At 45.9% G+C, this 139,601-nt stretch overlaps 7 protein-coding genes and 1 pseudogene across 21 annotated transcripts; 4 read left to right on the top strand and 4 right to left on the bottom strand.

Moving 5' to 3' along the window:
• Window positions 1-23,632: 23,632 nt before the first annotated feature.
• Window positions 23,633-31,551, top strand: ATP5MF (ATP synthase membrane subunit f). 2 transcript variants are annotated; one of them, XM_077140642.1, is made up of 5 exons: window positions 23,700-23,753; window positions 24,600-24,771; window positions 29,294-29,401; window positions 30,532-30,648; window positions 31,386-31,551. In XM_077140642.1, exons 3-5 carry the CDS (start codon window positions 29,317-29,319, stop codon window positions 31,412-31,414), a joined length of 231 nt encoding a protein of 76 aa, XP_076996757.1. In that variant the 5' UTR covers window positions 23,700-23,753; window positions 24,600-24,771; window positions 29,294-29,316; the 3' UTR covers window positions 31,415-31,551. The 2 variants fall into 2 exon arrangements, with proteins under 2 accessions (XP_076996756.1, XP_076996757.1); XM_077140641.1 differs by lacking the exon at window positions 24,600-24,771 and having other exon boundaries at window positions 23,633-23,753.
• Window positions 31,552-32,370: 819 nt separating this feature from the next.
• CPSF4 (cleavage and polyadenylation specific factor 4) lies at window positions 32,371-46,626 on the bottom strand. 3 transcript variants are annotated; one of them, XM_077140628.1, is made up of 8 exons: window positions 46,413-46,626; window positions 43,170-43,220; window positions 41,386-41,538; window positions 39,098-39,193; window positions 38,644-38,737; window positions 37,474-37,546; window positions 35,843-36,013; window positions 32,371-33,351 (listed from the first exon to the last, which is right to left on the bottom strand). In XM_077140628.1, the coding sequence occupies exons 1-8, from the start codon at window positions 46,513-46,515 to the stop codon at window positions 33,283-33,285; spliced, it is 810 nt and encodes a 269-aa protein (XP_076996743.1). In that variant the 5' UTR covers window positions 46,516-46,626; the 3' UTR covers window positions 32,371-33,282. The 3 variants fall into 3 exon arrangements, with proteins under 3 accessions (XP_076996743.1, XP_076996744.1, XP_076996745.1); XM_077140629.1 differs by having other exon boundaries at window positions 35,843-35,938; XM_077140630.1 differs by having other exon boundaries at window positions 35,843-35,935.
• Window positions 46,627-46,832: 206 nt separating this feature from the next.
• Window positions 46,833-62,617, top strand: PTCD1 (pentatricopeptide repeat domain 1). Of its 3 annotated transcripts, XM_077140624.1 has the most exons (10): window positions 46,833-47,120; window positions 48,243-48,463; window positions 48,609-49,105; window positions 51,863-52,003; window positions 54,388-54,606; window positions 56,343-56,444; window positions 57,936-58,637; window positions 59,883-59,999; window positions 60,760-60,942; window positions 62,317-62,617. In XM_077140624.1, exons 3-10 carry the CDS (start codon window positions 48,644-48,646, stop codon window positions 62,497-62,499), a joined length of 2,109 nt encoding a protein of 702 aa, XP_076996739.1. In that variant the 5' UTR covers window positions 46,833-47,120; window positions 48,243-48,463; window positions 48,609-48,643; the 3' UTR covers window positions 62,500-62,617. The 3 variants fall into 3 exon arrangements, with proteins under 3 accessions (XP_076996739.1, XP_076996738.1, XP_076996740.1); XM_077140623.1 differs by lacking the exon at window positions 48,243-48,463; XM_077140625.1 differs by lacking the exon at window positions 48,243-48,463 and having other exon boundaries at window positions 46,836-46,946.
• A 236-nt stretch (window positions 62,618-62,853) lies between these two features.
• On the bottom strand, window positions 62,854-76,931 carry BUD31 (BUD31 spliceosome associated protein). 7 transcript variants are annotated; one of them, XM_077140636.1, is made up of 7 exons: window positions 76,694-76,930; window positions 76,042-76,169; window positions 75,567-75,617; window positions 74,910-75,032; window positions 65,151-65,273; window positions 64,749-64,915; window positions 62,854-63,092 (listed from the first exon to the last, which is right to left on the bottom strand). In XM_077140636.1, the coding sequence occupies exons 4-7, from the start codon at window positions 75,001-75,003 to the stop codon at window positions 63,042-63,044; spliced, it is 435 nt and encodes a 144-aa protein (XP_076996751.1). In that variant the 5' UTR covers window positions 75,004-75,032; window positions 75,567-75,617; window positions 76,042-76,169; window positions 76,694-76,930; the 3' UTR covers window positions 62,854-63,041. The 7 variants fall into 7 exon arrangements, with proteins under 7 accessions (XP_076996751.1, XP_076996752.1, XP_076996750.1 ...); XM_077140637.1 differs by having other exon boundaries at window positions 76,042-76,118; XM_077140635.1 differs by having other exon boundaries at window positions 76,611-76,702.
• Window positions 76,932-76,963: 32 nt separating this feature from the next.
• Window positions 76,964-89,163, top strand: PDAP1 (PDGFA associated protein 1). 2 transcript variants are annotated; one of them, XM_077140633.1, is made up of 6 exons: window positions 76,964-77,144; window positions 79,876-79,967; window positions 81,352-81,459; window positions 84,245-84,366; window positions 86,989-87,140; window positions 88,964-89,163. In XM_077140633.1, exons 1-6 carry the CDS (start codon window positions 77,132-77,134, stop codon window positions 88,975-88,977), a joined length of 501 nt encoding a protein of 166 aa, XP_076996748.1. In that variant the 5' UTR covers window positions 76,964-77,131; the 3' UTR covers window positions 88,978-89,163. The 2 variants fall into 2 exon arrangements, with proteins under 2 accessions (XP_076996748.1, XP_076996746.1); XM_077140631.1 differs by lacking the exon at window positions 88,964-89,163 and adding an exon at window positions 88,296-88,530 and having other exon boundaries at window positions 76,966-77,144.
• Window positions 89,164-91,930: 2,767 nt separating this feature from the next.
• ARPC1B (actin related protein 2/3 complex subunit 1B) lies at window positions 91,931-105,290 on the bottom strand. Of its 2 annotated transcripts, none has more exons than XM_077140627.1 (10): window positions 105,213-105,290; window positions 99,418-99,494; window positions 98,408-98,512; window positions 97,764-97,986; window positions 96,949-97,056; window positions 94,715-94,921; window positions 94,547-94,622; window positions 93,376-93,581; window positions 92,599-92,689; window positions 91,931-92,255 (listed from the first exon to the last, which is right to left on the bottom strand). In XM_077140627.1, the coding sequence occupies exons 2-10, from the start codon at window positions 99,479-99,481 to the stop codon at window positions 92,217-92,219; spliced, it is 1,119 nt and encodes a 372-aa protein (XP_076996742.1). In that variant the 5' UTR covers window positions 99,482-99,494; window positions 105,213-105,290; the 3' UTR covers window positions 91,931-92,216. The 2 variants fall into 2 exon arrangements, with proteins under 2 accessions (XP_076996742.1, XP_076996741.1); XM_077140626.1 differs by having other exon boundaries at window positions 105,146-105,272.
• Window positions 105,291-110,288: 4,998 nt separating this feature from the next.
• On the bottom strand, window positions 110,289-138,018 carry ARPC1A (actin related protein 2/3 complex subunit 1A). 2 transcript variants are annotated; one of them, XM_077140622.1, is made up of 10 exons: window positions 137,882-138,018; window positions 133,280-133,372; window positions 131,185-131,289; window positions 125,893-126,115; window positions 122,341-122,448; window positions 117,181-117,393; window positions 115,273-115,348; window positions 114,855-115,048; window positions 112,484-112,574; window positions 110,289-110,655 (listed from the first exon to the last, which is right to left on the bottom strand). In XM_077140622.1, exons 2-10 carry the CDS (start codon window positions 133,341-133,343, stop codon window positions 110,617-110,619), a joined length of 1,113 nt encoding a protein of 370 aa, XP_076996737.1. In that variant the 5' UTR covers window positions 133,344-133,372; window positions 137,882-138,018; the 3' UTR covers window positions 110,289-110,616. The 2 variants fall into 2 exon arrangements, with proteins under 2 accessions (XP_076996737.1, XP_076996736.1); XM_077140621.1 differs by lacking the exon at window positions 117,181-117,393 and having other exon boundaries at window positions 137,882-137,982.
• Window positions 123,628-124,529, top strand: LOC143667777 (trafficking protein particle complex subunit 13 pseudogene; annotated as a pseudogene).
• Window positions 138,019-139,601: the final 1,583 nt, after the last annotated feature.

Below are 139,601 nucleotides of genomic sequence, written 5' to 3'. Positions count from 1 at the left end.
TGGGGAGAAGGCTGACAATGCCAGAGATATGCTAAATCTACTAAAGGTTTCCAGGACACCACAGTCCCCAGTATTATCTTGCCTTGAATTTTCCCTGTAGAGATCTGTGGGCACTGGTAGAGCAGTGAAATGAAGAGGGCAGGGCGGCTCCTCACTGCCTCATATGTTGGCTCCTGATGATCAGAAAAGGTTTTTCTGAGGTCTCGTTGTGCTTCCTTCTCTAACCCTGGAAATCTCCATTTCTTATGGGGTGGCATGGAGGACATTGTCCATGATACAGTCATTGTTTATTTGCTTAATAATTTATTTGCTTAATAGTTTAAGAAGGATGTGTGAATTAGTCACAATGGGTGTTTGGGGAATTATAATGGCGTTAATAGCTCGGAGATCATGGGTGAGCTGCCATCTACAGCCATTAGGCTTTTGAACAGGAAAAATAGGGGTGTTACAGGGATTAGTATAAGGGATGATAAGATCATTTTTATGCTCTACTCTTAGAGAATCTTGCAACCTAGGCATGGCTTGAAGTAAGGATTGTGTGTCCAGTATTTGCCAATCAAGGGCATTATGCATGACTACAGTAGACTTTAGGTTGCAATCCTTCTAAGAGCACTGAATGATGCTTGACTAAAGCTCCAGGGTGGTCATGAGTTAGTCCAAAGTTGGCAGCATAGCTTTCAATAAACCAGGAGAAGAATTCATAAATGAATTCTCCCTCTTTTTGTTTAATTGGCCAAACTTTGGACAGGTTAACAGATCAAGGAAAAGCAGATATTATGACCCCTAGAAGCCATTTCCCAGTGTTTGTTAGGAGACAAATCATATTTAAGATATAAATTAAAATCAGCAATGCTCACCAGTGTAAACCAATGCTCAGCATGCCCTTGCCCAACTATTTGTGCTAGTTGGTATAGATCAGGAATGCCTGGTTTGTAAATAAGAAAAAGAATTTCAGATTGGCACTGAAAAGCTGTAGAATCTTGCTGGGGGTTGGGAATACTTCGCAAAACTGGCAAGTTCACTTTGGTTCCAGGGAATAAAAGAATACTAGGAACTGTGTCTGTCCCATACTCAGTCTCAGTCACTTTAGATTTGATTTTGAAGGGGAACATTGGGACTGCACTGGATGGGCTAGTTCTTGAGGGGCATGGCAGGGGTGACACGGGAGGTTGTTTGGGTTTAGGGAGGGAAGGGTTAAAAAGGTGTGGGAGGCACAGTGGGGGGGTAGGAGCTGAAGCAGGAGCAGAAGTGGCAGAAACAGTAGGAAGGTACAGATTTTACTTTCAGGTTGCTGAACTAGATCATGGGTCTGTGTCTTTAAGTTCTTCATTGTTTGTTTAAATGATTCTAATTGAGCCTTATATTCCCTTTCAGTAGTAGTCTCTAAGAGCTCTTTGTTAAAAGGATTCTACTCAGGGATGCACAGATGGCTCAGTGGTAAAATGCTTTCCTTGCCTCTCCAGAGAGACCTGGGTTTGATTCCCAGACCACGCACCTAAAACAAACAAACAAAAACCTCCTACTCAGCAAACTTAATTTAAAATTTTGAGTTAAGTTTCTTAAAGAGATGATTAAGTTAGGCTCAATCTAAGTAGCCTCCTTGTGGCCATGCAAATTTAGGTTCTTCAAAAGTTAGTTCAACCCATTTTACTAAGGTAGTTGCAGCTGCTGACAACAGAGTTTTTATACATATACTAAGCAGCCATTTGGACGGGAGGTTCTTCTAAGGGGGCCTCGGTTGACTGTTTATTACCCTTTACCCCATGAGTAATAAAATAGAGTCAACAAAACAGGGAGCGCTCATGTGGGGGTTCAGTAATCTGCAAAGGCCTTACCAGGCTACTTGTTCAACAAAACAGATTTCAACCTCAACTGAAAGACATGGAAATTCGAAGACCTGAGTTGCAGCTTCTGACTCACCTCACCAACAGTCCTGCAGAGGGTGGAGCTCAGTGGGCTTTGCAGGGACCATGCTCATCTCAGAGGCTGTGGCAGGCAGGTAATGAAACTCTCAATCAGATCCCACTTCTGACACCAGAAATGTTAAACTTGAAGCAGCCAAAGACCTAGGAACTGAAATTCCAATATCCCAAAAGGAAAAAACAACACACATTGCTGCTAAAATAATAATATAGGTTTTATTGAGCACGAGCAGCATACATGCAAGGAAGCACCAAAGAGGGATTCTGCTAAAAAAAAAAAAAAAATCTGGGCTGTGGAAGTGTTTGTATGGCTGTTTAAGGGAAAAGGGGAGTGAGGGAGTGTATGGGTTAACCAGGGTGGCGTGTCTTTAGGCAATAGTTTGTTGATCAGCAAACTGCAGGAACAGGATGTTTGTTCAAAATACTTGGGCCATCTAGCCACTCTCAGCAGACTCTTTATCACTGGCCTTGACTTGTTTACTACAGTTTCCTTCTTCACAGGAAAGAAGCCTCTATCACCACTGCAAAGTATTACTGGTGTGCCAACTTGGCTCATTTAGCTTCTTCTTCATAGCTCCCTGGGGAAACTGGGAGCTCAGGCAAGTCAGGGCAATTAGGGCAGTCATTGTTCATTCCATTTTCACATAAGCATTGTGTGTCTGATATTTAAGATGCATCACTTGTTAACCATATACAGTGTGGATATTAGTAAGAGTAAGTTAGGGTACCAGCCTATTTGTGTTTTTAAACTATTTACATTTCATCTTATTATTTTTATGGTTAAAATCAGTCCTTCATCTTGCTATTTGTTTCCTATCTGTCCCTTTCATTGTTTGATCCCTATTTACCCTTTTTTTCTGCCTGCTTTTGACAAACTGAGTCATAGAATTGATCTTTAGTTAATCAAGTCATAGGTGATATTATATCGCTTCACATAGAGCATAATATCCTTCAGATTGTACATCTCTCCTCTATTGTTGCTATGCATTTCACGTTTGCATATGTTATGCATCCAACAATACCTTATTATTTCTGGTTACACGATCTATTATCTTGAGAGACTTAAATAATAAGAAAATATCTTTTATATTCACCCCTGATGTTAACTATCGCTGGTGCTCCTTATTCCTTTGTGGAAATCCAGAATTCTACGGTAGTGTTATTTTCTTTTGTTTTGAAGATAGCGTTTCTTGTAATGCAGATCTGGTGGCAGTTAGTTGTTTCAGTTTTGTATGTGTGAATGCATCTTTATGTCATCCTGCAGTTTGTTTGTCTGAATTGAAGGGATTTGTTAAAATTCCACACACGACGTGTCATGAAATATACTGGCTTGCTTATCAAAGGATAGCTAAAGGAAAGATAATTTTTAAAACCATTAAAAAGTGATGTTTGCTTATTTTATAAGATTCAAATTTGGGGCTTTAGCAGTGGTTAAGTCAACCATTTCTCCAAGAAGTCCTGATTCCTCCTATTGGAAGCCAAGATTTCAGCACTAGGTATTGTTCGGGAAATAATAATATAAAGCAAAATCTTCTCCCAATCCAGAAAGCCTCTCAACAAAAGTAGGAGATAAAGAAACATAACTTTATTATTGCTTAAGAATTGCAAAGAGACTGAAAAGACAGAAAGAGAGCTCATCCTTTTTATGTGGTTAAGGGGGCTATGGCCCTATTCCAGCTTTCTAGCTGCCGGAATGCAATATACCAGGAACGGAATGGCTTTTAAAAAGGGGAATTTAATGAATTGCTAGTTTACAGTTCTAAGACTGAGAACATGTCCCAGTTAAAACAAGTTTATAGAAATGTTCAATCTAAGGCATCCAGGGAAAGATGACTTGATTCAAGAAGGCTGATGAAGTTCAGAGTTTCTCTCTCATCTGGAAGGGCACATGGCGAACACGGTGCTTGCTATCTGCTAGCTTCTTCTCCTGGCTTCCTGTTTCATGAAGCTCCCCGGCAAGCATTTTCCTTCTTCATCTCCAAACATCGCTGGCTGGGGGACTCTGCTTCACATGGCTATGTCGTTCTGCTCTGCTCTCTCTCAGATCTCTCATTCTCCAAAATATTTCCGCTTTTATAGAACTTCAGAAACTAATCAAGACCTCTTGATCTGAATGGGTGAAGACATGCCTCTACCTAATCCAGTTTAACAACCACTCTTAATTAAATCACATCTCCACGGAGATGATCTCATTACAGTTTCAAACATACAATACTGAATAGGGATTAAAAGAAACGGCTGCCTTTACCAAATGGGATTAGGATTAAAACATGGCTTTTCTAGGGTACATACATCCTTTCAAACCAGCACACATCTTAAATCAATGTACATTTTAAGAGAAAAATAGCAAGGATTTTCTAAGTAAGTGCAAAGAGAGAGGGGGGAAAATGTAAAATTAAAACTTTATTATTACTTTTATTTTTATTTGCCCTTACAGTGTGCTCAGTGATACAGAGATATTGCTCTTTGATCTTCTCAGCTGATAGAGCAAGGAAATATGTGTGTACACTAACCTGTGTATGTATACATATTTTAAAATATTTATATATGTAACCCCTTCTACCTATATTAAGTGAAGCATGACTTCATCTTGACATCTCCAATCTAATCCACTATCATATGGATGATTCTATTGTATCTGTAAACATCCAACAGTAAGAAAGCTACTCCCCCCAAGTAGTTGAATAACTACTTATTCAACTTGAGTGTACATGTAAAGTGGTTTCCAATTCTGGGGAACAACTTTATCAACTAGATTTCAGTGTTTATGTGCACTTTATTTTACCTTTGGTTTACAGACTCCACTTATTTCCAGGGTTACTTAGGTCAGCACCTTTCCACACAGTGTTAAGTAAAACTTAACACTTTTTTTAAAAATAGTGTTATCTTTTAATGGTATTGTTTAATGGTATCTCATTGTGTTTTTGATTTGCATTTACCTAAAAACCAATGATGTTGAGCATCTCTTCATGTACTTATTGGCCATGCATCTATCTTCTTTGGAAAATGTCTACTTAAGTTTTTTGTCCATTTTAAAATTGAGTTATTTGTCTTTTTTTTGCTGTTGAGTTGTAGCAGTTCTTCATATATTCTGGATCTTACACCCTTATCAGATATATGGTTGACAAATATTTTCTCCCATTCCATAGGCTGTCTTTTCACTTTCTTGGCAATGTCATTTGATGCATAAAAGTTTTTAATTTTGATGAACTCCCATTTATTTATTTTTTTTCTTTTGTTACTCATAGTTTTGGTGTAAATTTTGAGAAAACATTGCCTAATATAAGGTCCTGAAGATATTTCCCTATGTTTTCTTTTAGGGGTTTACATTTTAGCTCTTATATTCAGGTCTTTGATACATTCTGAGTTAATATTTGTATATGGAGTGAGGTAGGGATCTACTTTCATTTTTTTCATATGCATATCTAGTTTCTCCAGCAGCATTTTTTGAAGAAATTAATATTTCCCCATAGAGTGGACTTAGCAGCCTTGTAAAAAATAATCTGGCTATCGATTTGAGGGGTTATATCTGAACTCTCAGCTTGATTCAGCTAGTTTATATATTTGTGTAGTGCCATGCAGTTTTGATTATTGCAGTTTTGTAATAAGTTTTAAGATCAGTAAGCATAAGTCCTACAACTTAGTTTTTCTTTTTAAAGATGTTTTTGACTATTTATAGCTCTTTATCCTTCCATCTGAATTTGATGACTAGCTTTTCCACTTCTGAAAAAAATTTTTAATTAAAAAAAAACACTTGGAATTTTCTTTGGGATTGCATTAAATCTGCAAATAGCTTGGGGTAGAACTGACATCTTAACAATATTTGTTCTTCCATGCTATGAATATGGAATGTCCTACCATTTATTTAGGTCTTCTTTGATTTCTTTCAGTGATATTTTGTAATTTTCCATGTACAAGTCTGTGCTGGTGTGAAAGGATATATGCACCCTAGAAAAACCATGTTTTAATCCTAATCCCATTTTGTAAAGGGAGCTGTTTCTTCTAATCCCTATTCAGTAATGTATATTTGAAACTGTAATGAGATCATCTCCCTGAAGATGTGATTTAATCAAGAGTGGTTGTTAAACTGGATTAGGTGGAGACATGTCTCCACCCATTTGGGTGGGTCTTGATTAGTTTACTGGAATCCTATAAGAGAGAAAACATTTTGGTGAAAGAGTAGATTCAGAGAGAGCAGGGAATGCTGCAGCACTGTGAAGCAGAGAGTCCACAAGTGGGCACCTTGGAGATGAAGAAGGAAAACACCTCCCAGGGAGCTTCATGAAATAGGAAGCCAGGAGAGAGAGCTAGCAGATGACGCCATGTTCGCCATATGCCCTTCCAGCTGAGAGGGAAGCCCTGACTGTGTTCACCATGTGCCTTCTCACTTGAGAGAGAAACCCTGAATTTCATTGACCTTCTTGAACCAAGTTATCTTTCCTGGATTCCTTTGATTGGACATTTCTTATATTCTTATATTATTTCTTATATTCTTATATTACTTCTTATATTCTTATATTATTTCTTATATTATTGGTAAAACAATAATAATTTTTATGTTTTAATTGGGACATTTTCTTGGCCTTAGAACTATGAACTAGCAACTTATTAAATTCCCCCTTTCAAAAGCCATCCTGTTTATGTTATATTGCATTCTGGCAGCTAGCAAACATTAGAACAAAGTCCTTTACATCCTTGGTTAAATATTTTTCTAGATATTTGATTCCCTTAATTGCTACTGAGTTAGGAAATGTTCCCTCTTCAATTTTTTGAAAGAATTTGAGCAGGAGTGGTGTTAATTCTTCTTTGAATGTCAGTTAAAATTCACCAATGAAACCATCTGGTCCTGGACTTTTCTTTGTTGGGAAGTTTGCTTTACAGAGTGATTTTCTTTTCAGAGTATTCATTGTTACAGTATAGAAACACTGCTGGCCTGATTTTTGAGTATTGATCTTATATCCCACTGCTTTGGTGAGCTCCTTTATTAGCTCTAATAGCATTGTTGTGGATTTTTCAGGATTTTCCATATATAGGATCATGTCATCTGCAAACAGGGAAGTTTGATTTCTTTCTTTCAAATGTGGATGCTTTTATGTCTTTTTCTTGCCCAATTTCTCTAGCTGGAATTTCATGTGCAGTGTTGAATAATAGTGGTGACAGTGGGCATCCTTGTCTGTTCTTGAACTCAGGAAGAATGTGTTCAGTCTTTTACCATTGAGGATGATGTTGTCTCTGGGTTTTTCCTATATGCCTTTTATCATGTTGAGGAAATTCCCTTCTATTCCTAGTTTACTAAGTGTTTATCAATAAGGGGTACCAGATTGTACCAAATCCCTTTCTGCATCAATTGAGGCAATCATTTTTTCCCTCTGTCCTATTAATATGGTGTACAAAATTGATTGATTTTCTTATATTAAACCACCCTTGCGTTCCTGGGATAAATCCCACTTAATCATGGTGTATGGTTCTTTAATAAGCTCTTGGACTCAGTTTGCTAGTATTGTTAAGGATTTTTTGCATGTGCGTATAAAGGATATTGATCCATGAATTCCTTTTATTGCAATATCTTTATCTACCTTTGCCATTAGGGCAATGCTGGTCTCATGGAATGAGTTAGGAAATTTTCCCTCTTCAATTTTTTGGAAGAATTTGAGCAGGAGTAGTGTTAATTCTTGTTTGAATGTTTGTTAAAATTCACCAGTGAAACCATCTGTCCTTGACTTTTCTTTGTTGGGAAGTTTGTAATTTTTAAACATTTGCAATAAACTTCTAAGTACATTGTATCAAGTAGTTATAGAACAGATTTCAGAATTTGGTATGGATAACTCTTCCATAATTCCAGGTTTTTCCTTCTAGGTGCTTCAAAACTATGGAAACCAAAAGAAACATCAATATAATGATTCAGCAGACATACTCATTTGCTAAATCCTATCATTTCTGTTATAACTCCTCCTTGTCCTTTAATCCTTCTTCCAATCGTTAGAAGGTATTTAGGCTATGCCCATTCTAACTTTTTCATGTTGGAAAGGGGTGTCAACAATATGGGTGTTCTAGTTTGCTAGCTGTTGGAATGCGATATACCAGAAACAGAATGGCTTTTAAAAGGGGGAATTTTTTAAGTTGCAAGTTTACAGTTCTAAGACTGTGAAAATGTCCCAATTAAAGCATGTCTATAAAAATGTCCAAATTAAGGCACCAATAAGAGGTTACCCTCACTGAAGAAGGACTGATGAAATTCAGAGTCTCCCTCTCCACTGGAAAGGCACGTGGTGAACATGGTGACGTCTGCTGGCTTCCTCTCCAGGCTTCTGGTTTCATGAAGCCCGCCTGGGGGCATTTTTCTTCTTTATCTCCAAAAGTCTCTGGCTGTGTGGGCTCTGTGGTTCTTGTGGCTCTGAAGCTTTTTCCAAAATGTTTCCTCTTTTTTTTTTTTTTTTAAAGGAAAGACAGAGAGAAGGAAGGAAGGAAGGAAGAAAGGGAAACATTTTTAAACATTTTCTTGTTTTATTGTATTCTGTTTCTCCGTTTTTGTTACATGGGCTGGGGCCGGGAATCGAACCGAGGTCCTCCGGCATAGCAGGCAAGCACTTTGCCCGCTGAGCCACCGCGGCCCGCCCCAAAATGTTTCCTCTTTTAAAGGATTCCAGTAAACTAATCAAGACCCACCTGGAATGGGTGGAGTCACTTCCCCCTCTAATCAAAGGTTCATACCCACAATTGGGTGTGTCACATCTCTGTGGAGATAATCTAATCAACTTTCCAACCTACAGTGCTGAATAGGGATTAAAAGAAAAGGCTGCCTCCATGAGATGGATCAGAATTAAAACATGGCTTTTCTAAGGTACGTAATCATTTCAAACCAGCACAATGGTATAGGAGGATGGAATTAGTTGATGTTCTTGGAGAGGCTGGCTCCCCTAGGTTTCAGAATTTATCTGACCTAGGTACCCATCTGGAGGTAATAGGTCTCTGGAAAGTAATCTTGGTGTGTGAACCTTTTGTAGAAACTCATATAGAGCCCTGGGTTTTCTTTAGAGTTAACAGGAATGGTGTTGGTTGAAGTTTGACAACCCAAGGTTATTAGCAATATCTAGTTGAAATTTGCATAAGAGTAGCCTCCAAAATAGCCTCTCAACTCTATTTGAACTCTCTTAGGCACTTATACCTTATTTTGTCACATTTCCCTTTGCCGTTTTCATCAGGAAGGTGTTGTCAATCCCGTGGTGCCGCGATTAGGCTCATTCCAGGGAGTCATGTTCCACATTGCAAGAGAGACTTTCATCCCTGGATATCATGTCTCATATAGGAGGGAGGGTAATATTTTCCTTGCGGAGTTGGGCGGAGAGAGAGAGAGAGAGAGAGAGAGAGAGAGAGAGAGAGAGAGAGAGAGAGAGAGAGAGAGAGAGAGGCCACATCTGAACAACAAAAGAGGCTTTCCAGAAAAAATCTTAGGCATAATTATAGGTAGGCTTAGTGTTATGATTAGGTTTTGGTGCCCACTTGACCAGGTGACGATGCCCTGTTGTTCTGTTGCTGTGGACTTAAATAATCAGCATGTAAAATTCACTTATTATAGATTATATCTGCAGTTGGCTAAGGGGAGTGACTTCCACAATGAGTGACATTTAATTTAATTAGCTGGAGGCTAAAAAGAGAGCGGACAGAAGAGAGCTCAGCAGCTCAGCCTATCTCAGTTCACTCGGAGCTCAGACCCAGACATTTGGAGATGCAGAATCACCCCAGGGAAAGCTGTTGGAACCCAGAAGCCAGGAGAGAGGGCAAGCAGACGTTGCTCTGTGCCTTCCCATTGACAGAGAAACTCAGATGAAGGCTAGCTGCTTTTCCTCTGAAGAACTAAACATTTTTAACTAAATAAATCCTCTTATTAAAAGCCAATCCATCCCTGGTGTGTTGCATTCTGGCAGGTTTAGCAAACTAAAAACTTAGCTTCTCTGCTACAAGAAGTAAGTTTCATAAGAGCAAGCCTCAAGATCAATTGACTTGGGAGTCCCTAATTTTGAGAAAGCATTAGGGGTTTCCCTAGTGGAAAGCTTCATAGTTCTATATTCTTTCTCCATTCCTTCAAAAATATTTGCCAATACTTTTTAATTATCTACCTAACATACTCTGCATGTATCCACGTATTATATTAAGCTATACAGAATTACAAGGCCTCAATCCCATTCAGGGCTAGGGCTCTAGGAATTTGGGTTGTTTGAATGAGCTATCAAGGCAGGCTGCATTAGATTATGTGCTACAGAAAATTTATGGTTTGGACAAAATAAACCCCCCTTCCTTTGGTCTCATACAGTAGGTGAAGTTCTAAACTAAAGATAATGTCATCCTTTACCCTGTATTCTGATTTACCTTATTCCTGACCAGACTGACTTTGTTCTTTTCTCTGTCTGAAGCCTGATCTCTTTTTCAGTTTCTTTAACAGTTGTTGTATGTAGCAATGCTGACTTTCAGAGCTGCAGAACTCTATTGGGAAGTTTTTGATTACTGATTTATGCTCTCTCTACTCCAGCCGCAGAGAGATGAACAGATTAGATGAGAGTTGATGCCACCAGCCAGGAGGGTAGTTACAGGGAGAGGATGCAACAGGCGAGCCTCTGGGTGGTTGTCAGACCACTTTACATGCAGGGAGCTCTCCCTGGAACCTGAAACGCTGGCCAGGCAAGGGACAGTGACCTTGCTCCTGCCCCTGCCTCCTGGCCTAGTCAGGCATGTCCAAAGTTGCATGGCAGCCCCCCTGCGAACTGAATGAGACAAAATCCAATCCAGCTCCTGGGAGCTGAGGGGAAGACTCTTGATGAATCATGAAATAATATAACCCAAAAGACAAAAAAAATCTACTTAAAATCCCAGAATCATATCACACATGCAACTCTCCTCACCTACTTCTTGTCTGTAGGATATTTCAGCTTTTGGTTCCTACTGGACTTTTTGCTTTTTTTCTTAAGGTCTTCAAGGATTGCCTATATACAAAGTTGGGAGGTGGGGTGAGGGATTGACATGGAAGAAAACAAGGAGGAAAGGAAGGAAGGGAGGGAGGGGGAGGAGAGCAAAAGGGAAGCAAGAGACATATAATAACGGTTAAGGTAACCAAAAAAATGGGTCAGCGTTCAATTAGCGATAAAAACAAAGCCGATCTGGCTGGGTCTCAGGTAAATCAGAAGAATACCAGGCAAAAGATGATAGTGTATATACTCTAGAGCTTCACCTACTGTATGAGACCAACAGCAGAGAGGTGTATTGTGTCTAGAACCTAAGTTTTCTGTAACACACAATCGAAATCATCCTGCCTGGATAGCTCATTCACACAACTCAAACACATGGAGCCCAGAACAGGAACAAGGTCTTATAATTCTCAGACTATGGTGGGCTGATAATTTTAAAATATTGATATTGGTATCCCTCTTCTTGTTCCCATTGAGGGACTGGAGAAAAATATGGAAATATTAAATTTTCCCATTTTGGAAACCCCTGGTGCTCTCTCAAGCATTAGGAACTCCCAAGAAAATAGGCCAAGCCCTTGATTTTTTTTTAAACTTTGTTTATTGTATAGTATAACATGTATACAAGGTAAAAAAATAGAAAAGCAATAGATTTCAAAGCACTCTTCAACAAGTGGTTACAGGACAGATCCCAGAGTTTGTCATGGCTACCATATGATCCTTTCAGTGTAGGAGTATATACTGCTCCAGAGTATAGGAGGCTAGAAGGCTTAAATATTTTCTAATCATCACAATTGACTTTTTTTCCTTGTTTTTTTTTTTGTGAACAATAACATATATATATAGGAAAGCTATAAATTTCCAAGCACAGCACCACAATTGGTTGTAGAACATATTTCAGACTTTGACATGGGTTACAATTTCACGTTTTTACTTCCAGCTGCTCTAAAATACTGGAGACTAAAAGAGATATCAGTTTAATGATTCAGCAATCATACTCATTTTTAAATCCTATCTTCTATGTATAACTCTTCCATCACCTTTGATCTTTTCATACCTCTCTTTAGGTTGTTTGGGCCATGGCAATTCTGAATTTTTGATATTGGAAGGGTCTGTCACTACTATGGGATAATGGAACTATCTGATATTCTGGAGAGGCTGGGCTAGGTTTCAGGACTTATCTGGACCAGGGACCCATCTGGATGTTGTAGGTTTCTGGAAAGTTACTCTAGTGCATGGAACCCTTGTGGAATCTTATATATTGCCCTAGGTGTTCTTTAGGATTGGCTGGAATGATCCTGGTTGGGGATTGGTAGGTTATGATAGGTAGCAAGGTCTACCTGAAGCTTACATAAGAGCCACCTCCAGAGTAGCCTTTCAATTCTATTTGAACTGTCTCTGCCACTGATACTTTACTAATTATACTTCTTTTCCTCCTTTTGGTCAGGACAAGACCTTGATCTTGAGGCTTGCCCTTACAAAACTTATTTCTGTAGCAGAGGAGCTATGATTACCTATAATTATGCCTAAGAGTTACTTCCAGAGAACCTCTTTGGTGGCCTCTTTCTCTCTAAGCCCAAATCTACCAGGACAATTATTACCCTCCCCCCTACATGGGACATGACATTCTGCTGTGAAAGTCTTCCTGACAATGGGGGACTTGACTCCCAGGATTGAGCCTGGCCCTGGCTCTGAGGTTTTGACAATGCCTTCAGGACTAAAAAGAGGAAAGGAAATGTAATAAAATAAGGCATCGGTGGCTAAGAGAGTTCAAATGGAGTTAAGAGGTTATTCTGGAAGGCACTCTTATAGAAGCTTCAGCTAGATATTGCTACTTGCTATGGTTTTCTAATCTCCAAATTAAATCATTCCTGTTAACCCTAAAGAACACCTAGGTCTCTAACTGAGACTCTACAAAAGTTTCATGTATTAAGTTTACTTTCCTGAAACCTATAAGCTCCAGGGGGTTCCTAGGCCAGATAAATCTTGAAACCCAGAGGGACCAGCCTCTCCAAAATGATCAACTACTTCCATCCCCCTATCCCATATTCCTGACACCCCTTTTCAACATGAAAAAGTTAGAGTGGGCATAGCCCAAAGACCCCTATAGATTAGGAGAAGGATCAAAGGAGAAGTAGGGGTTATTACAGAGAAGATAGAGTTATTACAGAGAACAAGGAAATATGACTGCTGAGTCACTATAATGTTTCTTTTAGCTTCCAGTGTTTTGGAGCAGCTAGAAGGAAAAAACTGAAAATGTGGAATGATAGCCCATACCAAACTCTGAAATCTGTTCTGTAAGTGCTTGTTAAAATGTACTTTGAAAATGATTGCCTTTTCCTTTGTATGTATGTTATATTTCACAATAAAAAAATTCAAAAAAATTAAACTACAAAAAATGTTAAATGGGTTAAAAGTTACAATTAATCATCTTTCTGCTCTTATGAAAATAAATAAATAAATAAATAAATAAATAAATAAATAAAAAGGAAGCAAGAAACTTGCTTGAAACTGTCAAGGTGCAGAAGACCAGGATGAGACCCCAAACAGACCTCGATTCAAATCCTGATAGGATTTCTTGCATGTTGCTTCCTTGGGCAAATTACTCGCCATCTCTGGGCCTCAGTTTCTCTGTGACATGAAGAGAATGATCCCCACCCCCTAGACATTCAGATGAGACACTAGGAATGCAAAAGACTTTAACTGTAATGAGTTTCCTGAGATGGGGTTGTTCCCCTGGCAGGAGATAGGAAATGTCATCCAAGGTCACCAAGGCTGAACTGGCCGCAGCTTTCATCTAACAGACAGCTCCCCGGCACCCTCTAGAAACCAGGCCCCAGCATTTCACCCCCTGCGATGCAAACTCATTTAGAGCAACTCGTAATAGGAACCACGCCTGCTGTCCCCACCCCACCCCACCCCACATACCAACACACACTGCTGGTGACAACTCCATGAACTTGTCAGGACCCGGGAATGAATTATTCTGGAAACACCAGGGAATGTGCCATCCAGAGCCTCTGCAAAGAGTGTTTTGCCTTTTTTTTTTTTTTTTAAGAAAACACACAGTACACTTAGAACCACCAAAAATGGTTATCTTAACCAAAGGCATATTTAAATAAAGTTTCCAAATACTCATTGTAAAACCTGTGTTTGCACAGTTTCTCATAAATCAATTTACAAGTAAGGCAACAAGGAAAAAAACCTACAAATTCAGATAGCAAAGTTCCTAAATTCTAAACATTAAACACTAACTTAAATACCATTTGATCAGCTGTCAAAACTGTGAACGTTCTCAAAATATCAAATAGAAAGTTCTTACAAATATCAACTTTGCTATAGTAGTGACCTATGTTACTAAACATTTTCCAATTTTTGATTTCAGAAATTTATTTTATTTAATATTACTATAACTGCCTAGAGTTGTTTTATTTTTTAACTTTTTTTGTTGTGAAATACAATATATACAAAGAAAAGAAAGAAAAAAGCAATAATTTTCAAAGCTTTTATTTTTAAGAGAGAGGATAGAGAGCAGTCCAAATGAATTGAGCTTCTCTCAGGAGACAGATGTCAAGGAAATGGGTCTTTTCCCCAGTGAGGAGTCTCTCCTCTTGATGGACCCTTGAAGGGAGGACATTGCAGCCCTCGGGTCAAGGGTGTGTCCCCCTCAAGAGTGTGTACTGTGTGTGGAGCCTCGAGGCCAGTGCATAGCAGGGACCTGGGGTTCGCCCCTCCTTTGACCCAGCTTCCTTCTGAGGATGAACGGCTGGGGCTTGGAAAGCAGGTTTCTTTGAGGGACCCGTGCATGGTGACCCCGGGATTCATTTGGACTCTGGGTGTTTGCATAACTACAAATCCTTCCAGTCTTCACACTTGGACTCTGTTCTAGTTTGCAAGCTGCTGGAATGTGATATAACGAATGGAAAGGCTTTTAAAAAGGGGAATTTATTAAGTTGCAAGTTTACAGTTCTAAGGCCGTGAAAATGTCCAGATTAAGGCAAGGCTATGAAATGTCCACATTAAGGCACCAACAAGAGGTTACATTCACTCAAAATAAAGCTGATGACGTTCAGGGTTTCTCTCTCAGCTGGAAGGGCATATGGTGAAGTCTGCTAGCTTACTCTCCCGGCTTCCCCAGGCATCTGTCCATTCTGTTGGCCCTGTCAGTTCTGGTGGCTCTCAAGCTTTTTCCAAAATGGTTCCCTTTTAAAGGGCTCCAGTAAGTAACCGCACCTTGAATGGGTAGAGATGCATCTCCATGGAAACGGGCTAATCAAAAGTTACCACCCACAACTGGGTGGGTCATATCTCCATGGAAACAATCAAAAAGCTCCCACCCAGCAATATTGAATGAGGATTAAAGAAATTGGCTTTTCTGGGGTCCACAACAGATTAAAACTGGCATAGGTTCTTTCTTGAAAGCGGAAGAAAATTCAGCCAGCCTAAAACTGCCCCAGGCAGCTCTAACCCAGCCTGCTGCCTGCTTCTACCGGCCAGCTGTGACTGCTTCGCTGTGGCCTCCTCAGCACCAGCTTTTGTCCCTACCATTAAATTCCCAAATACTGATATTTTCCCCGAGTGCACCGTTGCTGCCACCTCCTACATTCCGTTTTCATAATTCAAGCTTCGAGTGCTACATTGTCTCATAGTCACATGTGGCCACATGTGACTATTTAAATTAAAGTTAAATAAATGCCAAAAAAAAAAAAGTTCTTAGTCCCACCAGCCACATTTTGGGGACTCAATAGCCAGATGTGGTTGGAGGCTATTGAATTGGATGAAGACATTTCCATTGTTGCAGAAAGTTCCAGCGGACAGTTGGCTGCACTGGTCCAGTTGCTCCCATCTCAGTGATGGTTCTAGCTGCCCACCTCCCAGGCCAGAAAGTGGAAGGTCTCCTTAATCCCTTCCTACCACCTCCTACCAAGCACAGTCATACCCCAGATGCTGAGGACCAGCCTCCTGAGTGGTTCTGTCCACTGCGCTCTGTCCCTCCTGCCCCCTCTGCCCGCAGCTCCTCTCCAGACACCGCCAGCAGTCTTTGTACCCTAGGGGCCTTTGCCAGAGGTCACCTCTAGGGACCCCTATTTAGAACCTTAGCCTTAAAGTCCCCTTGGAGGAATGCTGAGAAAGGGGGAGAATTCAACTTTTCCAAGTGGAGAATTCTTGATATTCTCACAAGCAGTGGGGGCAACCAAAGCAATAGGCTGAGCCCCCAATCTTGGTGTTTGTTCATATGAAACTTAACCCCACAAAGGATAGCTCAAGCCTACTTAAAATTAGGTTTAAGAGTCAGCCCCAAAAGAATCTCTTCTGTTGCTCAGATGTGGCCTTTCTCTCCAGCCAACACAACAAGCAAATTCACCGCCCTCCCCCTCTCTGCGTGGGACATGACTCCCAGGGGTGTGGACCTTCCTGGCAATGTGGGACAGAAATCCTGGAATGAGCTGAGACTCAGCATCAAGGGACTGAGAAAAACCCTAGAATGAGCTGAGAATTAACATCAAGTTGATTGAGAGAAACTTCTCAACCAAAGGGGGAAGAGTGAAATGAGACTAAGTGTCAATGGCTGAGAGATTCCAAACAGAGTTGGGAGTTTATTCTTATGCATTAAATGGATATCACCTTGTTAGTTAAGATATAATGGAGAGGCTGGAGGGAAGTGCCTGAAAATGTAGAGCTGTGTCCCAGTAGCCATGTTTCTTGAAGATGATTGTATAATGATACAGCTTTCACAATGTGACTGTGTGATTATGAAAACCTTGTGTTTGATGCTTCTTTTATCTACCTATCAACAGATGAGTAAAACATTCGGAATAAAAATAAATAATAGGGGAACAAGTGTTAAAATAAATTTAGTAGATAGAAATGCTAGTGATCAGTGAAAGGGAGGGGTAAGGGGTATGGTATGTATGAATTTTTTTCTGTTCTCTTTTTATTTCTTATTCTGAATTGAGGCAAATGTTCTAAGAAATGATCATGATGATGAATAAAAAAATAAAAATAAATAAAATAAAACCTTAGCCTTTCCTCCTTTGGCATTCCCTAACCTCCTTCTCAGCATGATTCTTCCCTGTTTATCACCATCAGACATACTGGGGAGGGGGGTCATTATTGCCATTTTCCAAATATCTCTCCTGTACTTCCTTGGTCTCGTTGGTGGATGAGGCCAGGTGACCAGCTTTGGCCATGAGTGTGAGCAGAAATACCCGTTTCTTCGCCTCTTGGTCCAAGTACTGAATGGCTGGTGAGACTCCCCAGAGAGGCCCCTCTCCCTCTGGCTTGACAACCTACCCTTGAGCCGGTGGCTTCTTGTCAGTCCGAATCCCAGAGTGTATACCCAAGCAAGGTTCCTTGATGACCTGTGATGGGTGCAGAGGGCTGTGAATAATTATTCTTTTTTTTTTTTTAAGCCCCTGAGATATCCTGCAGCCTAACCTAACCCACCCTGACTACTTCACACTATGGATTTCACTTATTTGTTTTTTGTCTCTCTCTCTCTTTCTCCTCTGGAATGATGCTCCACGAGGGCAGGGATTTTTTTCAATCTACTAAATTTATGTTAACATTTGTTACCAATTATTTATTTATTTTTAATCCATATGTTTTACTCATCTCTCCATACCATAGATAAAAGGAGCATCAGACACAAGGTTTTCACAATCACACAGTCACATTGCAAAAGCTATATCATTAGACAATCATCTTCAAGAAACATGGCTACTGGAACACAGCTCTACATTTTCAGGCACTTCCCTCCAGCCTCTCCAACATACCTTAACTAAAAAGGTGATATCTATACAATGCATAAGAATCACCTCCAGGATAACCTCTCAACTCTGTTTGGAATCTCTCAGCCATTAACATTTTATTTTGTCTCATTTCACTCTTCCCCCTTTTGGTTGAGAAGGTTTTCTCAATCCCTTGATGCTGAGTCTCAGCTCATTCTAGGGTTTCTGTCCCACGTTGCCAGAAAGGTTTACACCCCTGGGAGTCATGTCCCACATAGAGAGGGGAGGGGAGTGAGTTTGCTTGTCATGTTGGCTGAGAGAAAGGCCACATCTGAGCAACAAAAGAGGTTCTCTTGGGGGTGACTCTTAGGCCTAATTTTAAGTAGGCTTAGCCTATCCTTTGAGGGGTTAAGCTTCATATGAACAAACCCCAAGATTGGGGGCTTAGCCTATTGCTTTGGTTGTCCCCACTGCTTGTGAGAATATCAAGAATTCTCCACTTGGGGAAGTTGAATTTTCCCCCTTTCTCACCAGTTTCCCAAGGGGACCTTGCCAATACTTTTTTATTCACTGTTCAAATCACTGTGGGATTTATTGGGGCATCACTCTGGACAAACCTACAAAATTTCATGCCCTGTTCAAGGTTCCATGTACCATGGTTTTCAATTAAGTTGTTTACTTAAGTTATATTGGAAAACTCCCTAGTCAAAATATAAATCTTTTTTCTTTCCTGTGTTCATTTTATTTTTTTCTATTGTCTTTTATTTCTTTTTCTGAATTAATGCAAATGTTCTAAGAAATGATGAATATGCAACTAAGTGACGATATTGTGAATTATTGATTATGTATGTTGATGTTTTATTTGGTTTCTTAATTTAAATATATATATATATAAATTTTGTACCAAATAAACATTTTTTGCTTTAGTCTCACACATAAAAGTTTTAAACTATCAATTACCATCTATTTTCAACACCCTGCAGTACTGACATTCCTTTGCTCTTCCTCATGCAAAAGTATTTTTAAATTTGGACATTTAGTCACTATCATTATACACTCTAGGCATTCCTAGATTATACCATCTCAGTCTCTGTCGTCTCTTTCCTTCTGATTTCATTTGTGGAGGGCAGGGATTTTTTAATCTGCTTCGTTTCCCCAGGAAAACATAGAGCCCAGAGCACCCCGCAATCCATGCTGACAGGAGGCACTCAGGGGCATCCTGCAGGACTGCCAGCAACTCCTGCAAACTGGGCTGCATGCATCCACCCCTGTCCCTCCACCTGCTGGCAGCCAGGGTTATCGTTCTAATGAGCAAATCTCACGTCACTCTCTTCCTGAAATCCTCACTGGCTCCCCACCACGCTCAGGAGAGGCTCTGCTCGGTGCCTAGCAGGGGCCTGCCCCTCATCTCTGACCTCTGCCATCTCTGCTGCTGTTCTGATCGAAGCCCACTGCACCACCCCGACCCCCTACACATGGTTCTGGTGCCTGGAGTGTCTTTTGTCGCCCTGTCCACTTTGCTATTGCCTCTTCATTTTTCAACAGCAGCTCTGATCCTCAAAAAGTTAAACACAGAGTTACCCTATGACCCACAACTCCAGTCCTATGTATTACCCCAAAAGATTACAGGAACTTGAAAGGTATCTATACACCAAGGTTCCTCACAGCATTAGTCACATGAGCCAAAGGTGGAAACAACCCATGTGTCCATCATTAGATAAATGGATAGACAAAACGTAGTGTATGCATGCAATGGAATATTGTCCCATCAAATACAAAACAAATGAAATTCTGATCCATGTTTCAACACAGTTGAACCTTGAAAACATTGTGGTGAGTGAAATAAGTCAGACACCAAAGGACAAATACTGTATGATTCCACTTATATGAAATGTCCAGAATAGGTGAATTCATAAAGACAGAAAGTAGATAAGAGGTTGCCAGGGGCTGGGGTGAGGGAAAATGGTGAGTTATTGGTTAGTGGGGACAGAGTTTCTGTTTGGGGTTGTGAAAATGTTCTAGAAATTGATAGTGGATGTACTTGATGCTGAATTGTAAACCTAAACATGGATAAGATGGTAAATTTTTTATTATGTTTATTTTACCACAATTAAAAAAAAAAAGCCAGCTCAGGTGTAACCGGTGTTCTGCCGGCAGTGGTGCCAGCTGGGCCCTTTTCTAGGTTCATTAGTCTTAACGCTAAAAGAATTTAGACAAATGAGAGGGCCAGTAGAAATATATAGTATTAAAGACGAAGAGAGAGACTACATGTCAATGAGGTTAATGCAGACGTGCCCAAGGGAAGGACATGCACTGAGTGGACTGGGTTTAGCTTGTTTTAGAGGAAGTTTTGTTGGTGGCAGGTTTCCCTAGTAACTGTTGAGCACAAAGAAAGGTGCTTTCTTTGTGCAGGTTCCCACGGTGACTTTTGGACACCAGGGGTTGTCTTTGTTCTTGGAAGAGATAGCTATCGGAATTTGTGGTTTGCCATCTGCCCAAACTTTGTCTTTGGGCAGATGTTTGACAATTTTTATGACCCTATATTTTCTGTTATTAACTAAGAAGTTGCACTGGACCCAGGATTGTACCAACTTTTATGGTTCAGGGAGGCTCTGTGTTAACTCTTCCAAAGCTGAGCTCCAAAGCAGGTCCAAATCCTGCCTCACAGGTAAGCCCTCCCAGACCTCCCACTCTGGATGAAGTCTTTGGCTCCCTGCTGGGCACCTGTACATACCTCTGTTGCTGTACTCTCACTTGTATACACATTTGTCTCACACCCTGTGTTGGGGATCGTACAGAACAGAGGCTATGTCTGATTGATTTCCATGCCCCGAGTATCCAGTCCAGGGCAGTGGATTTATGGTGAGTAAATAAACGTGTGGTAAAAGATGATTTTGATAATGAAGTCCCCCAGTCACTTTCCTGATAAAGCTATCAGCTCACTGGTCCAATTCTTTTATTATTATTATTTTTATTTTGACCATTCTGTTCTACATATATAATCAGTAACTCACAATAGTATCACATAGTTGCATATTCATCATCATGATCATTTCTTAGAACATTTGCATCTATTCAGAAAAAGAAATAAAACAAAAACAGAAAAAAATTTATACATATCATACCCCTTACCCCTCCCTTTCATTGATCACTAGCATTTCAAACTAAATTTATTTTAACATTTGTTTCCCCTATTATTTATTTTTATTACATATGTTCTACTCGTCTGTTGACAAGGTAGATAAAAGGAGCATCAGACACAAGGTTTTCACAATCACACAGTCACATTGTGAAAGCTATATCATTATACAATCATCTTCAAGAAACATGGCTACTGGAGCACAGCTGTACATTTTCAGGCAGTCCCCTCCAGCCTCTTCATTACATCTTGACTAACAAGGTGATATCTACTTAATGTGTAACAATAACCTCCAGGATAACCTCTCGACTCTGTTTGGAATCTCTCAGCCACTGACACTATCTCATTTCACTCTTTCCCCTTTTGGTTGAGAAGGTTTTCTCAATCCCTTGGTGCTGAGTCTCAGCTCATTCTAGGGTTTTTCTCAATCCCTTGATGCTGAGTCTCAGCTCATTCTAGGATTTCTGTCCCACGTTGCCAGGAAGGTCCACACCCCTGGTAGTCATGTCCCACGTAGACAGGGGAGGGTGGTGAGACTGCTCGTCATGTTGGATGGAGAGAGAGGCCACATCTGAGCAACAAAAGAGGTTCTCTTGGGAGTGACTCTTAGGCCTAATTTTAAGTACGTTTGACCTATCCTTTGTGGGGTTAAGTTTCATATGAAGAAACCCCAAGATTGGGGGCTCAGCCTATAGCTTTGGTTGTCCACACTGCTTGTGAGAATATCAAGAATTCAACTTGGGGAAGCTGAGCTTTCCCCTGTTCTCACCATTCCCCGAAGGGGACTTTGCAAATAAATACTTTTTTATTCACTGTTCAAATCACTCTGGACAAACCCACAAACTCTCATGTCCTACCCAAGGTTCCATGTACTTATGGTGTTCAATTAAGCTGCCTACATAAGTTATATTAGGAAATGCACTAGTCAAATATAAATTTTGTACCAAATAGACATTTTTCGCTTTAGTCTCACACATAAGTTGAAATTTTAAAATATTAATTACCATCTATTTTCAGCACCCTGCAGTAATGACATTCCTTTGTTCTTCCTCATGCAAAAACATTTTTAAAATTTGTACATTTAGTCACTATCATTATACACTCTAGGCATTCCTAGACTATACCATCTCAATCTTTATCATCTATCTTTCTTTCTGATTTCATTTGTGCCCCCAGCCCTCCTCCCTCTATCATTCTCACATTCAGCCTCATTCAGCGTTTTAACATAATTGTATTACAATTAGGTAGTATTGTGCTGTCCATTTCTGAGTTTTTACATTCAGTCCTGTTGCACAACCTGTATCCCTTCAGCTCCAATTACCCAATCACTGGTCCAATTCTTAATACCCATCCAGTTCCCAAAGTTTCACTTACATGGTTTCACTTAACTTTATTTATTTTTTTGTTCATACAGCTTTATTTGAATAAACTAAAAGCTGGAAAAAATCCTCCAGTGGGTGAATGGTTAGACAAGCTGTGGATATAGCATACCGTGGACTACTACTCAGCAAGAAAAAGGAATGAACTATCCACAACAATTTGGATAGCTCTCAAGGGAATTATGCTGAGTAAAAAAAGCCAACCTGAAAAAAAAAAAAAGCCAATCTTTGAGTTCATTTATATAATATCTTGAAAAGGGAAACTTATAGAAAGGGAGAACAGAGTAGTGGCTGCCAGGGATAGGGGAGAGGGAGCGATATAGGACGACTATGAAAGGGTAGCATGAGAGACTCTTGCAATAGAACTATTTTATAACCTGACTGGGTTTCACTTAATTCTTAAACCAAGGATGCAGGTAAGCAGTACATCCCTATTTTACAGAGGAGGAAATGGACATCCAGAGAACTGAAGTTTCTTTGAACCAGCCTCCAAAACTTAACTATAGAATTACCATATGACCTGGCAATTCCACTTCAAAGTATGTACCCAGAGGAAAAAAAAAAAACCAGGTTCTCAGACAGGTCCTTTTATACCGAATGTTTATAGCAGCATTATTGGTACCTTCAGAAGGTGGTAGGGACACACAATGGAATATTATTCCACCATAAGAAAGAATGAGATTCTGAGACAGGCTACAACATGCATTATGCTCAGTGAAAAAAGCAAGACACACAAGGCCCAATAGTGTATGTGATCATTATAAGAGATGACTAGAAATAGCAGAATCACAGAAATTAAAAGCGGTTTACAGTGGTAGAATGCTCACCCGGGTTCGATTCCCGGACCATGCCCCCCCCCCCCAAAAAAAAAGTAGTTTAGAGGTTATCAGAAGTGTTGTAAAATTAAAAAAAAAAATTTAATAAAAAAATGGAATTACCGAATCAAGAATGGAACCCAGTTATCCACGTCATTGATTACCCACACCAGATCTTACCCTTTGCAGAAAAAACATGATAATGGAACACGAAGTGTCACTGAGCCTGGAAAAGTGGGAGAAGGCCTGGAGGTATTTATGTACCAAAAGGGTCTTGCTTATTTCTGTCCTAAGAGTCCAGACCAGAGCCTGGACACATATTGATGTTCTTGAATCAAAATTGTTTGGAGCCTAAACCCGGAAACCAGCTTTTCCTGGAGCCTGGGGGTTCCTCAAGCGTTGGCGCTTATCTCCCGTCCAGCACAGTTGTCAGGAAGGGTTTTGCTCTGCCCCTTTCATCCCTCACACCAAATTGAGGGGGAGAGGGTAAGACAGCCAAGAGGCGCTTTCTCCCCTTGCGCCCCTCCCCCCCCTTTTTTCCCCGATCCCTTCCCGCCTCCGTCTTCCGCCCTCTTGCCTCTAAGAACCGAGGCTGAGACCCACCCATCTTTGATGCCCCGTTCTAGTCTTGCCCACCAGAGAGACCCTGCCCCTCTCTCTATGGCGCTCTTGCAGCCCCAGCTGCTGGTCATTCGCGACCTGCTTCCCGTGAGCCTCTATTCCCGCGCTCGCGGGGATTCGTCTCATACCCAACATCCCTCGCGCGGCCCGACTAAGCGGACACCCAGGACTCCAACATGGCGTCTGTCGGTGAGTCCGGGGCCAGACGTGGGGATGTTTGGCCGTAGCTTTGGAGGCTGGAACCGGAGGCCAGAACTGTACCGGGAGGGGAGGGAGCTGCGGGGCCTCCTGTCCTGCGCTGTGGGCAGTCACCACGGCCTGACTTCACACGCGCCTGAGCCTTGGCCTAGGGCCCTGAGCGACAGACCCTTCGCTGCCCTAACTGCGCCGCCCACCGCTTGAAGTCTCAGGGCACCCGGGTGGCCTGCGAAATGGCTTCCGGGCGACGCGCCCCAGGGCTGGGAGTGGGCCGCTTCATGTCCCTTTCCCTCTTTTCTCCAAGGAATAGCTGCTGTTCCCCCCGCGACCCCGGCGGCTTTTATCCTTCCCAATCTGAAGCTCAAATTAAGCCGCAGATGGGAGCTAGGACGGTGCTTGACACCACTTAAGAATCGATGCATTTATTTGTTCAGTGTGCGGTGAATGGACTCAGAGAGGTGAATTGCCCTGGTCAAGGTCACAGGTAGTGAGAGGGCTGAACTGGTATCCAAACCTAGCTGTCTGGAGCCTCGTGCTAAACTGAGCGTTGTTCACAAGATGTCCTCGTGTGTTGGCTTTTGGGTGATATACATTTGCAAATCTTTACCCTTGTCAGACTGCGCGCGGTGATTTTTGTAGTTGTTGTAAACCACGTTTTAGACTCGATTTTCACAATAGTCTTATAAGGGAGAAAGTGCCGGGAACGCTGATCCTATTTTAAAGATGAGGAAAATAACGGTCAGAGATCTGGGTCACAGAGGTCACAGAGCAAGACAGTGGCAGAATCTTGATGAACTCATGTGTGTCTTACCTCAGTTTCTATATTCTTGATGTCAGTTTGGAAGAAAGAAGAGGGGTTCGGCAAAGATGAGAGGGAAGCAGTTTTCCACCCATCAGATGGTCATAAGAATGTTCTTTGTCCGTGCTAGCATTGAGGCTTTGCATCTTATTTAAGCGGCGGGTTATAGTGAAGAGAGCTCTGGACTGAGAATTAAACAGCTTTGCACATGTAAGTAACTTGGAATGCTCCCTGGCCCCCAGTTGAGTGCTCAGTAAGTGTGAACCTGTCTTGCTAGCTTTCACTCTGTAACCTTGGGAGAGGTCATGCCACAACTGGCATTGCCCAGGTGAAGGAATTGGAGTAGCAGTCTCCAAGTACTGATCATCTTTTTGATGGTGCCCATTTCCAGAGCACAAAGCCGCTAGTTTGTTGACAAATAAAGTGATGGAAATATGAATTAATAATAGAATAGATCAGGGTTCCACAAAGTATGGGCCAGAGGACTGGATTTCCTGCAGCCTATTTACTGTTTTAAAAAGATGAAAGGGGTGTGGGGAAGACTATTGCAGAGACTTCATGTGGCCTGCAAAGCCTAAAATATTTACTCACTGGCCAACTTCTCAATTGAATTGAGCACCCAGGAAACACTTAGCATTTCCATGCCTCCCTTATTAAGTGGACAGTGTGTTTCTGTAAGGCCTCCTATCCTCTCAAGAAATCTATGTACCAGAAACCGTGTAGGGGGTGTTCCTGGTAACCCATAATTGGGTAGAGAGAGAGAATAATAGTTTTTGTTTATGTAGTATTTGGGCCAAGTACAAAGGTGGGTACTATTATTACCCTTATTTTGAAAGGAGGAAACTGAGGCACATAGGTAGCAGGAGCTTGCCCAAGAGTACACAGCTAAAAAACAGGATACTAGACCCCAGAGTCTGCTCTGCTCCTCACAGGCCACTGGTCTCACATCTGTGAATTAGTTGCAGGTGGATATTCCACACTGTTGAGGGCTGTCAGGGGAGGGACTCCAGTATGGCTGCCATGGATTGAGGCATCTGCCTTCCACTGAAGAGAAGTTCTTGGAATGAATAGCTATACTGCTATGAATCTGAATGGTTCCTCGGAGTTTCGTGATTATGTTGCATTTGGCTCTTCTTGAGGTTAATGTGATTTCTTTTTTTCTGTGCTTATAGATTTCTTAGTTTTAGCTAAGGAAACACCCTTTGTATTCATAGTACAGAGCTACAGATAAGTAAAAAAATAGATTTTAAATTGTTGGCCTTGAGCAGGCAACAGTGGCTCAGTGGCAGAGTTCTCACCAGCTGTGCCGGAGACCTGAGTTCTATTCCTGGTGCCTGCCCATGTGAAAAAAAAAAAAATTGTTGGCCTTTTTTCTCCTAGACTGGATGAAATTAAGAGCCCAAAGTTTTGGTTGATTGGTCCAGCCAGTTTCTATTGAAGGCCTGTGATGTATCAGATCCCATCAGTCCCAACATTTTCAGGAGGATGCCAAATAAGCATTCATAGCTTGTATGAGCATGAAAAAGTAGCTTCACTGGGTGTAAAAATGACTGGGAAGTTTTATTCTTTAAATCACTAGCCTTATGCCATTCGAAAATGGCTTAAGTATTTAAAATACTGCTTTTCTTTTGTGCATCTCTTCCAACATATTTCCATTAAAAAAAAAACGAAAACATTCTTAAACTTTCTATTATGGAAAATTTCAAATACAAGGTAAACAGAAAAATGTAATAAACACTTAGTACTCATTACCCAGCTTTAGCAATTAGCAATATCCTGCCATTCTAGTTCCATTTATAACTTTACCCACTTTTTTATCATTGTCATGTTTCAAGCTAATTGGTTTTAGAATTACATTTTTGCACTCCTCTCCACTTGCAAGAAAGCTTTAAGAGTTTAGCAAAGATATTGTTTCTATTAAAAAAGAAATGGGGCGGGCCGCGGTGGCTCAGCGGGCAAAGTGCTTGCCTGCTATGCCGGAGGACCTCGGTTCGATTCCCGGCCCCAGCCCATGTAACAAAAACGGAGAAACAGAATACAATAAAGCAAGAAAATGTTTAAAGATGTTTCCCTTTCTTCCTTCCTTCCTTCCTTCTCTCTCTCTGTCTTTCCTTTAAAAAAAAAAAAAAAAAGAAATGTACTATTAAATTTTAATTTGTGTCCAGAATAAGTTTTAAGGGCATCTGTTCTTCCTTACGAGATAGGTGGGCTGCCTATTTCTTTCTTTCTTTTGTTATCTTTTTTCCAATTTAATGTTCTGTCTTTAGCTCAACGTATTTTTTTACATTAATTTTTTAATTTTTTAAAAAATATAACAACAAACAAACATTCTTAACATATGATCATTCCATTCTACATATATAATCAGTAGTTCACAATATCATCACATACTTGTATATTCATCATCATGATAATTTCTTAGAACATTTGCATCAATTCAGAAAAAGAAGGCAGAAAAAAAATCATACATACCATACCCCTTACCCCTCCCTTTCATTGATCACTGGCATTTCAGTCTACTAAGTTTATTTTAACATTTGTTCCCCCTATTATTTATTTTTGCTCCGTATATTTTACTCATCTGTCGATAAGGTAGATAAAAAGAGCATCAGACACAAGGTTTTCACAATCACATAGTCACATTGTGAAAGCTATATCATTATACAGTCATCTTCAAGAAGCATGGCTACTGGAACACAGCTCTACATTTTCAGTCAGTTCCTTCCATCCTCTCCATTATATCTTGACTAACAAGGTGATATCTATTTAATGCGTAAGAATAACCACCAGGATAACCTCTCGACTCTGTTTGGAATCTCTCAGCCATTGACATTATTTTGTCTCATTTTGCTCTTTCCCCTTTTGGTCAAGGTTTTCTCAATCCCTTGATGCTGAGTCCCAGCTCATTCTAGGATTTCTGTCCCACATTGCCAGGAAGGTCCACACCCCTGGGAGTCATGTCCCACGTAGAGCAGGGGAGGGCAGTGAATTTGCTTGTTGTGTTGGCTGGAGAGAGAACTATTTCTTATTGAACTCATGGGATGATTCTGCTTATGATACTCTGCAGTCTGCCTGTCAATGAGCAAGAGTTTGGGATTGCCTAGCAACTCCCTAGCTTGGAAAAACTCATGTTTTCCCTCATAGAAACGAAGAAAAACAAAGTCAGTGAAAGACAATCTTTATAGTTTCAGGAGTAAAGCTATATGTGGCTTTTGAGCACTTAGATATAAATGCAGCAATTTGTTTAAAAAAAGCGCACAATTTACTTCCAAAAAAGTTGCTACTTGCCTTTTCAAGTCATTGAAAGACACACATTGATATTCTCTTATATGTCATTGTAACGTATAAATTCAAGGCTGTTTATTCTTTATGATAAATCCTGTTTTAAAACATCAAGGAACAGGAATCAGCATTCTAATTTAGATTTATTACATCAAGATATGGTTCAACTAGGACCATATTGAACACTAACACTATGAAGCAATTACCTTTTATGTTAAAAGACCATGAATTTAACTTGAGAAAATCCAAATGCAGGATAGTAATTTTTGTTTACTTTTTTAACCAAACTGAGTTTTTGAGACTATTGCAGGTGTTTAAAAAGGAAGAAAAGTTGTTTTATCTAATATTATTTAAATAGTTGTCATATTCTGGAAGATTTAATAGTTTTAGAATTCACATAACTCCTTTCCTTGATTGGCGAAGAAGAGAGCCCTTCACCATTTTGGAATGACGCTCCAGCTTTAAGGTGCAGCTCTACATCATGCTTCTTTTGAGATTTATATTTGCTAGGTATAATTACAGAAACTGATTAGTTGTCAGTTTGCCGATAGATTTAGCATAGTACTCATCACTCTGGGTAGATTGAGATGTTCTTTTATAACGAATGATCTGTAACACTGTAAGATACTGACCTTTACAACCTTTTAATCAGTTCTATTTTTGTACAGTATTAGTGACCTAAGTTACTTTGCAGTCCTGTTTTTGTAAATCACATGAAATTTTAAAAGAGGATTCTGACAGTAGGTATTTTGTATATATGCATATATGTTGTCCAAATAAAATTAATAAATGATAAAAAAAATGTGGTACTGTATTCTTTGGACTGAAACCCTGTTCCAAATGAAGACAAAACTGGGACATAAGATGTGTGAACTTTTCTAGAAATGGCACAGGCAAGGTGCAGCAAAGGAACATTCTGACTTTATAGTTTGGTGCTGACTTAAATATCATCAACACTAACCCCCAACTGAGATTTGGAACATATCCTGAAATTCATTTTAATTTTGTGTGTTTGTGGGGAGGAGTCTATCCCTCCAGGTACCCTCCCACCCCACTCTCTGCCCCATTCCAATAAAATAAGACATCAGCTACCTGTTAGGATTGTTGTGAAGATGAAATGAGCTCATATATGTAAATAAATAGTAGTTTTGCAATAATCTCTCTGTTCTGCCCTCCACTTTATTGCTTTCATCCTCAGGGCCTTTACTTCTCTTTTTACATAGTACTTCCCAGCAAGCTGTCATTCAAACTCATCCTGTTCATTAATAGAATGTCGCAGGGTTTAAAGTAGTGGCATTGATGTGACATGTTTATTCTTAGTATCGTTTATGTGCAGCCTTTATCTGGTCACATTTTCTCGATTAAATGGTTGAAATAAGTGACGTAAAAGGATGTTATTTGTTTTGGGGAGATTTTTCAGTGCTTGTGTTTTTTCGCCTTTCCCTTTCAGTACCAGTGAAGGAGAAGAAACTCATGGATGTCAAATTAGGGGAGCTGCCAAGCTGGATACTGATGCGGGATTTCACCCCTAAAGGCATTGCTGGAGCCTTTCAAAGAGGTCAGAGCCTTAAGGAAGCATATGAAGGAATGTCAGTCTCTAGGGCCTGTCACTTTTTGTTCTGGGCAGTAGCGCTCAGCTTTGAGCAATTGTGAAGAGAATCTCACCTCCTTTTAGGACCCAAGGGAGAGATTGTTAGCCTTTCACTTCCGTATCTGATTGACCCTGTCAAAGACCGGCTCTGCTGTATCTCAGCCAAGATACTTTTTTCTGTTGCTTGGAATTAATACCACTTTTTTAGAGAAATGGCTGTGAGCATTTTACAACATAAAATTTCTTTAAGAGGAAAATGAGTTTGAAGCATAGTGGACATCAGTTTATAATATAATGCTGAAAACCCTGCCAGCAGAACTTCCAAGATTAATATTTCAAATGGCTTGTCCTTCAGGCCATGTCATTCTTGTATTACACCTCTCGTCATTCTCGTCCTAAAAACCCACCTCACTCTGGGGGAGCCTGTGCTCCAGCCTCTTCAGGGACCCATTCTTCCTGTTTCTTTTCCCAATTTGGCCCCCCCCCCCCCGGCTGTGCAGCCTTATGTGTGCCATAGTCCCTCCTGCCCTAAGGCCTCTTCTCAAGCTTTGCTCTCAGATTGGAATGCTCTAGAATATGCTGCTCTGCCTTCAAGCCTGTTTACAGCAGTCCCTGACTCTTCGGCGGAGGTGTGCATTCTCCTGTGCTGCTCCTTCACTGTTTTCAGCTATGGACTTTAGGATCATTTCATTCTTCATCGACTCAGCTCTGAGCCCCAAGAGGGCAGGGACTGTTTGTTTCTCACTGGTGGGTGCCCAGTGTCTGGCACATGGCTGGGCACCAGTGAGACAAGGTATAGAAGCCTCCCTCCTCCCAGAGGAGATCAGAATCTTGGTCAGAATTAGGATGAGGGATCTCCATGGCTGGAGGTGGGTGAAGCAGGATCAAAAGCCAACTGACCCAGGTCTGCAAGATCAAGGTCAGGTGGAGCAGGATCAAGGTGGGCCTGGAGCTGGCCTCCTTGAGGATTTGTACTTTATCACACCCTCCCTTAGAGTGTGAAGCTTAAAGAGCCAGAGCCTTGATTTTAAACCAGACTTGACTGTACTGGAAGAAGTTTCTCACAGCAGAGCAGTGACCTCGTCTTCTGTTCGCAGGTTATTCCCGGTATTACAACAAGTATGTCAATGTGAAGAAAGGTGGCATTGCTGGGATTTCTATGGTGCTGACAGCTTACGTGGTTTTCAGCTACTGCCTTTCATACAAGGAACTCAGTGAGTGCCTTTTGGATTGTCTTGCCTTCAGTGGAGTTTCCCAAAAAGTGTGGTATGGGTTCACTTTGCTGATTTAGCAGTCTCCCCCACCCCCAACTCTACTGTCAGCTTCTGGTATGTTCCTTTCCTACCCTCCTATCTAAAGAGATTGGAGAGACTTACTACAATACAATACAGCATATAGGATATTAGAAGTTAAAATATTGTGGCAAAGAGAAACTAAAGAGAGAGAAAATAAGGATAAGCTCTGGTAAAGGTTAGGAAGCATTCTATAAGATCTTGTAGGCTCTGCTAAAGGCTGGTGGAAATTTTGGCTTTGACTTCCTAGCAACCAGCGTGCAGAAGGAACTAGGTTAAGTGGTCTGAGCCAGTGTCTGTAGTGCTCTGGAAAAGCACCAGCTGTTCCTGGTTCTGAGGAGATGTGTCTGGTGGAAGGTGCCAGGAACAGTGACTATGGCAGCCCCTAGCTGGGTTTCTCAGGCTGTTTCTAGCAGCATCCAGTCCCCATCCAGTCTGCTGGACCTGGGTGACAATGCCGCTGAAGGACTGCCTCTCGGTGGTTCTCTGAGGGGAAAGGGCTGGGCCCTTGGCAGAGTCCACAGATTCCACTGAGGTGCTAACTGGCTGCTGGGTCACCTCTTGAAAGCAACTCTTAGGTAGCTTTACACGGTTGTAACCTGCTGCCCTCTGCTGTCATCTTGTGCTGGTATTATCCAAGTTTTTTGTTTTAATCTCAGAACATGAACGGTTGCGCAAGTACCACTGAGGAAGCCAGTGTGGACACACTCCTCATTCCTGACCATGGCCACCTCTGCCCGGGCCCCTCCTTTAGAAACATGATCCTTGGGGAATCCTTCATATCTAATTGAGAACTAATGACCAATAAATGATGGTTGGTATGTGTGCTGTTGGACTGATTAAGTCATTTTCCTGCACCCTGAGAGTTCTCACTGCTGAATGGGGGATGAGGTTGTTCCCAAGTGTGACTGCTCCTCAGTGTGGACTAACAGACAGCCCAGTGTTGGGATCATGAAGCCTTGGTTGTTTTCCCCATGTCACCACATTGGTCCCACCTCACAGCCAGGGGGTCTGGCCAGTGACTGCTCAAGGGTTTCTAGAGGAAGGAGGGGAGGAGCCGCCACATCAGGATGGGGCATCATCGGGAGGTTCCCCTTGTCAGGGAATGCTGGCACATCTGCTTCCCTCCCAAGAGAATCGGAGGCATCTGGAGACACCTCAGGCCTGTTATTAGCTGACATTTTTATGGTACGGGGAAGAAGGATGAGGCGACTGTGCATTGTCTGGAGCAATCTTCCAGACACGGCCTCCTGGTCAGGAAGCCTCATCTGCAGGAAGAGAATAAAGGGATGGGGCCCTGGTCTGAACTCACAACTGCCCCCACGTCAGCAGCCCCCTCTCCTGTACCCTTGTATTAAAGGTGTTGAGTAAGATATTTCAAGCGGTATAAAGCCTGGAACCAGTTTCCTGTTGAGGTGTGTGGTCAGCATGAATACATGGCATGGAGCACGGGGGAAGGTGGTGGGCAGTGTGCCTGGTATCTCTGGAAGATCTGAGGTCAGGAGACCCACCATTAGGGACTTCTCCCTTCGTGAGGTCCACATTTGTTAGAGGGACCAGAGAGCACCAATATCAAAGCTTTATGTGTGGAAGTGAGTACAGCTGCAACAAGAGTCCTCTCCTGGGCAAGTAATGAGACACAGCTTAAAAAACAAGCTTTAATCAACCTCATAAAAATTGTTCTTGCAATTAAACTTGGATAGGCCCACTTCCAGCAGGTTGCAGTTGAATTTCACATTTTCCAGGCTCAGGGGTAAGAGTGGCCTCCTCCACACATCATCAATGTCCAAATGACAGTACAGAATGCTTGATGGGGCCCAAGGTGGGCATGTAGATGGGCTATGTAATCTATATAAAAGAGGGTCTGCAGCTCCAGCTTAAAGTATATCTTAAATACCATCAAGCAGGAGGCTGAGAGAAAATAAACCCAGAGGAGGAAAAAAAACCTCCACCTTCAGAGCCCTGCACCCCTCCTCTCAACTGCTACTTCCATGGACCATGCTGAGGGAACACATGGGCTTGAGTTTGCCATAGAGGGCTGCCTCATCCAAAAGAGAGGTACAGCTTCTGAGTTCAGCAGGACATGTAAGAAGCAGGATGATCTGGCTGTGTGAGTAACCATCAGCCCCTGGGAGCACCAAGAACTGGTGTTTAAGGTGGCCTTGAGGGTGTGACCATCTCTAGAGAATTGCACAGCCCAAGCCCTTCCCCAGCAACTTCCTCCCTCCCCAAAGGGCAGGTGTGTGGGGAGTCCCATGGTCCTGGATATGGGTGGAGAGTGGAGGCAGTAATGCCTGGACAAACATGATGCCAACTTGAGGAGCCCAGCTGGAGCACAGGTCCCTTTTATAAAAAATAAAGATTACAGCAAAATGAGAGGGAAACTAACAGACGTAGCCACCCAGAAATAATAACCCCCAGGATGCCTGCCTGCCAGCCCTGACCAGAGGTGCCCCAACATAGACATCAAGCAGTCAACTGCACATGTCCAAGGATGGCCCCAGAGTTGTCCCCAACAACTCCCCTCACGCTGCTCTGAGCTGGCTCCAGCTGCCATCACTGTCCACTGAGAAAGGCCAAGTGCCCCTTGGTGCATCTGTTGGCGTAGTGTCCTTTCTCACCACACTGGGAACGGCAGGAGGGGAGGAGAGAAAAAAACAAAGCCATTTTCAAATGGGATTTGCAATTCATGCAGCAGCTCCCACGTGTGGAGAAGGAACTCTGAAATCCTCGGTGGTACAGATAGTTCTTTCAGACACGAGGGGAAGGTGCTCAAAGACTAAGGTACGGTGATACAGAAACCGCAGATGGAAGCGAGGGCCCCCACCACCAGGGGAGGACCTGACAGCACACCCGGGAAGCCCCTTTGGGCTGGAACCCCACTCTGAACATCACCCACCCCAGATACAGGGCTGCCTGCTGACAGATGAAGAGGAAGCCTGTGGCTGTGAGTGGAGCTGACCAAGCCCTTAGCAGGGCAGGGCAGGCCAGTCACTTACCTCTTGGCAATGTTCTGGGCTCCCTGGCAAGATAAGCTAGGGGAAGGGACTAAGGCGAGAAAAGCCAGTGGGCTCCTCCTTGAAATCGGGGGCGACTGCACCTCCTGACCTGGGCACAGCTGCCCATGCTTACCCCTTGCATCAGACAATGCCTAGACTTGGGGCTGTGGAATCACCACTCAAAAACTGAGTACTGAACCTGACTCATTAAGTTCTCTCCCTTCTTGTTACTCCTCAAGATGCAGAAGAGAATTTTCTAAGAAAGGAAGTATCTGGCAGCAGAATGGAGCTTTACATCAGGCAGCCTTAAGGACAAAACGGGCCAGGAGGGGAGACGGGTGGAGGTGTCGGCACTCACCCACTAGGGTTCTGGTTCCTGCTCCTCATCTTTTGTCTCTTATATTCTCTTCCCCATAGTCCCCATGGTTTCAAGTATGTTGTCTGATCTGTGCATGTGACTTCTGTGTGGACAAGTGTTCTGTGCAGCTGCCAGTCAGCCCTTTTGACATGATGACTGGAGGGAGGGGGGACCACAGCTCCACTCACAGCACCTGGCCCATCCCTCAGCCTCTGTGGCTGGGCCCAGGAAACATTTCTCACATTAATGTGATGTGTCCTTGGTAAGAGGTTGTTAGGTACCCCCAGCCCTGCCTTTTTAAGGTTTTATTTAGGTCTTAGCAGAGCTTGCGTCACTGTAGGTACTTCTACAGTGAGATGACAGCTAAGCTGCCTCAGTTTCCTCACAGTACTTTGAACCAACTGGTCTGAAGCGGGCAGACCCTGGTCCCCGCCCTTCTGTCTCCCCTGTACAGGTCCTGCTGCCCAGCTCGGCCCCTCTGCACTCTTCCCACATCTACCTTTTCTATACTCAGGCACCCATCTCGCCGCTGCCTTACCATCAAACAAGAGCTCACAAAAGTGTCAGGTCCAGCACTGCTTTTAGCAGTAAAAACTAAAACTAAACTAATTGACTATGAACAGAGAACTAATAAATTATGGTTATTATTATGAAGCCACCAAAAAAGATTTATATATACTGACCTGGGAAGACCCATTATAAATACATTATATAGGCCCTATTTAAAGTAATATATATTATACTTGGGCTTATGGGAACAAAAGTTAAGAACAGCAGTTCTCGAAGTGTGGTCTAGGAATCCCTGGGGGTCTCCTTTAGAGACCTGTGAGTATAAGGGGTACTGAAACAAAAGTTCAAGAACTGGACACACTAAATAAAGGGGCTGTTTTAGGAACGGTGGGAAAAAGAGACTACTACTCACCCTGTATTCTAAGCACTTTTATGTCATTTCACGTTTTTATAAAAAGCACGTACTAATTTGTATTTCATATCCAACAATTCCAAAATCTGAAGTCTTTGTAGGTTCTATCGTTGTTTCTGCTGACTCACTCATGTATTTCCTTGTATGTATGGTTTCTAATTATGAACTCATTCTTCAGAACTCTAGCTGTGAGAATTCTGTGTGACCTGGGTTTGAGAATATATTTCTCAAAAAGCATTTGTGGTTGCTTCTGCCAGGGGCACTCCTGTCTGGGGCCTATTCTGGATTAGAAATCTTAGGCTGCAGCCTTTTATTTAGCCTTTGCCAAGGGCACACATGGACCTAAATTCATGTTAGGGCCAGCCAGTCTGCACATTCCCAAGGGACTGCTCTTCTTTGTACCCAAAGCCAAGAGTGAGACAGACGTGTTTTCAAGCAAGACTTTTCAAGTTCACCCTTTTTCCTGAGTGTCCCCTTCTATCTATGAGGAGAACCCGAATCTGGCTCCTCCTGTGTGAGCCCACAGCTTGGTGCTGCTCCCGTGGCTGAGGGCCCAGGTGCGAGGATGTACAGGGACTACTCTGCCCTGGGTCTGTGCTTCCACTTGGTCCCTGCCCTCTTGGGAGATTTCCCTCGCTTTCCTCGCTGCTCAATTCATTCACTCAGCTGTGTGTCTTTTATCGTTTACTTTGCTGTAGTGTATGAGGGGGGAAATAGGAAGCTGGCCTCCACAACAGCAAAAGCAAAGATGATTTAATTTTTAAAAATTAAACATCTGGAGAACAAGGGATGCCGGCTGAACTGGAGTCCCTGCCCGCCCCCAGTCCTTGTACTCACCTTGTAACAGGTGACCTGCTCCAGTGGCCGGGGTCCCCGGTTGCCTGCACTGCTGTTTTGACTCTGCATGACCCCAATGACCTGCGGGGCTCTCTGCTGATTGGGAGAAGAGTTCTGACTCGTTAACTGGATCAAGGAGGACGACCTTTGTAATGGCGGATTGTTACTTTGCTGGAAAGAGTTACACAACACGGTTTTACTGCGGAAAACGCGTGCACGCAGACTACCGATGGGGACAGGAAAAAAGAGGGCGGGATTTCTCCCGCCTGAACCAGCAGAAAAAGGGCTTCCTTGGAGGCCTGGCTCTGCAGAGCAGGCGGAAAAGGAACAGCTGGTGATGGCAGGAGCCGCTGCCCGAAAAACACCATGCAGACACACAGAAATGAAAACTAAAAGTAGAAAGGAAACACCAAAGAGACAAGAGGAGGTCTCTGGGGCAGTGGGATGAGGGCATGAGCAGGCCTTACTTTTGTTTCTGAGGTTCTAGCTTCAGGTCAGGATGAACGCTTGGTTCAGCCAGATGCTTAGCAGCCTACACGGCGAGCAACAGTCACAGAAAAATAGTTGGAGCCTGACACGTGGCCCACGGGCTAGGGGCTGAGGGGGCCTCTGCGAGGGAGCCGCACAAGCAAAAGACATGGGGCTCCTGGTGGGGATTCATAGCAAGGCCACCTCCCAGCCAAATGGTCCCAGGCTCTGGCCTTTGTAAACACAGGAAGCCCAAGCTAGTAACCTTTCAGGTCACCTCAGCTGCACACATGCCCAGAAACTCCCAAAAGGACCTTCTAGGAACTCTGGATTTCTGCTAGGACCTCCTGGGGGGTGGCGTCAAGGAAGCAGCAAGTGCAGCCCATGGCATTTTGGCAGCTAGCTCCGAGCCTAGTAGGTGAGGCTTCAAGAGCAGCAGGTGGGTGTGCCAGCTTACTGGAGACGCTGCCTCTCACACCCCGGCTAACCCTCTCTCTCTGCCCTCAGCAGCCCCATAGCCAAACCAAGGGCCTGCTGTAGACTGCCTCTTGCCTATGCCATGGCCCTCCTCTCTGGGCTTGGATATGGAGTGCCAAGCAGCTTTTTAGTCCCCCTGTCCTTCTTCCCTGCAGCTGGGAACCTCCACAAGTTGGTCTCTCTGTTATTCTTAGATCTTTTGCTGACCTATGGTCCCTCAGGCAAATCCCTCCCTCTCAGGGTCTCAGTTTCCCCACCTGTAAAAGGGATGACCTAGGTCAGAGTCAGGGGTGGCAGACATGCAGTGTCCATGCACCCCCATCTGGTTGTAGGGACACTGCTGAGCCACCTGGCACCATCCTGCCACCAGATGCTCATACCCCATCTGAATCTGCCTGCCATCCTGCTGGGGACCCTGCTGTGTTTAAGTTCTAGACTCTCTGGGCAAGAGGGTAGAAAAGCCAAGTGGAAATTTTACTCCTACAGACAGGCCTCATCTCCAGGGGAAGATGCGCTCCAATTTGTTGCTGGAACTTGGGGGATCCCTCCCCACCATGCCTGCAAGGTCTCCCGCCTGGCTCTCAGGCAGACCAGCACGCTCTGATGTGACCCTGAAGTCTTCCTGCTGGTAGGTCAGTGTGGTGCGGCCACCCCATGGACCCCCGGGCAGGGATGAACCACGGTACCTTTGTCGGCGGCTGTGTCTGCTGTGGCAGGGGGGGCTGCTCGGTGGTTCCCATTGGCAGTTCAAATCGAGGGCTGGTCATCAGGTGGGCAGGGGTGAGAAAGAGAAGGAAGAGGGGAGTGAGGAAGCCATGTGGTCATCTAAACTTCCGACCTGAGAACTCAAACACAGCCTCTGCCCAAGCACCAAGCTGATAGGAGCCACACAGATGTGTGGGGATGGTGGGATGAGGAGAATGTATGTGCCTCGGTTCAAACCCAGCTCTGCCCATAACTTGGGGCAAGTGACAGCCAGAGAAAGGAAGGAAACAGCTCCAGCAGTCCCTCAGAGGGGTACTTGCTGGCCCCACACCTTCGCTTCAGGGTCTGAGCCAGGGTCTGAGCCTCTGGCTCTTTACAGACTCACTGAATCATGGCCCCACTCCAGATGCAGGAACCCAGATCGTCTCCAGGCTCCTGTAGAACAGAGCTGAGGCAGCAGCACTGGGCACTTGGCCAGAGGTGAGGGACCAGGTACCTGCCAAGCTGCGTTCTAGCTGCAGCGCAGGCGTTAGCAGCAAGGGCGAGGACCTCACTGGAGGTGGAGCCTGGTCTGCACCCCAGGACTATGCCTGGGAGAAGCCCAGCCCCACAACCACCAAACATGCACCAGCCCTGAGGGAAGAGGCAGTGGCCAGGCCAGGGGAGGACTGAGCCCAGACCCTCACCCCTGCAGTCAGAGCCAGGCACCCCTTACCACCCCAGTGACACTCACTGAGTTCTGAGTCTCAGTGTTCTCACATGTAGGATGGGAACATTCCCTCACTCACACCTGGGAGCTACATGAGCTGTCACGAGTGAAAGTCCAAGGTCATCCCCTGGCTCTGGAAGGCCCTCAAGTTCCCTTCCCCTGGTGCCCAGGGACAGGGCTCAGCCTGAATGTGTGTGTGTTTCTGGAGCAGAGGCCACAGGTGTATGAGATTCCCGGACAGCCTGCAACCCAGTAAAGGGTACCCCTGGTTGAGGAAGTGGCTGTGACTCCTCCCACGTTCCCCCACCTCCACCTGCCCAGTACTGACACCACCCAGGGTTCAGAGCCTAGGAGGGGCAGGAAAAACACAAGGTCAGCGCAGGACGTGGAAGGAGTTAAGGAGCAGGGGTGGGGTGGGGTGGGGTGGGAGCTGGCTACTCACTGCATGAATTTACAGGAGGGCCCCTCTGGGCAGAATCCCACGAGGTAGTTCACGCAGATGACTCTTCGCGTGTGCCGGTGCCTGCACAGGGGGCCTGCAGGGCCAAGTGTTAGGTCACCCGGGAAGCCCCTCTGCAGGGACTCTCTTGAGGCCCTGCTCTGTAGACAGCCAGTGGGTGGCTTCAAGTGCTGGCCCTCCCCTTCATCATACGGGGTGGTGGGCAGGGCACTCAGCCTCTCCAAACCTGTTTTCCTATCAAACATGCAGGCAAAAATGCTGACCCATGGCAGCCTCAGCCAGCACGGGAGTAGGGAGGGCTGTGAGAACTTCACTTGCCCCACAATTCCTAGTTCCAGGTTTTGCTAGAAGGGGCGGGACGGGAAAGGGCTAGTGCCCTGAGTGGACCACCTGGGCCCCAGGGGTCACAGGGCAGAGGGGAGGGCCCAAGACCTACCGTGCTTGCAGAAGCCGCGGTCGTACCAGGGGCAGTCCTTAATCTTGGACTCGGGGTCGATGTGGAGGAAGGGGCACTCTTTGTTGCTACACTCCCCTGCAGGGAGACACAAGCGCACATCCACCTGGGGCAGCTCCCAGAGCACTACACTCGGGCCTCACCTCAGCTTCTCCCCAGGCCAGGCCACAGCTCGGCAGAGAAGAACCAGGTAATTCTGGCATCCAGTCCCAGCCTGGTGGCCCTGAGAGCCATGGAGTATCTTGGGGTGTCGCTTTCCTGACCTGCCCAGGAGGGCTGTAACAGCCCTTCCTTCCTGTATATTAGTGTTACCAGCAGGGGCTGACGACACTAATGGAGCCCAGTAAGTACACAGTCATCAAACAACCCATTGTCCCCTTCCTTTCCCCAACCAAAGGGGCACCCTGCTCACTGTGGGGATCGACATATGCAGATAAACTGCTGAGAATGGAAATGGCTGTCCTGGCTGGCTCTTTCCCCCTGCTAGCTGCACAGGGGAAAGGCTGGTAGAGTTCTGCCTTACAGGACAAAAGCAGAGATGACCTGCGTGCTCCAGGCTGGGTCCTTTATGAATACAGCTGTGGACCTGTACCACTTAGGGCCACCCTCACCCCCAGCTATCCACAGAAGCTGCCTACCTGGTGCCCATCTCCAGCCCACGTGAGCATGTGAAACATAAACCTGATCACACCAATCCTAGCTGAAAGGCTCCTGCCAACTCCAGACCCAAACCCATGGCCCTTAAGTGGTCTGTCTTGCTCCCTTCCCAACCACACTGGTACCCCTCTGTTCCAAACAGACCCTGCAATCCACCCACCCCCAGCTTTCCTCCCACAACTGGCCCTTTCTTAGCTCTTAGTCCCAGCTCAGCCATCAGCTCCTCAAGAGGTTTTCTCTGACCATCCTACTAAAGCAGATTCCCTCCACAAAGCCCATCACTGCCCCTCTCTCCCTCTGCAGTGCCCATCACTGCCTGTCTCCTTCATATACTGGCTGTCAACAATCCCCTCTTCCTGTTTCCCTTATTTATCAGCTGTCTCCTGCCCCCACACACTAGAGCAAAAATCCACATGGCCAGGCCTGGGTCTGTCTTCTTCACTGCTGCCCCTCCAGTGCCCAGGAAGGGGACACTTGACACGTTTGTGACACAAGTGACAGCTGTAGACACCGCATCTGCACTGGGTGGGGGGTGGCAAAGGGGCAGTGCAGAGGTACGGGAGGCTGGTGGGCTTGGGGCCATCTACAGGCAGGAGAGAACCTAGGCCAGTGGCACAGAGCTGCTGTCACCCAGAAGGGCTGCCTCCCACATTGGGACCAGAAGGGAGATGCTGTCATCCCTCTCCAGCACGGTCCCCAGGGATGGGGGGAGGGTTGAGTATGGCAGGTCAGACAGTGCTGCAGAAGAGGGAAGGGAGCTGGGAAGCTGGGTCCTAACAAATACAAGGACGCAAGATTCATTAACAAGCCAATAGGCCAAGTCTGTCCGGGTGCTGAATCAACGTCTCCTGGGACCACAGGTTTTGAAAGTATTAAGCAAGCCCAGTGCATCCCAGCTCACCATGGAGACCACAGCATGTGTCCAAACTCCCCACAGCGACCTGCACTGGGCCTGGGGCAGAGCTGGACTTAGCTATTCCTTGGATACTCCAGTGCCAGCCCTTGAGCACATGCTGATCAGCAGGGCCTCTTCCTCAGAACCCACCCTGGAGCAGAGACCAGAAGATTCTGACTCATCAGGGAGCAGCCAGCCCATGGCTGCCACCTCATCCCCTGCCTTTCTAAGGGGCCAGGGACTCTGGAGCCACGCTTTCCTTCAGATGGGTTCACAACCACCACACATAGCCCCCAGACCTGTTCTTCTTAGGGGCTATTTAGGGCTGTCATGCTATTACTTGGAGTCACACTCTATTGGTTACCACCATGTCTCTAAGAACTAAGAAAGAAGGTCAACTTCAGAGTTCAGGCCTGGGGGACAACCAGATACCAGGCTAGAAGAAGGTGATTTAAGGGACAAAGCAAGGTCTCTAATCTAGGCCACTGCCCATTTGCTCACCATGTGACCCCCTTCAGTCTCAGCTTTCCAAAGGACTTGGAAAAGCTCAAAAACTCAAGCATTCCATAGGAGGGATAAGGGATAATGAGAGAATGACAACTTCCCATAACTACAAGAGTGAGTGGATGGGAGGCACTGCCAGGCTTCCCAGCTGAAGCTGAAGGGCAGAGACCCCAGGAGCCTCCCCAGGAGGGAGGGGCCTGGCCAGGGCCTTTACCAAATTTGGAGTAGAAGTAGCACTCGGGCATCTTGGTCATGTCGTACTCGTGCAGGAACTCGCACTGGTCGCCTTTCTTGCACAATCCCCGCAGCCAATGTTTGCACACGACTGTCTTCTCGCCGCTGATGTGGCGGAACGGGCACATGCCGCCTGCCAGGGGAGACGGGGTGTGAGGAGACGTGGCCGGGGCAGAGGAGGGCTGGGCCAGGGCAGCCTAGGGCATCCTCACCGCCCCCCCACCCCCTTGAACCATCCTCAAAACAATGTCTCCTGGGAGGGGGTGCAGGGCCTGCAGGTGGAGGCAACAAAATGTCAGACAGGACACGGACAAGCGTTTGTAATTTTGTTAGTTCTGCATTTTATTTTAGTGCTTTGGGAAAATATCACTGAAACATCAACTTGTGATTTCACGGATATTAACACAAGATGGAAGCAAAATAAGCCTTAATGGGGGGAGGGAGGGATATGTTTATCTTAAAACTTAAAGAATATTTCCAGTTGTACACAAACATGGCACAAATTGTAGGGGTACTAAAAGAGCGACTGGGGTCGAAGGGCCACCAGCAGAAGCCTGGCTCTAGGTTGTCTGTCTCTGGTCAACAGTGCCCACTTAGGCTCCAAGAATTAAGAAAGATCAACTTCAGAAATGCAAGGTAAGCAAAGTGGGGGAGGGTTGCCCTGTGTGGCAGGGACAGAGCCACACTCTGGGACTATCTAATTCCTAACTGGGGTGGCCTGGCAGCACCATTGGGAAGGCCCAACTATAATAAGGTGGTGAAAAATCTAGCCCAGCTCGGCTTAGAACTTTCTGTGCAACAGAAATGGTCTTTCCTGTGCTGTCCGTTATGGTAGCTATCAGTCACACGTAGCTGCTGGCTGGTATGGCTGAGAAACTGCCTTTAAAATTTTGTCTACTTTTAATTAATTTAATCTAAATTTGAATAGCCATATGTGGCTAGTGGCTGCTGTATTAACACAGAGTGGTCACAGCACCTGTGTTAAGGACAGCTGTGCTAACAGACAGTTGGTCAGCAGGCAGTGATGGAGGAATGATGTGGGGATGAGAGCAGAAGCCAGCAGGGGAATGATGTTCTCAGCAGACAGCCCAACGTCACCCAGGCCCACCTCCCTGGCAGGTCTGTCGCTTTAATGGGAAATGACTGTATCATGAGACCAAAACTCCCCAAATCATCTATTAAAACCATTTATCCCGTTGTTCTAACCCTGGGCTCCCTATCTGAGTTTCTAATTGAAATTCTATTCCCCAAATGAGTTTGCACCACCACCAGCACCTGATGTGTGAGGTCCTGTCCAGAGACCCTTCCCCGGGGGAAGTGGCCACAGCCTGGTTCATGCATCTGATGGGCCTGGTTAGTGTGAGGAAGACCCTGCAAGCAGGGTGGGGGTTTCTGATGAGTGGCCTCATGGCACAGGGATTCTGGCTCTGGAATCAGAAAGCCTGTGGTTCAGACAAGGGGGCGGCCACTCACTGTGACCTTGAGATCATTACTGTCTGACTCACTGTGGGGGACCTCTGTCCACGTCAGGGAGGGTGCTCGTGGCCAGGGAAAGTGGGAAGTCATCTCCAGAGCTCAGTTCACGCTGTGTTTGAACTTTTGGGCAGAACACTTCGCCAGATTCCTAGCCTAGCCAATCCCCCACCTTCATCTAGGCACAATTAGTCCGCAGAAAGCAATGTGAGCAAGAGCCTGGATGGTCTGTCAGTCTGCTGGGGAACAGGGCGGTAGGAGGGAGAGTTAAGGAACCAGGGAGCTCTTTACCTTTGCCACAGGCAGCTTTCAGAAAAAATTCGCAGACAGCAGCCCCCGACTCTGTAGAAAGGAGAGAAGAGAAGAGACATCAAACAAAACTAGGTGCAAATGCCATCAGCACATCTGATGACAGTGGAAGGAAATCTTCCAGGCTTCTAACCTATGAAGGTTCAGGGTACAGGAGCAAGAGTGGCCAAAAAAAAAAAAAAGCAAAGTTCACTTAAGTAAAGAAAAGGCTGCTTATTTCAGACATTCCCCACAAAATGAGACATATATATTGAGAGCAATCATGTAGTCATTGCTGAGTGCTACAAGCAAGAAGCTTTCAAGGAGTTAAGAATGGGTGGGGAAAGGAAGGACAGAGAACAAGATCAGAGAAACTAATTACCCCCAGCTCATAAACCTTCCAGGAGGGCTAATTCATGAGTACTTAAATGTGAAGCTGAGGGAGAGAATGATCTCATAGGAAAGACAGACAAGTGAATGAGGACTCTGAGCAGGGACAGCTCCAAAGCAGAAGTGGGGGTGTTCCAAAAGCAGGACTGCTTTTATATGCATCATAAACGTGATTATTAAAGGCACACAGTCCTTCATTTCCATAAATGCAGTCAGATCAGGAGAGGGGAGCAGAGAACAAAGGCAGAGTGGGATGGAAGTCAGCGAACTCCAGGACCCAACACTTCTGATGAGCCCAGGAATTTGCCAACCACAGCTACCGGAATAAACCAGCCTTGGCTTCTTAAAGCACTTTCTCTATCAGCCAGCATTCTTGAATTGCTGAAAACCCACTGACAGCATCACTGAAGCCCACTTCTGTGTCTTTCCTCCCTAATTTACAATGGATCTCTTGGCTTCCTTGGAAGCATGCAGATTTTCCTGGGACAGACTTAAGGTTGCAGAAACTGGGAGGCATGGGAAGTCACTTCATTTGCCTTTCAAAAAGAGTCTGAAAAGTATGACATTTAAAAATGTCTCAGTTAAGACTATGTGCTGGTTTGAAAGAATGTATGTACCCTAGAAAAGCCCTGTTTTAATCCGAATTCCATTTTGTAAAGGCAGCCGTTTCTTCTAATCCCTGTTCAGCACTGTATGTTTGAAACTGTAATTAGATCATCCCCCCCGGAGATGTGATTTAATCAAGAGTGGTTGTTTAGCTGGATTAGGTGGAGGCATGTCTCCACCCATTTGGGTGGGTCTTGATTAGTTTACTAGAATCCTATAAAAGAGGAAACATTTTGGAGAAAGAAATTTCTGAAAGAGCTGAGAATGACATAGCCATGAGAAGCAGAGAGTCCACCAGCCAGCAACCTTTGGAGATGAAGAAGGAAAATGCCTCCCGGGGAGCTTCATGAAACAGGAAGCCAGGAGAGAAAGCTAGCAGATGACGCAGTGTTCGCCATGTGCCCTACCAGCTGAGAGAGAAGCACTGACTGTGTTCGCCATGTGCCTTCTCACTTGAGAAACTCTGAACTTCATCAGCCTTCTTGAACCAAGGCATCTTTCCCTGGATGCCTTTGATTGGACATTTCTATAGACTTGCTTTAACTGGGACATTATCTCAGCCTTGAAACTGTAAACTAGCAACTTATTAAATTCCCCTTTTTAAAAGCCATTCCATTTCTGGTATATTGCATTCCGGCAGCTAGCAAACTAGAACAGAGTATTTCTGGGCCTATTGTTCTCTTCAAAGGTTAAGGGTGCTTGGTCCTTAAAGCCAGAAATCTACAGTTTTGGGGACTTAGAGACAGTGGGACAACCTTAAGGCAGAACTGACAGTTCTCAAAACTGAGATGGGAATGACATGCAGGGTGGAGTGAAGAAGGGCTGTGGCCTCATTGGGTGTTTACACGGCACTTTAACACACTGAGGACGATCCTGTAAAAGCAGTGAGTGTGAGAACCCGGACTGGGGCAACACCTAAGGACAGATATATAGGTAACTCGCCACTGTGCTGTGCTCACAGGCTCATGGGTCCATAGTGCTAGGGTGGGAGGGAAAGAGCTGTCCCTCATGGGTGGTTCCATAGTTTCAAGCTAGTGCCATTAAGACAGGAAAAGGCAGTGTGTGCAAGAGTGAATATGCATGTGCAAGCACAAAGTGATCACATGTATCAAAGGGCAGGTTAAGAGTGTGTATTTGCATTTGAGTGGCTGCTTGTAAGAGGTGTTCAGCAGTGAGAGGATTTGTGTGCATATAAAATGGAGCTGTCTGACATAGGTGTCTTGGGTAGAAATACTATCTTGCATAGAAATAGCAGCACGGGGGTCTCTAACTCAGAGGTCACCTTCTGTTCCGAGTGGGCGTGAGAAGGCGTGGCCACATGAAGGGAGTGAGACTGCAGGGACCCCTATGGCCTGGGGACAAGTTGGTGAATACAGGCTGCAGTCCTCTGGCAGTTAAGGGAGACAGCTTGGGCTACTGCAGAAAGAACAGGTTAAGAACACTGGAGAGCTCCCCTAACTGCAATGCACTGAGGGGTCTTGGGTAAGTCCCTCTCCCCATCTGGTTCCCCATCTGTTGACTGAGCTCAGTGACCTCGAAAAACCCTAGCATTACATTTCCAAACTGTCTAGAAAGGGGAAAAGATAGGAAGGAATTGTCAATTTCTTTTACAGTGCAAGATATCCCACCTGAGAGGGCGGGGTGGTGGCATTTGGGAGAGTCTGGAATCAGCACGTGAAGGGGAAGCCAACTCAGACTAACCAGGCAGAGAGTGCAATCCATACCAGGCGCCTGGGAGGGATGAATGACCCAGAGTTGGGGTCCAGAGGAAAGACAGAGGCAGGCCCAGAACTAGAGATGCGTTCCCAGGAGTGCGAGCCGTAGAATAGAGACTGTTTGGGGGGCGTCTGTCTGTAGGAGAGGGTGAGGTGGTTCTTTCCTCACTAACAGCCCACAGTTCTGAGGAAAAGCAAGAAGAGGGCGCTAGGCATGGGGGGCGGGAGAAGGGCGATATCCTAGTACTTTCCAGTAGTTCAGGGAACACTGGAGGGACTTCCAAGCCAGGGGAACCCGTCTTCATTCAAGAATTACTTGAACAGACCAGCAAGATTCTAACTTCTTGAAAATTAGAATAGCACAGGGGGATGGAAGGCCCGAGGAAGGGGGACTCCCGGGTCCGAGTGGGTTTCCGCGACCGGAGCAGGGGAAGAGTCCCCGGTCCAAGGGGGAGGGGCTCCCTGGGCCGAGGGAGCGGGGTCCTGGGTCCCAGTCGTTCTCGCCCGCCGGCCCCGGCCCGGGCCCCGCACTCACTGTCCATGCCGGGGAAGGGCAGCGGCTGCGCCCCGAGCTGCTGCTCCACCGCGATCTCCAAGTCGAACTTGATGTGGTCCACGCTGGCGATGATTTCCTGCATGGCGGCGGCGGCCCTCCCGGCCCGGGACCCCCTCAGGTCTCTCGCCCCCTCTCCCCTCTACCTGCCGCCGGTCCCTCCGCACACGCTCCTCCTCTACGCCGCCGCCGCCGCCGCCGCCGCCCGAGGGATGCCGGGAGCGCCCGGAGCCCGCGCCGGCCCTTTCGCCTGCCCAGACCCGGCCAATCGAGCGCGGAACTCTGGTCGCTCTGTGGGCCCGGCTAGCAGCCAGCCGAACTCGCGCCTCGCCACGCGGGCGCCGGGAACGCGAAACCACGCGCGCGGTGGGAGTTCGCAACGCGGCTGCGCCTGCGCGAGGCCCGGCTGAGGCGCTCGCCTCGGGGACCGTGACCGCGAAAGAGGGTCAGGTTCGCGGCCGCGGCCACGCGGGGCCCGGGCACCTTGTACTGAGCGCGACGCGGCGTGCTCTTCCTGTGAGCTCCTACTTGAATCTCACCGAAGCTCGGGGCCGGGGCGGAGACGGGCAGCGAGCGTCGGAGCCGGGGCCGCCCGACCAGCAGACCCGGGCGTAAAGGCCAGTAGGAAAGGGGTCGTGTGGCCTGAGAGTCCCAGGGAGGCAGGGCCGCGGCACCGCGTCTCCAGTGCAGGTATTAGGACTTAAATAGGAAGGAAATTACTCTTTTACTTTCTCCATATGAAGTTGAGTGTTTCCTTGCATAGTTGGAGGCAGCAAATCACAGTAGTCTGAGCAGTGCTTGAGACATGGTTAAAATTAGAAAGGCCAGGGCTTTTCCTATCACCTTGCAGTTGTAGATATCTCCAGCTACTGTTTACCCTCATCAGTACCCTGAAAATTTCAATAGATCTAGTTATTTAACCCGTTAAAAAAAAAGCTTATTTACCAATATATTTACCAAAAGCTTATTTTTTTTTTTAGGACGTTTGATACTAATTTGATATCATTGTCTTTTTTTTGGAAACTGTGTATTTTAATTAACACTTGTAAACACATGCTACTGAGGTGACTCAGGCCTCACTAGATGGCAAGTTAACGTCCTTGCAAGTGGTTAAGAGAGGTGGTCTAATACATTATATGCACCTGGATTCAAAGCTAGCCTGGATTGGGGCCCAGCTGGCTTCCTACACAGCTGTGGGACCCCAGGCAGTCACACTATCTGTGGGTCTCAATTCTTAATCTGTTTACTCTGCCATCAGTTCTTTCTAACATTGACTTTCTAATATAACCAGACCTTAAAATATGTTCATGCTAGTTGTGATATTTTTCATTGAAGAGATTTAAAGTGTTCAGGCTGGAATTTCTAGCCCATCACTGTTTGATAGAAACATAATTTTAAGTTGCTACATTAAAGTAAAAGGAATCCGTGAAATTAATGTCAATAATGTAGTTTACTTAATCCAGCATATCCAAAACATTGTCATTTTGACAAGTGAAAGTTATCTGTGGGTGTATCTCACATTCTCTTTTGTGCCAAGTCTTTGAAATCTGGTGTATATTCTGTACTCACAGCACATCTCTACCCACACTAGCTGCATCTCATGTGCTCAGTGGCTGCTGTACTGGTTAGCACAGCTCTAGCTCGTATGTCCATGAATTTTGTAGAGAGGAAATGCTTGAGTTAGCTTCCCTGTGCAGAGGCCCAGAGAGCCAACCAGTTTTTTCTTGATAATGTATTATAGCAGCTATTACTTTTTGAGCTCCTATTGAACACCAGGCATTATGCTGAAAACACCTCATCTAATCCTGACAGCTGAAGAAATCAAGGCCCAGGAAAGTCATGTAATTGGCCTGTCACACAGCCAGCACTCCTCAACTCTGACTTCAGCACCCATGGTGCTGATCATGTTGGGATTTGATAATGATAAGAGCTCATAGCTAACACGTGCTTACTGTGCCAGCATTGCTTGTGTGGGAGACCTCATTCAATTATTGCCACAGTCCTGCATGGAGACATTTAACCCCAGTTTACAGGTGAGGAGACTGAGGCCAGAGCAGCAAGGGCCTGGGGACACACAGATGGTCATTTGACAGAGCTGAAACTTGAACCCAGGATATCTTACCTCAGAGCCCACCCTTGTAACCACTTCTCTTTTATTCTACCTTTTATGACTACCAGTCTCTTCCAGGCCTGGAGAACGGGGAAAGCCAGAGATGGACCTTGTAAGACTTGCCCGACACTTCTCTGGTTTCCACCCTGTGCGGCTGGCTGTCCGGCAGCATCTCCACCCTCACAGAGTCAAGTGGGCAGAAAGAAGGGAGGGGTCTACCTGGCCCACTCAGCTGATTCCAGTGGCTTTCAACAGCTCCTCTCAGCTGCCCCTTAGCCAGGGGAGCCAGAAGAACATGGGCGGCCTCAGCTCTAACCCGAGCCAGCCCAGCCCCACAGCCACTCAGGAGGAAGAGGAGGAGGAGAGCTTTGGGACCCTCTCCAACAAATACTCCTCCCGGAAAATGTTCCGCAAATCGACAGCCGAGTTGTACAACCTACACCTCCGGGAACAGGGCATTGAGGAAGATGAGGAGAGGGAGCTGGGGCCAAAATCACGGTGGCGCCCGAGAAACACCCCTTACTGGTACTTCCTTCAGTGCAAACACCTGATAAAGGAAGGAAAGGTGAGGGGATCTTTGCATTCTGTTGCTTCTTGCTCCCGCATCCCTGTCTGCTCAGTGTTTTGAGAGGGGCCACCCCATCTTCCAGTCCCTAAATGTTGGCATCTTCAGGACTCATCTCTGTCTTCACTCACCCCAGGGGATGCGCATGTGCCCCCATATTGCAGTTTTTGGATTCGTATCTCCAGCCCCGGCTTCCCCTGGACTCTTTCTGTGTATCCAGCTGCTGCATTATCTTCCTTACCCTTTTTCCATGTAAGCAGCTTAAATCCAAACCCCAAACTTCTGTTCTCCACCTTGTTTTCCCACACACTTTCTTCATCTCACTAAATGGCAACCCCATTATTCCATTTGATCAGGCCAGATGCCTCTAGGTAGTCCATAACTCTTCTCTCTTGCCCTTTCTACCTCTTAGTTGTCACTGGAAAACCCATTTCTCACAACCTTCAGCGCCCAAGTTTGGCCTTCTCACCCTCCTCAGCCATCACAGCCTGTCACTGCCCCACGTCCCCATGCTGCCCGTTTGCCACCTTCTGCCCCACGGTCAGTTCACAGCATAGAACTGTCCTGTGGGAGCATAAAACGGATCAGATGACTCCTCTCTCCAAAACCCATGATTTATCAGTGGCATAACATTGTTCATTTTCTTAGGTGGTGTTAGTGGCATTGATGTTTGAAAATCTCTTAGAGATATACTTTGAAGAGTTTATGGACATAAAAAAAAAATACCACTCTGGGGGAGAGTGTGGGGTGTAGATGGAAGTAGGTTGGCTGGAGCAGTAATCTTTTTTGTAGTTGAGTGATGTGTATGTGGGGAGTGGGTTTGTTATTCTCTCTCCTTTTACGTAGATTTGATATTTTCTATAATGAATTGTTAGGAAGTAAACACAGGGAAGCCAGGGTTGCCTGCAGGGTCTCCCCCTGTCACCCACTCCCCCTTGTCACCTCCCATTCTTTCCTGCTGCAGTCACCTGGCTCCTCTCTACTCCTGCAACTCCTAGTCATGCATCTGCCTCAGGGCCTTTCCACAGGCCAGTCCCTCTTTCCTTCAGATCTTTGTTCACATCTTACCTTTTGGCCAAGGTTGTTTGGCCATTGTGTCTAAAACTGAATCCCAAGACTCTCCTTCTGGCACTCTGTTCTAGTTTGCTAGCTGCTGGAATGCAGTATACCAGAAACAGAATGGCTTTTAAAAAGGGAAATTTTATGAGTTGCTAGTTTACAGATGTAAGGCCGAGAAAATGTCCCAATTAAAACAAGTCTATAGAAATGTCCAATCAAAGGCATCCAGGGAAAGATACCTTGGTTCAAGAAGGCTGATGAAGTTCAGGGTTTCTCTCTCAAGTGAGATGGCACATGGCGAACACAGTCAGGGCTTCTCTCTCGGCTGGAAGGGCACATGGTGAATACGGCATCATCTCCTAGCTTTCTCTTCTGGCTTCCTATTTCGTGAAGCTCCCTGGGAGGCATTTCCTTCTTCATCTCCAAAGGTTGCTGGCTTGTGGACTCTCTGCATCTCATGGCTACACCATTCTGTTCTCTCTGAATCTCTCTGAATCTCCAAAATATTTCCTCTTTTATAGGACTCCAATAAACCAATCAAGGCCCACTCAAATGGGTGGAGAGATGTCATCCCCTAATCCAGTTAAATAACCATTCTTGACTAAATCACATCACCTAGGGAGATGATCTCATTACAGTTTCAAATATACAGTATCGAATAGGGAGTATTCTACATTTAAGAAATGGGATTTATATCAAAACATGGCTTTTCTTAGGGGGCATACTTCCTTTCAAACCAGCACACACTCCCTGCTTTATTTTTGTTCAAAACACCCATCACTTCTGGACATATTGTATATATATTTTTGTAATTAGTCTGTTTGGTATTTCTTTCTCCATACTAGAATATGAGCTCTGTGAGAGAGCTCCCTCAGTAGGTCACTAATAGCTAGACTGGTTGAATGAACGACTGAAAAAAATAATTAAGGGGGTAGGCAATGGTGGCTCAGTGGTGGAGTTCTCGCCTGCCATGCTGGAGACCTAGGCTCATTTCCTGGTGCCTGCCCATGTTAAAAAATAATAATAATAATAATTAAGGGATAAAGGAGTGAACAGAGGATTTTAAAGAGGAGGGAGGGAGGCAGAAGGGTGGGGTGGGGGGACAAAGGCAAGGTGTGGGCGAAGGGGCTTTTGAGGTCAGAGGGAGCTGGTTGACCCAGGGCTGCTGTCCACCCGCTCCCCATGAGGTTCTATTTGCGAGACCATCCCTGTGAATGGCCCTGGAGTGCAGTGCTGTGACTGAGCAGGATTCCTACCCAGCTTAGCCCCAGGGAGGGATAGAGTCACCAAGGGTAACAAGGAAGGACCGGGGAACAGGGGTAGGGCTGGCCCTGAGATTCATTGAATTAACATTTTCTGGTGTCTGTCTCTACTCCGGGGACACGCAGAAGAAAAGGACATGGTCCTTGCTGTCAAGATGCTGACATTCTGGCTGGAGGAAAACCAGAGGATATGATGGCAGTGGGGCAGTGGGAGCCCCCACTCATGGTAGGGGTCCAGGTGGCCTTCCCTTCCTGCACTATGCACCACGAAGCTCCCATGCGGAAGAACCAAAGAGACCAGAAGCAGCTGTGGAGGCCCAGGGTGGGGGTTTGTCTCCTGGGCACACTTGGTCTTGGGCAAAGGAGGGTCTCTCAGCATCCCACTGCAGAGGGTCTCCGAGGTGAGCCTGAACCCCTTCCCTGTCTCTGCTCACAGCTGGCTGAAGCCCTGGACCTGTTTGAGAGGCAGATGCTCAAGGAGGAGGGCATCCAGCCCCTTGAATGCAACTACACGGTGCTGATCGGGGGCTGTGGGCGGGCCGGCTACCTCAAGAAGGCCTTCAGGCTGTACAATGATGTGAGTGTGGGGCTTAGGGTGAGTGTGGGCTACGGAATTGAAAAGAGCTGGGACAGGTCCTGAATGTGGGGTCGCTGCTGACGCATGACCCTGGGCAGGTCACTTTGTCCCCTAGTTTCAGTATCATTACATCTGTGCAGTGGGTGTGATCTGGTGACGATGAAATGGAATGACATCTGCCTGGGCTTGGCAGGCCCCAAACATCCCTTCCATTTCCCCTGCCACTCCAAGTTATCTACGTTCCTTTCTCTCTCCCTTTCCCCACTCCCTGCCCCCCATGCATGCACCTTTCTTTTAAAGCTGGTCCTTTGAAAAAAGACTGTTAGACCTTTCAAAAGATCAGAGACCACTTCTTGGGCCTTTGGGAGTCAGAAAAGAGCTTTGCCTACCAGAACTGTAAGATTCCAGCAGACATGATCTCTTCTGCAGCCCAAAGCTGGGAGCATCTTTTACTCCAGCAAGGGCTCTTGGGCTTCCTATCATTTGGGATATTCCTACTCTGGCCCTGATAATCTCTAGCTGGAAGAAAGGGGGAGAAGTTGCTGCTACAAATGATAAAGTATTAATATCATATCCTTTAAAAGACCTAATGTCAGAGTATAGAAAGACGAGGGGCTACCCAGACCAGCAGCTAACAGAAAAGCGTCCAGGTGCTAAGTGAGGGCTGGGGTGGGTGGGGGATGGTGTTTACTGGACTCCTGGTTAATGGCCCCGCAGCAGCACTTCCCTATATTTGGAGGGACCTTATAGGACTTTCCCACACATCACCTCCTCCGAGAAGCCCAGACCACTCTATTTCATTTTTGTTGTTCTTGAACACTTTGCCTATTTTTTCCGATATACTTTGTTTTTTGGAATAGTTTCACAAAAATGAACAAGTTACAAAGATAGTACAGAGTTCCCGTGTGCTCTCCCCAGGCAGTCTCCCCCTCATTCACATCTGGCATTATGTGGGATGTTTATCTCCAGTAAAAGACAAACAGTGTTTGTCTCCAACACTGGTACATCACTGTTCACTAAACCTGAGACTATATTCAGTTTTCACGGTCTTTCCATTGATGTCCTCTTCCTCTTCCAGCACCCAGTCCAGCGCCTACCCTGCATTAATTGTCATGGCTCCTTAGGCTCCCCCAGTCTGTGACAGTTTCCTCAGTTCTTGACCTCATCAGTGCTGAGGAGGCTTGGCCAGATGTTTTGTAGAAGGCCCGTCAGTTTGAGTTTGTTCGATGTTTCCATGATGAGGCTGGAGGGTGGGGGTAGGGGTAGGGAGAACAGCCCAGATGTCGGCTTCCCTTCTGTCAGGGGAGTGGGGCATGGATAGGACTTGGTCCTGGTGGTGCCTACCAAGCTTCTCCACTGTGAAGTCACTTTCCGTTTTTTTGCACTCTATTCCTTGGGATGCCTTCCTAGCACCTTATACTGTTGTGAGGACTTATTTGTCTGGTGTGTGTTGACCTCTCTAGTGAGTAAATTCAGGGTGCTGGTGCCAGGAGTATAGAGAATACGCACCTCTTGAAGGGTGTGTGTTATCACTTTCATTTCTCAGAAAAGAAACAGGCCCAGGAGGTGAGGTGACACGTCCCAGGTCACCCCACTAGAGAGTGTGGGAGTTGGGAGTTGGGCCTGCAGCAGCGTGGTTCTGAGTGTGGCGTTCCCTACACCTTGCTGGCCATCTGCCTTCAGCCAGGTGACCCTGCTCTGGGAGTTGTGAGCCCTTGGCTTGACCCAGAGGTCTTGACTCATACAATGTCAGCCCCAGACCATTGTCTGCTTTAGTAGGCCAGGTGGGTCCTGAGCATGTGTGTGGCTGCCACACTCGAAGCTGACGCTGCTGGCCCAGGGACCACCGCTGCAACACTGATACACGTTCTCCTACCTAACCCTTGCGATAACCTTTTGAGGTGATGGGCAGCTCAGTATTCCCAGAGGGGAGGCAATTTGCCTGTGACCCTCCGTTACTGAGCAGTGGCTTTGGAGCCTGGTTTCCCCTACCTGTCCTTTCCAAGACCAGAGCTCTCCCAGGGCCCCAGACAGTCAGAGCTGCCTTGTCTTGCCTGGTGATGGAAACATCGGGCAGGCCTCCTTGTAAGCAGCTCGGGTTCGGAGCAGTCTGCTGGGTTATTAGCCGAGGACTGTTTCTTGTTTCATACATTTTGGGCATGTGGATCAATTTCTGGAGTCAGCTCTAGCAGAGTCAGGTTTGGAGAACCTGGCTGTGATCCTTCACCAGCCTCAGCTAAGCATATTGCCCAGCTCCCCAGTCTTTGTGGTCTGTAATAGACTTGACTCCTGTTCCTTGGAGTTAGGTGGCGGCACCTTGGGCTGCCCACCTGTGCTGCCTGCAGACCCTGGAGCAGCCTCACAGTCTCTCCCCATCCCAACAGATGAAAAAGCGGGACCTGGAGCCCTCAGATGCCACCTACACGGCTCTGTTCAATGTCTGTGCTGAGTCCCCCTGGAAGGACTCTGCTCTGCAGAGTGCCCTGAAGCTACGGCAGCAGCTGCAGGCCAGGAACTTCCAGCTCAACCTGAAGACATACCATGCCCTGCTAAAGGTGGCCGCCCTGTGTGCCGACCTCAGGATGTGCTTCGATTTGTTGAGGGTGAGATGCCCCTTCCTTCCTTTCTCCCACGCGGAGCTCTCCAGCAAGTGTGAAGCCATGGCCATCTGGCTCCTCTCACACAGGAAGGTTCAGGGCACCGTGATGCTGGGGGATGGTTCACAGAGGCCTCTGCACATGGGGCAGTGAGCTTGAGTTGCCCTGGAGAAGCCCATGTTGGTCTTGGTGGTACTAGAGGGGAGGGAGGGCTTCCTGTTGGAGGGGTGGTCCTCAGTGGGGGAGGGCCTTCTGCTTAGAACGAGGGCATCTGCACTGCCTGGTGAGGCGAGTGTGTACATGAGGGAAGCAGGTGAGTGGCAGCACCCAGCACTGAACAGGTGCCATCTCGGAGGGTCTGAGGTGCCAGTCTGCTTTGGGGCATTGGCCTGGATTTATTACTCCCTAGCCACTCTGCAATATGTGTTTTTTATTCCCAGTTCACAGAGGAGATCCTAAAGGGCTTCAAGTGGTGGTGGTGGTGGGGGACATGGCAAGATGTTGGTTCTATTTCAGGTGGCAAGAAAGAGATGGATTTGAGCTTACACTTTAAATAAAGGTTTATCATAAAGGTTCCTGGGATGTGAGGAAAGAGAACCCGAGCCAGGTCAGAGTGCAGCATGCCTGCAACGGCCTTGTCGTGCTTTCCCTTAGGCCAGCTCCCCAACACTGGCCAGTCCCTGGGTCAACCAGTCAGCTCTGCCTGGTGGGACAGGTTCTTGGGGTCTTTAGCCTGGAGACCTCCTGCAAGTGGCAAATCCCTCCAAAGATTGTTGTGGGCAAGTTAGGCTGCTCAAGCTTTCTGAAGGGTCATTGTAACAGGCAGACCACTGGCCTGACCTGTCCAGAGATGTCAGGTTGGTGTCTAGGTAGGTCACTGGCAGGGAAGAGATAGATTAGAGGGACAGGGGCCTGTTAAGAGATGGCCATGACTGTCCAGGAGGACCACATGGGTCAACACCCCACTGAAGCAGAGGAGGCCCTGGGGAGTAGGAGAGGAGGGGAACAGCAGGCTGGGGCAGGGTGGTGGTGGGTGCCCAAGCTGGCAAGGACAGAAAAGAAGCTTGAGGAGAGGAGGTGGCAGAAGAACCAGGAAGGTGTGATTCCCCGACACCTGAGGGGGGCCAGTGGGGACCAGCACCCTGAGCACTTGGTATGTGCAGGCTCCACACCATCTCATGGATCCTATAAGCAAGTCCTAATTGGGACTTGCTTCCACTTCACAGGAAACAGGTCTGGGAGCTACTGCTGGCCCATGGTGGAGCTGTGACTGAAGCCAGCATTGTGCAATGTCAGAGCCCCAGGGACAAGGGCTAAAAGTGTCTGTTGGGTGGGTGTTGCAGAGATGTCCACAGTAGCGGTAGGTGCTGAGCCAGGAAGGTAAGAAGAGGAGGCAGCAGTCAGGCTGCTCTGTTCAGAAGCATGGTTCTGAGCCAGCCTCGGTGCCGGGTTTGGGCTCCCACCTCCTCCAGGTACACAACCTGGTCCTGGCTGGGTCAGGGCCTTGGGCTCTGAGCGTGAGACTAGGAAAACAAAGCTCCCTGAAATAGTCACAGCGAGAACTTTCTGAAATAACGAGAACTTTAGGCTCATGTGCGTAGATGAGTCTCTACACAGAACCACAGTCATGTGATGTAAGAACTACCATACTGGCTGCCTCTGAGGTAAAGGCAGGAGCTAAATATGTGCTCAGGAATTGAACTGTCTCAGATTCCTGACAGGTCTCCTTGTTTCCTCCCCAGGAAATTGTCCACAAAGGTCATGTGGCCACAGAGGAGACCTTCTGCCTCCTGCTCATGGGCTGCATCCAGGATAAGAAGACAGGCTTCCGCCACGCCCTGCAGGTCTGTCCCACATACCCGCTTTTGCCTGGGCAGGGTACGTGCAGTTGCCACCATTGATTGCCTTTCCCACTTCCCTTTGGCACAGCCTGGTGCTAGCCCTGCTTTACAGGCAATGGAGGCTAACGGGAGTGCAGGGCAAGCCCAGTGGGAGGGTGGCGCCAGCCTATGATTTCCCCACCTGCTGTGCAGCCTCATCCCCTTCAGGAAGTGGGTCCCAAATGCACGCTTTTGGCCCCACTCAGGCCTGCCGAGTCTGCTTAGCATTTCAGCCAGAACCCCAGGCAGAGCCCCTGGTCTGCACAGGGAGCAGTAGCGGCTGTCCTTCCAGGCCCAGGTGACAGTTGCTCCACTGTTGGACACTGTGGCTCAGCAGGTTTCTCCTTTCTGGTAAGAAGCTGGCCATGGTCTGGTGCCTCCCACTCCTTGACCTCAGTCCGCTTGTGGTTAGAGGTGGTCTGTAATAATTCTCCAGCCAGTTTATGTCAGGCATTTCCTAGCCAGCTTGTGCTGACAAGGGAACTGAGGCTCACAGGCCAAGCCGCTTGCTCAGGGCCCACAACCAGTGAGCGGTAGAGTTGGCATCTGGACTGAGGGCAGTCTGACCCTGGAGCCTGGGCTCTGGCCACCATACTCAGTGCTACATGATGGCGTTTGTGTCCCTGTGGCTATGAGACCCTCCCCCTCTTCCTCCTCCAGACCCTGTTCCAGGTGGCCGTGTGGCTCTTGCAAGGCTAATCTGGGCCTGACCAGCACCACCCCCCTCCATCTTGTGCTGTCTCTGATTAAGGCAGGAAGCCACATGCGGGTTCTTGTTGAGCAAGCAGACAGAGAAGGGGGCCCTTGTGCAGATTAGAGACGGCGCTGATCTTAGGTCAGGGTGGCCTAGACGTGACCAGAGCTGCTGAGTGTTGAGCCATGCAGAGTACTAGCTTCTTATGCTGCCAAGATGAAAATGACCTCATCTCACAAAGAAATGGAGGCTCCCTGAACCCCAGCTGGTAAGGAGGAGCAGGGTGTGGTTGCAGTCTGCTTGGTTCTGAGTCCAGCTCTGTGCACTCAGGTATGAGCCACTATCTGGCTGAACATCTATGAGACACACTGGCATCTGTCAAACAGCTCCCCCCTCAGGGAAAAGGGCAGCAGGGCACCTGATGAGCACTGTGGAAATACAGCTGAATTATGATTGTTCCAGAAATTCCCTCTGGCCCTCCCTCCCTTTCACAGAGAGACTCTGGGCAAAGGCCGTGGCTCAGTGTCAGTGCCTTGAGAGGCCAGAAACTATGAACGAGAGTGACTCCTACCCTTTGATATCCCCCGGAGAGTTTTCAAAACCTCAAGAGTCTTAGTGTGTAGAGCCTGGTATTGAGCTTGACACTTTCTGGATCCTTCTGGCACCCTTCACCTTCACTGGCCTGACTGCCAGCTCCCAGGGCCCATCCCTGCTGAAAGCTTTCTGAGGAGGGAGTCCTAAGGTTTTTGTTTCCTGAGCAGGTGTGGCGGCAGATGCTGAGTCTGGGGCTCAAGCCGAGCCGGCACGGCTACAACCTGCTGTTGGGGGCAGCTCGGGACTGTGGCCTAGGGGACCCAGAGGTGGCCTCAGAGCTGCTCCTGAGGCCCAGGGAGGAGACATTCCTGCTCCAGCCCCGAGCAGGGAGGCGGCAGGCGAGGAGGAGAGCCCAAGTCAATGATGGTGTGTTGGTTAAGCTGCACTTGGATGCTTTGGAGAAGCAGCTGTTTCTGGGACCATCTCAGGCAGTGGAGGGGCCTCTAGAGTCTCGGGAAGCCAGAGCCCCCACCCAGGCCCAGGCCATAGTGGAAGCCAAGGCAGAGCCTGAACAGTCAGGAGCCCTCACCCCCCTGGCCCTGGACGTGCCTCTGGCAGGGCAGGAGGTCAACCTGCTGACCCTCGGGGTGGTCCCCCCAGCTGTGGTCTCTTTTGGGGCAGTGGCCACTCCAGCAGACAGGCTGGCCTTGATGGGGGGCATGGAAGGTTTCCTGAGTAAGATGGCAGAGCACGGACTCCAGCCTGACATCAGAACCCTCACACTGCTGGCTGAGATTGTAGCACCCGGGAGCCCTGCAGAGTCCTCGCTGCTGACCCTGCTGGACACGCATCATGTGGAGGTGGATGTGACGTTCTTCAACACACTGATGAGGAAAAGGAGCAAGCACGGGGACTTGGAGGGGGCTAAGGTAAGGGACAGGCACTGGACACTTCACCTCTGGAGGCCTCGGAGCCTGAGGAACTGGGCCTGCATGAGGTGCCAGGTGCCCAACACTGACCAGTTCCACACACGCCTGCCCCCTCAGGGGGCTGGTAGCTGGGGATGGGCATGTGGACATGAGACACGTTGCTGGTGCTGGGGTTGCTGGGTGCCACGGGAACACTCCCAGGCAAGTCTCAGGAGGCCTTATGACTTGTGATAGTGCTTGGAGGGTCCTTCCCCTCAGTCCCCCCACAACTGTCCCCTCACTGTCAGTGCCAGGTACAGCTCTAAGTGAAACAACCACTGGTTTCTCTGCTGATCATGCCTGAAGGTTTGTGGTTTTCCCCACTTCACAGACAGGGACAAGGAAGTGCAGGTTACACCCTGTGCCCTTGGTTCCATACTAGTGAGGGATGGAGCCAGCACATGAGCCTGGGGCTCCTACCTGTTCCCCATTGGTTCATCTCTTAGAGGCCCCATGACGTGCCCACATCCCCAGCTTGGAAGTGAAGGAGCCTGTTTTTGAACCTGAGTCCTTCTGGTTCGCCAGCCAGCTTTTTGGTCACAAAACCATAGTGGCCTGTACAAGGCCTGTCTGTTCTTTAGTGTTTGTTAGTTTTGTGGTGGAAGCTCAGCTGGCCCCATTCCTGGCCCAGTCAGTCTTTTTATTTTTTGGCAGAGAGTGGGTGCATGGGCCAGGAATATAACGACAAGCTTTTATGTTAAGCTCTTTTTGTCAGAAGTACCAACCTGACAGACATAGCGCCTGCCTTCAAGCCCACCATGCAGAGCCCACCCTCTTTTAGACAGGCTCCTACCATGGGCTCTCCCTGACCCTGCTAGGCAGAGTGGGTGACCTCTGCCTCCTGCCTAGGCCACTGAGCTTCTGTGGTCCCTGGGCTGGTGCTCAGTAAGCGCTGAACAGAGGAGTGCAGGGGGTGTGGGAAAGGCTGGCTAGAGAGCAGTGGGAGATACTCAACATTGGTTGTCAAGGAAGGAATGAGATTGGCTAGGGGCCTTCATTGGGAAGCAGATGCAGGCAGACACTGCATCTGTGGGGCTGGGTGGAACGCCGGACCTTCAATACCAGATTCAGGCCAGGGGTACATGGGCAGCTGAGGAGCCTTGGAGCAGAGCTGTGCCCCAGGGTCTCCAACGTCCTGCCATGGCTTGGTCAGAGGAGCTTCTCACCAGAGCTGGTGGGTCATAATGACATTGTCTGTCCCCACAGACTCTGTTGCCTGTCCTAGCAAAGAGGGGACTCATCCCCAGCCTGCAGACTTTCTGCAGCCTGGCCATTGGGTGCCGTAGGCCCAGGGATGGGCTGCAGCTGCTTGCGGACATGAAGGTGAGAGGTTCCAGGCCTGGGTAGGGCGCCTGTGAGCTGATGGGAACACTGGTGGGAGCTTCTGCATGCAGACAGGATGGATACTGGGGGCAGGGAGAGTGGGAAGAGTTCTGCTTCCACCTGGGAAGAATCTGCTGAGCCACTGCGGGTTTGGGCATTTGCGAGCAGTGGATGTTAAGTGGAAGTTGGCAGTGGTGTGAGATAGAGGCTGGGTTTGCTCAGCCCCAGTACTCCAGAGGGCTGAGAGTGTGCCTGGAGTAGGGACATGCAGCCAGTTGGGAGCATGTTAGAATTCTTGGGGAACCAGGGAAGTAGTTTTCAAAGCCCTTGAGATTGACCCACATCCTGCCCTGTCAAGTGGTTTTCATCTGACCTCAGGAGAGGTCATTTCCTGGGCTCTAGTTGCTTGTGTCCCCACAGTAACGTCCCCTCTAAACACTACTGGTCTCACCTGTTCAGCACTGGGTAAACTCACTGTCAAGAGCTGGGGGGGCTCTCCATAGGTCAGCTGAGCCAGCTGAACTCTTGAGAGCGGCTTGTCCCTTGGGACTGAGGGCAGGTCCGAGTGGGCAGACTTCCAGAGCAGGGCCCACGCATACTCCTGCTGGAGGATAGAGCACAGCCCATTGTTGCCTTGGCCGCTGGTCTTCAGAGTAGACCCAGTCAGCAGGCTTGTGCCTCCAGTTGGACATGGTGCAGGGAGTTGCTGTGTCCTGACACCGCCCCGCTCTCGGTCACTTATACGCTTCTGACATTCTAGAAATCCCAGGTGACTCCCAACACCCACATCTACAGCGCCCTCATCAACGCAGCCGTCAAGCAGCTGGACTATGCCTACCTCATCAACATCCTCAAGGACATGAAGCAGAACAAGGTCCCAGTGAATGAGGTGGTCGTCCGCCAGCTGGAGTTTGCTGCTCAGTACCCACCCACCTTTGACCGGGTGAGTGCATCAAGCTCTACCATGCTCATGGGCTCCTGAACCCACTCACTGCTGTTCCTTGCATTTTAGGATTGCCATTCCCTGGTTTACAGCTGTTGAAGGCTCCCCTTAGGAGAAAATCTAACCCCCCTGAAAAAGCCCAGCCTGAAAGTGCCTGGCCACACTGCTCACTTCCTCTCAGGCCTCTTTTCCCGTGGTTCACTGTCACTAGCTTCTGCCACCTTCCAGATACCACCAGGCTTTCCCTGCCTTGGAGCTTTTCTGTTCCCTCTTGCTTTGACAGGGCTCCTGGTGGCATGCAGAAGGCACTCCCCATCCTGCAAGTCACTGCTTCAGTGGCTCTTCCTCGGTATCCCACTCCACACCTCCTCACTACACAGAGCACTTAGCACGCTTTGTCTGTGATTGTGTTCATGAGTGCAGCTCTTTTCTACTGGGTCCTAAGCATCTGTGGGAAGGGCCAGGGTGACCATATATCTGCCCTGCTCCCCCATTCCCTGTGTAAGCACGTTGCCTGGCGCTGCCTACAGACTGAATTTGAACACATGGGGCAGCAGCAGGGCAGGGCACAGTGTGGTGGACCTGTTTTTTTGACAACCACTTCTCTTTCTGCTGTCCCGAGTAGATCACGCTCTCATGGCTCAGTGTGGGGTCTTCTAACTCAGAGCCTTATCAGATACATGGTTTCTAAATATCTTCTCCCTTTCTGTAGGTTTTCTTTTTACTTTCTTGATAAAGAACTTGGATGTATACACAAAGGTTTTTAATTTTGGTGATGTCTCTATTCTTTCGTTACTTGTGCTTTTGGTGTAAAGTCTGAGAAACCACTGCCTAAGACAACAAGGTCCTGAAGATGCTTTCTTCCAGGAGTTTGATAGTTTTAGTTCTTATTAAGGTTGCCTTGTATATTCTGAGGCACTGTTGGGTCCATACAGCTTTATAATCAACTCTTCTTTTGAATCTTGAACCTTGTACCAAAAACAAAACTGTCAACCTTGTACCAAACATTCCTCTGCTAGATTTCTTGTCTGGGCATCTCTTGCTCTGTTCCTTCCTCCCTAGAGACTGTGGGCACAGGGCTGAGGTGATGGGGATGGTGGCAATTTGGAGGCAGCACATGGCAGACTGTAAAGGCAGGGTTCATGGGACACAGCGATTCCTGCTTGCGGGGCTGGGGCAGCGGTGGGTCGAGGAGCACAGCAGTGCACGTTTAGGAAGGTGATTATAAACAGATGGGAATCTGGACCTACCTGTGATACAGCAAGCCACTCCCATATGAGCATTAACAGCTTTCTACCTTGGGGTTAGCTACAGATGACATGATTACAGTCACCGCTTCTCTAGCCTACTAAACTCCATGTTTTCTGTTTACAGTACAAAGGGAAGAACACCTACCTGGAGAAGATCGATGGCTTTCGGGCTTATTACAAGCAGTGGCTGAAAGTGATGCCAGCAGAAGAAACCCCCCACCCCTGGCAGAAGTTCAGGACTAAGCCCAAGGGAGATCAAGGCTCTGGGACAGAGGCTGACAGTGACAGAAACTTTGGGGATAGGTGACAACAGAGGCACCTCATGGAGCTGGGGACTTACAGCACAGCTTGAACAGGGTATACAGACTTTACAGTACTTTGTGAAAGCCCCAGAGTCCATTTTATGTTAAAGAAAGGTGAACATACCCGTGCTATTCGAGACTCATGTGTGAGAGAGAGGTGGGGGACAAGGTAGCTGGCCAGCTCATGGCAGGTCCCCAAGTAGCTCAGCCTCCTTCACAGGTTTAGGTTGAATGCTCACTCACCTGAAAGCCTGTCCCCAGCCAAGGTGAGGCCTGTGAGCTAGCCAGTTGCACAGAACCTAAGTGGAGGAGCATCTCTCTCCAGGGCCTGGTGCTCTGTGAAAGAACGAATGCAGGGCCCAGGAGGTTAAAGGTTTTATTGTTACAAACCCCAATTGATGAATCCCAAAAGCCTTCACCTGTAGAGACCAGGCTCCAGTTCAGGCTGGGGTGGGCTTCTCTGTGGAGGAGAGCTGCTCCCAGGACCAGGGTACACAGAAGACCGATGCCTGTGAGGTCGAGTCAGGGGCGGGATGGGTTCAGGGCCTCAGCCAGAGCAACCTCGGCAGCCACAGTGCGTGCACTCGATGATCCGGCCCTGCAACGAAGGAGCTGCTGTGATGCTGTGCCCCAGGAAAGACAGTCCACAATCCCCTCCCTACAGGACAGCACTCCTCAGAAATCCCTCAGTGCTAGTGCCAATCTGTGGTGGGGAGATGGGGAGCAAAGTCAGTTACCTCATGAAGACAGAAACAGCTACGTTAACTGTGAACACAGCCCATTTACACGTGCAGTTAAATTTATGCAAATTCAGTTATGCACACTGGACCAAAAAAGCCTCATTATTGGGCTCAGTAAGTTGGAGGTGGGTCTGCTCCTGCATGGGGGTCGGAAGGGGAACTGCTCAGAATGGAAGATTTTAGAGATGTGATGGTTGGTTGGGTTCTGGTGTCAATTTGGCCAGGTAATGACGCCCAATTGTCTGGTCAGGCAAGCACTGGCCTGACCCCTACTGCAGCGGTATCTCATGGCTGGTTGATAAAGAAGGCTGGTTTATTAAATCACCAGTCAGCCGACTGCACCTGTGATTGATTAAATCTGAGATCATCTACGAGTGTATCTTCCACGACAAGAGAATGCAGCCTATTGGATTTGATCCAATCATTTGAAGACTCTTAAGGAGAAGAGATGATTTTCACTACTTCCTTCTGCCGGTCTCTCCTGTAGAGTGCACTGAGGAACTTGACTGGAGTTGCCAGCTTCGTGGCCTGCCCTAGATTTTGGACCCTTCTATCCCCATGGTTGTGTGAGACACTTTTATAAATATCCTATTTACAGATATCTCCTGTTTCTCTCTAGAGAGATAGAACTCATCTAAGCAAACAAGATCCTGTGCTGAAACCCAACTAAATCTAAGCCAGGCTCTGTTTTGGCTCCTGGAGCTCTCAGATTAGGGTTTCTGCTACCTTCCCTGCCCCGATCAGAGATAATGCCAGAGCTGTCCCTCAGGGAGGCACCCCCTGCCCTCTCCACTGCTCACCACTCCTGTCCTTGAGCTTCTGGCTAGGTGCTGAGTGTGAGCAACCAGAGGGAGCCCCAACCCCGTCTTACCACTGCCCCATAGGCTGAGTTACTGAACTTGGTGCAAAGACACTGCCCCCCGCATCCTAACTAGTGCCTCAGTGTAAAGGAGCAGAGCAATGAGGCTCCTGTGAGAGCCAAGAGATGGGCAAGCTGGTGGCCGAGGGGAAGCACTGATGGCCACTACAGCCAGCATCACAGCTGCTCCTCTGCCTGTTCTGCAGTTCCACTGTTGAGGCTGGAACTGCTAGGTACTAAGCACCACTCCCAGGTGTCCAGTTTAGTTCTGGAAGAGGGTTCCAGGAGTGAGTGGTAATAGTTAGCAAGCAGAAGGCCTGGGGAAAGGGGCTGGGCAGGGTGGGGGTGAGAGCTCACGTGGATCAGACTACCCCTTTCTGACTTAGCTCTCCAAGGTGGGTCTCATCACTCCGTTTTATAGGGAAAGAAACAGGCTCAAAGGGAGGGGAGACTGGCCCCACATCTACAAATGCTGTCCTTGCCCAACTCTGCAGATGGATTTTTGACCAGGTGACTTGCTCCTAGGGGAACACCCGTAACAAAATTATCCCAGCACAAAAGAACACAAAATTCCTTAGAATTGCTGAGGGCAGACCTTAGAACTGAAAACAGCATCAAGCTCAATCACGAAGCCATTCAGGGAGAGAGAACTTACCACTTCCAGCTTGCTTTTAGGAACCCGGCAGATGCAGTTGGTTCCAAAGTTTGTATCCCGGGTCTGGATGCAGCGCAGACAGCACAAGTTCTCATAGCCCTGCTTCTTCCATTTTGCAATCAGGTTTTTATCTGCATAGCCTTCCCTAATGCAGTATTCATAGAGCTCTGTAAAAAGAACATGGAAAGGGCATCAGACACCATGGAACAAATCTTCCCCAGTGCTTGGCCTGGCACCATCTTCATTAAAAAGAATGTTTATTGAATGCTGCACCACCTACCCCTCTTTTTTTTAGTGCTAAGAAAAGTCATGACACTTGCTGAGGTTGCAAGGAAAAGAAGCTTAACTTAAATAAAATATGAAAGTTGCTAAAGCTCAAAAGATGAGAATTTGGCCAATTACCTCTGCTTATGGCTTTCCGCTTGTAAAAGAGGTCAAAGATGTATCGTGTTTTCTGGTGGTGGATCCTGAAGATGGGCCACAGAGACTCTACTTTCCTCTTCCCTTCGTGAGGTTCTGTTTCAGCTGGAGAGAAAAAGGCATGGTTCTTGGGGGCAGAGGCTAGTCTGCACAGACTATGATGTTATTTCTTAGAAACTAAGCACAAAGAAATATTTCACACCCGTTAGGATGGCTATAATAAAAACGATGGACCACAACAAGTGGTGATGAGGTTGTGGAGAAACTGCAACTCTCAAACATTGGTGGTAGTGCAGACACTGTGGGAAGCAGTTTGGCATTCCTCGAAAGTTACAGAACTTCCACATGATCTAGCAATTCTGCTGCTAGGTAAAGACCCATGAGGACTAAAAACCTGTCCACACAGGCACCTGTACACGAATGCTCATGGCAGCATGATTCATAATGTGCTAGTCTGAAATGATGTATGTACCCTAGAAAAGCCATGTGTTAATCCTAATCCCATTTTGTAAAGGCAGCCATTTCTTCTAATCCCTACTCAGCATTACATGTTTGAAACTGTAATTAGATCATCTCCTGGGGATGTGATTTAATCAAGAGTGGTTGTTAAACTGGATTAGCTGGAGGCGTGTCTCCACACATTTGGGTGAGTCTTGATTAGTTTCTGAAGTCCTATAAAAGAGGAAACATTTTGGAGAAAGAGAGATTTCTAAGAGAGCAGAGAATCTACCAGCCAGCAACCTTTGGAGATGAAGAAGGAAAATGCCTCCTGGGGAGCTTCATGAAACAGGAAGCCCCAGGAGAGAAAGTAGCAGATGACACTGTGTTCACCATGTGCCCTTCCAGATGAGAGAGAAACCCTGAACTTTATCGGCCTTCTTGAACCAAGATATCTTTCCCTGGATGCCTTAAATTGGACATTTCTATAAACTTGATTTAATTGGGATATTTTCTCGGCCTTAGAATTGTAAACTTGTAACTTACTAAATTCCCCGATTTAAAAGCCATTCCATTTCTGATATATTGCATTCTGGCAGCTAGCAAACTAGAACACCTATATTCTAGTTTTAACTCCATGAGTTTGCCCATTATATTTAGTTCATATTAGTATGTTCTAGTTTGCTAGCTGCCGGAATCCAATACACCGGCTTTTAAAAATGGGAATTTACTAAGTTGCTAGTTAACAGCTCTAAGGCTGAGAAAACGTCCTAATTAAAATAAGTCTATAGAAATGTCCAATCAGAGTCATCCATGGAAAGACACCTTGGTTCAGGAAGGCTGATGACATTCAACATTTCTCTCTCAGCTGGAAGGGCACATGGCGAACATGGCCACATCTGCTGGCTTTCTCGGAGTTTTACAAAAGGAACTCTTTCCAAAATGTTTCCTCTTTTAAAGGATTCCAATAAACAACTCCCCCTCCATGGAAATAATCTAACCAAAAGTTACCACCCACAATTGGGTGGGTCATATGTCCATAGGAACTATCAAAATGCTCCCACCCAGCAATATCGAATGAGGATTAAAGCACATGGCTTTTCTGGGGTCCACCACAGATTCAAACCAGCACAACTATGGACTATAGTTAACAGGATTTTTACATCAACTGTGACAAAGTTTACACACCAATGCCAAGTGTCAATAAAAGGGGGTTATAAGGGGTATGGGGTTTTTCTTTTTGGAGCAATGAAAATATTCTAAAATTGATCATATGATGAAAGCACAACTCTGTGATTATTCTGAGAACCACTGAATCTACACGTGGATGGATTATATGGTGTGGGAATAAAACTGCTTTATAAAACAAAACAAAACCTTCAAGACCATTTATGAGAAAATTGGAAATTTGAGTATCAACAGGACATTTCCTATTAAGGAATTATTATTAATTTTTGCATTACAATGTATTGTGGTTATGTTTTTAAAAGTCAATCAAGGAATTGAGAAAACCTTCTTGACCAAAAGGGGGAAGAGGGAAATGAGACCAAGTGTCAATGGCTAAGAGATTCCATACAGAGTCAAGAGATTATCCTGGAGGTTATTCTTATGCATTAAGTAGATATTACCTTGTTACTCAAGATGTAATGGAGAGGCTGGAGGGAACTGCCCGAAAATGTAGAGCTATGTTCCAGTAGCCATGTTTCTTAATGATGATTGAATAATGATATAACTTTCACAGTATGACTGTGTGACTGTGAAAACCTTGTGTCTGATGCTCCTTTTATCTACCTTGTTGACAGATGAGTAGAATATATGGAATAAAAATAATAGGGGGAACAAATGTTAAAATAAATTTAGATTGAAATGCTAGTGATCGATGAAAGGGACGGGTAAGGGGTATGGTATGTATAATTTATTTATTTATTTTTCTGTTTTTGTTTTATTTCTTTTTCTGATGTCTTTATTTCTTTTTCTGAATTGATGCAAATGTTCTAAGAAATGATGATGATGATGAATATGCAACTATGTGATGATACTGTGAATTACTGATTACATATGTAGAATGGTATGATCACGTTAAAAAAATCTTTTAAAAATAAAAAATGAAATATTTCTAACTGAAATGAAAGAACATTGTCTTTGGCAAGTTAAATCTATTAAAATACAATAAAAAAAAAAAAAGAAAGAAAGAATGACCCAAAGAAAACTTTCCAAATTTAATGAAAGTCATGAATATACACATTCAAGGTGCTCAAAGACCTCCAAACAGGACAAATGCAAATAGACTCACACTGAAACATGCTGTAATCAAACTGTGGAATGCCAAATAAAAGGAGAGAATTTCGAAAGCATCAAGAAAGAAACATGCCATATACAAGGGAGCCTCAATAAGATTAAATGCCACTTGCCCTTTGGAAACCATGGAGGAAAGAAAGCAGTAAGAAGACATTTTAAATGCTAAAAGCAAACAATTTCTAACCAGGAATTCTATACCTGGCAAAATTCTTTTGAAAATGAAGGACTTGGGGCGGGCCACAGTGGCTCAGCAGGCAGAGTTCTCGCCTGCCATGCGGGAGATCTGGGTTCGATTTCCGGTGCTTGCTCATGCAAAAAAAAAATTAAAAGAAGGATTTGATGAAAGACTGAAAGCCTTCCCTCCCTGAGATCAGGAACAAGCCCAGGATGCTTGCTGTCACCAGTTGGTCAACACTGTGCCAGAAATCCTGGATCTACAGCAATTAGGCAAGAAAAAGAAATAAAAGGCATCCAAATTGGAAAGGAAGTGGAACTCTCATTATTTGCAGATAACATGATCCTGTATTTGGAAAATTCTGAAAAAACTACAACAAAGCTACTTGAGCTAATGAACAAATTCAGGTGGGATACAAGCTCGACAGGCAAAATTCAGTAGAGTTTCTATACACTAATAATGAGCTATCTGAAGAGGTAATTAAGGAAAAAAATTTTTCTCACAATACCAGCTTAAAGAATCAAATATCTAGGAATAAATCCAACCAAAGATGTAAACAGAAAACTACAAAACACTGTGAAAAATTTTTAAAAAGTCCTAAATAAGTGGAAAAATATTCCATGTTCATGGACAGGAGGGCTAAATGTCATTAAGATGCCAATTCTACACAAATTGATTTACAGATTCGATGCAATACCAATCAAAATCCCAACAACCTACTCTGCAGAACTGGAAAACCTAGTTATCAAATTTATTTGGAAGGGAAAAGGGCCTTGAATAGCCAAAAACAACCAAAAAGTGAGAGGACCCACTTCCTGACTTTAAAGCTTATGATAAAGCCAAGCTTTAAAGACTTGGTGACAGGAGGTAGCTTCCAAGGCCTTACACCCACGGTCAAAGCACATGGTACTGGGACAGAGACATAAAACTCCTAGAAGAAAATATAAGAAAACATCTTCAAGACCTGGTGATAGGAGGTAGCTTGTAAGGCCTCACACCCACAGCACAAGCAACAAAAGAAAAAAGCAAATAAAACCACCTACAGAGTGAATACTTCTGTGCTTCAAAGACTTTGTCAAAAGGATGAAAAGGCAGCCAATTCAATGGGAGAAAATATTTGGTAACCACCTATCTGGTAAGGGTTTGATGTATATATATATATATACAAGGAAACCCTACAACAAAAAGAGAAATAACATAATTATAAAATGGGCAAAGACATGAATAGGTATTTTTCTGAAGACAAAATACAAAAGGCTAAAAAACACATGAAAAGATGCTCATCTTCACTAGCTATAAGGGAAATGCCAATCAAAACCACAATGAGATATTATCTCACACCTATTAGTATGGCCACTATGAAACAAATAGTAAACTACCAGTGTTGGAGAGGATGTGGAGAAATAGGAACACTAACTCATTGATGGTGGGAAAGTAAAATGGTGCAGCCACTATGGAAGATAGTTTGGTGTTTCCTCAGGAAACGAAATACTGAGTTGCCCTATAATCCAGTAATTCCACTACTTGCTATATACCCAGAAGATCTGAAAGCAGGGATATGAACAGACATTTGCACACTGATGTTCACAGTGGCATTATTCACAATTGTCCATCAACCAATGAATGAATAAACAAAATGTGGTATACACATACAATGAAGTAATATTCAGCAATAAGAGGGAATGAAGTCCTGAAGCACGCAACGACATGGATGAATCATAAGGACATAATGCTAGTGAAATAAGTAGATATAAATGGACAAATATTGTTATGATTTCACTAATATAAACTAATTAGAATATGTAAACTTATAGTATAGGTTACCAAGAGATAGGATGAGGCTAGAGAATGGGGAGCAGTTGCCTAATAGGTACAGAATTTTTAATAAGGCTGAACTTAAAGATTTGGAAATGGACAGAGGTGACGGCAGTTCGGTATTGGGACTATAAATAATTGCGCTGAATATGGTTGAATATTTCCTTCTGGTGGCTTACATACATGTCATGTATGTTACCAGAAGGAAAGCTATGGGTTAAAATAATTGGAATGTATAATACAGTGAACCTTGTGGTAAATGATGTTTATAATTAAGATAACAAACATAAATAAGTTCTTTTTATGAACTAGTACAAATGTAGAACTTTGAAAACTATTGCTTTTTTATTTCTTTGCTTTGTATATATGTTGTACTATACAATAAAAGTTTTAAAAAAATGAATGTAAGATAAGACAGAAATTTAAAAACTGGAGTTTAATAACGTCTTGAGAACACTGGGGAAAAAAACCAATAATTTTACCAGAATTTGTCTCAGTATTGGTTCTTATAGGTACATTTTCTCTGCATAGTGTGGCATTTAGTTGTAAAGTTTCAAATCTACTTTTTTTTTTTTTTTGGTATGGGCAGGCACCAGGAATGGAAACTGGGTCTCTGGCATGGCAGGCGAGAATTCTGCCACTGAGCCATCATTGCACCACCCAAAGTCTACTCTCTTCATGAATTTTTTTTACTGAATTTTCTAGTTCAAAAAATCTGCTCTGTGACTTTGACTAGTTTTTTTTTAAATACCAAAAAACACAAAGCAAATGCAAACATTCCTATTTTGATCATTTCGTTCTACATATATAATCAGTAATTCACAACATCATTACATAGTTGCATATTCATCATCATGATCATTTCTTGGAACATTTGCATTTATTCAGAAAAAGAAATAAAAAGAAAACAGAAAAAAAATTTATACACACCATACCCCTTACCCCTCCCTTTCACTGATCACTAGCATTTCTTTTTTTTTTTTTTGCAGTTGGAAACTTTATTGTATTTGATTATGCCCTCCAAAAGCTTCAGTATCCCTCAGAAACAACACAATCTTTTTGTGAGGTGCTCTTACATCAGGGAATTCTACCCAGAAATCTCCGCTGAGGGTCCTGCATACCTCACTCCATTTCTGCACATGTTATTTTGTTATCCAAAGAGAACCATGGTTCTGCCTTTGCTTCAGCACTTCAGAGGGCTCTTTAGAATATAGATTAGATGGTTTCTTCTAGTTTCTTGCTTCTTAGAGAAAATCTTCCACACACACAGAACCTTAATTCAAGGAAGGTTCATGGGTTATGAACACCCTTGTCATCTGGGTCGTCATGTGGCTGGCATCTGCCTCTCCAGGTTCTGCCTTGCTTAACATCTCATGGTAACATCTACTGGGCCCCAAGCATGTCCAAATATCCATGTCTCTTCTCCATGTGTCTGCCTCTGTGTCAGGTCTGCTATGAAGTTTCTGTCAGCTTTGAGGATTCTATTATTTCTCTTGTTTCTGTCATTTCTGTCACTTCTCTAGGCATTTTCATTTGATCACTAGCATTTCAATCTAAATTTATTTTAACATTTGTTCCCCCTATTATTTATTTTTATTCCATATGTTCTACTCATCTGTTGACAAGGTAGATGAAAGGAGCATCAGACACAGGTTTTCACAATCACACAGTCACATTGTGAAAGCTATATCATTATGTAATCATCTTTAAGAAACATGGCTACTGGAACACAGCACTACACTTTCAGGCAGTTCCCTCCAGCCTCTCCATTACATCATGACTAACAAGGTGTTATCTACTTAATGCGTAAGAATAACCTCCAGGATAACCTCTCGACTCTGTTTGGAATCTCTCAGCCATTGACACTTGGTCTCATTCACTCTTCCCCGTTTTGGTCGAGAAGGTTTTCTCAATCCCTTGATGCTGAGTCTCAGCTCATTCTAGGGTTTTTCTCAATTTCTTGATGCTGAGTCTTAGCTCATTCTAGGATTTCTGTCCCACGTTGCCAGGAAGGTCTGCACCCCTGGGAGTCATGTTCCACGTAGACAGGGGGAGGGTGGTGAGTTTGCTTGTTGTGTTGGCTGGAGAGAGAGGTCACACCTGAGCAACAAAAGAGGCTCTCTTGGGGGTGACTCTTAGGCCTAATTTTTTTTCTTTTTTTTTTTTTTACATGGGCAGGCACCGGGAATCGAACCCAGGTCCTCTGGCAAGGCAGACAAGCGTTCTTGCCTGCTGAGCCACGGTGGCCTGCCCAGGCCTAATTTTAAGTAGGCTTGACCTATCCTTTGTGGGGTTAAGTTTCATATGAACAAACCACAAGACTGGGGGCTCAGCCTATAGCTTTGGTTGTCCACACTGCTTGTGAGAATATCAAGAATTCAACTTGGGGAAACTAAATTTCTCCCCATTCTCACCATTCCCCGAAGGGGACTTTGCAAATACTTTTCCACTCACTGATCAAATCACTGTGGGATTTATTGGGGCATCACTCTGGACAAACCAACAAAATCTCATGTCCTAACCAAGATTCCAAGTACTTATGGTGTTCAATCAAGCTATCTACATAAGTTGTATTAGGAAATGCACTAGTCAAAATATACATTTTGTACCAAATTGTTTTTTTTTAACCTTCTCTTATACATGCTGTATTTACTTTGCTGTCACTGTATATTTAATAAAAAGACAATAAATAGTTAAATGTGAAAAAAAACAAATGCATAAAATGTAATGATAAATCATGAGTCTTTGATTTAAGAGTATAATAAATGGTAATAATGTGACAAGAACTACATAAATGTCAGGGAACAAAGTGTAAAGGGATATAACTTGTGTATACTCTTGTATATTATCAATGGAAATGCAACTGTTACAGATTTACGATGGTAAAATTTATCCCCATTGTAACCTCAAAGAAAATATCAGAGAATATGCAAGCTCAGGGAGACAGAAATTAGAGTATAGAAATTAGAAGTTGCCAAGGGTGGGGGCAAGGGGAATGGGGTTAATGCAAAAATGGGTTTAAGGTTTCTGTTTGGAGAGACAGGATAGTTTCATTAAGAGAAAGTGGGAGGGTACCATAATATTGTGAATGTGATTAATCCCATTGAATGGGATTATACTTTGGAGTGCTTGAGATGGAAAGCTTTATGTTATATATATATATATATGTTCCCACAATTACAAAAGAAAAGAGCTATTAGAGAGACAATGACAATTAAATGCAATACGTGATCCCAAATGGCATCTAGCAAGGGAGGAGAAAAGGCTCAGAGGGACATTATTGGGATTTATGAAAAAATTGGAATACAGACTGTGAGTTTAAACAATGTTAACTGATTACATAATTGGTTGATATGCTAACTGACAACATGAGTGAATATTCATGGTCTCAGGAAAGGTTCATGGCAGTATTCTATTCTAGAGCATGATGTATACAACTTACATTCAAATGTTCAGCAAATGGACTGGATAGATGGATAGACAGGTGGCTAGACAGAATGATACAGCAAATGTGGCAAAATGTTAAAATTGGTAGGTATTGTCAATTCCTGGACCCTGCACTTGCAAAAAAAAAAATGGTAGGTATCTTTGGGGCACAGTATGTTGGAGTCCTCTATATGGGGCTTTTATTTCATTATTTTTGTTAACTGTCTTATAAGTTAGAAAGTATTTCAAATTAAAAAGTTAAAAAAGAAAAGGACATTATCAAGAAATACGGCCTGAAGAATAGGAGAAAATAGTTACAAATCACATGTCTGGATAAGGTTTAATGTCCAGAATACAAAAAAGGATGCCTATATCTCAGTAACTAAAAGACAACGAAATTTAAAAATGGGCAAAGGACTTAACAGACATTTCTCCAAAGACTATACAGTATACAAACAGCCAATAAGCACGCGAAAAGATGCTCAACATCATTAGTCTTTAGGAAAATTTAAATCAAAACTACAATGAGATAACCATTTCATGCTCTCTAGAAAGGCTATTATCAAAAAGAAAAAAAGAAAGCAAGTGTTGGCAAGGAAGCAGAAAAACTGAAACCACTGTACACTATTGGTAGGAATGTAAAACGTGTGGCCACTGTGGAAAACAGTCTGACAGTTCTTGAGAAAGTTAGAGAATTACTGTATGACTCAACAAGAATACTCTTAAATATATATCACAATGAATTAAACGCAGGGACTCAAACAGATATCTGTACAGCAGTGTTCATAGCAACATTATTCACAATATCCAAAAGGCAGAAACAACCCAAGTGCCATTGACAAATGCAATGAATCAACAAATATTGCATACAATGGAATATTATCCAGCCCTAAAGAGGAAATGCAGTTCTTATACTTGGGACAGCATGGATGAAGCTGAAAAACTTTATGCTGACTGAAATAACCCAGGCACGAAGGACAAAAATTGTGTGATCCCACTTATATGAAATATCTAGAATAAGCAAAGTCATGGAGACAGAGAATAAAGGTTGCTAAGCGCCTGGTGTAGGAAGTAATGAGGAGTTATTGCTTAATGGGACAGAATTTCTGCTTAGGTAATAGATGGAGGTAATGGCAGAATGTTGTAAATGCAATTAAAATCGCTGACTTGTATGCTTAAAAATGGTTAAAAAGTGAAATTTTGTATTTTACAAATGTTACCACAATAAAAAAATTTTTAATGTTAAAGTGAAAATAGATTTCCAAGTAAATTTGTTTTATATGATTTTAAATACACATCTAATCAAAATAGGAAATAATTATTGGTGGACTATATGACTATTTGATATCTATATTGCCTAAAGCTTTTATATTCAATTTGGCAAAAAAAAAAAATACTAAATGAAAACCTTTTTAGTGTTATCTTACTTTAGAGCACTTAAAGAACATTCCAGCGAGTTGATAATCAAAGAAAACATGTCAGTTTCAGAAGGGCACAGTGGTGCTGCCTCTTTCATTTATACCTGCACTTACGCCTGGAGGCTCTTATGCCTGCAACCAGCCAAGCCAGAGAGGAGCTCCTGCACTCACCTTCTCGCATCTTTTGATCTAATTCATCCAGAGTTGGCTCAATCAACTCCCAGCCATCTGGAGGGGCTTTCCGGCTTCTTTTGACTTTAGGCATTTCCTTTCACAAGATTAATTAGCAAAGATCTGGGAAAACAAATTAAATCAGTTGGTGTCTGAACTTCGGATTCCCAAAGGCCTTTGCCAGTCACCATTTGGGCGTGCATTCCTGGTACAGAGGAGAGCTACAGGAAAGGGCTCAATGCACAGAATGTTTGGATTCAAATCCTGGTTCTGCCCTGTTGTGTGTGATCTTTAGAAAGCTATTTAACCTCCCTAAATCTCACTTTCTCAGCTGTAAAATGGGGATAATAGAACTTTTCAGGGGTCATTGTGAAGACAATTAAAACTGTACGTAAAGTGTCTGATATACACGATGTGTGTCATCATTAATTAGAAGTCTGGCTCTGTACTGGATGTTCAGGACACAAAACAAAGAATAAGTCACTGCCTCTGTCCCTAAAGTGACATTTGAGCACTGGAGACAAACAAGTGAAAAGACAATTACCATACAGTGAGGAGGATGATGATTAAAGGAGCTGAGTGTTTAAAAGGAAAAGGCTCTAAGGGTCTTAATCCAGAAAGCGACTTGCAGTTTCCGCAGTTACATAATTTACTCACTCGGTGACTCTGGAAAGGTCACTTTTCCTATTTGGTCCTCAGTCTCTTCATCTGTAAAATGAGGGTAATGGATTAGGTAACTGCCAAAATCTCTTTTACACATAAAAAACAGGGTACACAAAGACAGCTCATGTAAAGCCCATGCAAAAGATTAGCACAAATCTGAAGACCAAAGCATGTTTCAAACCACAGTATTTCCTACCTACCAAAGAGAATTCAGAATTATGTAACTGCGGAAACTGCAAGTCGCTTTCTGGATTAAGACCCTTAGAGCCTTTTCCTTTTAAACACTCACCTTTTAAGCCTAGCAGACTCATCTCCCCAAATTAGTTTCATCTCTTCCTTTTGTAAAGTACTTGAGAAGTTACAAAGCCCCCACCCCCATCTCCTGTCATGAACTCTCTATAACAACCTGGTGATGTTATTTCTACATTACGGCGAGGAATCAAACTCCAAGAGGTAATCAGGGTCATACCTGGGGAAGTCTGACTCTGACTGGGGGATCCTGATGCCCAAATCAGTTCTCTTTGCACTGGTCTCACTGCGCCGAAGCTAAAAGCAGATGAATGTGGTTCCCACCCCAGTGAGCAAGGTTCGGGGGACCTATAGGGACAGTCAGAGACAAGAGAATAACTACTTTCCTAAAACCTAGAGAAATTAGGAAGCCCTGGCACAGCCTGGGAGCCAGGAGAGGCATGTCGGGGGGAAGATAACGGTCAGGAAGTAACTAGATCAAGAAGCGATGTCCGGGCGGCTTAACAGAGGTAAGAGCGCCCAGGGGAGGATGTGAGAGGCGAGGGCACGCGCAAAAAAGGGAGGGAAGATGTTACAACCAGGACTCTAGGGAATGTTCACGGCGAGGACCGCATCGGAACGGGGCTTAGAAGAAAAAGCAATATTTAGATAGAAAATGTCCCTGGCGGAGAAAATGGAAGGAAAAGAAGCTCAAAATCAAGAATATTCCGAAATCTGTCATCCACTCAGCAGTCAACAGTGGCGCCACCTCCTCCCGGGAACTCCGACCTCTCGGTCCAGCGCTCCTACCCCGTCCTAATCCAGCGCTCAGACCTCCAACTCCAGGCCCTGGTCGTTGCCAAGGCACCCGAGAACAGACAGAAAAGACTTACCAAACCACCAGTCTCTTCCGGCCTCCGCTTCTCTTATTGACGGCTTCGGCCTCTCACATGATCATTTCAGGCTGAGGTCTTCACGAAGCCCCGCCCCATTACGCACGGGTTTGCATCATCTTAGCTGTTCGCAACATTGCCTTTAGAGAATCCGCAGCCGCTGTTACTGTGCGCGCTCACTTCCGGGGTGGTGTCTGCGTCTCCCCAGGCGGGGCGACTGGGGCGCTGTTGCCAGGCAGCGCGTGGGCGAGCCTGGACTCAGGCGGCGCACGGGACAGTCCGCCTTCGGGCGCTGGCCTCTCTGAGGTCCCAGGTCCTCGCGGCGGCGGCGGCGGCGGCGCGCGGAGAGGCCTGGGCCGGGCGGAAGGAATAGAGCCTGAGGAATTTCCGGTTCCTGTGTCAGTTCGAGGCGCCGCCGCAGCAGCCGCCGGAGCCGCGATGCCTAAAGGAGGTGAGGGACGGGCGTGCGTGGCCCTCAGGCTTCGAATGGCGACCCTGGTACCGCTCCTGCTGTCTCTTTAGCCCGCAGGTGTCTCGGAGAGTGGCGCAGATGGAGGACCTTCGCGCCGACTGTGGGCCAGGCCTGGGCTTCTACGCCCAATTGTCTCGATGGGAAAACTGAGGACCGCGGTGGTTTAGAGCCATTCCCTGGGGCGTCTAAAGAGACCTAGAGGTCCTGAGTTCTTGCTGGCGCCGGAGGCCGGGTCTGGGGCGCGGTTCTGCGGTCCTGGGGGTCTGGAGTTTCCTCCCCACTCGCGGCTTGCCGGAGACTGAGTCACCGCGTTCCATACTTGTGGCCGGGCCCGCCTGCCTCGCGCGTACGACGTGGGCCCTCTTGCGCTCCGGCCTTTATCTAGTGAAATTTAGCACAATGCTCTTGCGTCCGGCAAACCTGGCTATGACTCCCTTATCTGGTAGTGGCTCGGTGTGTGCTTTTGAGTCAGTCGCTTAACATCTCTGTGTCTCAGATTTCTCGTTGGCAAGTGGGAGTAATAATTGTTCTTATTTAATAGCATTCATGCGAGGCTTAAACTAGCTGATGGAGTTCCCAGAACAGTGCGTGGCCGTCGTTTAGTGCCCAGTAAGCATTAACTATTGTGATTTGTAAGGCTTTTCCTTAGCCAAGAAGGTAAAGGACAAAAGGCTTTCCAGTACATTACAGGCCGTCTCCCAGCCTCCTTAGAATCACTTAACCCAAGTGTGAATCCCAGCTATGTCACTGCCTAATTCTGCGGCCTTGAACAAGTTTTTCCCATCTGGAACACCGAGAGGGAGGTCTTAAATGGCTAGCTCCTGGCACGAAACAGATGCCCAGTTAATAGTGGTAGCTCATGTGTCATGTTGGTTTAAACTTACTCGGCCCATGAGAAATTCTACCTGGAGCTTTTTCAAACCTAAATGACTCCTAGATTCTCTGCTTTTCTAGATAGTGAGAAGAGCTGAGACTGTTTAAACCTAGTGCGCTACTAATTTACTCTGACTGGAGGACCCATGTCTCCTCTGTACTCTTGAATCTCCTTGTCTATAAAAAAAAAAGGGTGTGTGTGTGTGTGTGTGTGGTGGTCCTTCTTGAGCCCTTTCAGCTCTAGAATTCTGGCTCCAGTGTCCTACTCAATGGGGACTTTGGGCCAAGGATGGAGGTTATAGTGAGAATATCTTAAATATGAATTCATGGTTAAATGACTTGGTCTTTTGTTTGTGGAGAGCTTTGTGAGCAGGTTTAAGGTTTACATTTCTTTGCATTTGTTAATTTGTTTGAAAAGCACAAGAAAACCTGACTTTTTTTTGAAAAGAAAAAAAAAAGTATAAAATTCCCCAAGAACAAAGAAACAACTCCTGTTTCCATTATGCTGCCAAGCATTTTAAAGGCTTGAAGAGCCTTTAAAATTTACTGTAGAGTGAGCTAAGGTCAGTATCACGTATCCAAGTTTGTACAATGAGAGACCATAGTAACCAGTATTGAGTTGTTACTAGTGCCTGGACTATTAAGAAGGTGAGAGAGAGTGATGTTTTTCTTTAATGGGAAGCTTGATCTCTCATAATAGGACTCTCATGAGCATAGGCTGAGATGCCCCTGGGAGCCCAGATAGTCATTAAAAATGGGTGGTGTGTTCTGTAATAGCCCAATCACAACTCTGCAGCTGCTGTCTAGGAAGGCAGAGGAGGCCAGTAACTGCTACTGCCCTTGGAGTCCTGAGCAGTTCAGGCTAATTACAGATTCTCTGCTCATGACAAGGGACTCTCTGAAAATCAGGTGGACCTCAGCTTCAGGAGAAATCCCCAATGGGCGATTGAGGTCTCTACCACCCTGCTCTAAAGCTCACTGATTGCCTTGGCAGGGGTCAGTCTAGTGTCTTCGCTCAAGAGAGTCAGACTGTAAAAATGTTTCTTTTATATGAACCTTTATTGCCAGTTGTGTTTTTAGTTTTTAGACTGTAATCAGGTTTATTGTTTTCTCTAATAACTGCAGCAAATTGGCTAATGTTGTTGGTGTTTTTTCCCCCATCAAATGATATATTAGAGAGAAAAGTAATATTTATAGCAGATAATTTTGTACTGCTATCCAGTTCCAGGCACTGTTAACTCAGCCATCTTGATGACATACCTGTGAGGTAGGGACACAAAGGAGGAAGTGGAGACGCTGAGAAGTTTAGTGATCTGATCAGGATCACAAAGCTGGTTATGTGTTAGAGCTGAGGTTTGAACCAACAGGTCTGACTCCAAAATTTGTGTTCTTAGCTCCTCCTCATCTATAAAACAGGACGTGCTATAATTGTGAGTTTGTACTGAGGATCAGTGAGCTCATAGCTGTGACAGAATGTTGTACATAAAAAGTACTATGGAAATATTAGTATAAATGTCACGTGGTCTCCTAATTGTCACTGGGTCCCCTATATTTGGATTCTAAAGGAGCCGAGCATTTAGCTAGTCATTCTGTGTGCCCTCTTCTCCATCTCTTCCCTTCAGGTCTTGTTAATATATGATTTAGTGGGGCATCAGGATGGCCACCCATTGTTTCCTCTTGCGACCTTTGACCACATCAGGGTGGGGAGGGGCAGGTGTTGGGTGGTGCTTGGTGAGGTCTCTGCAGCCTCTGTGATGAGAGCACCACAAACAGGACCCAGCCTTCTGGGGGTCAGGCCACTCCCTCTCACCTTCCTAAACTGCCAATCCTTGTACAGGGAGAAAGGGAGGCCACAAAGGCCGGGCCAGACAGTACACAAGTCCTGAGGAGATTGATGCACAGCTCCAGGCTGAAAAGCAGAAGGCCAGGGTGAGTACATGCCTGTCCAGGCCAGGCCAGTGGCCCAGGATGATGCCCTGCCTCTATGATTCCCAGAGTGATCAGGCAAGGGCTACCGGTCCTCAGGAGGAAGCCAGTACCTTGGTGGGGAATAGCTGAGTAGAGTGAACCAGGTTCTAGAACCAGATAGCCAGTGTCAGTTGTGGGTGTAGGGGGCATCCTCTGATGGATTCAGTTAGAAAGAATTCACTTGGCAGAGATTGCCGTGGTAAGTCCCTGTTCTTTCTTGGTCCTGTGCTCTGCCTGGGTACACAGAGGAAAGAGCACAGTCCCTGCCTGCTGGGGGCTCACCCTCTGCCAGCAACACAAACTCTCAGCATCCCCCACTCATCTCCAGTCATACAGGACTACTTGCCAGACTCTAGCACAACACTTTGCCATGTCTTTTCACACCTCCTGCAGGCAAAGTACTATCCATTCCTTGAGATCTTGCTCAACATCATTTCCTTGTGAATTTCACTGATCCTTCCACCCCCTACCCCTACCAGCCCAAGCTGACTTCGTAGTCCTCTCTACTCGGTTCTCTCAGCATTTTATCCAGTCCATTGTTAGGAACTAGACTGTTTCCATCATGGTTGGTATTCAGTTCCCCTACCACACCATCAAATCCATGCTTGGGTGAAGGCACAAGGTGGCATAGTCAGAGCCAGATGAGTGGCACAGCTATGAAGTGCCCTAGGAACCCAGAGAAGGGAGGAGCCACATCTAGCTGGGGGGTCTGGGGAGGGCCTTGAGGAGGTGACAGCTGAGCAAGACCTTCAGGTGGAATGAGAGGGAGGAAGGAGAGATGAACAGAGATAGTAAAGACAGGGGAAAGACATAGGTTTTTGTAAGGGATTTGGGGGGGGGGGGTGGAGGATAGTGTGCCAGATTCTCATCCTGGGAAACCAGTGTGGCAGGGCTCCTGTGTGGGCAGATCTGAGTGGCTGTCCTGCCACTGCCCGAGAGTGGAAAGGATGGAAGATACCCAGGAATACATGTTGACAGCTGCACACAAGAGGTAGAGAAGCAGAGCAGGCCTCTGGTGGTCAGCCCCAAGGCAGGGTCCTGCTGCCTCTCAGGCCACCCAAGGTGCCTGGTCAGGGAAGGAGAGTAGGGCTGTCTGTGGCTGTGTGAAGTCTTGTTGGGCTGTGATAATGACCTTCAGGCCGTTGAGCTGAGTGAGTAGGCTGCCTCTGACCAGGTCCCCCATCTCAGGCCCAGAGTCGCAGAGTAGGACCCTTGTCAGACCTGGTTCCAACCTTCCAGGGGCTCATTTTCTCAAGGCGCACACTCTGGGGGTAGTAGTGGGGGTCACAACCTTGGGGGTTTGTTTTGCATTTTTGATTCTGCAGGTTGTCCGTTTCTGAAATAGGAAGAAGAGGAGCAAGAAGAGGGTGGAGATGGGGCTTCAGGTGACCCCAAAAAGGAGAAGAAATCTCTAGACTCAGATGAAAGTGAGGAGGAGGATGATGACTACCAGGTACGGAGTCGGATGGGAGCCTGGAGCCTGGACTCTTTCTTCAACAAATGTCTCTCGAGTGCTTGTTTATTCCCACTACCCATAGTAGGTGCAGAGGAGGCCTTGCTCTGAAGGGTCTACAATCTAATGGGGAAAGCTCATTTCAAGTAGTGATGAAATTGCAAATAAAATGGGTTGTGGTAGAGGGTACTTGGAAGAGGCTGTGGTGAGAAGTTGGCTTTTAAGCTGAGATCTGAAAGACAAGACAGAGCCAGCCACTTGAAAATCAGTGTGCAGAGCATTGAAGGCAGCCACGTTAACCAGTGTGAAGGCCCGGGAGTGGGAAGAACCTTGGATGAGGCAGGCGGGGGCTGGTAGGCCATGGCTCTGTTGATAAGGAGTAGAATGATTCGGGATGGAGGAGTAGAGGTTGGGAGGGGTGGCTGTGGAAGAGGTTTGGGTTTTAGTGTAGAGCATAGTGAGAAACTCCTGGAGGCCTTGTAGCAGGAGAGAGAGATGATCCAATTTGTTTTTTTGTTTTCTTTTCAGTTTTATAGCGGTATATTCACACACCACACCAACGATCCAAAGTATACAATTACTAGCTCACAGTTTGATTACATAATTATACATACATCCAGCTTTTAGAACATTTTCATTACTCCAGAAAGAAATAAGATTAAAAAAATAGTAAAACCCAAATCCCATACCCTTTCTCTCCCGTACTACATTTTTTTACTGTTGATGGAAGAATGTTAAAATATTACTGTTAACTATAGTCCGTTTGCCATAGCTATGTTTTTTCCCATATGCTCCTCTTTTTTTTTTTAATATTTGTAGTGGTTCATTCAAGAACTCAACTACTTTCAATCAAATTCACCTACACTATGTTACTACTTCTTATAACCCTGAGCATGAGCTCCCATCACATCTATCCATTCCCAAACATTCAAGTTCAAACTTGTTAACGATTTTGTACATATTAGGTAACTTTTCACCTTCTCTAACTTCTGTCTATCTCTAGGTACCCTGTATTCTACTTTTTTTTTCATGCAGGTCTTTATTTTGCTACTCATCTAACCATAGACTGAGTAAAGGGAGTATCACTCACAAGGTTTTGACAATCATAGTCAAAAGATAAAAGCTGTATAGTTACACAATCACTGTCAAAGATCAAGGCTACTGGGTTGCAGTTCAACAATTTCAGGTATTTCCTTCTGGAGGTTCCAACAGACTACAAACAGAAAGAAGCATCCATAATGGTGATTCAGTATTTTTAATCACTTGTCAAATCCTGACTTCTATGTCACAGCTTCTCCCTCTCATTTGATCAGTCTCTCAGTCTTCAGAGGTATTTGGGCAGTAACCATTCTAACTTCATGCTGAAGAGGGATTGTTGACACTATGGGGTAGAGAAATGAAACTGGCTAATGTTCTTAGAAAGACCGGTACCTCTGGGTTTCAGGATTTATCTGGGATAGAAATAGCCTGGAGATTTTAAGTTTCTGAGAAAATAAATTTAATAAGTAAAACTTTTGTGGAGTCTTAGCTAGAGCCCAGGGTATTTAGGGTTTTCAGGAATATTGTTGGTTGGGGCATGGTATACTATGGCAGTTTGCAATATCTGGCTGAAACTTGAATAAGAGCAACTTTCAGAATGACTTCTTGATTCTATTTGAAATCTCTTAGCCACTGAAACCTTATTTTGTTTCATTTCTTTTCCCCTGACCCAATTTGTTTTTTAAATATTGTTTGGGCTTCTCTGTGAGAATGAGTGGTAGGTATTGAGGTGGAAGCTGGGAGTGGCAGCAGTCATCCAGATCAGAAATAGTGGTTTGCACTAGGATGGTGATGATAGCAGTGGGGAAGAATGGACAGACTCAAGCCAGATTTTAGGGATAGGTTTGTTTGGGCTTGCTGAGGGTTGGGCATAGGGTCTGAGGGAAAGAGGGAAATCAAGGAGGTACCTAGTACCTGAGGGGAGGGGGTGGGTCTTGAGTTCTGTTTTAGACTTAATATGTCTGCTATATCCTTTAGGTTTCCTAGGGAAGGCATGAGGGTCTGGCTGGATTGGATATGAGCATGTGGAGCTCTGTAGATTGGCATTTGGAAGGCACCAGGTTACTTAAAGCTGGGATCAGCCGGGCTTGGAACTTTGACCAAACCTGCTACATCAGCCTGTGTTTTCAGTTCTTCCTGAACCACCCGCCCCCAACCCGCCCGCCCCAAGAAGGCAGAAGGTGCAGGCTCCAGGTTCTTGGCTAGCACCCAACCCATAGACTAAATAACCTGATGTCTCATTCCCAAATATCATCTGCCGCCCATCAATTGAGATTGGGTAGGAATTGATTTTGTTTATGAAAAAACACATCCTTGGCCTAACCTATCCTGGGGATCCAGCACTGCAGGAAAAACCAGCCTGGGATTCCATGGGAAGCTGTACTTGAGACCAGGAAAATAGTGCTTGGGGCCGACAGCTTGTAAATTGGACTTGGATTCCCATCCCATCTTGGGCAAGTTGTTTAGCTCTGAGCTGCCATCTGTCACTTTGGAAACTGCTGGGGTATGGCCTCGGGCAGACTTTCATCACATTCAGTGCTCTCACTCTTCCTGCACCTCCCAGGCTAGTGGAGACACTCTTTGAGTGCTGTCCCCACTATAAGACTTGACCAAGCTGCCTGTGGCTGGGGGTGGAGTGGGAGTTTGTTCCCATCCAGGTGGGCTGGTAGGGGGCTGGTGGATATAGCTTCCAGGGGCCCTGTGGGACCTCAGCTTCTCCAACGGCCAGCTTCTTTCTCTATCCTAGCAAAAGCGCAAAGGTGTGGAAGGGCTCATCGACATCGAGAACCCCAACCGGGTAGTACAGACAACCAAAAAGGTCACGCAACTGGATCTGGACGGGCCGAAGGAGCTTTCGAGGAGAGAACGGTAATGTCTGCCAGGTGGTGGGGTTCAGCTGTGATGTTTATTTCTGTTTCATCTTATTCCTGACAGTAGCTTCTCCAAAAATACATATATATATATATATTTTACCAGTAGAACAAAAACGTGATGAGGGAAAATTAGAAAATTAAGATGTTGCACATGCAGTAATTGAATGGCTCAGGAAGATGGTGAGTTTCCCTAAGGCCTTCAGAGCACTTCTAGTTCAGGGAGATTTCCTTCATCCAGCCCAATCTGACCACTCCTGATGTGCCTCATATCATGGCCGTAGGGTTTGGTAGGGGGTGGATTTGGAGCCTGTGCCATGCTGAAAGTAGCCTGGTATAGTTTGGGGAGGTCCCTGCTTGCCCCCAGCCCTCTTGTGGGGAAACAGCCTGCAGGTACCTTCCTATAGGCTGTGTGAGGAGGAGGTTGAGCACCAAAGTGCCTGCCACTCAGTCATTCCTCAACAAGATGTGCCCTGACTTCTGATGGTCAGAGGCTTTATGAGGGGATGGAGGTCCTGGGGAAAGCCGCTTCTGTATACTTAAATCCACCTCCAAACATGCTGACCCAGCTGCCTGTGACAGCTGAGGGCTCTGACTTTGAAACGCCCACAGGCTTGAGCTATGATAGGGAAGGACTCCATCTCCTCTAAGAGCTTCCTTCTCAGGATCAATTCCCCAGAAACCCAACACCCTGGGCTGTTGCTGCCTTCCTCAAGCAGGAGGGCTCTTCGGCCTGCCCAAGCTCTGCTGCTTAGCAGCTGTACCACTTGGACAAGTTGTTACTCTTTCTGGGTTTCATTGTCCTCCCCAGTAAAAAGGGGATCCCACTGATAGCCCAGCCCTTTGGGGCTGCAGAGGTGATAACTGTACGGGGCGAGCACCATGCCGAGCATGTGAGGATGCTCATCATTGCACATGCCTCCATGGCCTCCTGGACTTGGAGCTCCAAAAAGGTGCAGAGGCTGCTGACTCTATGTCCTCCTTGCCCGGGTGCGATCTGCTGGGCTGATATCCAGAGCCTCCAAGGTGGGACATCTGTTCATTCAACTCGCTCCAGGCCATGGTCTGTTCCTCCACCACCTAGGCCCACGTGTCTTCTTTCTTGTTGCTTCCCAGCCCTGTGGACTGTGAACTGTGAAGGCCTCTGTGAGGACAAAGCCCTTCCCCTCCTCAGTTTCCTGCCAGGCAAGGCCCCTCCCCTCCTCCAACACTTAGCTCTTCCGGAACCCTGTCTAGAAGGGACCCTTTCTTCAGGAACGCCATCCAGTTCCGACTCTCCTGTCTCACACTTTGAAGGGCACCCACAGCAATTCCAAATCTCAGCCTTGGAAGGATCTTCAAAGGGGAATATGAAGAGCCTCACCACTTCCTCTGTCTAATGGTTTGCCCAGTGGGAATCTGGCCTTTATTACTATACCCCTTGAGAGGCAGCCCCTGGCACCTCTGAGCTCCTCTGAGAATGAGCTGTGATGGGTTGACCAGAGATTAAGTGTCTGTTTCCTATTCATGGTCATCATTCCATTCCCTGGTATCACTGGGGCCTCTCCTTTCTCCATTCTTTATAGAATGTGGCTTCTAGTGCCTTTCTTCTCCTGGTCATCTCTGGACATCCAGATCACTTGCTTGTGGTCCTGCTTTCTCTTGTGGACCCCACGTCCTAGTCATGCAGCTCTCCGGCTGCCTGCCTGTTTTGTTTTGCTAAAGCTACTGGAATGCAATATACCAGAAATGGATTTGCTTTTACAAAGGGCATTTATTACGTTTCAATTCTAAGGCCACGGATGTCCAAATTAAGGAATCAACAAGAGAATACCTTCACTCAAGAAAGGCCATCATGTCCAGGTTTCTTTGTCAGCTGGGAAGGCATGTGGCTGGTCCCTTACTCCTGAGTTGGGTTGCTTTTGGCTTCTGATTCCAATGGCTTTCTGTGTTGGCTCTCCAAGTATCTCCAAATGTCTGTGTCTAGGCATCCACTCTATGTTATCTCTTTTTTTTTTTTTGCTTGGGCAGGCACCGGGACTCGAACCCTGGTCTCCGGCATGGCAGATGAGAACTCTGCCTGTTGAGCCACCGTGGCCCACCCTATGTTATCTCTTGAACTCTTTCTCTATCCGTGAGCTCTTTTAAGGGCTCCAGTAAATAAATCAAGATCTACCTTGAATGGTCAGGGGCCAAAGCTCCATGGAAATAATCTCATCAGAGGTAATGCCCCACAAGTGGGTGGATCACATTTCCATGGAAACAACCTCATCAAAAGGTCACACCTAAACAATAGGTCTGCCCCACAAGATTGGATTAGGGTTAAGAGAACATGGCTTTTCTGGGGTACATAACAGTGTCAAACAAACACTGCCTCCCTCTCTCTCCCAGCCCCAGGTAGCATTGTTCACTCAGATGCTAAGGCCCCATGCCAAAAGGGTGGGGCCTCATCCTTTTGGCATGTCAGCACAGCCTGGGATTGTTCCTTCTGCTTGTTTGGCGAGGGCACACAGAGCCAGCCGGTGCCCTCCTCCACTTTGGCCCTAAGCCTAAGTACTTGGCCTTTATTCTGACTCCCACATCCAGTTCAGCTAGCAACGGTGGGAAAGATGTGCTCTGTGACACTGTTTTATCCAAACAGAGAAGAAATTGAGAAGCAGAAAGCAAAAGAACGTTACATGAAGATGCATTTAGCTGGGAAGACAGAGCAGGCCAAGGCCGACCTTGCCCGGCTGGCAATCATCCGGAAACAGCGAGAGGAGGCTGCCAGGAAGAAAGAGGAGGAGAGGAAAGGTGAGTCCTGTATTTCAAGTTGCAGGGACAGCAATGGGTAGGAGAGATGGCTGCCGGGATGGCACAGGGTTTGAAGTTCCTTACTGACTCTGCTTCTGTGCCACCTGGACCTGAACTTCAGTATCCTTGCCTGTAAAATGGGTGGGTGTGAGGAGTGACACATGCCTGGTCGGATTGCTCAGGTAAGTTCAGCCAGAGTGCACCTTCCTTCGACTTCCTCATCTGCTGGGTGGGCAGGAATGCCCATCTCCTCCTGGGCATGGCAGTGTGATGGAGCCACTGCAGCTGTGAACCTCAGCGGAGCACTGTACACAGTATCAGGATAGTTTCTGCCCTGGAAGACCCCCAGCCCCAGCACAGGGAGGCCTTGGGTCTAGGCATCTTGTATAGACCTTTGAGGCTAGAAGGTCCCACTAAGGTCTTTGGTGACTGGTGAGACCAGGAGAGCTGCCTAAGTCCTCACTATCCATCCCAGGGGGCTTGGGAGACTGGGGTGGGCAGGGACTAGATACCACAGAATAGACTTGGATGAAGTCTGGCCCAGGTTGTCTGTGGGCACGGTTTGTAGGAGTGATCAACTCATGACTCTTCATCTCCTGGCCTCTTGGACACCTTTCTGCATGTGGGACTGTGGGTGTCCTTAAATCCCACTGACCTGCTTCCTCCTTGGGTCCTGAGGAAACTGGGGCTGTGTTCACCCACCTCGGGTGCCCATGGTTATCACACTTCTCATTCTGCAGCTGCGTCACCACCCCCAAGCAGGGAAGGACTTATCTCATGTGTAGTCATTTGATAATTGTTGCTAATTTAGACTTTAGTTCCCATGTAGAGAGGTTGAATTACGGGATCTGCCTGGGAGGTGGGCTAATCAGTATGTCTGTCTGTCCAGTAGACATTTAGGCCTTCGTCGAGGGACAGACATTCCCACACATTGGGAATTTCAGGGCCACTGGGGCTCAGCACAAATCCTATCCCTTGGGGACAATGTCAGGCCCCTGCCAGGTCTCTTTTCTCACCTATAGCTGAGCCAGGTGCACAAAGCCTGTTCTGAGGCCTTTCAGACCTCAAGTTCTATGAGTCTAGGGTGTGGGTATGTGTGGAGGAGGAGTGGTTCTGTTCTGTTTTAACCCTCCTACCTTCCCTTCCATCCCTCAGCAAAGGATGATGCGACTTTATCAGGAAGACGAATGCAATCGCTCTCCCTGAACAAGTAAACACCTGGCCTTGGGGAGAGGAGATACCCGGCCCTGGGCTGTGCTGCCAGGACCTCTGCTGGCTCTCACACCACCCCGTGCCCTGGCGCTACTGCAGCAGCCCCTCAAGCCAGGAGCCCCAGTGGCCTGGGGCCTTGTCTTCATCTTGGCACAGAAATTGTTTGGGGGATGGTGGGTGGGGGGGTTGGGGGGGAGGGGCAGCTGCTATCTTTGAGACAGAAAATGCAGGAAAGCATTTCATATGTAACCATTTGAATGTTTTTGCTGTTTTTAGAATTCAGAGCCCTTATTGGGGGTGCCTGGGAGGTGGGATAAGGAGAGCTTCTATTTGTTGGTGAATTGCACGTTAGTGGGTGGTTGTGCCACGGGTGCTGCTGATCAGTTTGTGACAACCAGCCTCAGTCTGTGTTGCCTGGGTGCTCACCTGTGTTGCTCACTCATGACAGGGGCTGCCTCTGGGGGCCCATGCTCCTGATCTCTGAGGGTCAAGGCTCAGCCCTGGCTTGTCTCCTCTGACTGCGGCTTCCTCTCCACCCATCCCTGTCCTTTGCCACCTTCCTGGCCAGGGCCTTTTTTTTAATTTATTTTATTTTTTTTTTACTTGGGCAGGCACCGGGAATTGAACCCGGGTCTCCAGCATGGCAGGCAAGAACTCTGCCACTGCACCACCATTGTCCGCCCCATGGCCCATTTTTAACCTTTCCCATCTACCATTTTGAGAAACCTCCGTTTACGTGCAGCACCCAGGCAAGACATGCTCCACAAATCCAACTTGTATATTTGGCAGATTAAACTTGACATTATCATAATTTTGTCTTGTGACTGTCTTTTGGCCTTCATGCCAGCAGGGCATGGTATCACTCTCAGGCAGGCCATTTGTCAGGTGACAGCCAGAGGAGACAGTGACCTGGACCCCAGTCATCATAGCCAGAGGAGACAGTGACCTGGACCCCAGTCATCATAGCTGGAAACGCAGCAGGGTTACCCAGGCTGAAGCAGTCAGGCCTCCCTTAGCTGTCCTCTAGGTGCTTTCAGTGCTGGGAGGAAATATCCTAATAGCTGATAACCAGCACTGCCTACCAGAGGTCTAAGAGGCAGCACCTCATTTTTAAACCTTAAAAATGGAGAGAATGCTGCAGCTCCTGCCCAACCCCCACATCCTGCCATGAGTAGGCACACTCTTCATGAACAATTTCATCGTTTGTGAGATGTCACTGTGTGTATCTGACAGATGAGTAATTGGGGCCATGCAGGCAGGTTTGGCCCAAGGTCAGGCAAAGTGATTTAGTGGCAGAGGTGGAATCGAGCCCTGACTCCCAGTGTTCTCTGCTGCACCACCCTGGGCTTGACCACGTTTGTGGTCAGGAGCCACAGGAGGGGACCACAGCTGCCAGCATCGCTCTGACTGCTCACAAATCCTCACTTGCCTTGGAAAGCCTCTGATACTGGCCTGGGGAGCAGGAGTTACTTCAAGCATTTTGACACATCGCCTCTTACTTCCCTGGGGTCATGGAGCAGCTGCCCAGGTTCGCATCCGTGGCCATGAAAGTGAGGTTCTCTGATAACATGGAGGAAGATGCCAGAATGTGATTGATTTGGCAAGATTCACTGACACAGCATCCTGTTGCGGGCTCTACAAGGCTGCCAGCCATTAGAACTGGAGCCACAGGGCAGTGAAGAGATGTAGCACTGCTAGAAGCCAGAGGTCCCTGTGAGTGGCTGGCATGAAGAGGCAGCAAGGACTTGCCAGGCATCTGCAGGCCTAGCAGCGTGGTCTTGCACACCTCACTTACAATACTTGGGTGATGTGCCAACAGAGTTCCTAAGGGCTGCAGGCATTTCTTCAGTGGTTCAGCCAAAACCCCGGGCTCCTGGCCAGTGTCTCAGCAGGCTGCCCCCACCGGGGCTCCGAGTCATACCTGAGTTTGCATCTTGGCTCTGCCCTTTCTGGTAAGGGACTTGGAGAAGTAATTTCTTTCTCTGGCATTGCCTTTCTAAAATGGGGATAACAAGCCGTCTTTCCCAAGGTGGGGTTATGGTAACTTGTATTAGGAGTCCTCCAACTGTGGCCCCCATCATCCACTTTCATTAACTGAGCTCCTTGTCTCCACCCCAGTCCCCTGGTCCAGCATCTTGCACCTCCACAGCAGCAGCAACCTCATGGACCTCCCTGGCTGCCCATGATGCCAAAGGCTCCAAGGGCTCCAAGGGCTCCAAGGGCCTCCAGAGCTGGGCCCTTTGGCTCTTTCCAGCCTCCCCTCCTTTTCATCCTCATTCTGCAGCACCACAAAGGTGTTCCTCTTGTCCATAGCCCTTTGTGCATGCCATTCCCTGCCTGGGGCCTCTACCCCTCTTGTCCTAGGACCGCCTAGCTTTCTCTGTACTGAATTGTCATCGCCCATCTCCTCCACCAGACTGCAAGCTTCCTGAGGGCAGTGACTGTGCCCTCAACGTCCAGCAGAACCCTGTCAGTCATCCTCATGTTTCTTGCCAAGCAGCTGAGTGGCACTAGTCAGGGTCCCTCTCCTGACCAGGCTTCCTGCCAGCCACCCTTGGAGGAGCCAACCCCATCCACACGGTGCCATGTAATGTCTTCCTTCTTAGGGGAAACAAGTGATTGTGGGCCTGTTGCTTTTAAGCCAAGACTGGTGTCCCTCTCGGTGATAGGCTTCAAGTTTGTAAACAAGGGAGAACAGATGGCATCTGCAAAGCCTCTGCGTGGGGCCCCCCCAGGCCAAACGAGAGCCTGCTTGCTTTTATTTCTGTCATTGTAGGAAGAAGCTTATTCCTCAGGGTCTTTCTAAAGGAGGCCATAAAAAGTGGGTTGACACCCCCCTGCCTGTCATTCCAGCCCTGGCCACGGAGCCATCCGCTCAGACCCAGGACTCTGGGGACCCAGCTCAGAACCCTACTTTGTAGAGGGCTGCAACTTGGCAGAAATGGCCTTGGCATTGCACTTAGTGTGAAATGTGTGCAGCCCAACTTTGTCTCCTGGGGTCTTGTAATGTCTATGTTGTGATTTAATAAAAGAATCAGTGGGGTCTGTGTGACAGGGAAGCTATCCTGAGGGTCAGGCCCCAGAACATGGAGGAATAAGGGATCTCTGGATTGCATCTTATTCCACAGATGTAAGGACAGTACACCAGCAAGAAGGCAACTGGCCAGATTCAGTACCTTGCTAGATTGAAAGGATTATATGAATAATCAAAGAATATTAAAACAAAAAAGTCATGAGTAAAATAGGGTTGGAGAAAAAAGTCTTCCAAAAAATATGAGCATTTGTCAGAAACCAATTGCAAAGATCAAATTGAGAAATAAGGAATTTCCATTAAAGTCTTGAACTAATTTCATCCTGGAATCTAATTACTGAATGAACTGACAGGAAAGACACCGTGTCCTGGCTACCATGTGAGAATGGCAAAGAAGCAGTTTTGAGGAAAGGGAGACCCTTTGGGAAATGAATTTTAGCCCTTGGTTTAAGGATCCATTTTGTGGGCAAATAGCAAAAAAACCCAAAAAAGCTCCCTGTGCCCATGTTTAAAAACCCACCTCTCCTTTCAAACACCAGCAAACATGTCCACAATTGCATTTTTATTATCTCCATGTTTTGAAGCAGTTCATGACCAGCAGAGTGCTTTGGGGCATTTTTTTTTTCTTTTTTACAATAAATGAAAATATTTTTCTGAGTAAAACGCACATTTTCCTTCAATAGGTAAGATAAGCTCCCCACCCCACCCCCACTCCTGAGGAAGCAGCCCCTGTGGGGGACCAGAAACATGCAGCGAAGCAACCCTTGGCTTCCTGACCCCCTCACTGCCCCATGCCTCAGCAGCCAGAATGAAAGCAACATACTCCTTTCAGGTCACTTGATCTTGAGGTCCTTCAAAGCTGACTCCAAGCTCTGGAAGAAGACAGGACAGAAAGGCTGCTTCTCAGCTATCCTGCAGACACCCCACCCCCAGGGACCTGACCCACACCCAGCCTAGCCCCATCCTGGCAGGAGGTAGAACTGGGGCTCTGGCAGACTTGGGTTTGAATCCCAGCCCTAAGGGGGAGGTTCAGGCAAGGTGCCGGGTCACTGACGTGAGGGGGCTGCCCAAGGCCACTCTCCACATGCCCATAGCAAAGCCAGGAGTTGAGCCCAGATCCCTGATTCCATGCAGTGCCCCTTCCCCAGGGCCCTTCTACGAGAGGAAGGGACATCCTGGGGCCTGGTGGGAAGCATGGGATGGGGCATGCCTCACCTTCACATCCCAGATGCCCATGCCGCCGTCCATTCCCGTGGTGCAGAACTGCGAGCACTTGGCCTTTCCCCCCTTCAGCACCGAGATCTGGCTGCAAAGACGACAAGGGCTTCAGGGATCCCAGCCTGACCGCAGTGCTGGACTCAGGCCCACCCTGCCACCTCCTGCAGATCCCAAGCTGCTGGAAGAACTGACACCACTGGAGTGCCCTGCTGGCCACCTGCTAAGCCTGGAGAAGGGCTTTAGGGCCTAGAGGTAGTGTGCACAGTCCAGGCAAATGTGACAGCACAGGCCAAGGAATGGGCAGGAGCATGAAGGACACGCCACGTGTTTAGGGAATGTACGAGGTGAAGTGTGGCAGGACGGGGAAAACGGCATGAGATAGGGCTGAAGAGTGCACCGGCTAGTGCAAAGGCATGGAAGCCGGGCAGAGATATCTCTGGATTCAGAGGAATCCCTGGACCGGCAGCCCTGGCAGTCAGAAAGCTTTGCCACCTGTCCTTTGCCTCGCCCGCAGGGCGGAATCCAGGCAGGCAGGATTTAGGGGGTTTGAAGGGTCTTTCCGCTGGCCGACCAAGGAGTCCCACCCTCATGCCACGCCTCCGCGGGCGTGGGGCCACAGCCGTCCGCACGCGGCCACCTCCCACAAACGCAGGCGAGGCCGGCTGCTGGCCCCGCCCCCACAGCCGGCTCGCCCCTGCTCGGCTCAACCAATGCGAAGCTGGCGCGGCGGGTCTTCCCTCCAGCCCCGCCCCTCCAGGCCCCGCCCCGCCCCACCTGACGCTGTTCTTGTGCAGGGAATCCAGGCCCGCGCCCGCCGCCGGGCCGCCCTCGGAGCTCGCCTTCTTGTCGAGGTTCTGGAAACGCTCGCGGGCCGTGAGGCCGCGCTGCGAGCTCTGCTTGGGCACGTCCAGCCGTCCGCCGAAGCTCATCGTCCCCGCCGCGCCGTCATAGGTGAACAGCACCGGGAAGCAGTCGTGGCCCTGCGGAGGGGCGCACGTGCCATGGGGGCGCCCACCGAGTGCAGGTGCCGCCCTCACTTTCCGCGCAGCGAAACGGGGACCGGAGGGGGGGTGCGGCGCCGAGGAGCTGGATGGGGCTCCCGGGAGGTCGGTGGCGCTCAGGGACACAGCCCGGCCGCAGAGGGGGGAGCCCCACCCCCAGGTAGACCAGCAGGGGCCGAGTTGAGGGGTGTGCACCGATGCCTGCATCTAGGGGCTGCCCGCTTCCCGGGCGAGGCCGGCCTCTAGATGAGAAAGCGGGGGAAGCTCGTCGGGGGCTCCGGCGGGGGGGGGGGGGGGGGGGGGGGCAGGCTGCCTCAGTGTCCTGCCCACCCTGCTCTGGGAAAGACCCGCAGCTGAACACAATGCCAGCACCTCTGCCCTCCTGCGCAGCTGTGCCTGCTGACAGGTGAGCGTGGACAGGACAGATGCCTGGGCAGGAGGGAGGTATGGGGAGGCTGCATGTGCTGATACTTGCCAAGTGTTTCCTGGTCCCCCTGTCTGGGCAGGTGGTGGAACTGCACTCCCCCCACCCCACAGCCACCCTTGAGGTGCCACCAAGCCACATGCATGGGCCAATAAAATGTAAGCAGAAATGTTAGGATCCAGCCCCTGGCTGCCCAAGTCCCCTCCTCCTCCAGCAGGGCAGATGGGGAAGCACATGGGAAATGGGATGGCACCACCCCTGCACCGAGCGGGGTCCCCCGCCCAACACCATTGCTGGGCACAGCATGCCAGCAAGAACATCTTTTCTGGGCTAAGCCATTGAGGTTGGATTTTTGTTTGTTTGTTTGTTATTGCAGCATAACCCAACCTGTCCTGACCAATGTAGATACATGGATGAATGAAGGGAAGGAAGGGTGGGAAGGAAGGTACAGCAGGGAACATGGCTGTCTGCTGGGTCCGGAGATCTGTTCTAACTGGCCACCACCCCATCTTGTCCTTACCGCTGCCACCAGACTGTTTTCTGTGATGAAGGTGAGGGCCAGCAGCGGCAGTGTTTCAGATGCCAGGGTGGCGACGCTGATTGGGAGAGAGATGTCAGCCACTCTCCTCCTCCCGACTGTGTGCCCGGGCCCCACCCCCATCCCCATCCCCCAGAGCCATCTACTCACGCCATCTTCTTGTCGGCGTCGGCCAGGCACACGGTGCTGTCGTGGCTGACCCAGGCCACTCGGCTCCCGCCGGCAGAGAAGCAGACCCCATGCACCCAGCCACAACTGCTGCTGGACTCGAACATCAACTCCCCAAAGGGCATCTTGGAGCCCCACGGTGTGGGTGCCGGCCTTTCCTCTACCTCCTTGATGTAGGCTGAGAAGATCCTGCCAGAAGAGGCAAAAAAAGGGACGACTGGGGATGTGGGAGGGGCTGAGAAGGGGCTCCTTCGCCCAAACCAGTCTGGTGAGGCAGCCCCACGGGCAGCTAGAAGCTCCATGGGCTCCCAGCTGGTAGTTGGGCTCCCGGCTCTGCCATGATCTGTGTGCTGGTGCTTGGCCAAGGTGGGGCCTCAGTGTCCCCTTTGTGCAGTGCAGCTGGGCTAAGAAGATCTCCCCAGCTCAGAGTCCTGGGAACTCCCTGGGCTTTGGGGACCTAACCAGAGGGGCATCATCCACACTGGCATGGCCCCAGCAGGGGTCCCAGGCCTACCTGCCACTGCTGCACTCCACAGCAGCCACTCAGGTGCCCCCTCTCCCTCCTGCCCCCACCCTGCTCTGGGACAACCCACTAGTGATAGGTCACCGGCACTTGTCTCTCCCTTCACGGCCAGCAGGGGACATCAATAGGCAGATAAGGGGCCAACACACTTACTCCCACCCACCAACAGCACCCCAAGAGATGACAAGAGGACAGCTGCTCTGGGCCCAGGTGCTTGCTGTAGCCCCTTTCCCAGGTGGGGAGTCAGAGGCTCAGCGGGGTGGAGGGGCAAGGGTGGCGTCTGTTTGGAACTGGGAGCCTGAGGCCTTGGGTTTGGTGGCTGTGGTGCAAGGTGTGGCCAGGCTGACTCAGGATGGGTCTTAATCCTGTTCCCGGAGGCCTTACAAAAGGAGGTCAGAGGGAGGGAAGCTGCGGGAAGCAGCCAGGAGCTGCAAGTTAGCAGAACCCAGAAAAGAAGAAGATGCCACCAGGTGCCAGAGGCCGAGCTCCAGGGAGGCCAGCAGTCAGCCCCAGGACTCTGCAGTCTCCAGGGAGAACTTTCTGCCTTACTGGTGCCTCAAAACCGTGAGCCAACAAACTCCCATTGTCTAACCCACTCCACTGTATAGTATTTGTTTTAGTAGCTGGAAAACTAAAACAGTGGCTGAGGGAGACTGAGGGCTGTTGAGCCCAGAAGTGAAAATCAGTTCACGGCAGCTGGAGACTGCATTCCAGGCCTTAAACATAATGAGGCAGAAGGGATTGAGAAAGCCTTCTTGACCGAAAGGGGGAAGAGAGAAATGAGACAAAATAAAGTGTCAGTGGTTGTGAGATTCCAAACAGAGTTGAGAGGTTATGCTGGGGGTTATTACGCATTATATAGATATCCCTTTTAGTTAAGGTGTGATGGAGAGGCTGGAGGGAAGTGCCTGAAACTGCAGAGCTGTGTTCCAGTAGCCATGTTTCTTGAAGATGATTGTATAATGATACAGCTTTCACAGTGTGACTGTGTGATTGTGAAAACCTTGTGTCTGATGCTCCTTTTATCTACAGTATGGACAGATGAGTAAATCATATGGATTAAAAATAAATAAATAATAGGGGGAACAAATGTTAAAATAAATTTAGAGGGAAATACTAGTGGTCAGTGAGAGGGAGGGGTAAAGGGTGTGGTATGTATGACTTTTTATTTCTTTTTCTGGAGTGACATAAACGTTCTGAGAAATGGTCACGGTGATGAATACACAACTATGTGATGATATTGTGAGCCAATGATTGCACACCAAGTATGGAATGGTCATATGTTAGCAATGTTAGTGTTTGTATGTTGATTGGTTTTATTAATAGAAATTAAACAAAACAATAATGAGGCACGGTCTCTCTCAGCTTGTCAGTCATTCATACTTTAGTATGAAAAAGCACATCCATTCATTTCCCTTCAAACAGAAGTTAACAGGGCAGAAGAGGAGGGGGCCTGGGAAAGGATCCTTATCGACATTAAGATGTGAGAAGGGGCATCTCCCCCTAAGACTACCCTGGGGGTTGCAGACATGACCCGATGATGAGCTCACACAGCATAACTTCACCCTGTGCTCGACAGGGATCCCGGTTACCCCACCAGTAGCAAAGTGGTCTGGAAGGCTCAGGGACCCCAGGACAGGGCTCTCCATCTACGCTGCGGTTCCCCCACCCTGCTGCAGCCACTCCTCCTCACCGACACTTGAAGTCGCAGGAGCCGGCGGCCAGGAGCACGTTGTTGGGGTGCCAGTCCAGGCTGAGGACGGTGGAGCGAATGGGCTTCTTGATGTGCTTGCACACCCACCTGGGGATGGCGGCCAGCCGGGCAGGGGAGAGAGGAGGGAACGGGTGGGTCACACCAGGTCCTGCACACTACCCGAACCCTGGGAGGGAGGGGCCCGGGCACTCCAGCCCACAGGCCCCCGAGGCCCAGGCTCAGGCCAGGGATGTGATGTGTTGCATCCCCCAGGGGGTGGGAGCACTATCCCTTTGTCTCCTTTACGATTCATGCAAACCTTGGGGCAGCAAGGTGAAGTCACCCCTGGATGTCACCCCTGTGGGTCACACAGCTGCTAACCGCCAGTGCTGGGATTCGACTTGGGACACTCAGACTTAAGCCCAGGCTCCTGCCTGGCCTGTGCCCTTGGGGACACATGGGAGGAGATTATCACACAGCTGGGAGCTTATGAGTGGGGCCTGCATTGGACAGGCTGGGGGGGCCTTTGGGTGGTTACTGTACCTCGGGCCCTCCTTTGCTCATCTGTTAATGTGGGGGCGATGGACACCCCAGCCCACAGGGCTGTGTACCACAGAGGCGGCCCTGGGGGGACGGGTATGTTATTACTGAGACAGGGCTGTGGGAGTACCTGGGGACCCTGCAGAGCCACTCGCCTCAACCCGAGGCCCAGAGAGGAGGGACGTCCCCAAGTTGTGCGGGCAGGGGATGGGGGCTCCCCACCTTGGTCTGTGGTCCTGGGTTGGGCCAGCCCTGGGTCCCTCCCTGGCACCCACCAGTCATTCTCCTGCTCGAAGTAGCAGATGGAGATGACACGGGAGCCGCTACCCACGGCGAACTTGTTCTCGTGGGGGGCCCAGCGCACACAGCGGGCGGCCCGGTTGATCCGCAGGATGACGAGCGTGGGCTTCCATGCGTGGCCCTTTAGGGTCCACACGTAGGCGTTGCGGTCTGTGCCGCAGGTCACGATGCGGTTGCTCTCGGGGGCCCAGTCGATGCCTGGGGGTGAAGGGGAAGGGGAGGCGCCAGGCTGAAGCCACCCAGCCTGTGGTAGCTCTCCATTTACCAGGCAGGACGTGCTTTGTGCTTAGATTTGTATGGGGGTGATTCTAGGGGTGCTAATAGAGCCTGTGAAGGGCGCTGAAGCTTTCCTAACCTATCGCTGAACATGCTGGAAGGCAAAGCCAACAGACAGAAGAGAATTGGGTTCCTGGTAATGCTGAGCTGCTGGATCAAGACTATCCTGAAGGCCAAAATCCTGAGTTTTTCTATAACACAGGCCAACATATTCCCTTTATCATTTAGACTGGTTTCAATCGGGGCTGGGATGCCGGCAATCCAAACGCCCCCACCTAATCCAGTGAGTGAGTGGGTGGGGTAGCCCCAGCCCCTGTGCCCCCTGCCAGGCAGCCTGGCCCACCTGTCACCTGTCCATTGTGCTCCTTGAGCTCGTGCACCTTGACCCACTTGGTCCCACTCTTCTCGTAGATGTGCACCTCGTGGTTGTTGGGGCAGATGGCAATCTCTGTGGGAGATTGGGGGGGCATGGGAGAGAGGGGAGGAGCGTGTGCCCAGGTGCGCCCCCTCTACTGGGACCGCTCTCCTGCAGCATACCTGGGCACCTCCTCAGCCCTCACAACCCGGAGCCGCCCCCTCCGCTGCAGAGGGGTCCCCTGAAGCACTCCCCGTCTTCTGACATCCACCCCCGGGGCTGGCCACCTTTCATCCTCGGACCCCCCCACAGCAGTTTCCTGACCCCTGGAGTGCTCCCCACAGCTGTCCTCCCCTCTCTCCCCATGCTGCTCCGCATGCCCCCCGCCTCCACACCCTGCTCCCCAAGCTCCTGCTCTCCCATTGCTCCCAGCCATGCCAGGGCACCCCATCTCAGGGCCTCTGTGCTGCCCCCACAGCTCGCGCACAGCTCTCTTCCTCGCCTCCTCTGGGGCTCCTGTCACCTCCTCCAAAAGGCTTTTCCTGGGCACCTTCTCTGAAGCAGCACCTCACCCTAACCCTTCCCCTGTGAAGTTTTTTGCCTGCTCAGCCTTGCATGTTTACATTTTCATTTCCACCACCCCAACCCCACTTTCCTGGGAGTTCGGGGCTCCCTGAATGCCAGCATGGATGCAGGGCCCTGGTCCCCAGGACTTGCTCTAGCACAAGCACTGCCTGCTCCCCTGGCTGGGCCGACTTGTGCCGACGCCATGTGGACAGCTGCTCCTCCCGGGTGCTGCTCCAGTCCTCCTGCCTTCGCGCCCCAGGAGCACCCCCCACCCCCCCAGGCCGAACAGGGTGAGAAAGGGACGGCAGTGCAGCGCCCGCCCAGGCCTGCTGCCTTAACTGCCTGTGTGTACCGGAGTGGGGGGCGGACAGGGGCCGCTGCTTCTGGGACATTGGCACCCGCCCCCCGTCAGGCCAGCCATGGACACTCACGTGTGCGGTCCTTGTTCCAGGCATGGCAGCTGATGGGCTCCACCAGGAAGCTGTGGTAGGCCATGTTCACTTGCTCCCTGCGCCCAAAAGACAGGGAGGGACTCCAGGTCTGACCAGCCCCGGCCGCAGCCCGAAGTCCCTAAGTGCCTAGCCTGGGCCTCCGGGGCCTCAGTTTCCCTCTCCTAAAACAGTCACTCTCCCCTGGGGCTCCTGGGGACAATGGGTTGGGTGGGGTTGCTGCAGGCAAAGATGCCACTGAGGGTGGGGTGTGGGGGACCCCAAGCCATCTCCGCCCCGATAGAGAGAAAGGATGAAATGAAACGATCCCATACACCACAGAGTGAGCTGGCCCCCCCACGCCTGCTGAGACTGGGGAGGGGGGTGGGGAAAGGGTCAGTGTGCAAGGGCCTGTTGGGGGCGGGGGGGGGGCACTGCACCTGGGACCAGGGGAGGGACCCGACCTGTAGGGGTGTGTGTGTTGGGGGAGGTGAGGGGTCTCCAGGGAGACCCTGGTGGCCTGGACATGGGGGAGCCTGGAGGAGGAGGGCTGCAGCCGCAGCCCAGTATTGAGGGCAGCCCCCGACCTGGCCTCCCACCTCCAGCCGGGGCCCAGCCACACCCAGTTCCCCCAAGCACAGCCCCTGCCAGCTGCGCCCTGGCCTCCCCCCAGCTCCCAGACAGCCTCTTCCACCTAGCTCGCCCTGCCTCAGGTTACCCCCCTTCCCTGGCTATCTAAGGCCCCGCTGTAGCACTGCACAACTCTATGCATGGAGCTGGCCGAGCCAGGCCTCCTGGCCTTCACATGTGCTGTCCCCTCCACCTGGAGGGCTGCGACCTCTCCCGGCCTGACTCTCCTTCAAGGCCAACTCTGTCCCTGTCTCACCCGTCTAGTCTCTGCACGCTGTTCCCCCTCCCCGAGTGCCCTTCCCTGCACCACTCAGCAAACCCCTCTTCCTCCATAAGACCCCAACGTAAGCATCAATTCTCTGACTGCCTCCCCAACACAGCTTCTCCCTGCAGGCTTCCGAGTCACCCAGACCTGGAGCCCAGCGGTGCTGGCTGCCAGCCGTGTGACCCCAGGGATGGCCTCCATGCCTCCGAGCCTCCATTTCCCCATCTGCAAAATGGAGGCAGGGATCCCGACCCTCCTACCCTGCCAGGGTCACTGAGAGGACTAAATTTCATGCCACGCAACTCCTGGTCCACAGTGGCTGTTCAGGAAGCGGAAGCTTCCATCTGCACAGGAAGCCACATCCCCAGCCTGTCAAACAGGTGCGCCCCTGTCTCCAGCTTCGCACCAGCCAGTGGCGCTGTGCCCCGAGATACCCACCCAGCTCTCTCCCTCGCTGCTGTCCTTCAAGTCTTTGCTCAAAGGCCACCTCGGCAGGGCCTCCCCTGACCATCCAGCTGCCCCAGCTGCAAATCACCTGGTTTGCTTTACAGCAGGAAGTCCTGGCAAGGTCCCAGGGTGCCACAGGCCACCCCTTGCCCCCAGATGTGTGTGCACGCGCGGGGCAAGGACTGCACGTTCCCCTTGAAACAAGGCACGCCTGGGTGCTCAGCACTGGCTAAGAAAGACAGCAAATGCCCATGGCCCACGCTCATTTCCAAGGTCACGGATGGGGCAGGGCTAACGCCAGAAGCCCGCTCCCAAAGTCAGCCAGGATGTGGGGGCACCTGGACTCCAACTACTCCCCTCCCCGTCCCAGGACCCAGGTGGCCCGGAAGAAAGGAGCCCTGCGGCTGCAGCCTGGGGAGCCCCGCAGCCCAAACTCGGGACCCTGGCTGGTCAGTAGATCCTGACTTCCCAGTGCCAACTGTCCCCCACACGCTGTGCATCCAGGCACGTCTCTGCCCATGGTGGGGTCTTGAGTGACTGGACATGGTGGCAGTAAAAGCCTGTCCCAGCTGTGAGGGCACAGAGGCAAGGTCTGCAAGGACATCTTGAGATCCCCTACTAATTACATCTGTAAAAACCTTATTTCCAAATAAGACACATTGTGAGATTCCCAGTGAACATGAATTTTGGGGGGACTTCTTCACCCCAGTACCTCCCGTATGCCAATGCGTCAGGACAGCTGAGAGGACCAGAACGCCCTTACCACTGCTTCCCAGGTCCCAAAGGTTCTCAAGCGGGAGAGGGAAGGGGCTGGTAAGGACGGCCACACATAGTGTGACAGTGGGGAGGAAGGCTCGCAACCCAAACCTATCAGCCAATCACACTTCAGTGTGAATTCAGAGAGAACTACTTCGAGGCCCACTGAAACAACATCTTAAAGGGAGCAGCGGGGAGAGGTGAAGGGGTGGGGAGAGAAGACTCATTTCCCTTGTAGGGCAACTTCTGCAAAGCAGGGCCTCAGTGATAGCTCCCAACCCCCACAGATTACAAAGAGGAAGCTGGGGGTGGGGGTGGGGGCAGAGAGGGAAGCAGCCTTTCCAGGCCATCCCCACCTGTAGGTAGGCCCAGGAGTAGCCAGGACTTCCAACTCCTGGCTCAGGGACTATCAGCTCGCTCCAGGTGATTAGACCTATTTGGCTCTTTCAACCCTGAGAGACCTCTGATTTACTCAATCACAGGAAAAGCAGGGGTGGGGGTTGGGGGTGGGCTACTGCCCTGATGCAAAAAGAAAAAGGGCATGCGGGCTGTCTAGCCCAAGTAGACTGATAAGCAGAACCCTGCAGCGATGCTTCCTGCCGGGGACCAAGGCAGACTGAGGCCGTGGCCTCTGGGACACCCACCCAGATGTCACTGCAGCCCTGCAAGCCAGCCCCGTGGGCCCACTTGACTGTTGAGGAAAAGCGGGGAGGGGGGCTGGGATGGCGTTGGGATTAGGAGGCTTCTGCTCTGTGCATCCCCAGTCCGTCACCCCCAAATCAGAGTGGGGCTGGGAGAATGCAGGCCAAACCCTTTACAGGCTCCCCAGGGCAGCTGGCTCCAAGCGGGCTCCCCCTAGCCTGGAACCAGGACCTCTCTGCACCCCATGTCCAGCACACAGTAGGTGCTCAGCACAGATGGAGTGTGGTCACCCAGGCCCCAGGGGGGGATGCCTGGAGTGGTGGATAGTTTTGGGGGTGAGCGCTGGAGCAGGAGGCCTGAGGTTGGGCCCCTTAATAGTCACTATCCTTCTCAATTCCCTGCAGGGGAGCTGGAAGGGGTTTTGAATTTCTGGATCCATGGTCTCCAAAGTGGGGTGCCGTTTCCATCAAGGGAGGTGCCCAAGACCATGCCCCAGGGTGTGGAAAAAAATTTTAAGTCCCTTTTTGTCAAGAAAAATTTGTATCATTGAACATAATTGCCAGAAGCACAGGGATATTTATCTGTTTTGTTCACTGATATGTCCCCGACACCAATTAGAGTGCTGGGTACTCGATAAATATTTACTAAATGTGGTGGGATGAGTAAATCACATCCTTTTCTTCACATCTGTCTTGGGGGTTGTCCTACATAGAACATGCTGTGTTCGTTCAGGGTCACATGTATGCAACTTATAAATATTCATCAGGGAGTTATGTGCTCACATTTTTTCCAGATTGGAGCTAATGATCAGAGAAACCTGTAAACCTAGTCTTAGTGGGTCTTCTGACTTCAGAGTGGAGAGAATACAGTGTCCTCTCCAAAGCGAGCCAGGCCACTTTCACCTATGTGGCTTGGAGGATTCTGTTCAGGACCTCAGCCTCGGCGCTCTTCTTCCTTACAGCATTGGATTCAATTTCTGCCTCTCTCCATACCGGCTGAGTGCCCCAGGCCAGTGCTTCCCCAGAAGAGGCACAGGCTTTAGGTACTTTTTTTTGTCTGGCTCTGCCAGGTTTCTCTGAGTCCAGAGGCTAAATTGCAGCATTATTTGAGGCTAAACCAAGCAGGAACTGCCTGGAGCAGGATCTGGGCTCTCATGGAAGTCCCCACCCAGCTGCTGAGGGAGCTGCCAGGAGCCATTTTGCATGGCTTCCTGTTGTGGGTAGGAGCCCCCACCACGCAAGATCAGCCAACCTCTCCTCCCCAACTCTGCACTTGAAGTCCTACATACCCGGCACAGTAACATCAAGAAACACAAATTAAAACAATCATAAGATACCATAAAGCGACAGTTAAAGTAATCCAAACAAGACCAAAAAAAATAATAATTAAAAAAACACATAAAACTCAATGCTGACAAAGCTGTGGAGAAATTCTCACTTGTTGCTAATTGGTTCAGTCTTTCTGAAAGGCAGAGTGATAACATTTAATTCAACACTTGGGTAATACAAACAGAGCTAAGTTACATTAATAGAAACTTAAAAACTGTTAACACTCTCTGGCTGCATAAATCCATTTTTGACACAAGTAAAACAGCCCCTAAGATTATTTTATTTTTTCTAAAAGCAGTCATGTTCATAACAATGCTATTTATAATGGGGACAAGGTGGAGAAATCCAGATGATTACAAATATGGAAAAAGTAAATTGTGACACTGACATGTTGAAATGCTATTTAACTGTTACTAAACTAACTTCACTGGTATTTTGTCAAGAAATTCATAGTTTACCCAAGACTTTCACATGCATACTTTTACCACCACAACCTCCCCCCCAACCCCAAGCAAGCCTAAGAAGTTGTTTTGTTTTAAACCTTCATTTGTACAGTAGGAAACTGAGGTTCAGACAAAAGCAATTATTGACTCAAGAACACACAGCTCCCAAACTGCACAGCTGGAACTCTAACCCCAAATCTCAGAGGTCAGGTTCCCACGGGGAGATGCCTTGACTAAACGTGGGCCGGCCTTTTAAAATAGCTACAGGTAACAGCACACATATTTACTTTGCGTCTGAGACACTGCTAAGCCGTTTACACACATCATCCCACTTCAGCCTTGCAAACTGAAAGATGCCCATTTTCCAGATGAGCAAAGTTGAGGCTCAGAACTATAGGTGAGGCGCTAGCCAAGGTCACACAAGGTCCGTGAAGGAAGGCGGGAGACCTCAAAGTTGCTCTGGGCCCCCGGCTCACTGCCTGCCGGGCAGAAGGCGCCTGGGGGGCGGCCGGGAATGAACCCAGGGGGTCGCGGTTCAGCGCCTAGGCTGCGTTCCGCGGGCGAGCGGAGCGTCGCAATCACCGCCCTCGGGGCCAGCCCGGCCCTGCCGCTGCCCGAACCGGGGCTGGAATCGCTGCGGGCCCTGCGCGGGGACGGGCGGGGCCGCTCGGGCCGGGGCCCGCAGCTCGCATGAGCCAGTTTCGAGACCCCCGGCGCCCGCCTTCCCCCCCCCCCCCCCGCGGCGGGACCCGCGGCTCCACGGACTGGATGTGCTGCCGACGGGGTGGGGGGGACGGGGAGTGGGGCGCCAGCTCATTTCCCGGTTGGAGCAACCCGGAAGGCTCCGAGGACGGAGGGGAAGTGGCTGGGCGTGGGGCCCTCCCGACCCCAAATAACGGGGGGGAGGCGGCCCGCGGGGCAGAGTCGGGGTGACGCGGGGCCGGGGGAGGGGGCCGAGGCCGGAGGACGGCGCGCGGGGTCAGGACTGCCGGCCCCGACCGCCCCGACGGCGCCCGGGGCGCGGGGACCCTACGTGTCCCTCGGCCCGGAGCGGTGACCCGGCCCCGCCGCCCGCACTCCCCTCGCCCCCTCCTCTCCCGGCGGTCCCCGAGACCCTCTTCACCTCCAGACAGCGCCCCGCCTCGTCTCCAGGCGGCCCCCGCCCTCCTGACACCCCTGGCCTCCCGGAAGCCCGCCGCGCCCTCCCCGCGCCCCCTCACCTCGGGGCGGCCTCTCGTGACGCCCCCCCGCGCCCCCTCAGCTCCCGGAAGCCGCCGCGCCCCTCACCTCGGGGCGCCCCGGCCGCGGACTCTGGGCAGTCGACGCGCCGAACCGCTCTGGCCCCGCTCGGCGCCGCAGCCACTTCCTCGTGGGCGGGGGGCGGGGACCCGGGGCGGGGACCGGGCGGGCGGCGGCCTTGAGCTCCGAGGGCCCGCCCACCCCATCCGGGCGTGCGTTTCCCAGGCCCCCCGCACCGTCCTGGCACGTCGGAGCCCAAGCGCCCAGATGTCGTCTCGTCCGTGACCACCCCTCACTGCTTTCTGGGTGGGGAAACTGAGGCTCGAAGGGAGGGTGCGGGTCTGAGTCGCAGCGGGGCGGGGTGGGGTGGGCAGGGCGGGTGTGGCCAAGCAGTGGGCCCTCAGTGTCCTCACAGCAAACCCGGGTGCACACCCCCTCCCGCGCAGGCGCTCCCCGCTCACTGGCTGGGGCAGCAGGGTTTCTTTAAGGCTAACTTCTTGACCTTCCATTCCCCGGCAGTCTGCCTGAGGCCCCTGAATGTGGGTGCAGGACCAGGTGGTCCCTAGGGGCCTTTGGGTTTGTCAATGGAGATGTGGCCGGGTGGCTGGGCAGGTGGAGACCTGCCCCCTCTACCTTAGCAGGCCCCTCTCCCTAGGATTCATCTCACCCAAGGTTAGCCACAGAGCAAGAGGCAGCTGCCGAAGGGGGGCTGGCTCCCCATGGAGCTCCAGGGGCCTGGGGCCACTCCCCCAACCCTCCCGGGTCTCCCTGCTTCAGCCCAGGCTGTTCTTTCTGCCTGGAGCACTTTTCCCACCCTTTCCTCACCTGGCCAACTTTGGTCTGTCCTGCAGGATGTGGCTGAAGAATACCTTTCCCATGTCGCCCCCACCCCCACTTGAGGGGCCCTGTGTCCCCAAACCCAGCTCCCATCCTAACCACACGCCTGCCAGCCACCGGCTGAGGTTGGGAGGATGAGATGGGTCAACTTGTGGAGCCCCTCACCCAGGGAGCACAGTTTGTGCCCAGTGAACTTTAACTGAGGTGTTTGTGCCCAGTGAACTTGTGAGCATGACCCCCTGGGGGACGCTGAGGCGCTGCTGCCCGGGCTCCCCTGTCTTGCTGTTCCTGTAGGTTGGTTCAAACAGGTCCCAGCAGCCTCAGCAAATCCAGGTCACGGTTTTAGTTAAACCAGAGCAGTTTCCAATGGTTTGTCCTGGCACCCCCTCCTGTTGGGACAAGTGCAATTGAACTCATAGGTGGCACGATTGCCACCTGACTTCCACTCTATCCCTCCCCCATGACTGACACCCTGGGGGAATGGACCCCCATCTCTAACCCAACCAGCCCAGAGTATGCTGAACTGTCTTTGTGACCTAAGATGGCCCAAAGCCAAGCCCAAGACTTTTGATGATGATCAAGAGAAGAGAAGCCCCTTTGGGTGATTCTAGCCGCGAGGGGAAGCCAGATCTGGGCTGCAGCCGACCAGGAAACATGCAGAGGGGAGAGAAACGTGGTTCTGATAAGGGTCGTCCCTGACCGGAGTCCTGGTCAATCTGGCTGACCGGCCCAAAGCCCAACTTGCCCCTGGAGCCTTCGGCCATGTGCACCAGGGAATGTCCTTTATCTTAAGCTGGTTTGAGTTTTTCTGTTACCCATTACCAAAAGTATCCTAACAAATGCACACACCCAAGGAATCCCTGTCACTAATAATGGTAAAAACTGAACTGAGGTGGTATGATTGGAGGAAAAGCAGACTCATCAGCTCCCTGAGAGTAGAGGCCAAGTTTGTATTGCAGGGCCCGGGCTACAGACGGCACTGATAGTATCTGTGGAATGAGTGACTGAATCCAGTTCTGACTCTTGTCACTTAACTAGTGGTGTAACCTCAGGCAAGTCACACTTTTTGTACCACCTCGGTTTCCACAGCTTACAGTGAAGGTAATTGCAGTTATAGTGGGAAGATCCAAAGGATGGGAAAGCAAATCTTAAACTGGGAAGAGATGGAGGCATTATTTGAGATGGTTCCCTCAGGGGACAAAGTTTTGTAAATTTTAAAAGAAGCAATGCCTTGGGTGAGGGCAGCTTGGGCATGGAAGTTTCATCTGCAGTTCCGAGAATGACTTGGAGTGCTTTCTGTTTCTTCCTGGAATCCACTTCCCATGGTGCCCTGGGATGAAGGTGCCACCCTCCGTGTTCTTTTCCACCTTCTCGGGTTTCTAGGAAGTGCATTCACAGCCAGCCGGGCCAAGACTCCTCAGGGCTGACTGACTTGGAGGAAGGTAGTGCAGAACTGGTGCAGTGTCTCCAGGCCATCACAGTTCTGTCTTTCTGCTCCTTCCTTCTCCTCACTGTGTTGGCCTTTTGCCTCCTGGTCACAAGATGATGGCCAGGCTTCAGGCAGGGCAATTGCAGGAAGGCTGTGGGCTGGCCAAGGCAGAGGGAGACAAGGAGGAAAACCATCCCCAGGAGCCCCCAGCATTCTCCCCACTCATCTCATTGGCCAGGACTGGGTCCAGGTGATAACACTGGCTCACCTGGATAATCCAGCCTAATCTCCCTATCTCATGGTCCTTCATTTAACTGCACCTGCAAAGTCCCTTTTGCCATGGAAGGTAACCTCTTCACAGGGACTGGGGACTAGGACATGGGCATTTTTGGAGTTCTGTTATTCTGCCTACCACACCTATTATTTAAATTATATACACACACACACACATTTTAACATTTGACCCCGTATATAAATTATATGCTGCTCTGTCCTGACTGTTCCCCACAGGGTAGTTTTTCTCTCCTCAGCCAGACTGCAGACACCTTGGGCCTTCACATCTTTGCATCCAGATCTGGGCACACCGAGGAGCTCGGGCACTTGTATGACAACTGCTGAGCCAAACTGAAGACTCATGCCTAAACAATTGACCAGGGTTTAGAGGCAGGCTTGTTTTCTCAGCAGGATATTCTAGAAAAAACAGTTGGATGTTTTTGGTTTGCAAAATCCTTTATCCACCTCTTCCCTCTCTACTCCATTTTATGATTATGAAGGGTCTCCAGCCATCTACTAAAGGGCTAGTACCAAGCCTGAAAGCAAACCCTGTTTTACTGGGTACCCAATATGTAACACTTATCATGTACCATCCCCATTTCAGAGATGAGGACACGGAAGCTCAGAGATGTTGCTCAAGGTCACACAGCTTGGCAGAACTGTAATATGACACCAAAGCGTCACATCAAAGGGTTTGGTCAACATGTCCTGGCAGGCAGCAGCCACCTAGAACTACCGCATTGGTGTCCTTGTGGACTCAGACCTGATCTGAGTCTCAAAGGTAGGGTGAGAGCAGGAGGGAGCTGCTGTAATCTCATGACCCCGGCACTGCGGTAAAGAACAGATTTCCAGCTGTTGTAACAAGGATGGGCCTTCTTACAAGAGTGAGAAATGCAACCCCCATCAAAAAAAAAAAAAAAAAAAAGTATATATATATGTGACTAATAAGTTCTTGACTGAAAGTAAAATTTTTTTTTGCTATTGCTCTTGTTTTTCTTTCATGGAATCCATTGTTTCTCTAAAAATCTCTGGGCTTACACGCCAAACAGTGTGATTTAATGAAACTAAAAAGAAATTCTTAGCTAGCTCACCTTCAGTGGCTGCTTTTCTCTGGTGACAGCCTTGCTGATGCCGTGGTACAAACACTAGTCACAACAAACCCCTGCCGTTGAGTGTCCAGAGAGCACAACTGCAAACAGGGAGAGGTGGGTGCACCAGGCCAGCCTCCCAGGCAAATGGCTTCTCTCCTGGAGGGCAGTCAGGTTTTCTATGAATCGACAAAAAGCTAAAACTAGTCTTCTGAAAATATCATATCCCTTAGATACTGCTATCGGTCTCTAAAGGCAGGGGTGTATGGACTAGTTCCAGTTTCCCTGTCAGTGAGGTCACTAACAAGACCATTCTCATTTATTTTGCTATTCATTTACATATGCTTGGTTTGTACCCCTAAAGATTCTTGGCCTTGGGATGTTAAACTTAACCTCTCAGAATGATGAAAATAACTGGGCTTGGGCACAATAATCTCTATCAACAATGACACCTTTTCCCTTCTGTCCCGATGCATACTCCCTCGCAGCAGGCCCTTGTGGGGGCACCATCACAGAGGCTGCCCCTGCTGCGGCATGGGGCAGATACCTCTGGATCTCACAGAATAGGCTGCTTAGTGGCAGTGGGATTCCTTGTTGCCTTGGATGCAAAATGGGAATAGTACAGCTACTTTGCAGAAAAATAGCATTCAATAAATGGTTCTTTTCTCAATAAATGATTCCTGTAGGTTGCATGGGACATTGCATTTTATGAAACTAAGAATCTAAGCTATTCTGCCACTATACAGAAAATACATACCATTGATTCTTGTTATTTGTGGTAGTTATGTTCTATAAAGTCACCGAGAACACTGAATTAGTGAATACTGAACCACTGTTCCTAGGGAAATACAGGGTTAGGTTCTACAAGCCTTTGGTGGCAATATTTTCATCAATCAATGCATACCCTTGTTCTATGTGTTTCTTTTAAAAACACCTTATTTAATATATATTGTTGATTCATTAACATTGAACTCAAGGCCAATAGTGCTATAACTAATGCCTGAAAAAAGCTTATCTAACACATGTATTTTCTCCACAAGACATGTCAGAGCCTCCTTGAGCCCAGGAACACTGGATAGCATTTCAGCATTATGCTTGGGGGCCATTTTAAACATGAAATCACCAACAAAAATCACAAAACCAAGAAAAGCACGGCACTCGACATATGAAGGAAATGGACACTTGTTTACACAGTAAGAGAACTGAAACAAGAAGGCAGAGCATCACCTTGTTCAACCTCAATTGGAAATGTCTGTGTCCAGAGATTCCATTTTGTTTCTGCTATGCCCTTGTCTGCTAATGACTGCAAAAGTGCTGCAAATATTGATTTGGGGGGTTACAGATAAGCTGTAGCAAGTAGGTGAATTTGCAAATATGGAATCCACAAATACTGAGGATCAACTGTAGTTTACTTCCCCAATAATTAAGTTTACAGATCATTTACCCATATTTTTTTCTATAAAAGAATGGAAATAGTATAAGGAAACAAACCAAAAATACATTTATTATTTTATTTTAATTTCTAGCAGACAATTTACATACCTCCCCACCCCTTTCTTTAAGTTAGTGTAACAATTTTCCATAATAAATTGATTAAAGAGAAGCTTTGGTCAAGAATGGAATGAAAACAGCAAAAAAAAAAAAGCTACTGCTTCTTTTAAAAAACCAACACGTTCATCAATTATATTCAAACAAACACACAAATGATATTTGAACACTATGTTCTCAGTGTTTCTCGGCGGCTGGCTTTCCTCCCCATCATGCAAACGGCAGAGCTATTGTCAGTCGCAGTCTGTCATGCTAGATCCTGGAGGTTCACTCAGCTTCACATTATTCGAAGGCCCTGGATAGAAGACTCTAAAGTCTTCAAGAAGGCAGAAAGAACACGGATAATTATTGAGGCACTTTCCCCACAGCACTGTCCTACCAACCACTCTTCCTTGGGCTGCAGTGCCCCCCTGGCACCCACTCTCAGGCCTGCAGAGACCCTCCTGGACTAGGCTTTCCCTGGTGGCCCTTTGGGCCTGTGTGCTCCCTTGTCCCCACTACCCCAGCTCACAGGGCCCGTCTGATTAGTGCTTACACCTGCCTTGCCTCACTCTGAACGCCTAATGGCCAGCTCTCTTGTGTCTGCAGACCACAGCGCAGCCAGCCTGGTGTATGCCACACAGCAAGGGCAGAGGTGTACTGATTAGTGAGAAAAATACACTGGAACTTCCTAGCTTCTATAAGTGCGAAAATAAGTGTAAGTCCTCAGGGACTTGGCTGGCCTTAGGGATCAAAGTAATAAAAAGGGCTGAGCCGGGGATTTGTGAGAAAGATTTCTTCTATCACATGCAGCTCTAACTACCCAGGTGGTGATAATTACAGAGATGCTGAGATGCCTGGGACATGTAACAGTAAAAATGCATGTACCACTAAAAAGAAGGGAATAAATAAATAAAATAAAAATTTAAAAATTTTTAAAAAGGAAGAAAGAGACTTTATAAGGCATAAGACTATGTATTTGACCCAGGGACGGGGGTGGGGTGGGGGGAATCAAACATCATAGAAATAAATGCACAGGTAGTGGCAAAATTGTGTAAATATTTACCTGTTTTGAAGGTTTTCATCCAGGAGAAATTAAATTAATAGAGCTACATGTAGGAGTCATCTTCTCTTTTAACTCTATTCCTTCTTCCTGAGTCTACCTCATTGAAAGGCCCTGCCACCTGCCTAATCCCCAGGCTGGAGAGCATAAGAGTTCTGGATTTGCCCCTCACTCTCACTATTCCATCTGGCCTAAATCCTTTCCAATCCAGAACTTCCTGGCCATACCCTCTGCCACTGGTGGAGCTCACATTCTCATCACTTGTTTACTGGACTCAAAGGCTACTACCTAGACCCTAAGAATGCTCAACCCAGGCACTCAACACCTGGCGCTTTCCTACTTGAGTGCTGCAATAGCTCCTTATTGTCTGCAGATAGATCAGTGTCCTTCTGGCCATACCACAGATCTTTTTTTCTAGTCCCATAGGACCCTCACCACCGAATGCAGTGCACACTGTTTTACTTTATGGCTGGCCCTGCGTGTTCTGCTCTTGCAGCTCAGAATGCTCACCACTGCTTTCTCCATGACCCCCCACCCCTGCCTGTAACCCAGCAAACCCCACTGCATCATGAGATGCAACCTCTTCCCTGCTGCACTGGCAGTCTGTGCATCCCCTCAGATTCCTCGATGTCAGAGTGAAGGCACTGCTTTCTTTTCTGGGGCTGTACCTAACACCCCACTCAGTAACCACCTACCTCTTCTACAAGTCCTCAAAGTAAGAATTCAGACTCCTTTCCTCACTATCCTCAGTGCCTGGTACTTTGCCAGGACTTAATGTTAATTAAATTAATTTGTACAAACCGTAAAAATATATCCACACAGTTAAACACAACTGATCATAGGGCCTGCTTAAAAAAAAAAGAAAAGCATTCAATTTTTCCTCAGTGGATAAACGAATATCTAGAAGTAAATATCCTATCTCACTGGGAAAATATGGCTTCTTCCTGTTAATAACTTCAAGGTTTTAGAGAGAACTACAGTCTAACAGCCTATATTTCTGATGTATACCAGATATGACATTTTGTTTCAAGGAATGAGACACAATCTTCTCACAGGAAGTGTTTTAATATAAACAAGATTTGTTCTGAAAGGTAGAAAATACCTTGAAATCCCAAATTGTCATGGCTCCATCGATGCCAGTAGTGCAAAATTTGCGACAGTCTTGCTTGTCCACCTCATATATAGACACTTGACTAAAGAACACAAAAACAAGAGACTGTAAGGCACATGCTGGAAGTAAGCTCTGATCTTCCTGACTGGCAGTTTAAGGAAAATAATGATCTATTGTCTCCTGGATATTAAGTTTTCCATCAATATTAGGCTACAGCAATCTGACTCAGAAAGTATTTCCAGATGTCCAGAAAAGGAAAGCCTAAACAAGGGAATGGTGAGGAACCTGCATTAAGTAGAATGATTTGGAGAACCAGGATGGTTAGGCCGCACAGCACGCAAACTGCCAGGGGTAGGGACAGGTGGGGCCACAGCAATGACCTATAGGCCTGGTGACATCACCAAAATCCAACAGGCTCTAAACAAAAGCTCCCGGATTACCCTCCAAAACAGCCAGGGCACACAAATGAGAGCCCTCCTCGTGTTTGAAACTAATAAACTTTAGCAGCTGTCAGACAAACATGTTACAAGAGTTCAACCAAGCAAAGGAGAGCAACAGGTAAATGAAACAACTTCTCTTAGCATGGTTATTTGAAAAACTTTCAAGAAAATTCCACAACTCAGACAGTATTTTTCTTTCTCCTCTGAAATGTCTAGAGCTTATTTCCCCAGGGAAGAGAGTGACAAACTACAGTCTGCACTGCCTGATTCTGTACAGCCTGCAAGCTTACAGAGGATTTTTTTTTACTTTATTTTAAAATACTTTCAAAAATACAAAACAGTTACAAAAACGATGCAAAACTCATACAAAGAACTCCAAATACCTTCATCCCCCAGATACCCAGATCCATAAATTTTGACATTCTGCCACTCTTGCCATATCACTCTATCTTTCAATTTTCTGAATACTTGAATGTAGGTTATATACATCATGCACCTTGAACACTTACTACTATCTAAGAATAAGGATATTCACTTATGTTACCAACTCAAATACAGTTATCAAGTTCAAGAAATTTAACAAATAGAAAGCTTACAGTCTATATTCCAATTTTTTTATATGTCCCAATAATGTCCTTTGAGCCTTTTCTTCTTTGAGGGTAGGTCCTGTCTATAAATGTTCTTTACATTTTAAATGGTCAGGAGTGGGGCTCAAAAGAAGGACACTATTTCATGAGATGTGAAAAGCAAGTGAAATTTCAGTGTCCATAAAGATTTACTGAACACAGCCATGCTTATTCACTTACATACTGTCCACAGCTGAGTCGAATAGTTGTGGCAGAGGTTAGGCATGCTTTCTCAGAGCCTAAAATATTTGCTATCTGGCTCCTTACAGAACAAGCTTGTTGAGTCAGTTCTAGAGCAAAGAAGAATTAATTTCTGTAAGAAAAGTCAACATTCCAATCTGCAAGGGTTTGTCTTTTATTTTAAAATTTTTAATCTAAAAGTCTCAGAGAGACAATAAGTGTTGTTTCCCTTCTTGACACATAGTATGCATAGAAGCTTAAGAAAAATTCACAAGCCATAACTCTCAAAGTCACTCAAGACTGAGAAACTTGAAGAGTATGAAAAAACATAAATTCTGCACTGCCTTAAAGTTCTTACTTTGATAGAGCACGTACATTTTCAGTCTATTTTAAGTCCAGCTGCCCTTTCCACAGAACATGAAGAAATGCACAATCTGCTTTCAATATAATTCTTACAAAGAGAAAGCTTAGTGGTTTTCATTATCCCCCCTACCTCCATTACCACAATAAAAATCTCTCAACACAAAAGACCTAGTCAAAAAGAGAAAAGCCTGTGGTACCCAACATAGTAACTTAAAATATCAAGAATATATTGCATTTCTCTAATTAAAAAAAAGAACAAAAAAACCTTTCTGGACAATTACTTAATCACGTTTGCCTGCTCAAAAATCAGCCAAGAGAATCCTTAGCTTTGCCATAATGATCATAAGGAATTTTGTTTCTCTAAGTGATCTTCTGACTTGTATATATCACTTGAAATCCAAAGCTGAAATAACTAAAAACGTCTTTTCAAACACAGCATAACTATACTTTCTGTCAAGGAACAAGCAAGACATTCAGGAAGAAACCCATTGGTTCTCAATAGTTTTTAGAAAGTAAACCCCAGGAAGAGGCTCCACTAAGAAACCACTCCATCCCACAAGAGGACGCGCACACCTTGCAGAACAGAATGCCTACGTGGTGGTTTACACTGCGTGTTATCTGGCCCTGCATATAATACTGTATACTGCTCTTTCATAGGGACCCAGCCAGGGAACAAAAAGGGGGAGAAGAATATCATGGTCACCTAACCACTTCTCTCCAGATGACCAATGGCCCTGGGCAGGTGGCACCTACGTGATGCTATTCTGGTGAAGAGTCTCCAAGGCTGTATTGCGGTCCTCAGTTGTGGCCCTCTTGTCCATGTTGCGGAAGCGTTCCATGGCCGACATGTTACGCTGGATGCTCTGTTTTGGAAGGTCTAATTTGGAGACGAAGGTCAAGCAACCGCGGTCATCGTAGTTAAAGAGCATTGGGCAGCAGTCATGGCCCTGAAACAAGACATCAGTCAGCCCCTGGAGTGCTCTCCACCCACCTCCTGACTCTTCAGCACAATGCTCAACACTATAGCCATCTTTTACTCTTAAAAGCTAGTTTTGTTTCTTCCAAAAGGCTCTTTTATTTTGTGCCAATGTCACAAAGCACACATTGTTCCTGTTCTGGGGAACTGTATGTAGATAGTGTACTACAAGGAAAAATGAAGAGAAATACTTACAGCAGCTACAACGCTATTCTCAGAGATAAACGATACACTTAGGAGTGGCAGGAACTCCGTTTTCAGAGTTGAAACCCTAAACACAAGAACACTTGTTAAACCAGAGTTGAAACAGACCACACAGCTTCTTTACAGATGTAGAAGATGACAAAAGGCCCATTCTCATAGGGGCTTCTACACTATAAATGAACACTTATGTTTAAAAGGAGCCCCATGACCTATACTTCTAGGAATCTCAAGTCTAAGATGGGCCCTGAGGGAACCCTCAGAAATTGAGGCCTTTGCTTTCTCTCTAGCCTGTGCTCTACCCTTGCCTGAGGTCCTTCCCAGTCATGACAAGCTTGTCGACAACTGGGTCCCCAACAGGTTCTTTCCTGTCTCTGCCTTTGCTCACATGCCCCTTGACCCACAGTGGGGTCTCTGCTCCCCCTGTTTATCTAAAGTTACCCCAGTCTTTCAAACTCAGCTCTAACTGGATCACCTCCATAAAGCTTTCTGAACCACCATGTCATAAGATGGCTTTCCCTCTCTCTTACCTCCTAGAGTTCTTACTGTCACTGTCCCTCACAAGTGTTTGCCTGACTCTGTGCGCCTCCCCTCAACCGCCTCCCCTCGCCAGGAGCTCCCGGAGGGTTGGAGCCACACAAATGTTCACTGAGAGCCTGTTCTCTTTTCTCTGCCATGTATCATGTCAGGAGCTAGGGCAACCAAGATGAACAGGATACAGTCTTAGTCAGCCAGGAGCTTATACTCAGTAGGCTGTGTGTGTATATACATACCTACCTACATATATTTAGTTAGTAGTTATTTGGTCCAGTACCTGGCAAAAACGTTACATAGATAATGTCAGGCAACCATGTTGGTTGATGAATCTGGACCACCTACCTTCATGCAAAATATGAAAACTCATGCAAAATAAGAAAACTCTTGTCTCTAGAAACCCCATATAAAGATAGTACTGGATTAAAGGATTTATTCCTCATCTTCAGCCCTTATTGTGGTATACCTGACTTTTAGTACATGAAATATTTATGTTTGAGAAGGAAGAAGGTGAAGGATGTAATCTAACTGGCAGTACTGAAAAGGCCAAAGCATACATCAATAAAACAGAAGACATGGACTTGTAGTAACCATATTTTAGGAGCTTACCATGTGTTACAATAAACTGAATAAAAATCAAATAACTATGGCATCAAAATATATAAAAAATAATACTGAAAAAAGACAAATTACTATAGAAAATGTATAGCATAATTCCATTTGGGTTAAAAATAAAAAGATATATGTACCTATATATGCATCAAAATCTGGAAGACTACATCATATAATGGAAACTTGATTAAGAGGGAAAAAAAGAAGATGCCAATCTTCTCTCTTCCTCCAACATACACACAAGCAAATATTAATTCTGATATCTAATAAGATCCCTTAGGCCCTTCCTTTTGGGCTGCACTGGCACTCCACTCAGAAGTGAGTGATTGCAGTTTAAGGCATTGCAGCCCCATCAGGGGAGCTAGCAACAAGGCGATTCAAGCTTCACCAAAGTGGAAGTCCCAAATGAATGGAGTCATTGTTCTCTGACTACAATGAGTAAGAAACATCTCTTAAGTGAAGGCAGGTGGGTAACATTTACATACCGTAGGAAATTCAGACCAACAGACTAAATTAGCTCCTTGGAAGGGCCCCTTAACAGTAGCAAACCAGGAGAGTTCTTTAAAGAATTACTATTGGTACTCCCCAAACTGACAATTTAAATGTACTTCTGTGACTTTAAAGGCTGCCCATGCCGTTCGGGTTGAAATTTTGCTATTCATGTCCCATAGTTATACCCAGGGAAGAGCAGCATGCCTTATCCTCTTGGAGAGATGCCCTATTTCTCCCCCCTCCAAGCAAAAGGCAAAAACTCACTGCACACTTTTTGAGGCATCAGCAACAGACACAGTGCTGTCATGGCTGACCCAGGCGAGGCGGCTCCCACTGGCAGAGAAGCTGACGCCGTGGACCCAGCCACCAGTGCCACTGCCACCAAACTCTGACATCAGCTGGCCAAAAGGCATCTTGCTGCCCCATGGCGTACTGGCTGGCTTTTCATCCACTTCTTTAATGTAGGCAGAGAACACTCTATAGTTCAGGGCACAGAGAGAGAAGAAAAAAGTAAATGAAACAACCGTATACAGAAACAGTCCACAGGTAGCTTCTGTAAGACATCCCAGAGCGCAGGAAAGAGTCTTACTCATAAAAAACAAAACATGGTAGACAAGCTCAGACTCAAAACTCTCAAGATACAAAATGGTTCTAAGGGCTGCCTGGAGGCCACACTTGGCAAATCCACATTCAATTAACAAATATTCATGGAGCTTCTACTATATGCCAGGTGCTGCTATAGGCACAAAGCTCTGGGGGTAATGAACACAAAAGCTCTTCCCTCATGCAACAAACAATCTGGTGGGAGGGAGGCCTTGCTTGTCACATCCCCTCTTTGCCCACATCAGATGTTGCTAAATGATCACAGCATTCTTTCCTGTCTACCTCACTATCTCTTAACACAGCACTCCAGGAAGCCAGTGCAATCACATGGTAGGAAAGAGGAAACTATCTGCTACCCTGCAATAAACCAATGGCATTCAAGAAAGAATGAGGCATCCAAAGAAAAAGGCCAGGGAGACAATAGTGAAAAAGAGTGGGCAGGTTTTCCTTAGTTGTTTCCACACTGTAGGGCTGGGTTTGCCCAACTCGCAGACCCACAATCTAGTCTCTGTGGTGCAGAGCCGATATGGAGATGGGGCCTTTATAGCCTAGTGTCGTTTGTCTCTTTCTACTCACTCTCTTTTGTTCCATGGAGCTGCGAATCAGGATGTCTCGACTCAGAGCTGGGAAGGGAAAGGGGCAGAGTAGAACAGCTGGGAATCTATTCTTTAGTCCCTTTTGCCCTCCAAAGCTAATTCTACTTTACACAACTTCCCTATTTCAGGAACTTCTACACCTAAGGACTCCCTAAAAGACCCAGGATATTTTCCCACCAAAACAGCAATAGCAGCAGGAGCACTGGAAGAGGCAGGGCTCTTCACATGATGTGAAGGCCACAGTGAGTTATCTGTAAGTCAGACAATGTGAAATCAGAGTCTGTGTTTTAAATTAGCTTCACAACAGCTGTTCCTTTAGTCAAATGAGAACAAGAACTGGTGGTTCTCAGCTGCCAATTTGAGAATGCAAATGGAACAAACCCATACCCAAAGGACTATGAGTCAGTTTATTTGTTGAAATTAGTATCAACCAAAGAACTGTATCTGTTTTCAAAACAGATCTGTAGATGTCCAAGTGACATCGTTAGCACCATCTAGTCCACCTCCAAGGGAGTTAGCACAACCCTGTATGACACACTCAAACAGCAAAACTCCAGAGAATGTCTCTATCACTACTGTAACAATACAATTTCTCTACATAAATGTTAACTTAATACCATCATCCCCCAGTGGTAAATCTGGTTTTAAGTAGAAAAAACAATCTGTTTCTAAGAAGTACCTTTAAATACTACAGCCCAGTCCTGCACCCAAACTCCCTCATACATATTTTATTTTTTAACCTTTGGTATTCCTGGATATAAATTATTAGTCAGGTTTACTGAAGATTCTCCCCAGAGCCTACTGAAGAAAAGGGTATACCATCTCCAAACCCACTATACGGTCAATAAGAAACATTTCTTCTTCTCTTGGCTAAGGAAAATTGAGTTATCTTAAAAAGAATAATTTTAAAAAGCAGTAAGATGGGTCTCTTCCCTGATCAGGATGGTGGAGTGAGAAGCATCAGTATCCCCCTTACAAACACACCCCCACCCTGAAGCGCAGCAAGAAGTGAGAGAAATATTTTGGGAAAGCTTTCAAGTCCCTTGCCTGGGGCAAGGGATTGCTGGTTGAAGGACCTACAGCCGCAGTGCCCAGGACCTTGAAGAAACTGTTTCCTAGGGAAGAGGGGACATTCACATTGTGTAAATGGGGAAATTCCCTGGGCCAAAGACAAAACATATTCACGAAAAGGACTGAGGAGGCCCTGAAACACTTTGGCCTGGAGCTATTCTCTCAACTCACTGTATGGATAAATTCTGAAAGAGAATACTTGCAAAGGTCACTCTGCAAAGACTGGGAAAGGTGTTCTTTTTTTTTTCCCTTCTTCTTCTACTTTGTTAGTTACTGGTATTCAAAAAAAGCTCTGTTATAACACTAGCCGGAACAAACTTAATGAATAGATGCCTCCATGAGAGTCTAAGTTCCAGTGACAGTACCTCAAAATATCAACAAAAGGTTACAAAACATATAAAGAAAAAGGAAGTGATGGCCCAGGCAAAGGAGAAGATTAAAGCATTAGAAACCATCAATAAGAAGGGTCACACCTGGGACATTTCAGACAAGACTTACAAAAAATGGTCCTCTTATCTACAGATGAGTAAAACATATGGATTAAAAATAAATAAATAATAGGGGGAACAAATGTTAAAATAAATTTAGTAGATTGAAATGCTAGTGATAAATGAAAGGGAGGGGTAAGGGGTATGGTATGTATGAATATTTTTTTCTGTTTTCTTTTTATTTCTTTTTCTGAATTGATGCAAATGTTCTAAGAAATTATCATGATGATGAATATACAATTATGTGATGAAAAAAAGAATGTTCATATTGTATGTTGCTTGGTTTTATTAATAAAAATTTTAAAAAATGGTCCTAAATATAGTCAAAGAGCTAAAGGAAAACATGGACAAAGAACTAAAGGAGATCAGGAGATGAGCATAAAGAGATGGCAGAAATGATAAAAATGAATCAGAGCTCAAGATTACAGCAACAGACATTTAAAATTCCTTGGAGGGATTCAACAGCAGATTGGACCTGGCAGAAGAAAGAATAAGAGAACTTGAAGTTAAGACAACTGAAATCATCCAGTCTGAAGAGTAGAAAGAAAAATAAAGAAAAGTGAACAGAACCTGAGGAACCTGTGGGACACCATCAGGGGTACCAATATAGGCACTGTCAGAGTTCCAAAAAGAGAAGAGAGGAGTAGAGAGAATATTCAAAGCAATAATGGTTGAAAATTTCCCAAATTTAACAAAAGACATGAATACACACATCCAAGATTTGCAATGAACTCCAAAAGGGATAAACCCAAATAGACCCATACCACACTGAATACTAAAGACAGAGAATTCTGAAAGCTGCCAGAGAGAAGCAACATGTCACCTACAAGGTAGCCATAATAAGATTAAGTGCTGATTTCTCATTGGAAATCATGGAGGCAGGAAGGCAGTGAGAAGAGCTGAAGGCAAAAAATTGCCAACCAAAAATTCTATATCCAGCAAAACTGTCTTGCAGAAGTGAGGGAGGAATGAACACATTCCCAGATAAAAGCTGAGGTAGTTGGTCACACTAGACTGGCCCTACAAGAAATGCTAAAAGGAGTTCTGCACATTGAAAGGAAAGGTCATTAGACAGCTGACTAAAGCCATATGAGAAATAAAGATCTCTAGTAAAGATTAGGCCATGGATAAATATAACTACCAGCACTATTTTATTTTTTGGTCTGTAATTCCATTTTTTACTTCCTACCAGATCTAAAAGACAAATGCACAAAATGTAATGTTAAATCACTGGTTTTGGACTCATTATGTATAAATTACATAATTTGTGACAAAAACTACATAAAGGTGTGGAAGATGGAGGGGTATAGGAGTATAGTATATACGCCACTGAAGTTAAGTTGGTATCAAAGCAAATGAGATTGCGGTAGGTTCAGGATGTTCAATTTAAGTGCCACGAGAACCACAAAGAAATATCAGAGAATGCAGACACGAGACAGAAAGTAGACTGCAGGGTACTGGGGTAGGGGGCAGAAACAATGAAGAGCTCGAGTAGGATGGGTGTAGGGTTTCTATTGGGGGAAGAGGAGCGTTTCTGGTGGTGGATGGTGGTGAAGGTACTGTAATGGTGTGTGTGTGGTTGAGCCCACTGAATGGTGTGTTCGGGAGAGACTGGGATAGAAGGATTTGTATTATATATGTTTCTACAAATAAAAAAGAGAAACTATAGAGATCGTGACAATTAAATGCAATACATGACACTGGATCGGATTTATGAATGGAGAAGAGGCACTATTAAGAGATGATGTCCTAATAAGGAGTAATTAGGAAATAAGAAAGGGTTGTAGTATAAAATGTAAGCTTTATATCAATGTTAAATTGCTGGGGCTTTGGGGCTTGATAGCTGCATCAGATAATTATAGAGGTAAGGGTCCTTGTTCATAGGACATGTACATGGAGGTGTTGTATGTTCTGGGAGCACAAAGTCTGCTACTTGCTTTCAAATGTTCAGAAGATGGACAGATAGTTAACAGATGGATGGATAGAATGATGTGGCAAAGGTGGCAGGATATTGAGGCTCATGGATCTCGGTGACTGGGGGGTGGGGTGGGGGTATGTTGGAGTTCGTGATATTTTTGCAACTGTCCCATAGGTTTGGGATTATTTAAAAAAAATTTTTTTTAAAGCATTTATATGGTATGATCCTTAAAGTTCTTAGCAAAGTGGCTGTGTTTCTTCTAACTCCATGCAACGACTAATACAAAAGCTTTAACTAAAAAGGAACAGCATTATGATAGCTCAGCAATACAAGGTTCAATTATGTTTGTTAATCTTAGTTCCACTCTGGATTTTGCAGAGTCTACTACCTGGGATATCAAATAAGAAAAAATACTGTGGTAAAGAGACAGAGATAGAGAAAGACAGAGAGAAATAAAGAGAGAGAGAGAGACAGACAGACACTCTAATCCTCCAATCTAAACCATTGAACTGTCTAAGAAAAACTTTCCTGCCCCGGCACCTTGAAGTCGTCCTACTGCATTTCAAAGGTTTCTTCTTTCTATGTAATGATTTACACTTATTTTATCATATTTTCTAGATCAAATTCCCTTTCATTTTTGAGTCCTTCTCAGTACCTTGCAAAGAAAAGGAACTTTATAAATATTTGATGAATCAAAGATGAACAATGAGCAGCTCAAGTCTATCTACCAATTCTCATTTGTTCCCACCTGCATTTGAAGTCACAAGATCCTGCTGCCAGCAAAACATTATTGGGATGCCAATCCAAGCTGAGGACTGTGGAACGAATAGGCTTTTTAATGTGCTTGCTTACCCACCTACAAGAGAAGAAAAACAAGTTTAGTTTACTTGCACATAAAGCGACAGTCTCCAAATGACCTACAGATGTGTGTCAGGGGAAAATACCTAAGCATAATTCTTCCATTGGCCACCAGGTCTCCTGCCAGGGAGAAGAGGCATTTCTGAAGGACAGAAAGGAAGAAGAACCACAAACAGGCCCTTTTGCTGTCCTTTTAGGCTTTGACATTCTCATTAGATCAGCTGGATCTGAACTTTTCCAGCTTCCAGGGAAAACACATTAATAAATTTCCTTATGGATTAACTGAGGAGTGATTAACTCATGGAGTGTCAGATTACATGCAACTTTAACCTCTGAGATAAAATTGGAGGTTAGAAATTACTTGTATTTTAATTATAAATATTCAGTGATTTGTTATTTCTTTTTGGGTTATTTTGTTTGTAAAATACCTTAATCTCCTTTATGAGTTTCCATGAAGCCACAAATTCGCACCCCCCCAATCCACAATAATAATTTAGCAGGAACTTTTGTTTGGAATTAGTCTCTAATTCTCTAGCTCCACTCATAAAGATTAAGATGGGTCATTAACATGACTTAATTTCTGTTTAAAAACACCTTTCTTTGAAGATTTACTACTTTTCTGAAGAATCTTCATCTTAGAAACCTTTCTAAAAAATTTCATTCTGAAAAACAGGTTATACTCTGAATTGTTTTATAAAAGTTATTTTAAATTAAGGAAAGTGTGCTAAGCAAAATAATAAACAGTTGAATGATTAAACTATAGATTCCTAAGAGGAAGTTTTAAAGTACTCACATCATATCAATGAACTACTGCTCTACAGCTTGGAAACTTCCCTGAATTTACAAAATGTCCAAATTACAATCCAGAATTGAGATGTGAACTATCTCAAAGGTGGGCCTTAATCCTTGTACTGGAATCCTTTGAAATAAAATAAAATACATATAGATGCTAAGAGATGAAATTAAGAGGCTCTAAAAGAGAGATACACCCAGAAAAGTTTAGAGAAAAGGGCACAGATGTAGAAGCAGAAGCTGAAGCAACAAAACCTGGGAGAGAAGGACCAGCAGACATCGTCCTGTGCCTTGCTATCTAACGGAGAAGCCCAAGCTCTCCAGTAACCAGTCTTCAGAGAAACTTGGTTGTGCAGTGTGTTATACAACCCAGAGTGGAGAAAAAATGTACATTAGAAAATTCTTCAAATTTCAGGTTCTCAAACCATTGGATGTAAAAATCAAATTTTACAATGCAGAGAGTGATCCCAGTTCTGTGACTGATGAAGTATTTCTCGAAATCCAGATTCAGAATATTACAGCTTCACCCATGTTTATGGGGAAGGTTACACTGGAGCCATTTATAATGTACAATGCAGCAGAACTAAATTTTGTCAACCAAGCTGGAGAACATACATTCTCCATATACAATATAAATTTAAATTTGACCCAATATAAATTTGGATCAAGAGCCTATATGCAGCCAATGGATACATGCCAGTACTTACACTGCCTAAAGCCCAAGAAGGAATTTGCAGAAAAAGCAGGCATCATTAAGGGAGTAACCGGAATTGGAAAATTAGAAAACAAATCTAGGTGAAAAGGGAAGGTTACAGACCAGCCAACTTCAAAGAATGGCTCCAGGTTATGGAGATGTTAGGTTGTCTTTGGAGGCAATCCCAGATACCATAAATCTAGAAGAACTTTTCATATTACCTGTAAAATAACAAACTCCAGGGAAGGACTATGGATCTTGTTTTGGAAATGAGCAATACCAATTCCATCTACTGGTGTGGCATTTCAGGAAGACAGCTTAGAAAACTATATCCAAGTTCCTCTCTCTGCCTTGTCCTTACTCTACAGTCTTTAGTACAGGGACTGCAAAGTGTTTCTGGTTTAAGACTGACAGACACAAAGAGAACATATGAATACAATGACATTGCACACAATATGAATACAATGACATTGCAAAAGTCTGTGTGGTATCTTCAGCCATTAAAGTAGAAAGGCGAAGAAAAATCTCAATGTTATGTTTTTCATTTAGTTTCTCAGAACAGCTTTCTGTATTTTTGCCAGTTTGTAAAATGATCAGTTTAATAGCAAATATAAGTATGCATTACTTATATTTCCTATAAAACTGAGTTCTTTAAAATATTAAATATTTGTTTCAAAAAGAAAAAAAATACAATCCAGTGAAACCCAATTTACCTATATTTGAGACTATTTTTCAATGAATAGAGATGCAAATAAGAACAAGGGTTGAAACTTACCTAGGAAGAAAAGTTTCCCATATAAATGAATAAGACTGCAGGGATTACTAACTAAGAAAAAGTTTAGTCCTGTAGGAACAAACTATTATTGAAATTCATTTCTCATCTACTCATTACAGTGAGCTTTCCAAATGAATTTCTAGCACACAAAATTTTGTCAGCCTTATTTTTGCACATGCTTGAAAGAAAAATACGTCTTAAATTCATAATTCAATCTTGCTGCAAATTCAGACTTTCTTCCCAAATAATGAAAATTTGGAAGATTTTACTAAATTACAAAAATGTAACATGATAATCTCCTCCTTCCACTGTTTCAGCAGAATGCAAATATCGAGACTACTGTAAAGAATAAGGTACATTCTGCTATTTTTAGTGGAAATACAAACACTGTCAATTTCGTACTAAATGACAACTTCCTATTGATGGATATTTGCCATCCTTTCTGCATGCATGCCAGGTAGAACACAGTTGTTTTCTTATGGAAGCAGGAAGGAATAGTTAAAATATATTATTTGGCAAAATTCTTGCCTGTCATGCCGGAGACCCGGGTTCGATTCCCGGTGCCTGCCCATGCAAAAAATACATTATTTGGACATAAAAATCTATCTCTGTGGTTTGACTGGTTCATCTGTGATTTATAAAAACAAAATGTATAGCTACTTGATTATACTTCCAAGATTCTGAGGAATTTTTATTTCAATGGTTGTTTAAACATGTGAAATATTATACCAAAACACAGATTTAGTTAGGAAATACATTTTAAAGAAAGGAGAACATTGTTATCTGTAAGAATCCTAGATATAAATGGATAGATTTAGTGAGAAAAAATTCTTTCTTAGGGCACTGACAGTCTTCCAAGTTTATAGTTTATAACATAAAACAGCAATTTAGGCAGTACAGGGTAGAGAGAACATAGTGCTATATTAAAGAACCAAGTATAGATCAAAATATGGAAACAAAGCTGTATAGTAATATAGGAAAGACACAAAGCTTGACTCAATATACACATGGGAAGAAAAAATGTTTGTTCAATCAGAGAATGGAGAATTTCAGAGGAAAAAAGATCTCCAAATAAGGAAAGACTGAAGTTTTAGGTAAGCCTTCCCCCAGGCCATCACCAAGAGCATAGTAGTACAAATAATTTTATAGAGAGAAATAAAAAATATTCAGATGTTGCTCACCAGTCATTTTCAGACTCGAAGTAACAAACAGAAATGAGTCGCGCTCCACTTCCCACAGCAAATTTGTTTTCAAGTGGGGACCACTTCACAAAAGTGGCTGCACGATTAATTCTCAGGATCACCAGGGTTGGCTTCCAGATACCGTCTTTCTGACTCCAGACATAGGCATTGCGATCTGCCCCACAAGTGACGATACGGTCGCTCTTGGGGGCCCAGTCAATACCTGCAAGTAAGGTGTGGTATCATTTACTTTGACCCAGTCAAAACTCTCTGTGGCACAGGCAGGTGGGCACTGGCCTGGTGGGACCAGATGTGGGATGGTTACTTTCCAAACCAGCCCATCCTCCTCCCCACCTGTCTATGGTCCTGATCAATGCCATGGATGTTTCTCTCTAAAGTTCCTCTGACTCAGGATTCTTTATGAAAGTAGGTAGAAGAGCACTGTTTTATAATAGAGTTTCATTACTGTAGAGGCTATAAAACTAACCAGGAACATTCTTTCCATTCAGCCACAGTTCACTATCTGATTTGAAAATCCTTACATCTTTCTTCTTTCTTTGTAAGATTTTAACACAAAAGCAATATCCTTACATTGCTATGAGATAAACATCACAGAGGGACATACAGAAAAATCAATAAAGCCCTGCTCCCTTTCTTTATGTCCACACATATCCCTCCTCTTCCCTAAATGGTATTACTATCATGGCAGGTATTTTTCCCTGCTTTTTACAAATTAGTAATGGTTATACATTATTTCAGAACACTGATCTTATAAATTTCCCAAATCATCCCCTAAATGGTTGAACATTTTGTTAGTTTTCAATCATTTGTTAAAACAGATAAAAGGGGAATTAATAGTCATACACCTTTTTTTTTTTGTACGCTATATGGTGGGGTCACATTTCATTTGTTTTTTCCACATGAGTATCCATCTTGGAGCACCACTTGGGTTTGCTTGTTTTGCTTGTTTGTTTTTTGGGAAGTACATGGACCGGGAATCGAACCTGGATCACCTGTGTGGCAGGTGGAATTCTATCACTGAACTACCCTTGCACCCTCAGTTATATACCTTTTTACTGTTAAAATTATTTCCACATGATAAATCCTTAGAAGTGAAATGCAAAATGCTATTTTTATCAATATCTTATTTTTCTAACTTAACTACATGCCTCTTGACAAGAGGAAGTTAAGTCTTTGAAGTAATCGTGGACAGCCCAGGGGTAGCCCCATGATCCAGTCTCCTGGTGTTTACGCCCTTGTGTGACTCCTTTCTCGAGTGTGGGTGGGTAGGCAGGGCCTGTAACTGCCTTCTAACCAATGGAATGCTGGAAAGGTGATGAGATATAAGTGATTCCATCTTATTCAATTAGGAATAATTAGGAATATGGTACCAGTCCTGTTAGAGATTGACCCTCTCTCTCTTTCTCTCTTTATTGCTGGTTTAGAAGAAACAAGCTGCTATACATCTTTCAGTGTCAAGGAAATGAATTCTGTCAATAAGCTGAAAGTGCCTGGAAGCAGATCCTTTCTTTTTTTTCTTTTTTAAATGTCTTTACTGATAAAATAACATACAAACACAAACATTAACATATGAACATTCCATACTTGGAGTACAATCAATGGCTCACAATATCATCACACAGTTGTATATTCATCACCATGATCATTTCTTAGAACATTTGCATCACTCTATAAAAAGAAATAAAAAGAAAAAACTCATACATACCATACCCCTCACCCCTCCCTCTCATTGACCACTAGTATTTCTATCTACCTAATACATTTTAACCTGTTAACCCTATTTTTTTCTATACCCCTTACCACTTCCTTTCACTGATCATACTATTTCAATCTACTCAATTTATTTTAACATTTGTTCGCCCTATTATTTGCTTTTTTTATCCATATTTTTCACTCATCTGTCCATACCGTAGATAAAAGAAGCACCAGACACAAGGTTTTCACAATTACACAGAACAGATACTTTCTTAATCGAGCCTATATGAGAACCCATCCCTGGCTGATATCTTGAGCACATCTTGTGAGACCATATTCAGGGGAGCCAGTGAAGTGGTGCTGAGCCAGAGAAATAAACCAAGACATAAATAAATGTGTCTTGGTTTAAGCTGGTAAGTTTGTGTTATTTGTTACATAGCAATAGAAAACCAATACCCTCTCTAACAATACACCAAAAAAAAATACACAAAAAAGTTTTTGGTGTATTAGAGTAACTAGAGAGAAGTACCTGAAGCTGTTGAACTGTGTTCCAGGAGTCTTGATTCTTGAAGAAGACTATAAAAATATAGCTTTTACAATATGACTGTGTGATTGTGAAAACCTTGTGTCTCATGTTCCTTTTATCCAGGTATGGACAGATGAGTTTTAAAAAAAGGATAATAAATAAATAAATAATAGCGGGAGATAAAGGGTAAAAATTGGATAGATTAAAATACTGTGGGACAATGAGAGGTAGGGGTAAGGAGTATGGGATATACGAATTCTTTTTCCTTCTTTTTATTTCTTTTTCTGGAGTGATGAAATTGTCCTAAAAATGATTGTGGTGAAAAATACATAACTATGTGATATTGTGAGCCACTGATTGTACAATATAGTTGGACTGTAAGCGTGTGGATATCGCTCAATAAATGTATTTTTTAAAAAGCGGGGGAGGAGCAACAAAGTACTTAACACAAAGAATAAACTCACAGGGAAAACAAAAACAAAAAAACGGAACTCTGATATCCTTTTGATGTTTGCCATAACTCTTTCTCAGTAGTAATAATAAATAGTCTTTTCGTCTAGAAAGCTTCACAAGACAATTATTTTTCTGTAGTTACTATCTTTCTGAGAAAATAAGCTTGAACCGTGATCTCCTGCCACAAGTATAATTCTTTCAACAACAGCTTTTCCATGTCTAAAAAAGTATCATTTGAGCATTTGAACAGAAAACAGGTACAACTACAAAGGACCCCAAAAAAGAATGTAAATAAGGAAGAAAAAAGACAACTAAATATTCCCCATTTTTTTGTTTTCAATTTAGCCTCTTCGTCTTTCAACTTGGCCTCTTCTCATTTAGAAGTATTTACTAATGCTAAGATTCCAATTTAAATTAAATACATGTTCTTATTCTTAGGCCACTGGCAAAAGAACTTAAAGAGGGTGATGCAATCGTGGCTCAATGGCAGAATTCTCGCCTGCCATGCTGGAGACCTGGGTTCGATTCCTGGAGCCTGCTCATGTAAAAAAAAAAAAAAAGGACTTAAAGAAAATAGGCCAAATAGAAATAAGGTTGTGGGAAAGCAATAGCAACAAAAATAGAAATCATGTCCTTGGTGCTGGCTCAGCCACATACTTGGCTCCCCATGCTCATAAGCATTTACATACAAATCGCTGGTAAAAGCAAGAAGGGCTGGTGACAAATTTTTTCTGGGGAATACAAAGACAGCTTTGTAAAGACTGACTTCTGTAAAGAGTGCAGATAGTCAAAGTATATAAGAGTTTATCTGATTTGGGGGAAGAAGATAACTTTAAGTCAATGAGTATTTTAGGAGATTAGAGGCAGAATTCCAGGATCCAGAGTAATAACAAAATGAATATAATAATGTGCCTTTGCTGCTCACTTAAATGCAAATGTTACTGTGGGAAATGGGGAAACCCATGACTGCAGTGAGAAATCTGTGTTTGAAAAGTTAAGGAAAATAGCTGAATAGTTTTGACGAGCTTGGCCAAATTGTTCAAAGCAAGTAGCTGGTCAACTCTGCCAGAAAAGAGGATAAAAAAGAAACTAGTTGTAAGGTTCAAAGAACAAGAGTTCTTTCTGAATAGCTCAATATGTGATGATGGGTTTTAAAAAAATAGACAGACAAGACTTAAGAGAGCAAAAATTCTTTTGAAATTTGGTCCTAGGATTTGGTTCACTAACTTCTGAAAATTGTTATAAAAAGTTCTCCGTTTTTACCTCTTACTTCTCCTACTCCTTTATTTGATAGTTGCTTAATAAAGCCCAGTACTGCTCTGCTTACCACTTCTCTACGTATTCATTAACAGTTTCTGTCAAAGACAAAAGTGATGGCACATTCAGAAATCTGCCTGATTGCTTTATATATGCTTTAGGATCTAGTCTTCAAAAAACCAGCAAGAAAAGAAAAAACACTCAATTCAAAAAAAATGCTCAAAAGAGTTATATATAGGAAAGTCACAAGAGACAGAATCCACATGGCTAATAATATGTTCAGGACAAGGTAACTTACAAAGATATCACCTTTCACTCATCTGACAGGCAAAAATTAAACAGCCTGATCATATCAAGCAGTTAAGGGATATGGGAAAATGGGCACTCCCAAACAGGCCACAGGGGAATGACAGCAAACTGGCAATGCCTAGCGAAGTTAAGGAGGTACATACCCTTATAGTCTAGCAAGTCTACAGATGTGGACAGTGACACATACGTACAAAGAGACCTGTACAAGAATGCCTCATTCAGCACTCTAATGTAGTAAGGAAAAATTGCAAACAACCTAAATGTTTTTTAGTGGAGGAAAGAGCAAATAAGTGAGTTCTGGAATGCTAACAGTAGTTAAAAGGAATAAACTTTATTCCAGATACTCCAACACACATAGATCTCAGAAATAAGACTCAGTGCAAAAGCAAGCCACAGATGGACAATAGGATACTTTTTATGTAACACTTACATATACTAGTCAATGGTACTAAAGATTGCTTATGAACATGTCTTAAAAGTATTAGAAATGGACTGGGCTTATGCCATACCAAATTACAGACTGCCTTCTGAGGAGGAAGGGAGAAGAATAGGACTGGTGATGAGAGGAAACTTAGTCATTATCTGAAATAATCTTTTTCCTTGAGTTTTGTGGTACAGGAAAAAAAAATTAAGAGTGGTTAATTACAGCTGTCTAGTTTTCACTTTCATGTCTCATCTTCTAATCTATTCTTTTTTTGGTGCATGGTCCAGGAATCGAACCTGGGTCTCCCATCTGGAAGGTGAGCACTGTACCACTGAATCACCCATGCACCCTTCTAATCTATTCTTCAGTCCTCTAGGATAAGGTACAGTTTTTTCCATCACAAAGTAGAGTGCTATATACCAGCTGGGCTAAAAGAAGCGCTTAAAACTGAGATTATTATTATATTTTCTTAAAGTTTTCAAAGAAAACTCAGAAATAGTGCATTACTTAAAAGACTACAGTAGCCTTTTTTTATTAGGTTCTTTATTAAACAGAAGAGTACTTAATTTGGAAGTATGGTACTAAGTTCTCAGCTGTTTCCCTTTACCTGTGATATGTCCATTGTGCTCTTTGAGTTCATGAGCTTTCACCCACTGGCTCCCGTTTTTCTTATAGATGTGGACTTCATGGTTATTGGGACTAAGGGCAATTTCTGAAGGAAGAAATCAGCATAATGGTTATCACATAAACTTGAAATTGTTATCAAAAAGGGCATATGTTACCATTTCAAAAACAGATTGAAAGAAGGAACAGGAGAGATGTTTCAACAAAGTGGTTCTCAATATTCACCCCCTGAAGAATTTCCTTTATTATTTTTACCTCTACTTGGACCTAATTTAAAAATGTTTTATAGGCAAACTCAATTTAAAAATTCACTTTTCCAGATACATATAAAACTGTTAGCAAGAAATAAACTATGTTATTATATTTATACTTAATATAATTTTAGCCCTCAGTAAACTATTTAACATTTTAGTTTGCCTGTGCAACATTATTCGAGATAAGTATTTAATTTCTACTATACTTGCTGAAATGCTCAAATTAGTTACAGTCTCCCCACGGAGCCAGGTTAGGAACCATTAGTTTATCAGGAAAACTTGATTCGCTGATAAATATACTGAGGTTCTCTTTTACACGAAAGTCAATATAGATCACATAAAATTCTGTTTTCAAGACAGAAGACTCTTGAACCAATAAAAAATACTCAGAATTCATACATATTTGGCAGGAATTTTTTTTTTTTTAACTCATATTGTCTTTTTTTGTCCTTTCTAGTTCATTAATTAATCCTTTTCCTTTTTTTAAAAAAAAAAAACACTGATTTCTTAAAATGAAAATTAGGATCTATGATTCAAATTCAGGTCAATCTTTTCCCTTCTTAGGAATGCTACATCTATTTGACAGATGAAACTGTAGAACTTGATAAATATCTACCTCAAAAATCTTAAGATTTCAAGTGCTTTTAAGAAACCATATAGTTCTTTGAACTTAAGATGCATACTGAAATTTCAAAAGCCAAATCCAAATTTAAATCTGAAAAATATTATAAATTTCAAATTATAATGTGGTATAATAAAAAATTGATTTAATACTTTTATCAAGTAGTTTAAGTGAGGAAAATGATAACTTGTACTTCTACTAAAAATAACTGGAAATACCCCAAAAATCAATTTTTAAATGGGAAAGTGGAGACAGAATATATAGGAAACTAAGCAATGTGAGAGGATCACAAAACACAAGCTCTAAATTCATAAGCCCTGTCATGTTACATATTTTCAAATGTCCAATATAGACAGTTATATCTTCACTTCATCCAACAAAAAATTGAAGTGAGTTTCTTTCTGTGATGATAAAAATATTCTGAAATTAGATAATAGCGATGGTTACATAATTTTGCACGTACACTAAAAACCACTGAATTGCACACTTTAATAGGGTGAATTTTACAGTATGTGCCCTCAATTAGCCGTTATATATAAAAAAATATATGGTGAATATTTAATCTTTTAAAAAATAACTCATAGGCATAACACATTTCTGTCCCTCATTTAAAATTTGTGTTTGTTTGTTTGCCTTCTCTCTCCTTATCATAGCATTTGCCACTTTACCTGCTGTACTGTGCCCATTCCTAAAAGACTTCATTTCTTTCTGGTTTGCTGAACTAAAAATTAAAAACTCAATCTTATAGTAAATGTCAGTTAATACTCCTCCGAGCACCTCAGGAATAAACCAAAGATCTCTGCAACAGCTTATTTCTGGATGCTAGTATTCTGATTAAACATGGAAGAGTAGTGTGTTACAACATTCAAGACACTGGCTCTTTGAGCAATAAAAGATGTTGCTAAAATAAACAGTCTTCCAAGCAGTACTATAGAAAAAGAATTAGACAAGGAGCCAGAAGATTTGAGTGCTGGCACTGGCTCTGACAATAACTTAGTGGGTAATAACTGGAAAGTGCTTCCATTACTCTAGCCGTCAGTTTATTTACATGTAAACTGAAGGACTGACTTAGTTCCCTTCTGTATCAGTATCAATTTATGTTCTTTTGGCTGTGTCAATGAAATATGTTATTCCTAAAAGTGAACTCTGAAATTTATCAAAGGTGCCAAAAAGTAGAGAGAGACAAAATTGTGAGCACTTACGGGTACGATCCCTGTTCCATGCATGACAAGTGATTGGCTCTAGTAAAAACTGATGCAGAGACATTATTCTCAGTGTTTTCAAAGGGTAGAAAGCTGAAATGAGCAAAAGAAAAAAATCCTTAAAAATGACAGGTTAACTAATTTTTATAAGTTTGAGGGTCTTGAAATGTTTATGGATAAATAAAACACTATTCTCCCATTAAAAAAAGAATCAATCTCAATGTCAAAACTTAATCATTTAAATAGAACTAGCACTGTAACCATCAATGTATACTCTATTCCAGCAAGGGTTATGGTTGGACTCTAAAGCCATTGGTTAAAGATTACTGGGGTACTGTATATTCACACAGTCTCAAAGTATCATCCACAGATTCATACTAAGCACAAAGGTGAAAACATGCCTATACAATGGAAGAAATCTGGCAGTCACCACCTCAACAAAGTGATCAAATTTTGTAACAGAAATAGTAGAACAATCTAGCACGATGGGCCCCTAATGGGAGAAAACATGATGTACACATCACTTAAAAATAGTGGCCATCTAATTCATCATCCAGGCTAGATTATTTTTGAGAGCAAAAAGGGACATTATTTAATAATTATGCTGGGACAACAGATGTAAGGCATGACAACTGTGAGAAACCTGGGTATACTGTCAACTTACCTATGAAGTATTCATATCAAACATATTACTCTGAATCTAATCAAGACCCTCAGCTAATCTGCAGTTTACAGGAAATAAAGGGGTGAAGAATGAACTGAACAATACAAAGAGGAAATAAACAGATGAAGCTAGGATGTGGGCCACTGTAAAAAACAATTGGCCTGAATTATTTTTAAAAAAGCAATATAAGGGGGAAAAAGGGTAAACTGTTCTAGATTAAGAGGGCCATGGAAGCCAAATTCGATGCATGAACTTGATTATAATCTATATTTTACAAAATAACCATAAACAACATTTTTTACACAATAGGAAAAATTTGAATTTGAACTAAACATTACATGACAATATGTAATTCTTTTAATTTCCTTAAGTATAATAATGGTAGTGCAGTTAAATAGAAGAATTATCCTAGTTTTTAGGAGATAAAGATGATGAAGTATTTAGGGGTAACTTACAATATCTTCTGTAGCTTTTTTCAATAGTTCAGAACAAAAAGTACAAATACAGAGAACAAATTTGGCAAAATGTTTACAATAGATGAATCTAGGCACAGAGTATACAGGTGTCTGTTATACTGATTTTTAAATTTTTTATTGTAACTAAATGAAAAGAAGCAACAATTACCTGAAATAGGGGAAAGATTTTCAGGTTTTAGAAAAAAGACCCCCCCACTCCCACACTAACATCATTTCTGAGAGCCACTCTCACTACAATCTGAAGTTTGGATACACTCAAGGACAAGTCCTGTTAACCTAGGGTGGAGAACGAAACTGGAGATAGGAATTCTGATGCAAACAGGAAATGAATGGAAGGGTCACCAGAAAATTGTGCCAGGAACAATGAAAGCTCAGTTGACAACGCAGAATTCAATCCAGGTGGAAAGCCGAACTTCCTCTGACAATTGCAAAAGAACCCAAAGATAAGAGGTAAGTGTAGCCTGAAATAGGCCGTCTGATATCTTGAACTAGCAGAGAGATGCCAGTATTTCACATTCTATATACTCTATGTTTAGGTCATTAAATTTTTTTTCTTTTTTTTTGTTCTAGAAAGCAAATTGTAACTCATAAAGAAAAAGACCTAACAGAAAGTTAAAATAAACAAATGAATTTCAAACGAGACCACTTTTATTGTTTTAAAAAATGAACTTCCAGTTACTCACTGCATGATTCTTTATCTCTGATATCAGATGCTTACCACAACAGGTTTTACTCATAGATATTCAAGATTACATGTTGTGTCACAAATATCTCCTTAATTAAAACCAATTTAGTTCAAAAGCCACATTTTATAGGCTCATTTGTTAAGTGAAACCAAATTGGTCTGTGAATTAATAATTTAATATGAATAGCTACATGCAATAAAAACATGTTTCATGCAGTTAAAAAAGAAGAGCTTTTCCATTTTTCAACTCAGCTTAATAAGCAATGTAGCAAAGGCTTCCAAAAAGGCAAACATTACTTCTAAATGGCATAGTTACTTCTAAAATTGCATTTCTAATTTTGTTATATCATTCAAGTTCTATATTTGGACATATACTCAGACCTGCCCTTCTTTTACAATCATGTGGCTATTTTAAGTCTGTCAGCCAGACAATATTCATATTTGTCAAATTTATAACTTAGTAAAAACAGCTTGTATGCCACCAAATTCAGTGAATGCAGAGAAATGCATTTTTAATAACAGCCTGAATTTTGTACCAAGAAAACGAAGCCATCTGTAGTAAAATGATAATTATAACTTCTAAACTGCGATTAATATTTAAGTGAAATCTGAAAACCTATGTCTTAATGGGGTTAGAGAGGAGAAAAAAGGGTAGACAAAAAAGTAGTGCCATTAAATATAACAAGTTTTTTACTGACTATCTTGCATTGTCCAGCACTGAGAGAATTAAAAACAATATACAGCACAGCATGATTCCAGGATTCTCCCCCATCCCCTTTCTTTACTCATCACTTTGAGTACAGAGGCATTCTGATTGTACAGTTACCCATGAGCTCTGAAGCCAAGGGGAGCTGGGTTAGAATCCTAGCTTTGACACCTAATAGATGTGAGACCCTGGGCAATTTACTCAATAGCTCTAAATCTAATTGTTTTAATCTGTAAAATGGAGATATCGCTGACAACAAGGCTGTTGGTAGGAGGAGTAAAAGAAATAACATGCGAAAGCAACTATTTTGAGCTTAGCCCAAATTACATGCTCAGTAAATTAGCTCTTTTTTCATTTTGACCCTAAGAGCTTGTGAACCATCCTTAGAAGAATGTGCCAGTTAGCTGAATTGGAAAAGTTTATGTATGCTTTAAATTCTTGACCTTGCTCCTCTGCAGCTTCAATGTATTCATACAACTGGGAATTTCGGTTGACCTGTTTGGGGTCAGATTTCAAGACTGATTCATCCTGCTTTAATTGCCCAATCCAGCAATACCAGGTACTGCAACCAGGTTACCACACCCTCCCAGCCTTTATGGCTCCAATTCCAGACATTGGCCTCCCCAGCAGACCACCTGAAACTTCTTGATACAGAACTTATTTCAGCATAGGATTAAATAGCTAGACCAAGATGAAAATACTGACACTCTCCCTCCAAAGCAGGAGTTTAAAATTTTCAAGATGATCCCTTCCTTCAATTGTGACTAGTAGATGATTAATCTCAGAGGGTCTCAAAAAACTTTGTGGTAGGAGGCCACAGAACAATTACACCCACTTCCTAAAAGGTCAAAAATACCCTCTTGACTGATATCCTCTCCTTTTTTTTTTTTTTTTTTTTAAGATAACCGGGAAGACTTAGGGCTCATCTGAAACTAAAAGGTGGATAAAATTAATAAAGGAGGGCAGAAGGAAGATAACTTAGGTAATTCAGGCAATAAGTAGAGGTAGAAGTAAGTTAAGCATGTCCGTCACGTTCCAAAGCCACAGTGTGAGAACGGATGGCTTTGTAATAAAAAATTCTAAGCTACGATTGATTAAGTGCTTTACAGGTCCCCAGCAATGCAATATGTAGAGGGATGGGGCCAGAAACATAATTAAAACTGACACCTTTCTGGTTCTTATGTCTGGGGAGAGAGGACAGGCAAGAGAGGAAGGGAAGATGGACATGTACACAACACAAAGAAGCAGCAATACTACTACATTTACTGAGCACCTACCCTGGGCGGCAAACTATTTTGGCAATTCATGCAAATAAACTCATAAGCTCCTCAGAAAAACCCTAAGAAACGGTTATCGTAATGACTGTAGGTTACCGTAATGACTGTCCTATTGCAGATGAACTAACAGAGACGCAAAGAAGCCCTCTTCCCAGGGTCACCCCCTAAACAGCGACGATGCCAGGATTGGAGATCGACTATAGGGTAGAAACGTGAAAGATGTTATCTTATAAAAGATCTCAGAGGCGGGTGCACTTGTGATTTGAGGGAGACGGGGAATTTTAAGGAACTCAAAGGGAAGATTTTTCTCGAGTTCGGGGATTCCCCCAAAACTGAAGAATGAGGTCTGCCCTAGAGAGGAGTCAAACATTCATTCCATGGGCTCCACTGTGTGTAAGAACCTATTCTAGACTTTGGAGAAAGACATGGCACTCGATTAGGGGAAGATCATCCCACTTATTATCAGTTTTATACAGACTGTGATATATGCTCACAATCGAGGTGTGAACAGGGCCCTGGGCGCGCAGGTTAAAGAGCTGTTAATTCTTTCACTGGAAGAGGCTTGGCGCTCGAAATTCTTGAGAGAAGCGATCTGTTCTTGTGAGGACCCCACGGAAAAGTGGGGAACCCCCGTGGCCCCCTCAGCAGGCCCGGGAACGGGGACCCAACCCGCCCCTCAGCCTCCGGGCCCAGCGGCCCAAGTCCCCGCCTCGCCGCCCCCTGGGCTAAATCCCCGTGGACAGACCGAGCAGAGGTGGCCAACAGCGCCAGAAGCTCGCCCCCCTGCCCTTTACCTGAGGTCGGGGTAGTCTGGACGGCCGCGGAGCGGAAAATTCGCGGACTCTGGTCAGTCGACGCGAACAGGCTCCGGCGCGCGCGGGCGGAGACCGAGGCCGGGAGGGAGCGGCTGACAGATCCCGGAAACGGCCACAGCGCCTGCGCACCGCGGCCAAACGGGCGGTCTGCGCACGCGCACAGCTCGGTTGAGCGTTCCGGCGTTGGGGTAGGCGGCTGCCGAGGAGCGGCGCCACAGCACCGCCTGGAGGTGGCAGCGAGACAGCTGGGCGCTTTTACTCCTCGCGGAAGATTTTCTCAGACTCGCAAGCCGAGATGTGGAACCTTGGGGGCTTCCCAAGTGCTTTTGTCGAACACAGGAATTAACTGAGAATTGGAGTTTTTCGAACCATGTGTGCCTGACGAACGAATACGTTTTTCTTCTTTCGGAGACCGCCCCCCCACCCCACCCCAACTCCAGTCAAGGCCAGTGGACCTGTGCTCGGCTCCCTGCGGCGCTTGTGTGCTCCAGGTCCCTCTGGCCTCGCTGGGCCAGGGGTCGCCGCCTCCGCCTTGTTCCCTCTTGGAAAGCCTCTGAGGCCCTCTGCCCGGAGCTTTAAAAACTCAGCCCTTCCTTGGTCAGAATCACTTGCTGTTTGTGATTGGAAGTCCAAGATGATACCAAAGGAAAGAGAAGTCTGAGGAACTAAGCACCACCAACCTCCTCCCCAAAACGTGGGAAGACTGTGCTTGCCGTGCAGCTGCAGCTTCTGAGAAATAATCCTGGTGCAAAAAGATGCCGCCCTTGAAGCCCTGAAAGTTCTGGAGCAGCACTCCTGTCCTCTGTGCCGCTAAAGGTTGCTAAGTGCTTATTGCCTTCTCACTGGTGGTTTTCATGTTTGACCCCACGCTTGATGGTGAGGTGATGTTTACAAAAAGGAAATTTGTTGAGCTCCCTATTTCAGAACCACACTATTAGGTTCGTTGGGTTAGTTAGTCCGGCTGTTCATGTACCACTAATGAACTGGAAGTCATTGGTTTTACGTTGTCCTATGGCTACAAAGTCTTTGGTCATAGGGGAATCGAGGACAGAGTAGAAAGATTTTAAGATTAATCACCCCTTCGAGAGGCGATCACCATATTAGCAAAGGAAAGATGGCATTCATGGGAAACACGGATTCATTCATCATGTGCCTGCAAGTTACCTAAACTGGTCCACGATTATGTTGAGTTGGTACCCACAGTCAAGTATCAACAATGTTCTAACTAGATTCCACCTTCTTACAAAGGACAATTTCTTCTTTTTAGGAGTTTATAATCTAGGAGAGAAGAATAACATACAAATGAACAAAAACAGACTCTTTATGATAATAACAAGAAATGTTAGGCCTAGAAAAATGACAGACACATTTAATATTAATCTTTGGTTCTATCTTTTAAATCACCATTTTGCATTGTAGCCTCAACAGAGGTTACTGCCTGAACAGTTACCACTTGATGCATTTTTGTAGATGGTAGCTTTAAAAGGGCCTTTATAGATTTAACCACTTTATTCTTTAACTGAGAAAGTGGACTGGCCTCCTGACACCTATTGAACCCCATTATGCCCTGGTAGAGAAACCATTGGAGTTCCTAGGAGTATGAGTTATTTTTAATGTTTTTTAGATTTGTACAGTTTTTAATAACACTGATTTATTATCCAAAAGGAAGCCTCTGCCTTTTAAAAAATTAGTAGCAAGA

This window comes from Tamandua tetradactyla, chromosome 23 (genome assembly GCF_023851605.1).
Source record: "Tamandua tetradactyla isolate mTamTet1 chromosome 23, mTamTet1.pri, whole genome shotgun sequence".
Classification (NCBI taxonomy): Eukaryota; Metazoa; Chordata; class Mammalia; order Pilosa; family Myrmecophagidae; genus Tamandua; species Tamandua tetradactyla.
This window is presented reverse-complemented; position numbering and strand designations above follow the sequence as displayed.

Coding starts and splice junctions, on each gene's coding strand:
- ATP5MF (XM_077140641.1), top strand. Junction 29,402..30,531: donor TGCTGGAGCCTTTCAAAGAG/GTCAGAGCCTTA, acceptor TTCTGTTCGCAG/GTTATTCCCGGTATTACAAC. Junction 30,649..31,385: donor CCTTTCATACAAGGAACTCA/GTGAGTGCCTTT, acceptor TTTTAATCTCAG/AACATGAACGGTTGCGCAAG.
- CPSF4 (XM_077140628.1), bottom strand. CDS start 46,515: ATGCAGGAAATCATCGCCAGCGTGGACCACATCAAGTTCGACTTGGAG. Junction 36,014..37,473: donor AGACACAGCCGCCGACAAAG/GTACCGTGGTTC, acceptor AACTCTTTCCAG/CAAAGTAACAATCCGCCATT. Junction 33,352..35,842: donor AGCAGGTCACCTGTTACAAG/GTGAGTACAAGG, acceptor TGCCGTTCCCAG/TGTGGTGAGAAAGGACACTA.
- PTCD1 (XM_077140623.1), top strand. CDS start 48,644: ATGGACCTTGTAAGACTTGCCCGACACTTCTCTGGTTTCCACCCTGTG. Junction 49,106..51,862: donor ACCTGATAAAGGAAGGAAAG/GTGAGGGGATCT, acceptor CTCTGCTCACAG/CTGGCTGAAGCCCTGGACCT. Junction 56,445..57,935: donor GCTTCCGCCACGCCCTGCAG/GTCTGTCCCACA, acceptor TTTCCTGAGCAG/GTGTGGCGGCAGATGCTGAG.
- BUD31 (XM_077140640.1), bottom strand. CDS start 75,003: ATGCCTAAAGTCAAAAGAAGCCGGAAAGCCCCTCCAGATGGCTGGGAG. Junction 64,916..65,150: donor GCGGAAAGCCATAAGCAGAG/GTAATTGGCCAA, acceptor TTCTTTTTACAG/AGCTCTATGAATACTGCATT. Junction 63,093..64,748: donor CTAAAAGCAAGCTGGAAGTG/GTAAGTTCTCTC, acceptor CCTTCGTTGCAG/GGCCGGATCATCGAGTGCAC.
- PDAP1 (XM_077140631.1), top strand. Junction 84,367..86,988: donor GAGCTTTCGAGGAGAGAACG/GTAATGTCTGCC, acceptor TTATCCAAACAG/AGAAGAAATTGAGAAGCAGA. Junction 87,141..88,295: donor GAAAGAGGAGGAGAGGAAAG/GTGAGTCCTGTA, acceptor TCCATCCCTCAG/CAAAGGATGATGCGACTTTA.
- ARPC1B (XM_077140627.1), bottom strand. CDS start 99,481: ATGGCCTACCACAGCTTCCTGGTGGAGCCCATCAGCTGCCATGCCTGG. Junction 97,987..98,407: donor GCACAATGGACAGGTGACAG/GTGGGCCAGGCT, acceptor CTTCACCCCCAG/GCATCGACTGGGCCCCCGAG. Junction 92,256..92,598: donor TGGGCATCTGGGATGTGAAG/GTGAGGCATGCC, acceptor GTCTTCTTCCAG/AGCTTGGAGTCAGCTTTGAA.
- ARPC1A (XM_077140622.1), bottom strand. CDS start 133,343: ATGTCTCTGCATCAGTTTTTACTAGAGCCAATCACTTGTCATGCATGG. Junction 126,116..131,184: donor GCACAATGGACATATCACAG/GTAAAGGGAAAC, acceptor CCTTACTTGCAG/GTATTGACTGGGCCCCCAAG. Junction 112,575..114,854: donor CTTCACCAGAATAGCATCAC/GTAGGTGCCACC, acceptor TGTGTTCTTTAG/TCAAGTGTCTATATATGAGG.